The 144,179-nt window shown below is 45.3% G+C and overlaps 1 protein-coding gene, 1 long non-coding RNA gene and 1 other non-coding gene across 3 annotated transcripts; 1 reads left to right on the forward strand and 2 right to left on the reverse strand.

Annotated features, from left to right (window-relative positions):
- Nucleotides 1–15,211: 15,211 nt before the first annotated feature.
- On the reverse strand, nt 15,212–93,601 carry MTMR9 (myotubularin related protein 9). The gene is made up of 10 exons (XM_008248953.4): nt 93,070–93,601; nt 71,400–71,508; nt 65,011–65,136; nt 48,074–48,247; nt 44,774–44,991; nt 31,328–31,489; nt 29,592–29,733; nt 27,373–27,593; nt 21,103–21,254; nt 15,212–19,291 (listed from the first exon to the last, which is right to left on the reverse strand). Exons 1-10 carry the CDS (start codon nt 93,249–93,251, stop codon nt 19,128–19,130), a joined length of 1,650 nt encoding a protein of 549 aa, XP_008247175.1. The 5' UTR covers nt 93,252–93,601; the 3' UTR covers nt 15,212–19,127.
- On the forward strand, nt 19,294–19,836 carry LOC138848449 (uncharacterized). The gene is made up of 3 exons (XR_011386239.1): nt 19,294–19,432; nt 19,522–19,599; nt 19,715–19,836. It is a non-coding gene; the product is annotated as an uncharacterized lncRNA (long non-coding RNA).
- Nucleotides 93,602–98,734: 5,133 nt separating the features above from the next.
- LOC127490473 (U1 spliceosomal RNA) lies at nt 98,735–98,899 on the reverse strand. The gene has a single exon (XR_007918420.2). It is a non-coding gene; the product is annotated as a U1 spliceosomal RNA (small nuclear RNA).
- Nucleotides 98,900–144,179: the final 45,280 nt, after the last annotated feature.

Below are 144,179 nucleotides of genomic sequence, written 5' to 3' on the forward strand. Positions count from 1 at the left end.
GATTTATTTATTTGAAAGACAGTTACAGAGAGAAGTAGAGACAGACATCTTCCATCTGCTGGTTCACTCCCCAACTGGCAGCAACAGCCGGAGCTGTGCCGATCTGAAGCCAGGAGCTTCTGGGTCTCCCACACAGGTGCAGGGGCCCAAGGACTTGGGCCACCTTCCACTGCTATCCCAGGCCACAGCAGAGAGCTGGATTGGAAGAAGAGCAGTCAGGACTAGAACTGGTGCCCATATGGGATGCCGGCGCTTCAAGCCAGGGCTTTAACCCACTGCTCCACAGCGCCATCCCCAACCACATTTTCTATTTTTTAAAATATTTATTTATTTGAAAGAGCTAAAGGGGCCGGCACTGTGGGACATGGGCTAAGCCTCTGCTTGTGGCACTGGCATCCCACATGGGCACCGGTTCTAGGCCTGACCACTCTTCTTCCAATCCAGCTCTCTGCTATGGCCTAGAGAAAGCAGTAGAAGATGGCCCAAGTGCTTGGGCTCCTGTACCCACATGGGAGACCTGGAGGAAGCTCCTGGCTCTTGGCTTCAGATTGGCCGCTGTGGCCATTTGGGAAGTAAACCTGCAGATGGAAGACTTTCTCTTTGTCTCTCCTTCTCACTGTACCGCCACTTCTCAAATAAAATCTAAAAAAAAAAAAAAAAAAAAAAAAAAAAAAAGTCCATGAGAGTATTTCAGGCATGGAAAGCCAAGACACTCTGGAAAAAACAAAACAAAACAAAACAAAACAAAACAAAAACAAAACCTAAATGAAAGATCTCCGTGAGTGAGATCCCAGTGGAAAGAACGGGTCATCAAAGAAGGAGGTACCTTTCTCTGAAGGGAGGAGAGAACTTCCACTTTGACCATGGCCTTGTCTAAAAATTATCAGAGTCAGTGAACTCAAGGGGCTTCCATAGCCTTGGCAGCTCATGACAAGAGCCTAGGTTGATTACTGATGCCATAAACAAGAGTATCAATTTGTTAAGTCAACAAGAGGAGTCACTGTGCACTTACTCCTCATGTAGGATCTTGGTCCTTAGTGTGCTGTACATTGAGATTTAATGCTATAACTAGTACTCAAATAGTATTTTTCACTTTATGTTTCTGTGTGGGAGCAAACTGTTGAAATCTTTACTTAATGTATGCTAAACTGATCTTCTGTATATAAAAAACAAAAATGAATCTTGATGTGAATGGAAGGGGAGAGGGAGGGAGTGGGAAAGGGGAGGGTTGCGGGTGGGAGGGACGTTATGGGGGGGAAGCCATTGTAATTCATAAGCTGTACTTTGGAAATTTATATTCATTAAATAAAACTTTAAAAAAAAAAAGGTACAGAGAAGGGTGGAGAGGGAGAGAGACTCTTCCATCTGCTGGTTCACTCCCCAAATGGCCTGACCCAGGCCAGAGCCAGGAGCTTCATCTCAGGTCTTCCACATAAGGGCAGGTGCCGAAGGACTTAGGCCATCTTCTGATGCTTTCCCAGGTGCGTTGGCAGGGAGCTGGATTGGAAGTGGAGCAGCCAAGACACGAACCAGTGCCCTTATGGGATGTTGATACTGCAGGCTGTGGCTTTACGCACTCCACCACATTGCCAGCCCCACTGTATTTTCTTTTCTTTTTTTCTTTTTAAGATTTATTTATTTGAAAGGTAGAGCTACAGAGAGGCAGAGACAGGGAGAAAGAGAAGTCTTCCATCTGCTGGTCTGCTGGCTCACTCCCGAGATGGCCACAACAGCCAGAACTGGGCTGATCCGGAGCCAGGAGCCAGGAGCTTCTTCTGGGTCTCCCAAGCAGGTTCAGGGGCCCAAGGACTTGGGCCATCTTCTACTGTTTTCCCAGGCCATAGCAGAGAGCTGGATCAGAAGTGTAACAGCCGGGACTTGAACCAGCGCCTATATGGGATAGCTGGCACTGCAGGCAGAGGCTTTATTTGCTATGCCACAGTACCCCTCCACATTTCCTTTATCCAGTCATCAGTGATGAACATCTGAGTTGATTCTCTATCTTAGATGTTGTAAGTTAAGCTGCTATAAACAAGGAGATGCCGATAGCTATTTCATATGCTGATTTCATTTCCTTTGGGGAAATTCCCAGGAGTGGGATGCCTGGGTCATATGATAGATCTATTCTCAGAATTCTGAGGAATCTCAGTACTTCTTCCATAATGCTTGTACTAGGGTTTCTGATGAGAAATCAGCTGTCAGTCTAATCAGAGATCCTCTGAAAGTAATCTGGCATTTCTCTTGTGCACATTTTAGAATCTTAGTTTTCCTGTTGAATGCTTGACTGTACTGTGTCATGGTGAAGAATTTTTCTGGTCATATATTTGTGCTTCCTGTACTTGGATGTCCCTTTCTCCAGATTAGGGAAGTTTTCTGCTATTATTTCACTGAATAGCTCTTCTAATCCATTCTCTTTCCACACCTTCAGAAATTCCTAAGACCTGCGTGTTAGGTCATTTGATTACTATCATATCACATAAATCCCAAACACTGTTTTCAGTTTTTCTAGTTTTTTTTTGGGGGGGGGGGGAAGGAAATGTCTGAGATATATCCAAAGATTTGTCTTCTAGCTTGGATATTCTTTCTTTGGCCTCACCGAGTCTGTTAAGGCTTTCCATTGTATTTGTTAGATATATTCATCATTTCTAATATTTCAAATGATTCATCTTCAAGATTTTTGTTTCTTGGAAAAAATTTTAATCCATGTTGTGTATAGATTTCCTTTTTTTTTTTTGACAGTTCTTAGTCTTTTTGTTAATTTTAAATTTTATTTAAGGAATAGTTTCATATATAGATTTAAGAACATAGTGACAATTCCCACCCTTCCCTCCCTTCTGCCCATACTTCTACCCTTCTTCCTCGTCCCTCTCCTATTGCCATTCTTAATTTTTACAAAGATCTATTTTCAGTTTACCTTATAAGATTAACCCTACACTAAGAGTTCAAAAAATAGTATAAAGAAAAAACACTGATCTTCAGCATTAGAGACAAGGGCTCTAAACAATCATCAAATCTCAAAATGTTAATTTCATTCCAATGCATTACATCTTAGGTACTCTGTTAGTTACCACAGATCAGGGAAAACATGGTATCTGTCTCTTTGGGACTGGCTGATTTTACTAAGTATAATGGTTTCCAGTTGCATCCATTTTGTTGCAAAAGACAGGATTTCTTTACTTTTATGACTGAGTAGTATTCCATAGTGGGTGTGTGTGTGTATATATATATTATATATAAAATATATACTCTATATGTATACATTATATATATATATAAGTCATAATTTCTTTACCTACTGATCAGTTGATGGACATCAGGGCTGATTAATTTATGAAGTTGTTTCCAACTGTTTTTGAGTAATCATATGATCATTCTTTTGAATTCCTATCCAGGTATTTCATTAATCTCTATCTTCACATTCTAATATTGAAGCACTATGTTCTTTTGGGGGAGTCATAGCATCTTCCTTGTTCATATTTCTCTACTTCTACATTTATTTTTAGGCATTTGTGAAACCACTTGTGTGTTTTCTTCTCTCATGGCTTTTGTCTTTGAAATATGCCTCTGTGGCTTAGTGGAGTGTGTGCTCCTTCAGTGTGTACTGAGTGGGGTCAGGGAGCTCCAGGCAGTGTTCAGAGTGGTGCAAGAGTCCAGGCGACACCCAAGTTGGGTGTTGGATCTCTGTTGTGAGCAGGGGTGAGGGTATAAGCACATCAGCTGGTGTGATCAGTGCCTCACCTCCTCTCTGTGCCAAGGGGATCCATGCTTGGGATGAGCCCACAGTGGCTACATACCCCACCCACACATGTGCTTGAACCACACAAAGATCTGTACAGTCCTCAGTGTGAGCACAGAACCCTCTGCAATGATCCACCCCCGGTACTCAGAGAGCTCTGAGCCTCTGAAGCCAGACACAGTGATTGCCTAGAGCCTGAGTTACACCCCAAGCCCTACCATGTTGTCACAGAATTCCCAGTCAGGGCCAGCATTGTGGCATAGTGGGTAAAGCCACCACCTGCAAAGCTGGCAGGGGAAGATGGCCCAATTATTGGGCTCTTACACTCACATGGGAGACCCAAAGGAAGCTTCAGGCTCAGCCCTTCCCTTGCAGCTATTTGGGGAGTGATCCACTGGATGGTGTCTTCCTCCCTCTCTCTGTAACTCTGCCTTTCACATAAATAAAATAAATCTTTAAGAAAAATTCCCCTCCCTTCAGAGAAAGGTACCTCCTTCTTTGATGACCCGTTCTTTCCACTGGGATCTCACTCACGGAGATCTTTCATTTAGGGTTTTTTTTTTTTTTTCCCCAGAGTGTCTTGGCTTTCCATGCCTGAAATACTCTCATGGGCTTTTCAGCCAGATCCGCATGCTTTAAGGGCTGATTCTGAGGCCAGAGTGCTATTTAGGACATCTGCCATTCTATGGGTCTGCTGTGTATCTCACTTCCCATGTTGGATCATTCTCTCCCTTTTTTTATTCTATCAGCTAGTATTTGCAGACACTATTCTTGTTTATGTGATCCCTTTGGTTCTTAGTCCTATCATTATGATCAATTGTGAACAGAAATTGATCACTGGGACTAGTGAGATGGCATTGGTACATGCCACCTTGATGGGATTGAATTGGAATCCCCTGGTATGTTTCTCTGAAGGGAGGAGAGAACTTTGACCATGGCCTTGTCTAAATATTATCAGAGTCAGTGAACTCAGGGGGCTTCCATAGCCTTGGCAGCTCATGACAAGAGCCTAGGGTGATTACTGAGGCCATAAACAAGAGTGTCAACTTGTTAAGTCAACAACAGGAGTCACTGTGCACTTACTCCTCATGTAGGATCTTTGTCCTTAGTGTGCTGTACATTGAGATTTAATGCTATAACTAGTACTCAAACAGTATTTTTCACTTTATATTTCTGTGTGGGAGCAAACTGTTGAAATTTTTACTTAATGTATGCTAAACTGATCTTCTGTATATAAAGAGAATCAAAAATGAATCTTGATGTGAATGGAAGGGGAGAGGGAGTGGGAAAGGGGAGGGTTGCGGGTGGGAGGGACGTTATGGGGGGGAAGCCATTGTAATCCATAAGCTGTACTTTGGAAATTTATATTCATTAAATAAAAGTTTTTTTAAAAAAAGAAAAATTCCCACAGTCATAGCATGCAGAGCTCCCCAGTCACAAGGAGCAGGGGATCCACTCTCAGCCCCGTGAGCTTGCTCCACCCACAGGGAGAGCCAAGGCATTCCCAGAGCCTGCTGCCTGTCAGAGTTTCCACCTTGGCCGTGTGAGTGTGGTCACTCACGATCAAGTTAGGAGAGGGGAGTCCCTCACAGCTAAAGTGGGCTCCCCGCACCCCCAGTCCTCCAGCCAGACTCAGTAGGGATCATGGATGTATCCCTCAGAAAAACTCCCCTACGTGAACACACACGAGCTGCTGCTGCTGCCTGCACTCGCCTTATCAAGACGGTGCCTGCTCCCTGCTTGTTGCTGCGAGCCCTTGTCTGGGCGATGGGAAGCAGGCAGTGTGCTCTCTTTTCATGGGGTTAAGTGGGCACCCTGCCCCCTGCTGGCTCTCCAGGCTGAACTAAAAATCTGTTCTGCAAGGTTCTCCTCAAGGCAGTTATCAGCAGTGACAGGGACTGACACAGACAGGCTCCTTCCACTTCTCCCTGAGAGCTGGCATCTCTTTTTTCTTTTCTTTTTGTTTTAAAAAGCGTTTATTTAATAAATATGAATTTCATAGCCACAGCTTTTGTTTTTTTAAGAATTTTTATTTATTTGAAAGAGGAGTTACAGAGAGAAGTAGAGCCAGAGAGAGAGAGGTCTTCCATTCCGCTGGTTCACTCCCCAAATGACCGCAACAGCCAGAGCTGAGCTGATCCGAAGCCAGGAGCTTCTTCCAGGTCTCCTGTGAGGGTGCAGAGGCCCAAGGACTTGGGCCATCCTCTACTGCTTTCCCAGGCCATAGCAGAGAGCTGGATCAGAAGAGGAACAGCCAGGACTTGAACTGGCGCCCACATGGGATGCCAGTGCTGCAGGCTGGGGCTTTAACTCACTGCGCCACAGTTCTGGCCCCCAGCTTTTGGATTATTGTGGTTCTTCCCCCCACCTGCCCTCCCACCCCCACTCCTGTCCCGCCTCCTACTTCCTCTCCCATTCCATTCTTCATTAAGTTTCATTTTTAATTCTTTATATACAGAAGATCAACTCTATACTGAGTAAAGATTTCAACAGTTCGCACACGCATAGACACACAAAGTATAAAGTACTGTTTGAGTACTAGTTTTACCATTAATTCTTATAGTAGAACTCATTAAGGACAGAGATCCTACATGGGGAGCAAGTGCACAGTGACTCCTGTTGTTGATTTAACAAGTGACACTCTTATTTATGACATCAGTAATCACCCAAGGCTCTTGCCATGAGTTGCCAAGGCTATGGAAGCCTCTTGAGTTCACAAACTCCAACCTCGTTTAGACAGGGCTATAAGCAAAGTGGAAGTTCTCTCCTCCCTTTTGATGGTCCCATCTTTCCACTGGGGTCTCACTCATAGAGGTCTTTCATGTAGGTCATTTTTTGCCAATGTCTTGGCTTTTCATGCCTGAAATGCTCTCATGGGCTCTTTAGCTAGATCTGAAGTTGTATCTCTTCCCAACTGCCTGGCTCTTAGCTGCTAAGAGTGGCCCTCTGGAGTGGGGGAGGTGAAGAAGTAAATGCTCAGACTCGGCTGCCCAGGCTGAAGTACAGGTCAGTGGGTGGCAGTGGAATACCCTTGCAGTAGGCGCACAGCGACTTCTTCCTCCCCTGGTGCAGCAAGAGGGCTGCTCATAGCTGGCAGCACAGCTGGCTGCATGGTTTCTCCCTCTCTTCTCCTCATGTCCCACGGAATCTTGTCTTTTTCACTTCTTTGCTGAAAATTCCCAGCATTCAGACCCCTGGAAACATGGTCCTTCCTTTGTTCTCTTCATATCCCAGAGTAGCTGAAGTTGGTGTGGCTACAACCTATTCAGCCAACTCGGGAGTCCCCTGCTCCACTTCCATCTTCATTCTTGGTAATTCTTTTCTTGTCTTCCAGATAAGAAATTGTTTCCTCCACTTGGTCTATCTGCTGTTGAGGCTTCATTCATATTGTTTTATCTCATTAATTGAAGTTTTCAACTCTAAGACTTTTGTTTGGTTCTTTTTAATGATTTCAATCTCCTAAGTTAATTTCTCACTCATGTCGTGTAGTATTTTCCTCATTTCTTCAAGCTGTGTTATCTTGTATCACACCAAGTGTGATTATTTTGACTTCTATTTCTGGCATAGTTTTCTTCAGATCGGGATCTTTCTGGAAAACTGTTTTTAGAGGTGCCATGCTACCTTTCTTCATTCAAGAGATGGAGTGTCCCTACTTTGACATCTGTGCATCTGGTACAATAGTTCCTTTATGTAGTAGGCTTTAAGAGTTTATGTTTAGATGGAATGCAAGGGTATCGTTTGGCTTTTTACTTTGGCTTTGGTTTTAGGTGAGCCCATAAATACACCTCTGAGTGATTTCTTTTGATGTGATCAAGGTCAGCCATGTTAGCGTGTGGTGCAGTGGCCTGGTCTGCAGCAGCTTGTGGGGGTACAAGTGTATCTTTAAAGGCGAATGTGGGTCCGGCACCGTGGCTCAATAGGCTAATCCTCCGCCTTGCAGCGCCGCCAGCACACCAGGTTCTAGTCCTGGTCGGGGCGCCGGATTCTATCTCGGTTGCTCCTCTTCCAGTCCAGCTCTCTGCTGTGGCCAGGGAGTGCAGTGGAGGATGGCCCAAGTCCTTGGGCCGTGTACCCACATGGGAGACCAAGAGAAGCACCTGGCTCCTGGGTTCAGTGCAGCGCGGTGTGCCGGCTGCAGCAGCCATGGAGGGGTGAGCCAACGGAAAAGGAAGACCTTTGTCTCTATTTCTCTCACTGTCCTCTCACCTTTTTTTTTTTTTTTTTTTTTTTTTGACAGGCAATGAAGGCTTCCTAAGGTGTGCATCCTCAGTGCCCCAAGAGTTTGGTGTCAGTTACACTAGGAATTGAGATAGCCATGACCTAATTTTCGGTGCTGGGGAACACTGAGGGGGCTCTCCACCTGTCCCCCTGGCATGCCTGAGTGACGCTGGCACTTGTGCACCAACAGCTGTGGCTCTAGGAATGTGTGATGTGGATGGGAGCTTCTCAGGTCCTGCTGGGAGAGGGCAGCTGGGACTGGGGCTTATAGCACCAAAAGCCCCAATCCCAGGACTGGAGGATGTGAACTGAACCCTGCTCCAGTGCTGTTGAAAGACAAGGCAGACACAAGGTTTTGCAATGAAAGGTATGCATCTGGAGCGGTGGAATGCTAGCAGCAGGCAGGTACTTGCTCAGGTCCCACCAGGTAGATTCCGCTGGGTTTGAGGACATTAGCACTGATTGTTACAGTCCTGGCATTACAGGATACAGTGGAGTTGTTCCCACATCTCCCAGGGTAGCAACCAGGATTTGGGAATGGTGGTCGCCACCTGCACGAAGCCGAGTGAGTGAGTGCCTGTGAGTTACTCCAAGGACAGTAACGCCAGCATCAGGAGTCCCAGCTCCACAAGGCACAGAGGGAGCTCCCCGCAGTGTTCACATGCCATGCAAGGGTGCTGCTGGGGTTTGTGCCTGGGACTCCCAGCACCACGGGCGAGGAGGTGCAGAGGGAACTTCCACAGGTTGAGACCACTTTTTTTCTTTAACGGGTTGCTGCTGGTTCCAGCCCCAAGGAGCTGAGGGGGACCCTCTTGGATCAGAGTGAGTGCAGCTCTGGGGCTTCTGCCCAGAACTCCCGCAGCTTCAGAATGCAGGGAGTCTGCTTTGCACCCTGTAAACGGCCATCGCTCTGGGGCTGGTCACCCCGGTAGCACTGGGACTGCTTGCTGTCCGCCGAGATGGAACCAAGTTTAGTTGTGACTCTGCCACAGGCAATGGTGTCCCAAGTTGTATTAATTTTCTCATGTTAAAGCCAGCCTTACGGGGCCAGCACTGTAGCGTGGCAGGTAAAGCTGATGCCTGCTGTCCCAGCAGCCCCTGTTTCTATCCAGCTCTATGCTATGGCCTGGGGACGCGTAGGAGGATGGCCCAAGTCCTTGGAGCCCTGCACCCGCATAGGGGACCTCAGGGAAGCTCCTGACTCCTGGCTTTGGATCAGCCCAGCTCCAGCTGTTGCGGCTGTTTGGGGAGTGAACCAGTGGATGGAAGACTTCCCTCTGTCTCTGTCTCTCTGCCTCTCTGTAACTCTGCCTTTCAAATCAATCAATAAATCTTTTAAAAACCAGCCTTACATACTTGGGATAGCATTCCCTCCCCTATTATTCAACTTCCTGCCTTTGGATTGCAACTTTATGGGTCTTTTTTTTTAGGCGCCAGCCCCTAGATTAGAAATTTTAATTTGATTATATTTTAAGTAATTACTGATAAGGATGGGCTTCTATCATTTTTTTTTGGTATATTTTGAATGTCTTGTTCCTCATGTCTTCCATTGCTGTTGTCTTTTGCATTTAGTTGATTTGAAGAATTTTTTGAGAGAGAAACTACTACTATGCACTGGTTTACTCGCCAAATACTGGCAACAGCTTAGGGAGGGTCCAGGCTGAGGCCGGGAGCCAGGAACTGAGGCAGATCTGCCATATGGGAGACAGGACCCCAACTACTGGAACCACCACCCCTGCCTCTGAGGGTCTATGTTCACCGGACCCTAGACTCAGGAGCTAGAATTGGGAACTGGATGAGGGTATTCTGATATGAGACGCTGGCCTCCTAACTGATGTTTTAATTACTAGGCCAAGTGCTTGCCCCTTGAGTTTTTGTAGTGGTATCTTTCAATTCCCTTCTCATTTCCATTTCTGTTTTCTATATTTATAATTACTGTAAGTATTACATATAAAAATACAAAGTTACAATGAATCTGGGACAAGTTTGGCTCTTGGTTAAGATCCCTGTTAAGGCACCTGCCTCCCACCTTAGAGTCCTGACTTTGGTTCCTGGCACCAGCTTCCTACTAATGTAGAGACCCTGGGAGAATAGTGCTGATGACTCAACTGATTTTCTGTCACCCCCTTGGGAGACCTGGAATGAGCTCCCAATTCATAGCTTTAGCCCTGGTGGAAATTTGGGGAGTAAATTGTCAGATGGGAGCTTTTTCTGTTTCTCTGTCTCTATAACAATTTCAATAGCATGGAAAAACTGTATTCCTTTATGGCTGTTCCCCAGGCTTTTGAATAGATATCCCAGATTGTTACACATTGAGTACCCAATAACATAGACTTGTAATTATCTTCCATTCCTTTAATTCTTGTAGAAAATAAAGTGGAATTATAAACTAAAACTACAATATTCCTGGTTTCTACATTTGCCCTATATTTACCTGAACTGGAGATATTTAATTCTTCGTATGGGTTCAGTTATTGTCTATCATGCTTTCATCTGAAAGACGCCTTTAGCGTTGCTTGTAGGCCCTATCAGTAGTGACAAACTCACTTGGCTTTTATTTATCTAGGAATACCTTAATTTCTTGCTAGTTTTCGGAGGACAATTTTGCAAGATAAATTCTTGGTTGATTTTTTTCTTTCTGGCATGATTTAAAACATAACGTCTTCCTTCTGGCCTCAATGAATTATGAGAAATCAGCTAATAATGTCATTGAGGACCTCTTATATGTGATGAATTGTTTGTTCCATTCTAGATTCTATGTTTGTAACTTTAATTTTTTATTTGAAAGGCAGAGAGGCAGAGGCACAGAGAAAGGGAGAGAGGTCTTCTATTCACTGGTTCACTCCCCAAATGGCTGCAATGCCCAGAGCTGCACCAATCCAAAGCCAGGAGCTTCTTCTGGGTCTCCCACACGGGTTCAGGGGCCCAAGCACTTGAGCCATAAGCTACTGCTTTCCCAGGTGCATTAGCAGGGAGCTGGATTGGAAGTGGAGCAGCCAAGGCTCAAACCAACACCCATATGGGATGCCAGCACTGCAGGCAGCAGCTTTACCTGCTATGCCACAGCACTGGCCCCGGTAACTTCTAATAGTTTTAGTATAGTATGTCTCAGTGTGGGTCTCTGAGTTGACACTACTTGAAGTCGTGGAGCTTCAGGGATTTGTAGATTCAATCTTTCATCAAATTTGCTTTGCTTTGGGGCCGGCACTGTGGTGCAGCAGGTGAAGCTGCTGCCTGCAGCGCCAGCATCCCATATGGACACCAGTCTGGGACCCGGCTGCTCCATGTCTGATTCAGCTCTCTGCTAGGGCCTGTGAGCACTATGGAGGATGGTCCAGGTCCTTGGGGCCCTGAACCCATGTGGGAGACCCAGGGGAAGCTCCCGTCTCCTGGCTTCAGATCGGCACACCTCCGGTTGTTGATTTTCGCTCTTCCCTAGGGTTTGTTCGTACCACTATTGTTATCGAAGGTTGTAGTAGCTCACATTTACTTTCAAATAATTATTACCATTGAGGGCTGCAGTTGTCCATGCTACTCTTCCAGCTACTTTTTGCAAAGACTGTGTCATTCGGCGTGTGTGGTCAGTCAATCCTCTGAAGCTTCACTTTGGGTGTCCTTGAGTGTCAGGGGCTAAAAACAAAGCCATACACAGACACCTCTTCCAGTCTTTGCAGATCAGTCTGTACTGGGGTCTTCCTCTAACTTCTGTGCAAGACTGGATAAGTGTTGTAGATCACCCCTCAGCAAAAGTTCAGGGTTTTCTTCATACTTATCTGAGCAGGCATCTCCCCTGGGCATTTACATGGCCTAAATTCTGTGTACACACATTGCTTTAATGCCTTAATTTCCCAGAGAATCTCCTGTGCTGTTCCCCCCAGGCCTGAGATGGTCTATAACATGTCATGTCATTTTTCCCAGGTGTCTGTAGGCTTTTTGGTTTCCTCCTAGCATTTTCTAATGTATTTTTTAAAGATTTATTGATTTGAAAGGCAGAGTTAGAGGCAGGGTGTGAGAGAGAGGTTTTCCATCCGCTGGTTCACTCCCCAGATGGCCACTATGGCTGGAGCTGCTTTTGGGGCCCCCAGGCCATGGGAAGAGCAGCTGGGACGCAAAACAGTGCCCATATGGGATGCCGGTGCTACAGGTGGAGGGTTAGCCTACTATGCCACAGCGCTGGCCCCCATCCTATACATTTTGAATGAGTTATTTTTCTCTTTAATGTTAAAATAGTGGGAAAATATTAAAATTAAGCACTATAATTCACATTTACAATACTTTAAGCTGTGAGATACACATAGCATACAATATGCCATCTTAACCATTGGTAAGTGTACAGGTCAGCAGTGTTCAGCATATTCACATTGCTGTATAAAACATCTCTGTAGCCCCTTCACCTTGCAAATGAACTCTACACCCATTGAACTCCCCTTCCACTCCATGCAGCTCCTCACAAGCACTTCTATGGATTTGACTCCTTTAGCAACCTTGTGTAAGTGGAGTCATTCACTACTTTTGTGACTGACTTATTTCACTTAGTGTCATATCCCTGTGTATGGTAGAATTTCCTTCCTTTTTGAGGCTGAATATTATGCCACTGGTTAAAAGGCACACCTTTCCTTATCCACTCACCTCTTATGGGGCATCCGACTTGCTTCCACCTGGAGCCTATTTACGAGCAGTGCTATAATGAACATGAGTGTGCCAGTATCCCATCTCTCGGCTCCCATACCATCTTCCACAGCGGTCGCACCATTTTACACTCCTACCAACTGTGCATAAAGTTTCAATTTCTCCACGTCCTTACCAACACTTACGGTTTTTCTGATAAGTCATCCTTGTAGGGGTGACATCATTTCTTACTGCGATTTTTGATTTGTATTTCTCTAGTGTTACCTTTCCTCTCTTGTTAGCTGTATGAACATCATCTTTGGAGAAATGCCTGTTTAAGTCCTTTGGTCCCTTGCTGAGTTGTAGAAGTCTGTTTTAGATATTAACTCTTGATTATGTTTTATAATTTTCATTCCATATGCTGTCTTTCATTGTCATTTGCTGTGATGCACGGAAACTTAATTTTGGATGCAGTCCTATTCGTCTGTTTCTGTGCTTCTGGTGTCATATCCAGAACATAATCAAACCCACTGTCACGAAGATTTCCCTGGTTTTAGAAGTTTTATGGTTTAATCTTTCATGTAAATCTTCAGTACATTCCAAGGTATCTTTTCTATGTGGCTCAAGGTAAGGGTCCAGCCTCACTGTTCTGCATGTGGCTTTCCAGGTCTCTCAAGGCCTTATTTTGTGAGGAGTCGGTCCTTTCCCCACTGTGTGGTCCTGGTATTCCTGCCAAAAATCCTTCGAGCAGATACTTAGTATCTCAGTGCACTCTTTCATTCCATTGGTCTGTCTGCTTAGATGAGTACTACAGTTTTTATTACTGTAGTTTTGTAATATGTTGAACTCTATTACATCATCCTTTATTTATTTGAAAAGCAGAGTTATAGAGGGGGAGAGAGGGAGAAAGAGAATCAATCATCCCTCTACTGTTTCACTCCCCAAATGGCTGTCATGACTCAGGCTGGCCCAGGCAGAAGTCAGGAGCCAGGAGCTTCTTCCAGGTCTCCCATGGGATGCAGAGGCCCAAGCATGCAGACCATCTTCCACTGCTTGCCCAGGCCATTAACAGGAAAGTGGACCAAAAGTAGAACAATGAGAACACAAACTGGCGCCCATATCGATGCCGGTCCCTCACCCTTTATTTTTAATCTAGGTCACTTTAATTCTCGTTACAGCACAGAGTTTGATTTTGCTTTATAAGCCAACTTGAAGATCTTTCAAATAAATAAATCTTGAAAGAAAGTAAGTCAATAGTCCAGTTCATATCCTTTGGGAGGCTAGAACATATTTGATGCTTAATAAACACCTTGTCGGCTGGCGCCGTGGCTCACTAGGCTAATCCTCCACCTGCGGTGCTGGTACGCCGGGTTCTAGTCCTGGTTGCTCCTCTTCCAGTCCAGCTCTCTGCTGTGGCCTGGGAGTGCAGTGGAGGATGGCCCAAGTCCTTGGGCCCTGCACCTGCATGGGAGACTGGGAGGAAGCTCCTGGCTTCGGATCAGCGCGGTGCGCTGGCCGCAGCGGCCATTGGGGGGGTGAACCAACAGAAAAAGGAAGACCTTTCTGTCTCTCACTGTCCACTCTGCCTGTCAAAAAAAAAAAAAAAAAAAAAGCTTTAATTTAAGAAACATCTTCAAAAAGCTTATGGAAAAATGGAATGTGTTTTCCACGAATTTTTTGAAGCCTTTTATATTTTTCATAGGTTTACCTGGTACTTCCTCTTAGACTCAGGTTGTACTTTTTTTTTGCCCCTGTACTATTTTTAAAAATTTTTTTAAAGATTTACTTACTCAAGGTAGAGTTAGAGGGAGAGACAAGATCTTCCATCCTCTGGGTCACTCCCCAAATGGCCACCAACGGCAGGAACTGACCCGATCCGAAGCCAGAAGCTTCTTCCAGGTCACTTGGGCCATCTTCTGCTTTCCCAGGCCATCAGCAGGGAGCTGGATCTCGAACCGGCGCCCATATCGGATGCTAGTGCTGCAGACGAATGCCTAACCCTACTATGCCACAGCACCTTTCCCCCCAGGAAAATGACGCTGTGTTCTCAGAGGAGCAGAACATAAGGCAAACAATGTCACATTCTATTCATTACTAGTGATGTTAACTTTTGCTTGGAAAATGTGACATTTATCAGGTTCCTCCACTACAGAGGCAACAATCTTTCCCTTGGTAACCAGTATGTAACTTGTGAAAAGACACTGTGGGCCTCAGACACCTTAACTGGCTGGTCCTAGCATTCACTGATGAATGGCCTAAATCAAATTCCATCATTCTTTCTACATTTAAGAATTGGTACTCCATAGAAAGGCTTTCCCTTTTCCCTAATTTACTTATATTAATACATTCTAAATCAACAGAATGTGCAATACATACTCCTAATTCTGGGGAGATATGAGATTTAGAAGCAAGGACCATGATGTCTACAGCTTCCTTGAAAGTATTTCGGCACCATAACAAAGGAAATACGTAAGTGTCTAAGCAATTGTGGGAAATGTTATTCACTCAAACAGGATATGGGAGATCACTGTACTATTCTACAAGGTTGGTCTCAATTTTTTCAAATATAAGGTAAAATAAAGCAAAGCAATTTTAATTAAAACTGTCCAAACCTTCACAAATCTGAGAAAAAAGTCAGCCCTAAAGATGTAACACTTGAATAAATTCAAATTTTATTACCATTGTCCATAGAAAGGTAACACCAGCAGAGGGCAGAGGCAGCCCACCACACACAAACAGTACACGGAAGGTAACGGCACCACGCTCGCTCAGACCGCTTCCCAACGTGGTAAACCAGCTGGACCAATCGGCCCACTCAAGGTGAATGACTCCAGTTTCAGGACATAAGTAAACCTACCATCTAGTGAACATTACAAATAATATTAAAATGTTCTACACACTTAGAAAAGTTCAGAATTTTTCCTTAAGACAGGTTCACACTGTAAAAGCCTGTACCTTACAGCACGCTGAGGTTTTAGCAAAGCATAACTGACACATCTGCCATACAGTGCAATTTTATTGTGTAAGTCAGGAATAGTGCACTTAAATCCAAGAGTCACATTCAAAGATAGCAAGAGTACAATTCAAATACCTGCCTATTGAAGAAATACATATTCCTTTATATAAACTAAGTTATGCAAGTACCATATGTTTAGTGTAGATGGGAATAGGGGTGTCGGGTAATTGTGTAGAGTAAATCACCTCTCCAAAGCTCTGTGCATTTTAGAAGTGAAGCGAATGTCTTGGCTCAACAGACACAGGCAGTGCTGCACACCTTTCAGTACAAACCCCAGAGGTACTCCTTAGACTCAGACAATGAGACAGGACGGCTCCAGGAGCCCTCGGGCCCTCGCCACGACAAGTCACGGTCTACAGCGACCCTCCGGACCTGTGCAGCAGTGTCCGTCACTCCAGGGATATGGTGCTGTTTCCTAGGGGATCTAGATAATAAGTTCAATTTTTTGAACAACTCAATCCTAGAACTTCAGAGGGTTGCTTCTGGGACTAACAATTTAAAGGAAGAAAATGCTGTGGACAGTGAATTATAAAGGCTAGGAGAAGACAGAAGTAGTCATCAAGAAAATGAGAATTGGGCAAACTGATACAAGAACTTTAGCATTTCATATAATCTAAGCATACATATAAATGGTAGAAATCAGTCTTTTAATGTTTAAATATGGTAACATAAAAATTACCTGGCAATAACTTAGGTTCATTGCTTCTCACTCTTTAACATGGCCAGATGGTTTATCCCCTCCGGCTGGTGTCCTGTGGCTAGCTAGGGCATAAGCCTGTACCAGATGGATTGAATGACTTCATTCCTGGAAAAGTTCAAAGCTTCCAGAACAGGGAAGCTGCCCCTGTTTACCCAGGAAATACTTTTCTGATCAACCGTGCTCACAACAGCCTTGCGTAGTTTCCATTACATCTGGAAGTGGGCAAATACCAAACCTGTGCCCCAGGTTAAGGGCTGCTAGTAAGTGAACTCCGTGACCTCCTAACGAGAGTTACAGGAGACTCCAAACCAGCGGTCAAATCCTTTGCATGATGTTGACATTTTCTTAAAGATAAACTGAATCAGGCATCAAAGTTTAAAGAAAAGCTTTAAAATCCTTCATATCTTTTAAATGAATGTTTCTCACTGTCTTAGAAATAGTGTATCCATAGGTTATTTAAAACTTAACGAATTTTTACTATTTCTGCTTTTCTTATTTAATAAAGATTTGACCAAATTAAGTCAACTATGTTCTGACTTTCAATAAATTATATGGATCTTTGTACTGTTGATAAAGCACAAGTGATCCTTTTTTAAAATTTTAAATACTGTTTGTGGGGCTTAAAATGCAAAACATCCCCCCATGTAAACCAGCCTTTGCTACAAATGATACCGAAAATGACTAACAACATGAATTGGATTTCTCAGTTACAAGTACTACTAGCTCCTGTAGAGCAATGTGCTAGTGTTAAACGTCAATGAAAAGAACGGTGGCGGAATTATCAACTCTCCAAGCTCACTTGTTAAACAAGTATCTTCATGAGTGTGTCCATTTTATTCTAATCTAAAGGAGGACTAACAGTATTAAAACCGTGAATGCACTTGTTTTTGACAACGTGCAAATTTGGGAAAACTTGGCATTATTAAGTAACCCTTCTGAAAGCACAGTTACAAGTTGTAAAAATAAACTTCGGTAAATGGATCTGAAGTTTGGACAGCCCCTAATTATAAAATATTAAAATGCACACTTTTCAAAACCATTGAGGGTTTCCACCTCAATAAGAAACAAAGCCAATGGACTATGACGCTGGTTCTGTGCTGTGGCTCACACGCCACATGCTCATCAGGAAGACAGGTAGAGTTTGACAGCATCTAATTTCTCCACAACCGAGCCTCAGAAAAACTCCTCAGTTTCTACACCTGGAAGCCCAGTGGCCGATCAATATAAACAGTGGGAGTCACTTTGAAAGAAATTGCTGAACAGAACCCAGATGCTTTTTCTTAGGGCTCAAGAGTCGAGAAGAAAAATTCTCCCTCTTCACATTTGGTCAGGAGACAAAAGCCGAAACCACAGGCCAGCGGTGTGGACACAGCGAGCATTCTGAGGGACCATCGGGACCATCAGGAAGTGAGGCTGCTTCACATAGCAGTCACAGCAGGGTGCACAGCTAGGCTCCTTCCCTGGGCCTTCTTAGTGAGGGCTTTAATGCCCCACGACCCATAACCACAGCCAAGGAAGAAGGAAAGAGTGAAACAGCTCGGAGAAGAGGGCAGGCACCCGTGGCTGGGCACCTCGCTACGATTCGGAAGGAGCCTGGGAAACTGAGGGGGCAGTATTCGCCCTCTCTAAGGGTTCCACCAATGTGGCCCTAAGTTCTGCTAGAGCCGAATTCTTTTAATTGTATATCCCGTTCAATAGATAGCTCTAAAACAGGGTTCAATGTGATATATTGTACATGGAAATGGTTGTATACAGATGGTGTGGAAATATTAAGTGCTGAAAAGGGTATCACCACAAGACAAACACGCACGGAAGAAACCTTTAAAGTTGCAGCGGTAAACAACCGGAGCATGACTGGAGCCACCACCATTTCTATAAAACAAACTGTTGGAACACAGAGCTGCACCGTATTTATAAACGCCTCCTCCACTGAAACGCTATTTGCTTAACACACAATGGATAAATCAGCAGAGTTAAGATTAATGTTGGCTTGAGCTATTTGAAGTTTTAACCTTAGTAAACTAAAGTAAAACACACATACACACGTAAATCAGTGCAGTAAGAACTTCAAATAAGGGCAGTGCATCTCTGGTTTAAGGAAACCATAGCTATAGATCAGTTATGACAGACAAACCCTATGCTAAGTGATAGTTTCATTCTACATCCAGCATCTGATATACATTCTTATCTATCATCAAAAACCTTGAAAAACCATTTCAACAGTAACAGTCCTCTGAGTTACAAATACATTAATTCTATATTGCACATGTCTTAGTGTCTACTGTCTAAATAAATTTAACTCTTCTTAATGTAAGTATCAGAGGCTGATACCTATTGCCCTTGTAGAAATAATTTACCTTAGGTATTCAGAGCTTCCTTTGACAAACCAGATTGAGTCTAAAACTATTCTAATGAGAAAGGCTATTTTATGTAGCAAAGATATTGGAAACGGCATATCAAACACACAACTCTGGGTTTAGCAGCCATTTCAATTCTGAAAAACACGTCTATACTCGGGAGTGCTTGAAACCTGACTCCTTCCTTTAAAGCCCAGACAGTCCCTACAGCGATGAGCTGTATCCACGGCTGGGCTGGAGCACTGTGCGGAAAGTGGACACAGAAAAGCTTCAGGTGAAAGGGTGTAGAACACGAATGGCCGTAGGTTGGTCACCTATTTCACGCAAGATAAAATGACTAGCACCTCCTTCCTGCTCCCAAAGTGAAGGGGCCTAACAGGCCACATCAAATTCAGTTCCGTTCATACCGTGTTGAGAAACCCATGACGGTAGAGGGGTCCCATGGTGCAGGAGTAAACTGAAGGGCGAGAGGAGAGAGGAGCAGGACGCCTCTCAGGGACTCTCCTGCGGCCCGCCCTCTGTTTCCAGTTCTGCCAGCTGCCTCCGAAGGATATTGACTTTTGCTTGTAATTCCTTGTTATATTCAATGATGTTAACCATTTCTTCATAGGCTTCATCCAAATACCTAGAGGATCTGTTCCACCGCAGGAAAATACCTGTTGCATCCAGAAGGGAAAGCAGAAGGAAGAAAGACAATCAATGGATTAACATTCTAGCTGTGGATGTAATCTATAATTCCATGTGTCATATTCACAACTCATCTGTTTTATTACACACTGATATACAGAAGTCTACAGGTATTAGTCTCCAAGAAGATACTATTATTCAGAAAATCCCACAAAATTATCAAATTTACAGTACAGACCATTTGTTTTTATGATTACAGAATTTCACTGAGACATGTACAATCTTCTATGTGTGAAGCCATTTCACTAGAAAAGTGACAGAATAAAAACAGAACCACGTAAGTTATTTAAAACCTAAGCTTGTGTTCATGTGCTCTCTCCTCCTGTTATTGATCTTTTAATTCTGTAGGTAATTACGTCCTTCCCCTAATAAAGATTATCCTTTTATTCTAGAACAGATACAATCATCCCTGCATCCCATCAGGGGACTGGTTCCAGGAATCCATGCAGACACCCAAGCTGGAGGATGCTCAAGTCCTTCACGTAAAGTCTAAGTATTTGCAGCTAACCTACACACATATCCTTCCATATCAGATTACTCACATCTGCCACAGTAGAAATGCTACAGAAATAGTTGTTACACAAGTAGTGTGCTTGCAAAGGCTGCACGTGTTCCAATATTCTTTTTCCAGTATTTTTGCCCTGCACATGGTTGGATTTGAGGACATGGAACCTTACAGATGCAGAGGACTGCCTGACAAGGGTGCTTCCAGAGTTCACGTGCAGCAGGCATTTGGCCTGGCAGTTAAGATGCCCATACATCAGCGCGCCTCGGCTGGACACCTGGCTCTGGCCCCTACCTCCAGCTTTCTCCTGAGAAGTAGCAGTGCAGCCTAAAGAACTGGGATCCTGCTTCCACGTGGGAGACCTGGACTGGGTTCCGAGCTCCAGCCAGACCCAGCCCTGGAAGTTGCAGCCATTGCAGACGTAGACCAGCAGATAAGGGCTCCCTGTCTTGTCTCTCTCTTAAAATAATTAAGTTTAAAGTACATGAAATTTGTATGCTTTAAATAAAATTTTAAAAATTAGAAAAAAGTTTAAAAATGGAATTCAAAGGCTATTCTGGCACAAAATGGAAAAGTTTTATTTACACAGAAAGTACATATTATGAAAAGATGAGGCACAGATTAAAAAAAATCTAATTTTTTGAAAGAGAGCAAGCTCCCATCTGTGGGTTCACTCCCTAAATGCCTGCAGCAGCCAGGGCACTATCAGTCTAAAGCCAAGATCTGGAAACTCAATCACGGACTTTGGTGGGTGTCCCACTAACCAAACCAAAGGCCCCAAGGCCATCTCTTAATTCCACTTTCCCATGACTTCTCTGATTTAGATTTTTTTAAATAAGCTTTGCCTTTTCAGGGTAGTGAGGTATCTGCACTACTGCTTGATGGTGTTCTGTGTCTACTTAGACTCTTACGGGGATGACTAGTCCTGTACCCTCTGATGGCATTTCACACAGGCCCTCTCTAAAGTGACCACTGCATTAAGAAACAAACCTCCCTGAGGTGCTTAGTCACACAGTTGATTTATGAACTACTTACCAACTCTTGTGTGCAGAAACTAATATGCTTTCTTATCTAGGGAAAATAGCCACCATAAACAGCAAAGGCTATTAAGTAATCACTTAGTTTCTCAGATGGGGTTTGAAAAAAAGAATACTGGGCAAACAGTCCCGCACAGGTCTGAGGGCCATGTCCAGCTCGCCATGCCCGAGAATCGGCAGCAGCAGCAAGACCACCCGCAGCTGCAAGCGCCAAGCTTGCCAAGGATGACTGGTTTACCTTCCCACAACTGAAGACTCTGCGGAGCCACCGAAGGCCAGATGACAAGGGCATTGGCTTCAAAAAGAGGATTGGTGAATTTACTCAGCTCGCTCGGTCGGTTGACCCAGGACCACAGTGACATTGTTTTCTGCTGTAGCTTCAACTTACATCTGATTAAGAAAGAAAACTGCCGTTAGAGCACTTGATGTATAATAAACACTGTTAGACCCTCCCTCTTGACAGGACAGTTTCTCTCTGTATAAGACGGAACACAGACTTTGAGTAGAAAAACACTTACGATGCCAGCTGGACACATATGTTATCTTAACTCAACAACCAGAAAACAAAGACTTCTAAAGCTTCCAAGAAGCTGGCGTGGAGAATAAAATCAGAATCTGGTCATGTCGGGTTTGGTACTAAATCAATCCAGTGAACACTAGTATATACACAGAGGTCATCTGTCGGATCCAGGACTGTTTTTCAATTTAGTCTAAGTATGCAAAAAAAAAAACTTGTTTCTAGGAAGTCTAGGATAAAGACGCAAGTTGCATACATCATTAAAGTTGAAGGTTAAGGGGCAGGCATGGGATACCTCCTGGAACACCTGAATCCCATATCAAAGTGCCTGGGTTCCAATTCTGGCTCTGCTTCCAATTTCAACTTCCTGTTAATGCACACCCTGGGAGGCATTAGCTGATGGCTCAAGTACTGGGGGTCAGCCGCGTGGGAGACCGGGAATAAGGTCTGGGATCCTAGCTTTGGCCTAAGCCCTAGCTGTTGTAAACATCTAGAGAGTGAACCAGTGTGTCAAAGATCTCTTTCTCTCTGCCTTTCAAACTTTTAAAAAACGTTGAACTGGAGCTTGAGTCTGATCTCAAAACTTAAAAAATGTTTAGAGGCAGTTTTCTTGAAAAAATTAATTACATATACATATGATACAGGATTGCCAAAGATTACAAGTAAGTATGAATCTTGATACAAACACAGATTAAAGCCACAGCCATATTCATACAATGAATAGTTTTTGTAATAATCCTGAAAACTTTACCACTCTTTATCATGGAATAACCGGAGAAGGAGGCAGATTATTAAAACTTTTTTCCTAAAATTTGCCAAAAACTTTACATTAATTAATATATTCAACTTTAACAGGATTCTGTTTGAGCTGAAGTTTTATTATAAAGTCTATCTTGTCTTCATACCATGTGTTCTCCCTTACCTATGGTAATTAATAAAGCAGCTAAAAGGGACACTTTGAATAGCCCTTGTCTTGACTGTTGAACAGTTTTTTTTTTTTCATACTATTTGTTGAACTCTTAGAGTTAATCATATGTATAAAGTTAACTGAAAATTTAAAGAAGTCTAGTCTCTGGAAACATGATCATTTTAAGTTACCTACAAGGTGACTGTGTGCATTTTTTTTTAATGCTAGCAGTAAAAATAATTCACATTAACCTCAGAACCTTTGTGCTATTAGACTTAAATGTTAGAATGGCATAGTCACTCATTTCTTAAATGTGGAATTAGAATGATAAACACTGCTTTATTGAAAGGCATCCTGGGGTTGGCATCCCATATGGGTGCTGGTTCAAGTCCCGGCTGCCCCTCTTCCAATCCGGCTCTCTGCTGTGGCCTGGGAAAGCAGTGGAAGATGGCCCAAGTCCTTGGGCCCCTGCACCCTCATGGGAGACCTGGATGAAGCTCCAGGCTTCTGGCTTCGGATCAGTGCAGCTTGGGCCGTTGTGGCCAACTGGAGAGTGAACCAGCGGATAGAGGACCTCTCTGCCTTTCCTTGTCTCTCTGTGTAACTGACTTTCAAGTAAATAAATCTTAAAAAAACTTATGACTTTCTGGTGTGTCATTTTTCAATATACTTGGGTACTCAGAATCAAAGGAATTGTAAATAGGTTTCACCTCACAGCCCGACTCCCGAGTGGTGGAGGATATCAGTTATCTCTCCTTTTCCTTGCATCAGATGCCACAGAGCCTGAAGTGTTCACTCACTTGCCTTCATGTTAAGTAGAATCAAGGTGACAGCCAGAGGACTTGTGTGACTCTGTCAAAAGTGCCTCTAGTGCTCTTTCCCAGGCTGCTGGCAAAGCTGGTTATGGATTAACAGGAATGGATAAAGGAACTCATGATTTAAAATACCTATTAGTGACAAGTATCATGCTAGTTTTCACATGTTTAATGTTGGATTCTCCTAGCAATCCAGCAGGGTAGACGTTCATTTTTGCCTTTAATATCAGCAAAAATATACTCAGGGAAGTCACATGGCTAGTAAGAGGCATAATGGAAATTCAGACACAGATTTTCTAATTTCAAGTCCCAGAAAGAAAGGAGGAAGAAAGGGGGTAGAAACGCAAAGAAGCTAGGAATCCATAACAGGAGCAAAAGTGGAAAATCCGGGAACAATTCTACAACACGCTCCGAAACAACCCATGGGTTCAAAGAAATTATCAAGTACTCATAGGTGAATGAAAAGAACATCAAAAATTTAAGCTGCACTCATACAAGTAGAAGCAAATATCTAGATTAGAAAAAGAACAAAGATTTCAAATTAACAACCCAACTTCATATTTTAAGGAACTACAAAAACAACAAAACCAACACCAGCAGAAGGAAGGAGAAGGGATTAGAGCAGATAGTCCAAATGGAATAGAAAATACAATCAATGAAACTAAAAGTTCTTTGGAAAAAACCAACAAAATTTATAACCCTTTTTATTGAACAAGGGTGCCAGCTTTCACCACTGCTTTTCAACTCTGTACTAGGAGCTTTGTACAGACAAGAAATGAGAAAGCATACAAATTGAAAATGAAGTTAAACTAGCTATATTTGTGGATATCATATATATGTAAAATCCTCAAATACCCACACAAAACAGCTATTCAATCTAATACACAAATTTGGCAAAACTACAGGGTAGAAGATAGATACAAAAAAAAGTTGTGTCTACATACCAGCAATGAACACTCTGAAAATGAAATAATTCTGTTTACAACAGCATTAAAAAGAACAAATTCCAAGGAATCAATTTAAACAAGGAGGTAAAAGTCTTGTTTGCTGAAACTATAAACACCTCCCATATTCAGATTGTAACACTTCATACTGGGGGCCAACACTGTGACATAGTAGGTTAAGTTAAGTTCAAGACTTGGGTGCTCCACTTCTGATCCAGCTTCCTGCTATGGCCTGGGAAAGTAGAAGATGGCCCAAATGCTTGGACCCCTGCACCCACGTGGGAGACCCAGAGGAAGCTCCTGGCTTCAGATCAGCCCAGCTCTGGCCATTGTGGCCATTTAGGGAGTCAACCAGCAGATAGAAGGCCTGTCGCTGTCTCCCTCTCTGTAACTCTGCCTCTCAACCAAATAAATAAAGACTTAGTACTGTTAAGTGACAATACTACCCAAAGATACTTATAAATTGAAGATATTCTCTATCAAAATTCTCTTATCAATAAAAACCCAGTATCAAACTGTGCAAAGTATTTGAATAGATATTTCTCCAAATAAGATACTTAAATGACCAAGAAACACATGAAAAGATGATCAATATCACTAGAATTAAGGAAATGCAGATCATGAGAAACCACCTTCCACCCAGCGGGATGACTGCATCAAAAGGGCAGACAATAATGATGTGGACAATAATTGTGTGATGATGTGGAAAAGCTGGAGCCCATACACATTGTTTGGGGGCAAATAAAATGGTTCTGCAGCTTTGTTTCACAGATCCTCAAAACATACAAGTGTTACCATACAACACAGCAATTCCACTTTCAAGTTTAAACCTAAGACAAAGGAACTAGTTAGTGTCCATCCAAAAACTTCTATGTGAAAGTTTACTGTGGTATTATTCATGGCAGTCAAAAGAAAACAAACCAATTGTCCATCATAAATGGATATGACTATATAAGGCTGTATTACTCACTAATATAAAGGAAGGGAGTACATACATATTCCACAACATGGAAGAACCTTGGAAACATCATGTTTAGTGGGAAAAAAAAAAAGCAGTCACAAAAGGCCACATATTGTCTAAGTCCATTGGTAAGAAATACCAAAATCAGCAAATCTGTAGAGAAAGATGCGTGATATTCAGGGAATAAGGAGTGGGGAGAGGGAGACTGGAGAGTGACAGTGCCAAAAAGATATGCAGTTTGTCTTAGGGTGATGACTATCTCAAAGCTTTTTTTTTTAAATGCTGCACTTTCCCTCTATTAATTCAAGATATCTTTTTAAAAAACTTATTTGAAACGCAGAGCAACAGAGGGAAAGAGAGTGATCTTCTAACCACCGGTTCACTCCCACAAATGCCGACAACAGCTGGGGCTGGAGCAGGCCAAAACCAGGAACCTAGATCTTCATCTCGGTCTTTCACATGGGTGGTAGGAACTTAAGTACTTGAGCCATCATCCGCTGTCTCCCAGGACACATGAGCAGGAAGCTGGATCGGAAATGGATGTGCATCTCAAACCCACGCACTCTGACACAGGATACGGGCATACAAACAGAAGTTAGCCCACCCCACCACAATACTTGTCCCTCAAACTCATTGTTTGCCAAGAAGTTTCAGTGCTTTGTAAAGATTTGTTGTGTTTTTTTTTTTTTAATAGAACCAGTACTATTCCAAATCTCCCACGTTCTTAAGGTTCAAGTAATTTTAGACTCTGTGTTGATAAAAATCCCTAAAACCTGTTATCCTTTGGTCTATAATATATATACTTAAAAGGAAAATGGTATGGTCATTGCTTTCAATCAGGTCATCTCTTCCAGCTAAACTCTGTGCTGACTAGCAACATTGTAGATCTTAGAGATCAACAGAACCCTAATGTCACCTGTTCTTAAAAAATAAAGTACCTTACGTTCAGCTGGATTAACTGTGGTGTTACAAGACAGTTTCTGGGGGGAAGGAAAGCTAAATGCTTACAGTACCTCTACTGTGAGTTGACTCAAATCCCACTTTTTTTGAGTAGGCCTGCTCCTTTGGCATAAGTAGTGAACACAAGTCTAAATATAGTCATTACAGGAAACAATACCAAAATATCCAAACTAAAATCTCTCCCACCTGCAGATTTTCAAAAGGTTCAGTTTCATAATGCCAATTTAAGACATTTCAACTTGAATATGCCCAAGAACAAGTTAGTCCTGTCCCAACTCCACACTGTTATCAAGGAAAACATTTAGAGCAAATGAGGAAAGAGTACAAATTGTAAATATACCCAGGGGCCGGCACTGTGGTGCAGTGGGTTAACGCCCTGGCCTGAAGCACCGGCATCCCATATGGACGCCGGTTCAGCTGCTCCACTTCCAATCCAGCTTTCTGCTATGGCCTGCGAAAGTAGTAGAAGATGGCCCAAGTCTTTGGGCCCCTGCACCCACTTGGGAGACCCAGAAGAAGCTCCTGGCTTTGGATCGGCACAGCTCTGGCTGTTGTGGCCAACTGGGGAGTGAACCATCGGATGGAAGACCTCTCTCTCTCTGCCTCTCCTCTTTGTGAAACTCTTTCAAATAAATAAATCTTTTAAAAAAATTGTAGATGTACCCACTAAATTATCTTTTTTTGTCAAACTGACAAACAACTGCAGATGGGGTAGCTATAGCCAAAGAACAGTAAGGAAACTATGATAATAGGATCTTCTATAGCATTCAGATAGTTCTAACTTTTTCTGCAACTGAAGACAAAAATCTATAAGAAACTCTAATACTGAAAAATTTGTCAACTGGGCTACAAGTAAAAAATACGTATTGTGCCATCTGCCTGATTTTTAAGCAAGTAAAGAGGTGGCAATTCCATTCATTTGTGATAAGGACTTGTTTAAATTTACTACTCAACTCCATGATGCTGTCACCCAGAGGAAACCTGATGATTATACTCAAACGACAGGTTTCTAGACCGGCATTTTTAAAGATCTTTCTGATGTGTATCTCTTAAATAAACCTTTAAACTTGATGGCATCTGAGATGTGAAGCGAGGACAGTTCCTAGGTCTAACCGTCAGTCAGGGCTACGAGCAGGATCAGGAAGAACTGTACTCCAAGCCATACTTTTGGTGAACAACTGGCTGTGTGACCCTGAATACGTCACTTCTCTGGATCATGCTTTGCTAATCAATAAAGTTGGATAGATGGAAGGTGTTTCCAGACGTAAGATCCCACGTAAAATGATTGCCCAATTATTCAAACATTTTTAAATCAGTGTGTGGACTAATTTTAATCTAACAGAATAAATTCTATGATATGTTCTCAACTAGCAAATGATTGGCTAATAATAAGCATATACCCACCTTTCACTTTCATTGTTGCCCAGAAATGTTCCAAACTGTGAGGCATAGGCATGCTCAAAAAGCATGATTAGGAAATTCTCATTGAATTCAAAAGAGCAAGGAAACTGACGAAGTATCTGCCAAACACAGTCCAGGAAGAGAAGAAACACAGGCGCCTCCCACTTCTGCTTAATATTACAATAGGCTGACTGTGCACAGCGCTGTTGGAATGGGTGGCCAGCCTAAGAGACAAGATGGAAATGTGACAGTCACATCCGAATGAGATCACACTAGAGCACATTCTATTAAGCATCCTCTCACACAGTTACAATGATGTTCATGCTGGTTGGAACATCTTAAAACTGGAGAAGCTCCTGCTGAATGATTTCTTGGTTTAAAATGAAAATTTCAGCACCTAAGGGAAAAAGACAATTTCCAAATCCTCCACAAGACTGCAGAGTTAAGACACATTGTAGGAACCACAATTGTCCTTGGAATATCCAATGAAAGAATAATGAACCTATGACATATCTACCAAGTAAACCTTTCTAGGTCTGTCAATTTTGGAGCAAAGTCAAAGAACATAAGCTCCCAGGTACAAAACAAAGCAATGATCACCTATCTATCTAAAACAGTATAGATTGTGCTGCCAGGTACCTAAGCTTCGTGGAGGCAGATATGGGACTCTGATACTCAAAGGTCAGCTTTGATATTAAATTTTTCATTACGTATGGGAAAGGTTATCTTCTTGAAGAGATTATTATGCTGTACTTTCCTATTAGAGATAGAGCTGTCCTTAGTTACTCTCTTCTGACTGCAAGTTTGCCATGCAGTGCCTAGAGTGAATTTAAGTATCATTTGGCAGTTGACCCAGAACCCAAGCAATGACCTCATCACTTACCAACTTCTACCAGGTATTTTACAGACCCCCTTTTGCCTTTGGGTCAACATACTACTGTAACTGACAAGGATTGTGCCATGAAAATTTTCCTGTGTCCAGTGGAATCTGAAAACCCATTACAATGATTAGTATAAATAAAATCAAATTCATCGTGTATCATGCACCATGAAGAATGCAGCTGAGAAGCCTTCCAGCAAATATAGAAGGTGAATTTACAACAGTCTGATGTGGTCAGTTGTCAGGCACAGTAGACAAGGTATAATAACAGCATTCACGCAGAATATTTGCATTGTAACTAGAAGAGACAGAAGTTCTTTTTCACCAGAGATACAGCCATTTTCAACATGTAAGTTACAAAGTGAAAATATATTCATAAATTAATCTCTGATATACAGAATTTCAATCCATATTATAAGACCTTTATTTTAGTAGTCATCCAGTATTTTATGAAGTATTGTGTTGTGTCCTAAGGATAACGGATGAATAGGTTCCATGACCTCAAGTCCCTTTGGGAAGGTCTAGGGTAGGAAACAGGACATGAAGAAAATAGATCATTTTCAAGTATGAATGAGGTTAAGGTCTCAAAAACTTCATGAAAACAGGCACATGTAGCTGGACCTTAAAGGCTCACCTGATGGAAAGGAGGGAAAGATGCAGCAAGATGGAAAAAAGGCAGAGATAGATTCCTTGTAATCACAGTCTCCACGCTCCTTCCCTGCTTGTGTCTCTTATCTCCATGAAGACTAAGCCTGGGAGACCAGACTATGTCTCACACTGTACTTCCCTTATATGTACCAAGTATAGATTGAGTGTCCCTAATCCAGATGCTTCGGACCAGAAGTGTTCTAAATTGTGGGAAGTTTGCATGTACACAATGAAATGTCTTGGGGATAGGAACCCAAGTCTAAACATGAAATTCATGTATGCCTCATATATACCCTATTCACATAGCCTAAAGGTAATGATATACAACATTTTTAGTGTGCCTGCATTTTGACTGTGACCTGTCACCTGAGGTCAAGTTTCGTGCTCAGAAAGTTTCAGATCTTGGAGCAGTTCAGATTTCCAGGTTAGGGATGTTCTACTACACAGCTAACAAAGGTCTGTTAAGTGAATGAAGTACCAGGTGAGCAATGTAAAAAAGGGAGATGCAGACATCTAGAGACAGTAAAGATGATGAATATTCATTGAATGGAAGAGAGATGAATTGGCTTGCAGAAAATTGAACAATTAAAAATTTGAGTCCATCAAAATTTCATACATGATGTCATCTACCACAAACTAGGTCTACAACATCAACTTTAAGCAGTTCCTCTGCATTTCCAACAGCTTTATTCACCTGTAGCCACTCTCTTTCTATCAGGGCCTCAAAACCTCGGATGGTCCTGCTTCTTGGTTCCAAGATGATCTGGGCCAGGGAGGTCACCTGAAGCGTGGAATCGGTGCCTTCTGTTCCATGAATCAGTATGGATGCTCCTTCCCTGACAGGAAAGTCCAAAGGAAAAAATGGGATTCTCTGACATGGTCACGGAACGCTGTTGATAACATGCTATTTTAGTCTTAATGCAGTCTGCTCTGTCCAGTAGGGTTTAGAGTCTAAATGAAGTATATTATAGATGAAAGGTTCTCTTGGGAAAAAAAAAAAAAAAAGACTATAATGAGTCCTAAATTTCACATGGCAAGAACTCCATGAAGTTATGACAAATTTCACAAAATAACTTAGCTGAATTTTCTCTCCTTTTTCAAAACACTCCTTATCACAGAAGGCACTTACATTTCCAGCTTTAGTTTATTAAAGCCCTTTCTCAAACTTATAAACATACACTTAAAATTATGTTTCTGACTTTGATTCTACCTTTCCACCATCAGCTGACAGCCCGCATGCTTCAGCTGTACCGATTGGGAAACAAGTCCTACACCACACTTTCAGAAACAAGAAAAAGCAAAAACAAAACTGTCCATCTAGAAGGCCAGTGGGAGTGAACCAGCAGATGAAAGATCTCTCTCTCTCTCTCTGCCTCTCCTTCTCTCTGTGTAACTCTGACTTCCAAGTAAATAAATCCTTAAAAGGGGAGGGGCACTCTAAGCTTCTGCAATAACTTATACTAATCTTTCTGCCTCAAGTCTTGAAGATTAGCAACCTTTAACTTTATGAATATCATAAACTAAAATCGCTTCATATAACTCACATCACTAACATTATGTCATCTCAACTTGAGATCCAGATATAACAGCAAACAGCAAGTAATTTGCAGTAAGACAGCTGAGAGATGGAAAGGATCATTTTACTGTGTTAACAAAAACAACATATTTCCTTTCAATGATATTTCAGAAGTAAGAAGGTCAATGGAGGCCGGCGCTGTGGCGCAATGGGTTAACACCCTGGCCTGAAGCGCAGCATCTCATATGGGTGCCGGTTCGAGACCCGGCTGCTCCACTTCCGATCCAGCTCTCTGCTATGGCCTGGGAAAGCAGTAGAAGATGGCCCGAGTCCTTGGGCTCCTGCACCCGCATGGGAGACCTGGAAGAAGCTCCTGGCTCCTGGCTTCAGATCGGCACAGTTCTGGCCATTGCTGCCAATTGGGGAGTGAACCATCGGATAGAAGACCCCTCTCTCTGCCTCTCCTCTCTCTGTGTAACTCTGACTTTCAAATAAGTAAATAAATCTTAAAAAAAAAAAAAAAAAAAAAAGCAGTAAAGAGGTGAGGCAGGTCCTCTGAGAAAATAAGAAAACTTCCTTTTATTACTTTTCAGTTTAAGAAAAAGAAAACTGGTAAACTCAGAACTTAAAGATTTTATAGAAAAGTAAGGCTTGTTATTACTTAAAAATTTTGTGTCATAGAAGACATGTGTATGTGCATAGTTCATATTTAATAAACATTAATTATCGAGTAAATGCCAGACTCTACACATATCCTCTATCAATAACTGAATTATGTAGTAATTCATAAAATGATCTGAACACAAGATACAGAACTGGCACAAACTTTACCAATCTATAAACATACGCCTGGGTAAACACAAAGTCTGCTTGCCAGTGTATGTCTCTTTCCGGAACAGGGATAGGTAATTTACCTGTCGATACACTGGGCTGCAAGGCAGGCAGTTGTCAGAATTTCCTTGATGTGAGTCAGCCAGTTGGAGGCCTCCAGCTTACTGAGCCATCGGTCCATGTTATGTGTTTGGTCATTACAAGCTTCCACAAGTTTGATTAAGCTCTCCTGAAGAATGTGATATCTTTTAAAAGAAAGAAAGAGAAAGTCACAAATGAAAACTAGAGAACAATTAAACAAAAAAACCCTCAGTCTCCAATTCATCCAAGAGGAAAATCAGTTCAAAATACCATAAAAATATTTACCCTGCTGTATAGTAACTTGAGGATTAGAAATTCAAAAACTAATATTTAAACACTGTTGCAAAGATGTTTAAAATACCTGTCCTGGTTAACAAACTGCTCCTCATTTGAAGAGAGGAAACCCAGTTCACACAGCCAGATTATCTGACTGGGGAGAAATCCTGCCTGCACTTTGGGACAGGTTATGAGACACAGCCCTGCTTACATCTGCAACCTATTCCCGCTGCTCTAACGTGACACCTTGGTATCATGAGCAGTGATACCCAAGATCAGCTCGGATCCCACTGGTTTTAGTTTTGACTCCTACTCATGGGCCCAGAAGCAATCACAAACCACTCATTTGAAGTGTAAATCAGAGACTATATAGACAGAAGAAATAGTGCGAAAATCAGTGGGCTTGGGAAGAAATTAGATCCCAATGGCTTTGATTTAGGAAACATCATTAGAAGTAGCCAATCCATTCAGTCAGCTTAGCAACCACATGCCTACACTTAGAGGAGCAGATCCTCCGGCAACAAGATCACGGCCAACTTACAAAAGAATGCTGACTAAACCTCATCCGTGGGCATCCAAGAGAAGCCCTGGTTTTGTTTTTGTCTATTTCATAACATGAGAGCAAGCCAGCGAGCTGGTTTTTTGAAAAAGCTGAAGTTGAAAAACCTTTAGCTAGACTAACTTAAAGAGAGAAGACTCGGGGCCGGTGCTATGGTGCAGCAGGTTAACGCCCTGGCCTGAAGTGCCAGCATCTCATATGGGCGCTGGTTCGACACCCAGCTGGTCCACTTCCGATCCATCTCTCTGCTATGGCCTGGGAAAGCAGTAGAGGATGGCCCAAAGTCCTTGGGCCCCTGCACCCGCATGGGAGGCCTAGAAGAAGCTCCTGACTCCTGGCTTCAGATCAGCGCAACTCTGGTCATTGCAGCCAATTGCGGAGTGAACCATCAGATGGAAGACCTCTCTCTCTGCCTTCCCTCTCTCTGTAACTCTGACTTTCAAATAAAAAAAAAAAGACTCAAAATCAGAAATAAAGGAAGAGACATCACAACTGATTCTAAAGAAATATTAAAGATCCTAAGAGCCTTCTATAAACAATTATATACAAACACGTTGGATAACCTAGGGGAAAAAATGGATAGATTCCTAGAAGCATACAACCTGTCCCAAATCTATATCTGTTTGAGAAAATCTCAGCAGACCAATAGCAAGTAAAGAGATTGGTACAAAATTTTCTAATTCCTGACCCAAAGAAAAGCATAGGTCCTGATGGCATCACGACTGAATTCTACCAGCATTTAACTAAAAATTAAAACCAGTCCTTCTCAAGCCCTTCCAAAAAACTGAATACTTCCAAATTCATTTTATTAGGATAGCATTACCCTGATATTAAAGCCAGAGTAGGGGGCTGGCGCTGTGGCACAGTGGGTTAGAGCCCCGGCCTGCAGTGCCAGCATCCCTTATGGACGCCGGTTCAAGTCCTGGCCGCTCCACTTCCGATCCAGCTCTCTGCTATGGCCTGGGAAAGCAGAAGATGGCCCAAGTCCTTAGGTCCCTGCACCCACATGGGAGACCCAGAATACACTCCTGGCTCCTGGCTTTGGATCAGCTCAGCTCTGGCCATGTGGTAATTTGGGGAGTGAACCAGTGGATGCAAGACCTCTTTCTCTGGCTCTACCTCTTTCTGTAACTCTGCCTATCAAGTAAATAAAATAAATCTTAAAAAAAAAAAAAAAAAAGACATGGGAGCAACTTAAAGAAATCCTACTGACTATGAAACAAACAAACAAAAGCCAGAGTAGGACTACAAGAAACGTCAATTAGAGGCCAGTATCCATGAGGAACACAGATGCAAAAGTCCAACAAAATAACCAACAAACCAAATTCAATGGCACATTAAAAAGGTAACTCACCACATTCAAGTGAGATTTATCCCTTGGAGGTAAGAATGGTTCAACACACACACACACACACACACACACACACCAATAAACGTGAACCATATTCACAGAAGAACACAAAAATATGATCATCTCAATAGATGTAGAAAAACAACATCCTTTCATGAAAAATACTCAAAAGACTGGGTATGGAAGCAATGTACCTTCACACAATAAAGACCATAAATGACACACACAGAGCTGACATCATACTCCTGATCATAAGATCATGAACAAGACAAAGCAGCACACTCCCACCACTTCTGGTACTGGAAGCCTCAGGCAGAGTAGCTGGGCAAGAGAAAGGAAGAAGTAAATTGTTTGAAAACCAGATGATCTTAAAGAAGTATAGAGAAAACACAAAAGACTCAACCAAAAACTCTTAGAATGAACAGTTGTTCATTGACATACAAATGGAGTGCTTCCACACTAACAAAGAACTATCTGAAGTAGAAATCAAGAAAATCCCATTTACACAGCAATAAAAAGAACACACTTCTTAGGAAACTTTAGGGGATAAAAGATTTACATATGAAAATTTTACAATACTGATGAAAGAAATCAAGGCAGAATAAATGGAAATATATTCCTTGTTCATGGATGAAGAATATTAAAATACCCATACTACCTTACTGATCTACAGATTTAATACAATCCCTATCAAAATTCCAATGATTTAATAGAAAAAAATTCTAAAATTTGAACAGGCTCACAAAAAGCATCAAAAACCAAAGCAGTCTTGTTTGAGCAAAAAGAACAATGCTGGAGGTATCACATTACCTGATTTTAAAATAAACTACAAAGCTATAGTGATCAAAGTAGCATAGTACTGGCTTAGTTAGATAGGTATTGACCAATGGAATTAAATAGACAGCACAGGATAATTCCATGCATTTTTGGCCAACTGATCTTCAAATAAGGCTTCAAAAACACATATTAGGGGCCCGCGCCGTGGCTCAATAGGCTAATCCTCCTGCCACACCGGCACCCCGGGTTTTAGTCCGGGTCAGGGAGCCGGATTCTGTCCCGGTTGCTCCTCTTCCAGTCCAGGTCTCTGCTGTGGCCCAGGAGTGTAGTGGAGGATGGCCCAAGTACTTGGGCCCTGCACCCGCGTGGGAGACCAGGAGAAGCACCTGGCTCCTGGCTTCGGATCAGCGTGCTGCGCCGGCCGCAGCGGCCACTGGAGGGTGAACCTACGGAAAAAGGAAGACCTGTCTCTCTCACTGTCCTCTCTGCCTGTCAAGAAAAAAAAAAAAAAAAAAAAAAAAAAAAGAACACACACTGGGGAAAGAATATCTCTGTAGTAAACAGTGGTGGGAAAACATTCAGTAGAAAAAACTGGCCCCTTTTCTTTACACAATATCAACTCAAAACGGATTGAAGATTCATATGTGCAACCTGCAACTGTAAAATTATTGGAAGAAAACAAAGGAAAAAAGCTTTCTGGCATTGGTCTCAGCAAGGATTTTTTTTATATAACCAAAAAAGCACACACAACAGAAGTGAGGTAGACAAATTAGACTGCATCAAACTAAAAAACTTCTGCATAGCAAAGAAATCAACAGAGTAAAGAGAAAGCCTACCAAATGAGAAAATATTTACAATATTTATATCCGTTAAGAAAGGACCTAATATCCAAAATATATAAGGAACTCAAACATGATAGCAAGAAACAAATCTGATTAAAGAATGGGTAAAAGACCTATATAGATATTTCCCCAAGGCACATAAATGGCCAACAGATATATCAAAAGAGCTTAGAATGTTGTACATCAACATTACTAATTATCAGGGAAATGCAAATTAAAATCTCACACTTACTAGAATGGCTATTATCAGAGAGACAATAGAAAACAAGTTGTGGAGGATGTGAAGAAAAGGAATTCTTATACATTGTTGGTGGTAATGTCAATTATACAGCTATTATGGAAAACAGTATAGTTTCCTAAAAAATTAAAAATAGAACTATTCCATAATTCATCAATCCCATTTCTGGGTATATGATCAAAGGAAATGAAATCAAGAGCTTGAAGAGATATCTGCTCTCCCATGTTCACTGCAACATTATTCAGAACAGCTAAGACTTAAAGTCAACTCAAGTGTCCATTAACAGATGAATGCCCCATCAACCCTCACCAACCTTCCCCAAACTCCCCCCATCTACTCCCACCCCATTCTACCCCAACCCCAAATCCTAGCACAGCTGGTCAAGCTGCCGCCTGCAACATCAGTATCCTATATGATCTGCTGGTTTGAGTCTCAGATGCTCCACTTCCGATCCAGCTCCCTAATATGCTCTGGCTCTCCCTCTCTGTCTCTGCCTTTCAAATAAATAAATAAATCTTAAAAAAAAAAAGTTCCTGGTTCCTTAGGAGAGCCACTTAAGACTTAGTCACACAAGCACAGAGGGAACAGAGCAAAAACTGCAAGTCATTGCATCTTGGGCATGTAAAGAAAGAAAAACCTAACCTGTAGAACCAGAACACAAGAGGAACTTACATGCAGAAGCAAGGGGCCCATGGACCAAGGAAATATAGAGCTGGAGCCCATCTTGCCAAACTTCACCATAAATGGTAGGTTCCAAGCCTCTGTAAGCACAACTTGCCTCACCAACACTTTTTGTGTATCAGCTTTTCCCACTTAACTTATAAGACTTATAGACCCCAGACTGCGGAGTAAGATTTGAGCTGTATCTCTGGTCTTTCTCTTCTCAAAAGATGAGTATCAGATTGGTCTCTGTGTGCACTGGCAGTGAACCAACCTCATTCAGTAACAGGAAGATTAAAGGATACAAAGTTTCAGTCCGATGGGAGTAAATTCCGGAAACCTATTATACAGTGTGGTGACTACAGTTAATGATGAATTGTGTACCTGAAAATTGCTTGGCGTCCTCCAAGATGGCAGAATAGGGAGGGAGCACACTGATAGTTTAATAAAAGTGGAGATACTGTAGTTTCAGGGAAGGGTTAGGGAAAAAACAGCAGAGGAAACTCTTTCGGAACTAGTGGGACACAGTGGACCAACGTGGAGGGCACTAACGTCCACAGCTTGGGACCCCAGCTGCCGAGTCTACGCTCCAGCACTGGAAAGGAAGGTGAGGCAAAACCTCAGTAGCCTGAGACACTGGCGGGGAAGCGGCAGGAAGAGCCTAGAGGGAACGAGGCTTGAAGCCCCATGGGGGGAAAGTTCACCAGGCTAGAGGAGAGAAAAAATAAAATAAAATAGAAGGACCGGTACAGACACGATTCTCTCTCTCCACTCACCTTACAAAGGCGAGCAAGACAAAGAGCAGGCGCCATTTTGGACATACATAAAAGCTGTGCCACCTTTGGGCTGCACCCACCCTCAGCGAAGCAGAAAAACCTGACTCTGGTGGGGAGAAATAACAGGAGGTTAGGACCTAGTAAATGTGTGGAGCTAATGAACAGGGACCGTGGCGGGGGGAAAAAAACAAACTGAGGGTGTGTGAGAGAACTCACAGAGTGCCTGAGACGTGAGTACTCTCAGGAGATGCCACAATCTCGATAACCTTGGTAACCCGGTGGGAGATTTCAGGGGAATTTGAGCTTACACCGAGGACTGAACAGATCCTTTTTGTGGTCCTTGGGACAGAGCAGACGAATATTAAACCCACAGGGGCCAGAGCTCAGACACTGACTGCCTTCAATTCTGCTCAGCTGTGTGGAATTACTTCGCTTCTGATTAAAAAAAAAAAAAAATAGAGACAGAGAGACAGAGAAGATTTACCAGGCCTAACCTGGGTGTGTCACATTTGGCACACCCTTAACCCTGAAGAACTGAACAGAGCTCTCTGGCCACACCCACCACAAGCCTCTAAGGATCCATCAAAAGCAGACAGTCCACTTAATTTAGAGTCATAGTATAACAAGAAAAACCACCACAGCAAGGAAAAAAAAAAAGAAACCAAAGAATATCTCCACAATGCCAAGTAACAAATGCAGAAATCAAGGAAACAAGAACAAGGAAACATTGTAATGCACCCAAATGAACAAGACACCCCAATTCAAGATTATGAAGATGATGAGATAGAAGAAATGCAAGATACCGATTTCAAAAAAATTATGATAAATACATTTAGCAGTTTTCAAAAAAATTCTTGAACTACAGAAATCCTTACTGGACAGGATAGAAAATCTCTTCTGTGAAAATGAAATCTTAAGGAGGAATCAAAATGAAATGCAGAAACTAATAGAACATGAAATTATGATAGTGAAGAGAAATCAAAATGAAATGAAAAATTCAATAGATCAAATGACAAATGCATTAGAGAGCCTTAAAAACAGAATCAGTGAAGCAGAAGAGAGAATATCAGACTCAGAAGACAGAGCACAGGCCAGCGCCGTGGTTCACTAGGCTAATCCTCCGCCTTGCGGCGCCAGTACACAGGGTTCTAGTCCCGGTAGGGGCGCCGGATTCTGTCCCGGTTGCCCCTCTTCCAGGCCAGCTCTCTGCTGTGGCCAGGGAATGCAGTGGAGGATGGCCCAAGTGCTTGGGCCCTGCACCCCATGGGAGACCAGGATAGGTACCTGGCTCCTGCCATTGGATCAGTGCAGTGCGCCGGCCGCGGTAGCCATTGGAGGGTGAACCAACGGCAAAAAGGACCTTTCTCTCTGTCTCTCTCTCTCACTGTCCACTCTGCCTGTCAAAAAAAAAAAAAAAAAAGAAAAAAAGAAAAGACAGAGCACAAGAGCACAGGAAAGTGTAGAGTCAAACCAAAGAAAAGAAGAGGAAATTAGGAATCTAAAAAACATTGTTGGGAATCTACAGGATACTATTAAAAAAACCAACATTCGGGTTCTAGGAGTTCCTGAAGGCATGGAGAGGGAGAAAGGATTAGAAGGCCTTTTTAGTGAGATACTAGCAGAGAACTTTCCAGATTTGGAGGACAGAGACATCCAAGTACAGAAAGCTCATAGAACCCCTAATAAACATGACCAAAAGAGATCCTCACCAAGACACATTGTAATCAAACTCACCACAGTGAAACATAAAGAAAAGATTCTAAAATCTGCAAAAGAGAAACATCAGATTACTCTCAGAGGATCTCCAATTAGACTCACAGCTGACTTCTCACCAGAAACCTTATAGGCTAGGAGGGAATGGCGAGATATAGCCCAGGTACTAAGAGAAGAAAACTGCCAGCCCAGAATATTATATCCTGCAAAGCTCTCATTTGTGAATGAAGGTGAAATAAAGACCTTTCATAGCAAACAGAAATTGAAAGAATTTGTCACTACTCGTCCAGCCCTGCAAAAGATGCTTCAAGATGTGTTACACACAGAAGCATGGCCATCAATATGAAAGAAGGTAAAGGAAGAAAACCTCCCAGTAAAAGATCACAGGAAGTTCAAAGCATATATTAGAAAATATCTTTGGGAAAATGGCAGGGCAAAGCTACTACTTATCAATAATCACATTGAATGATAATGGCCTCAACTCTCCAGTTAAAAGACACAGACTGGCTGAATGGATTAAGGAACAAAACCCATCTACAAGAAATACATCTTTCCAACAAAGATGCATGCAGACTGAAAGTGAAAGGTTGGAAGAAGATATTCCATGCCAACAGAAACCAAAAAAGAGCTGGTGTAGCCATCTTAATATCAGACAAAATAAACTTTAACACAAAAACTGTTAAGAGAGACAAAGAGGGGCACTACATAATGATTAAGGGATCAATTCAACATGAAGATGTAACTATTATAAATGTATATGCACCTAATTACAGGGCACCAGTTTATTTAAAAGATATGTTAAGGGACTTAAAGGGAGACTTAGACTCCAATACAATAGTAACAGGGACTTCAATACTCCACTCACAGAATAGATCAACGGGACACAAGATCAACTAGGAAACAGCAGATTTAATCAACACTATAGCCCAAATCGATCTAACAGATATCTACAGAACTTTCAATCCTACATTTAAAGAATTTACATTCTTCTCAGCAGTGCATGGAACCTACTCTAGGACTGACCACATACTAGGCCATAAAGCAAGTCTCAGCAAATTCAGGAGAATTGGAATCATATGATGCAGCTTCTCAGGCCACAGTGGAATGAAGTTGGAAATTAGCAACTCAGGAAACCCTAGAGCATATGCAAACACATGGAGATTGAACAACATGCTCCTGAATGAACACTGGGTCATAGAAGAAATCAAAAAACTTTCTGGAAGTAAATGAGGATAACACCACAACATATCAAAACTTATGGGATACAGCAAAAGCAGTGTTAAGAGGAAAGTTTATAGCAATAGGTGCCTATATCAAGAAATTGGAAAGACACCAAATAAATGAGCTTTCCATTTATCTCAAGGATCTAGAAAAACTGCAGCAAACCAGACCCAAATCTTGTAGGAGAAGAGAAATAATTAAAATCAGAGAAGAAATCAATAGGATTGAATCCAAAAAAAAAAAATTACAAAAAATCAGCCAAATGAAGAGTTGCTTTTTTGAAAAAATAAAACTGACACACCATTGGCCCAACTAACTAAAAAAAGAAAAGACCCAAATCAATAAAATCAGAGATGAAAAAGAAAACGTAACAGACACCACAGAAATAAAAAGAATCATCAGAAATTACTACAAGGACTTGTATGCCAGCAAACAGGGAAACCTATCAGAAATGGATAGATTCCTGGACACATGAACCTACCTAAGTTGAACAATGAAGACATAGAAAACCTAAACAGACCTATAACTGAGACAGAAATTGAAACAGTAATAAAGGCCCTCCCAACAAAGAAAAGCCCAGGACCAGATGGATTCACTGCTGAATTCTACCAGACATTTAAAGAAGAACTAACTCGAATTCTTCTCAAACTTCAGAACAATCAAAAAAGAGGGAATCCTCCCAAATTCTTCCTATGAAGCCAGCATCACCTTAGTCCCTAAGCTTGAAAAAGACGCAGCATTGAAAGAAAGTTACAGACCAATATCCCTGATGAATATAGGCACAAAAATCCTCAATAAAATTCTGGCCAATAGATTGCAACAACACATCAGAAAGATTATCCACCCAGACCAAGTGGGATTTATCCCTGGTATGCAGGGATGGTTCAATGTTCACAAATCAATCAATGTGATACACCACATTAACAGACTGTGGAAGAAAAACCACATGATTATCTCAATAGATGCAGAGAAAGCATTTGATAAAATACAACACCCATTCATGATGAAAACTCTAAGCAAACTGGGTATGGAAGGAACATTCCTCAATATAATCAAAGCAATTTATGAAAAACCCACGGCCAGCATCCTACTGAATGGGGAGAAGTTGGAAGCATTTCCACTGAGATCTGGTACCAGACAGGGATGCCCACTCTCACCACTGCTATTCAATGTAGGTCTGGAAGTTTGAGCCAGAGCCATTAGGCAAGAAAAAGAAATTAAAGGGATACAAATTGGGAAGGAAGAAGTCAAACTATCCCTCTTTGCAGATGATATGATTCTTTATTTAGGGGATCCAAAGAACTCTACTAAGAGACTACTGGGACTCATAGAAGAGTTTGGAAAAGTAGCAGGATAAAAAAATCAATGCACAAAAATCAACAGCCTTTGTATACACAGGCAATGCCATGGCTGAGAAAGAACTTTTTTTTTTTTTTTGACTGGCAGAGTGTACAGTGAGAGAGAGAGAGAGAGAGAGAGAGAGAGAGAAAGGTCTTCCTTTTACCGTTGGTTCACCCTCCAATGGCTGCCACAGCCGGCACGCTGCATCCAGCGCGCTGCGGCCGGCGCACCACGCCGATCCGATGGCAGGAGCCAGGTACTTATCCTGGTCTCCCATGGGGTGCAGGGCCCAAGCACTTGGGCCATCCTCCTCTGCATTCCCTGGCCACAGCAGAGAGCTGGCCTGGAAGAGGAGCAACCGGGACAGAATCCAGCACCTCGACCGGGACTAGAACCCTGTGTGCTGGTGCTGCAAGGCAGAGGATTAGCCTAGTGAGCCGCGGCGCCGGCCGAGAAAGAACTTCTAAGATTGATCACATTCACAATAGCCACAAAAACAATCAAATACCTTGGAATAAACTTAACCAAGAACGTTAAAGATCTCTACAATGGGAATTACAAAATCTTAAAGAAATAGAAGATACCAAAAAATGGAAAAATCTTCCATGCTCATGGATTGGAAGAATCAATATCATCAAAATGTCCATTCTCCCAAAAGCAATTTATAGATGCAATGCGATACCAATCAAAATACCAAAGACACTGTTCTCAGATCTGAAAAAAATGATGCTGAAATTCATATGGAGGCACAGGAGACCTCAAATAGCTAAAGCAATCTTGTACAACAAAAACAAAGCCGGAAGCATCACAATACCAGATTTCAGGGCATACTACAGGGCAGTTATAATCAAAACAGCATGGTACTGGTACAGAAACAGATGGATAGACCAATGGAATCGAACAGGAACACCAGAAATCAATCCAAACATCTACAGCCAACTTATATTTGATCAAGGATCCAAAACCAATTCCTGGAGCAAGGACAGTCTATTCAATAAATGGTGCTGGGAAAACTGGATTTCCACAGGCAGAAGTATGAAGCAAGACCCCTACCTTACACCTTACACAAAAATCCACTCAACATGGATTAAAAATCTAAATCTATGACCTGACACCATCAAATTATTAGAGAACATTGGAGAAATCCTGCAAGATATTGGCATAGGCAAAGACTTCTTGGAAAAGACCCCAGAGGCACAGGCAGTCAAAGCCAAAATTAACATTTGGGATTGCATCAAATTCAGAAGTTTCTGTACTGCAAAAGAAACAGCCAGGAAAGTGAAGAGGAAACTGACAGAATGGGAAAAAATATTTGCAAAATATGCAACAGATAAAGGATTAATAACCAGAATCTACAAAGAGATCAAGAAACTCCACAACAACAAAACAAACAACCCACTTAAGAGATGGACCAAGGACCTCAGTAGACATTTTTCAAAAGAGGAAATCCAAATGGCCAACAGACACATGAAAAAAAAAAATGTTCAGGATCACTAGCAATCAGGGAAATACAAATCAAAACCACAATGAGGTTTCACCTCACCTGGGTCAGAATGGCTCACATACAGAAATCTACCAACAACAAATGCTGGCGAGGATGTGGGGAAAAAAGCTCACTAACCCACTGTTGGTGCGAATGCAAACTGGTAAAGCCACTATGGAAGTCAGTCTGGAGAATCCTCAGAAACCTGAATATAACCCTACCATACAACCTAGCCATCCCCCTCCTTGGAATTTACCCAAAGGAAATTAAATTGGCAATTAAAAGAGCTGCCTGTACCTCAGTGTTTATTGCAGCTCAATTCACAATAGCTAAGACCTGGAATCAACCTAAATGCCCAACAACAGTAGACCAGATAAAGAAATTATGGGACATATACTCTATAGAATACTATACAGCAGTAAAAAACAATGAAATCTGGTCATTCGCAACAAAATGGAGGAATCTGGAACACATGCTGAGTGAAATAAGTCAGTCCCAAAGGGACAATTATGTGTTCTCACTGATCTGTGACAACTAACCAACCACAAAAAAGGAAATCTGTTGAAGTGAAATGGACACTATGAGAAACGGTGACTTGATCGGCCCTTGTCCTGAATGTTGACGAACTTAATACTTTATCCCTTTTAGTATTTTTTGTTCTACTTAATACTATTGGTTGAACTCTGTAATTAACACACAATTATTCTTAGGTGTTTAAATTTAACTGAAAAGTGATCCCTGTTTTATATATATATAAATATAAGAGTGGGAATAAGAGAGGGAGGAGATGTCCTATTTGGACATGCTCAAGCTGACTTGCCCTAAGTGGTAGAGTTAGAAATGTGCCAGGGGATTCCAATTCAATCCCATCAAGGTGGCATGTACCAATCCCATCTCATTAGTCAAAGTGATCAATTTTAGTTCACAATTGATCATAATGATAGGATTGTCAAAAAGATCACATAAACAAGACTAGTGTCTGCTAATACTGTCTGATAGAATTAAGGAGAAGAGAACGATCCAACATGGGAAGCGGGATACACAGCAGACTCATAGAATGGCAGATGTCCTAAACAGCACTCTGGCCTCAGAATCAGCCCTTAAGGCATTCAGATCTGGCTGAAGAGCCTATGAAAGCATTTTAGGCATGGAAAGCTAAGACACTCTGACAAAAAAAAAAAAAAAAAAAAAAACCTACATGAAAGATCTCCACGAGTGAGATCCCAGTGGAAAGAACAGGCCATCAAAGAAAGTAGGTACCTTTCTCTGAAGGGAGAAGAGAACTCCCACTTTGACTATGACCTTGCCTAAATAAGATCAATGTCCACGAACTCAAAAGGCTTCCATAGCCTTGGAAACTCATGACTAGAGCCTGGGGAGATTTCTGACGCCATAAACAAGAGTGTCAATTTGTTAAGTCAACAACAGGAGTCACTGTGAACTTACTTCTCATGTAGGATCTCTGTCCTTAATGTGTTGCACAATGTGAACTAATGCTGTAACTAGTACTCAAACAGTACTTTACACTTTGTGTTTCTGTGTGGGTGCAAACTGTTGAAATCTTTACTTAATATATACTAAATTGATCTTCTGTATATAAAGATAATTGAAAATGAATCTTGATGTGAATGGAGTGGGAGATGGGAGGGTTGTGGGTGAGAGGGAAGTTATGGGGGGGGGAGCCACTGTAATCCATAAGCTTTGCTTGGGAAATTTGTATTTATTAAATAAAAGTTAAAAAAGAGAGAAAGTCACAGTAAAAAAAAAAAAAAGAAAATTGCTTTTTTTTTTTAAATTTATCTGACAGGTAGAGTCACAGAAAGTAAGAAGGAGAGAGGGAGGGAGGGAGGAAGGGAGGGAAAGGTCTTCCATCCACTGGTTCACTAAGAGTAAATCTTAAATGTTTTCACCACATACAGGAAAGTATATAAGGCAATGCATGTTAATTAACTGATCTGAGATATGTACCTATATCAAAACAGTATATTTTACCCTGTAAATATACACAATTTGTGTCCATTAAACATTAATACAGTTGAGCCCCCCCCCCCCAAAAAAAAAAAAACCCACACACAATGAGAAGATTTTCAAACAGACTGCTCCTAAATTAACATGCACATTTCATTTAAGCACTTGTGTTTCCTGAACAGCTAAGGTCTCACCCACTCTAATTATCTTCAAATAAGGACCCCTCGGTCTCCAGTTTTTTACCTCTCAATGGACTTGTGAATCCGCCTCCACTGGGGATAATGAGCTTCTTGTTCAAAGCCGCCTCCCTTGGCCCTAGCTTGCTGAGCCACGTTCAGAGAGCGTGTGTCAATGATGTAGCCACGCTTCCCTGCCCTGAGGGTAGCATTTATTAGCTTCTCATCTTCCTTGCACCTTCTCCCATTTGTGCCACTGAGTGGCTGACCACTGCGCATAATCACCTAGAAGCACAATACAGCTGAAAATTCAGTAATAGTTGCCTTTAAAGGTTCTGAAAACACAAGGGAATGAGCGAGGTTATGAGTATCTCAAAAACGACTGTGCAGCACTTTGGAGATTTGACACAAAAGCAAAGAAATATTTCCATGTGTGAGTGACTTTAAAACAAAGACAACTCTTACACTTTTAGACCATCTGTCTTCCTACTCTCAAAGTACTTTCACACAATAAATTCTATCACCTTTTTTTGGTCAAATATTGTAATCTACTTAGTCCATGAGTCGAATACCCAGTAGACCTGGCCCTGTGATGAAGACAATAATGGCCAATGAGCCAATAAAGCCTGACCTTGTGGAAGAGTAAAATATCCCATCCCAAATACATTTCCTTGGTGTATTCCAAGTTGCTTGTTCACAGCAACTGCTGACTTCCACGAGCACAGGAATGGCTCTGAGAAGCTGGCCTTTCATGAAACAAAATGTGTATCTACCCACATTAGGAAGGAGCAGATGCAGCACAGGCTTTTCTGACAGCCACCTCTTTCTGCCTAGGAGGGATCTTGACATAGAAAAGAGATCGGAGTCTGGCCCACAGGGATGATCACAGGTGGCCACTGCTGGGGAAATTTCATCTGCATTACCAGACAACCCTTGTAAGCTGTGCAGGTCCTCCCCCAGCCTTTCAGAGCCTGCAGCACCCTCCCTCAAGGACAGAGCCCTGTCTCTGCTATTACCTAATAAAGGTTCAGCCATCTGGCTACGTAGTCCCATGCCCTAGGCACATAATCACATTTGGATGTTCTTTATCCTTCTATTTTCAGTTTATTTGCCAGACTAAATTATCAGCTCTTTAGAGGGGATAGTAAATTTATGACTCCCTATAACTTCAACTTTATATACAAGGTTGACAGGCTTTAGGAAGAATTATTTAAAAGTACCAGTGGCAAAATAAGAAAGTGTATGCACTGTTTTTCTTGTTAGAGAAATTGTTTTAAGTATCTCAAAAGCTGCTTATCTTTGGCTTATTCTCCAGTAGCCCTCTGCCATCCTTTTAGTACTCCAAGACTTACCACCCACTTGTCTCCAAATACTTCGAACTTTGCTAAAGAAATAAGTCCTGGGACCGGCGCTGTGGCATAATAAGCTAAGCCTCAGCCTGCAGCGCTGGCATCCTATATGGGCACTGGTTCTAGTCCCAGCTGCTCCTCTTCCAATCCAGCTCCCTGCTATGGCCTGGGAAAGCAGTAGAAGATGACCCAAGTGCCTGGGCCCCTGCACCCATGTGGGAAGCCCGGAAGAAGCTCCTGGCTCCTGGCTTTGGACAGGCTCAGCTCTAGCTATTGGCGCCATCTGGACAGTGAACCAGCGGATGGAAGACTTCTCTCTGTAACTCTACCTCTCAAATAAATAAAATCTTAAAAAAGAAAGAAACAAACAAGTACCTATAATACTAATCTGATTCCTGGTTAATAATATAGAATTATTCAGCAGATCATCACTATATGCTGATGCATTAACTACCAGGAAGTTTAATGTGACCAAGAAAGGTCATCTAGAGGATGGCAGTGGTGAACTCTCAGGCAGGCTTACCACTTAAATGGGCTTAGTGTTAGCTGTTAAAATGCTTTATAAGGAATCTTCTGAAGAACACTGCTACTAAGCATGCAGGATAGATGGCCTGATGCCTAAGCAGCATCTTAAAAAAAATCTTTTTATCCTAAATATCCATGTCTGACATATTAGGAGGAAAAAGAAAACAGAAGATAGTTATAACTTACTTATTATTATTTACTTATTATTAAAAATGAACAGTTTATTGCCTGAGAGAAAATGAGAAAGGAGAGATTAAGAAACTATTTTGCAAACATGTACACACAAGGCCTGTGCCTGTTCAATTCACAACTCACATCTAACTTATGACTAAATGACATAAAATCTCCCTTTTGAAAATACAAACATCTTAATTCACCTTAGCCAGGGAAATCCGGCAAGAATAATTAAAGTATCTCATCATTAATCTGGGCAGAGAAAGTTCCCTTAAGAATAAAGCTGCAAGGGGCCGGAGCTGTGGTGTAGCAGGTGAGGGTGCTGTCTGTAGTGCCAGCATCCATGTGGGCGCCAGTTCAAGACCCAGCAATCCATTTCCAGTCCAGCTCTCAGCTGTGGCCTGGGAGGACAGCGGAGGAAGACCCAGGTCCTTGGGCCCCTGCACCCACATGGGAGACCTAGAAGAAGCTCCTGGCTTCGGATTGGCCCAGCTCTGGCCATTGCGGCCATCTGGGGAGTGAGTCAGCAGATGGAAGATCTCTCTTCTAACTCTGCCTTTCTGTGGCTCTGCCTTCCGAACAAATAAATCTCTTTTGAAAAAAAAAGATAAAGCTACAGGATTAAATAAGACACTGGTTTCCTTTGTGTCCTGTTTCCTGAAGCTAAGTTTATCTGGGCTTTACCCCCCAACCACTTTTTTTAAAATTTTTAATAGTTTAGTTTTTAACAAATTCAATGTAATTTATAGATAAAATAAACCTTTTAAAAAAAGGAACTGTATTTATTTGAAAGACAGTTACAGAGAGAGGTAGAGACAGAGACAGAGGTGTCCCATCCACCAGTTCACTCTCCAAATGGCCATGACAGCTGGAGCTGAGCCGATCCAAAGCCAGGAGCTCCATCCAGGCCTTCCACATGGGTGTGGGGGCCCAAGGATTTGGCCCACCCTCCACTGATTTCCCAGGTGCATCAGCAGAGAGCTGTATCAGAAGTGGAGCAGCCAGTGCCCAAATTGGATGCTGGCACTGCAGGCTGGGGCTTTAACCCACTGTGCCATAGCGCTGGCCCCTGTAGATACAACTCTAAGAACATTATGATATTTCCTTCCTCTCTTTCTCCCTCACCTTAGCTGGGATTTTTCAGAGAAAGGATTCAGTCATATCTTCATCACAGAAAACACACTACTCCTGATTCCTTAAAGTTTACATGAAGGAAGCCCTAGTAGGAGAGACACAGCTAAACAGTACAATGAACAGGTATACAGAAAAGGGGAACAAGATCCCCACCCTATAGTCAAGCAACAGTTCTGTACACTTACCATTCCATTTTTTTTATGATAGTAGCTTAGTACTGGGAAGCGCCCTCCATGTCGAAATGTAGCTACCTTCCGAAGAGCTTCGTCATCAATGGATTTGGGCACTACGACAATTGGTGGGTAGGAGGGACAGACAGCAAACTCCTTATTGACATAGCTTAGCCTCCATTCACTGGTCTGAAAAACAAACATTTCAAGGTTAAGCAATGATTTCAATATCACAAAATACGAAAATTTTTAAAGGATCTTAGAAATTAACTTTCACTGATGAAAAAGCCATTTCTCAAGAATTTAACAAAAGGAATCCTTCAAATATGAAAGAACTTTAAAAATCTCATAGAAAAATTAAGAGAAAAATATTAACTATTTCTCAACATAAGCTCCATCCAGCTTAATACATATTTTAAAATCTTTTCATTTTATTTATTTGAAAGGCAGAGAGATGAAGAGAGAGATCTCCTTTCCTCTTGTTCACTCCCCAAATTTCCACAATTTCTGGGGTTAGACCAGGCCAAATCCAGGAGCTGTTGTTTGATGAGAGGAATGAGAGGGAGCATCGTTTTATGGAAGGTTGTGTAACGAAGCTTTCCCAGGCATTTTTTTCTGCTAAAGCTTTGGTTAACTTTCCTAAAAACACTCTCCTAATAATCAGATGTTATCATTCCTTGGCCCTCCCAAAAGGTAGCAAGCAAAATATCATGAGCATCCCAATAAAGCTGTTGCCATGACCGTGGCTCTAGATTGGTCCACTGTAACTCGGACTGGACCCCTCCCACCCCTTGGTGGTTGCTGCTTTGTCTTCAGAATCATACTGGTGAAGCCACGTTTCATCTGATCCAAGAAATTCTTCAGGACTTCAATCCCACTTGTCTATAATTTCCATTAAAAGCTCTGCTCTTGTTTGCAGCTGATCTGTGCACAACAATTTGGCATCAGCTGTGCAGAAAGTTTGCTCTGTTTTCATGTTTCCAGTCAGAATCATGTAATCTGAACCAGTTGAGCTGACCATTTTCCAATGTTACTCATTGCTTCTCTTCAATTAGGGCAAGAACAAGATTAATTTTTTTCCTTGAAAATTGTTGTAGATGGTGATGTAGCAAGGACAAAGCCCTAGATCTATTGTAGTCCCTTGCCTAGGTGACTAAGGGCAGATCCTAATCCTCTGCATTCTTCCTCAACCAGCTCGACCCTGCCTCGACCATTAGCCTGCACCCACCAAGTCTGAAAAGTCCACACCCACAAAAAAAAGTTCACGCAAACCAGCTCAGCCTCACCTAACACCCACATACTCATGACCCTCAACTGCCTTAACGACATAAGCCTCCGTCTGTAAGAGAACAGGGCTTCGGCCGCGTACTCGCCGGTAGTGACCCCTTCTCAAGTTTGCCTCTGAGTAAGCCTGTTCTGGCTATCTCCTCTTTGCCTTGCTCTTCTACCCTTACATTTGGTGCCCTGTGTGAGGAGCAGTGCAAGAGATCAGCCCCTTCATCTATTGGGGTCCCTCGGAAGCTCACGTGACTGGTAGGCAGTGGTGGGAGAACCTGCCTCTCACAAGAGCCTGCTACTCTCCTTCCACCTGGTGGGGGTTGTATACTGGCCTGCCCCACAATAACAGAGAGCAAACCGGGGGTGAGGACCACGAGATGACCATTGACGTCCGGCCCTGGTGAACCCCTTCATCTCCAGGAGAGACAGCCATGCTGTTCCCACACAGTTGAACTCCGACCCAACTCCCTCCATTTTCCCAACTCTGCCCTTTTCCTCCCCAACTGATCCCATTAAATCTGCTTGACCTTCCCAACTCTCTGCTTCCACACCAGCTCCAGCTGCAAATCCCTCTCCACCACATGCAACTTCCGGACTCGATTCTCAAATCAGCGGACTGGTAAGAAGTCAGCCATCTCATCTCTCACCACCCGTTCCCTTTTTCATAATTCTGCCTCTTCCTCTCCAACCGACCCAATTAAATCCACCCCCACCTTTTCGTTCTTCTGTTCTCACACGAATGCCAGTTGCAAACCTTTTGCCAGATCTCTCCACCACAGGCCACACGGGACCCAATTCCCAGCCCGCGGACTAGTAAGAGGTTAGCCTTTGCCTTCCCAAGGGCCCTGGGGCAGACTTTGGCTTCAGCTGCTCCTCTCCCCCTCTCCTTAGTTCTGGGAACAAGGGACAAATCTTCAGAAGGTTAAGGGGAACAATCCCATGTCCTGGTCTAGGGACACGTGTCCTGAACACTGGGACTCCTTCTCTTCTCTGGAAGATTTGGGTTGTGGGAGCTCCTTCCTGGGAAACACCCCAGGGCGAGCCAAGTATTCTGCCTGATCCATGGGTTCTGAAGTTTCTCACATTTCTCCAGACTCCCCACTGGCCTGCCTCCTAAAAAAAAACCTGTTGGCCTTGGGCCTGAGAGTGGAGATAAGGCCAAAATGATTGCTTTTCTCCTTACCACATACTATGTTCTGGAACAATATAGACTGGACAATGATTCTCAGTGGCCAGAATTCAGCACTTTCGATCTCCAAGTTCTCCACAATCTGGAGAGCTCTACAGAGGGGGATGGCAAACGGCCAGAGGTCCCTTATGTCCAGGCTCTCCTCCTCCTGAGGTCGCCCCACTCCCTGTAGCTCTTGTCCCTGCTGCAAGTTATCCTCGTGGAGGAAAAAGGCCTGAACTGCCCCCACCCCCACCCCACCCCACCCCCTGCCCTCCTTTCCCACCCTCTTCCTCCTCTGCCTCAGGGACAGAGCTGCCCCCCAACTCCGCCTTCCCGGTGCTCCTCCTCCCACCCCTCAGCGGCAGCCACAACTGCCCCTCCACTCCTTTCTCCCTCCTCGCACTGTCCTTGTGATCTTGACCCCTGCCCTCGGTCTCCCCACTCTGTTCCTCTTACACCCTTCTTTATCCTGTTCCTCCCATGAAGACAAGCCCTCCCTCACTCCCTCCACCTCACATCCTCTTTGATCCTGACCTCAGCCCTGGGTCCTCCTGAGCATTTGTCCGGCTCCTCTCCACCACACCACCCAATTCCCCACCCCATCCCCCCCTCCTCCCGCCACTCCCTCCTGCACTGTACAACCTAGGCTGGTTCTCCTGAGGGAGGTGGCTGTCCTAGAAGGTCCAGTCAGGATACAGGGTCCTTTCTCTTTATCAGACCTTAATCAAACTGAGGAGCATTTAGGCTCATTGTCAGAGAACCCCTCCAAACACAAGGGATGCTTCCCTGATCCAGTCCTACAGCTTGGTAGGGTCTTTATCTCATTCTACCCTCTACTTTAACTCCAGATGAATGGGAGCATATTTGGCATGGTGCCAAATAGCACACAGATGAGCTGTACTGACAGGCCTCAGATAGACACTCACAGGCCACTCGGGCCGACCCTAGAGCCACCCCTATCTCGGATTGGGCCTACCAACCCAAGGATCCAGGACTACAGGCCCAAGATCACATGATCTCCTGCACATGGGCAGCAAATGGATAAGAACAGCCATAAGCAGGTTAACTACAGAAAGATTCCCGAGATCAGCCGGGGCCTGATGAAAACGTTGCTCTCGCTACGGCCCACTTTACAGAGGCAATGGTATGAACATGGATCCCAATTCCCAGAAGTCTGCTGTTCTTACACCTCCAATTCATCCCTGTTGGCTCCAGATATCCAGCACGACTCCAAATGCCAGAAGATGGTCCACAAACGCCCCAGAAGGACCTCATGAATGTGGCTTTTTGCATCTTTGACAATAGGGATTTAGGAGAAAAACACACCAAATTAAAGCGTCAGATGCTTGCCTCTCTAGTCCACCAAACCCAACAAGCCCACCTGTAAGCCAAATCTCAGCCCTCAATAACACAATACCGGGTACTGGGTCAAGGCCTGCCCCAACTCTAAGGCCTGGCCCAAAACTGCAGACCACAGGGACACTGGGAGACAGACTGCCCCCAGTGGGATGCCCTCTCCATCCGGGACAGCCCTCTTTTTGGCCAGTTCTAACACAGGACATCTCACCTCTGTTAAACTTAACAGAACAAGGAAGCCCGAGTTCAGTGGTGCTGTCACTGATGAGCCCAAGGACCAAGGGTGACAGGAACAGTGTCTGCAAGTGGATCTCTTTCTTGATGGACACTGGGGCTAGCTTATCTATTTTAAATGAATATTGTGGCCCACTCCTTCCTTCCTCTGCCCCTGCTGTCAGCATGAAGGGCCTCACTGCAACACCATACAAAACTCCTGCTTTATACTGATCCTTTGGAGATATTAGCCTCTGCATTCCTTCCTTGTTCTCCCCAATTGCCTCGACCACCACCACTCCTTTTGGGCGAGACCTCCTCCACCAGTTGGGAGCATTTGTCTCCATTCCCTCTGGCAACAAAACCCTTATGCTTTTTCTCCATGTCAAGGGCCTCCCTCTCCCCACTTTCCCATCCCAGGCCCCCTCTCTCCCTTTGGTCAACCCTACAGCATGAGATACGTCCCACCCTGTAATTGCCACCCACCATACTCCCGTTTGCATCTCCCTAAAGGATCCCACAAAAGCTACTGCTGTTCAGAAGGCCAGAGGCCTAAAGCCCATTACAGACCACGTCCTTCAGGCTCACATACTCATCCTAGCTCCCTCGCCCCATAGCACACCTAGACTTCCTGCCAAAAACCAGATAGCTCTTCTCACCTAGGACAGGACCTCCACTGCATTAATGCCTCTGTCCACCCCACATACCCAGTCGTGCCTAACCCCATCTCTTCTCCCAAATAGCCCCTACAACTTCTTTTTCTCTGTTCTGGATCTAAAGGATGCCTTCTTCACAATTCTTCTCGACCCATCTCCCAGCCACTCTTTGCTTTTCCCTGATCTCACCCCGATTCCTGCCTCACCTGGCAACTTACTGCACTGTTTACCCCAAGGTTCCAAGAGTCTCTAGTGCTTTCGACAGGCCCCCAGGGAGACCTAGCTTCTATCTATTTTCACCCAACACCCTTCTTCAATATGCTCATGATCTTACCCAGTAGCCCCTCCCAAGAAACCTGTCTTCAATATACCGCAAGTCTTATATATTTTTTAGCTGAAAAAGGCTACAGGCTATCCAAAAAAAAAAAAAAAAAAAAGACAGGCTCAGTTAATCTCTACTCCCAATACCTTTCTGGGACTTCTCGTGACACCAGACACTCATGCAACTCCTGCCTGAAAATAGGCACCGTACTTCCACCCTTTCCCATATACTAAACATGACCGCTTTTCTTTCTTGGGACCCATGGGGTATTGTCACATCTAGATTCTAAACTTCTCATATTGCCAAACGTCTCTATGAAGCTAAGGGATCTAGACGAGCCCTTACAAGAGAACTCCCCACAAGAAACCCCATTCCAAACTCTAAAACAGGCTCTCCTAGAAGCACCTGCCCCCAGCCTTCCTAACCCACATAAACCATTCCTTCTCTTGTTTATGGCTCTAAGAGAAAACCACTTGGTCTCCTGGCCCAGAGAGCAGGAGACTCTAACACCCCTGTGGCCTACGTCTCCAAGAAATTGGGCAGGGTTTCTCCGAGCTGGCCCCAGTGTCTAAAGACCCTGGCCACGGCAGTGCTCCTCATCCCTGAGGCCCAGACACTCACCTGTCATCAGCCACTACCAATCTGGTTCTCCCACAGCTACAAGACCTCCAGTCACAGGTTCTTCAGTCTGTATCTCCATCTTGCACTCAGAGTCTCCATTCCACTCTTCCCTAGCCCACTGTCACCTCCCACTGCTGCCCCTCTCTTAACCGGGCTCTCTTCTCCCTACCACCCTATCTCATCTCCTCAAACCCCACTCCTGCCCTGATTTCCTTGACTTCTCCCCGACTACACTCCACCACCTCATGGACAATCACCTTCCCCTAGCCCCCGATTGGCTCATTGATGGCAGTGCCTCCAATCCCACCCACCCGCCCCCACCCTTTTTTTGGCTGGTTATGTGATAATAAAGATACACTATAATGATACCTTCTCTTTTTCCCACCAAGGGCTCATAGAGGCTTGACCCCTACCTCAGGGCACAAACTCCCAACAGGCCAAACTGTTGGCCTTGACTCAAGCTCTGACTTTAGGAAAAGGAAAGACCATTAACATCCACACTTCCCGATGTGCTTATATCATCATTCTAACACCAGATATGGCAAGAGACAGGGTTCCCGACAGCTAAAGGAATATCTGTAATAAATGGCAAGCTCTTCTTGATACCGCCTAGCCGCCAACAAAAGCTGCTATTATTCATTGCAGGGGCCTCCAAAAGGATAAACAGTACTGTCAGAGGCAAATAACCAAGCCAACCTGACAGCTAAAGCAGCTGCCCACGGCCAAACAGTCCCATCATTCCTCTTCAATCTGGCTCCTGTCTACTCAGATTTAGAGATCTCTCAGTTTCAACAAGGGGCCTCCATGGAGGACTCACGGTGGTTCTGGATAATAACTAATACTCCCCTCTTCTCTCCAAGTTACCTTTTTAAGAAACTTTCACTCTCTACATCACTCAAACCCAAACTCTCAATTTTCTAAAATCACACATACACCTGACTCCCACCATAAGGAAATTCTGTGTGACATATTCCAGACTTGTAAAGTCTGTCAGACTGTTAACCCCGATTCTAATATCAGACCAGCCCTGTTCCCTACTCGCAGGCCCATGGATCGCTCCTGGGAGAGGACTGGCATAATGATTTCACCCACATGGCACCAGCTAACTGGATATATTACCTTCTGGTTATGGAGGCCGACTTCTTAGGTTACTCAACCTACTCAGGGGCTTTCCCCACTGAAATAAAAGAGCCTCTACCATTTCTATTACACTATTAGAAGACATAGTTCCCAGATTTGGACACACCGCTTCTACTCGGATAACAGACCAGAATTTACCTTCCAAATTATTCAAAAACTATTAATCTCTCTCCATGTCTCATGGCATTTCCACATTCTCTATTGATCCCCCACTTCCCCTTTCAGGAATAGTGGAACAGAAGAATGGAATTTTAAAACAAGCTCTGACAAAACTCTCTGCTCAGGTTCACCTAGACTGGGTAAAACTCCTTCCTTTGGAACTATTAAGAATTAGATCTTGGGGGCCGGCGCCGTGGCTCACTTGGCTAATCCTCCGCCTGCGGCACCAGCACCCCAGGTTCTAGTCCCGGTTGGGGCACCAGATTCTGTCCCAGTTGCTCCTCTTCCAGTCCAGCTCTCTGCTGTGGCCCGGGAGTGCAGTGGAGGATGACCCAAGTGCTTGGGCCCTGCACCCCATGGGAGACCAGGAGGAAGCACTTGGCTCCTGGATTCAGATTGGCACAGTGCACCGGCCACAGCACACCAGCCATAGTGCACCAGCCATAGTGGCCATTTGGGGGGGTGAACCAACAGAAAGGAAGACCTTTCTCTCTGTCTCTCTCTCTCTCACTGTCTAACTCTGCCTGTCAAAAAAATAAATAAATAAATAAATCTCAGGGCCGGCGCTGTGGCATAGCAGGTGGGGCTGCTGCCTGCAGGGCCAGCATCCCATATGGGTGCCAGGTCAAGTCCCAGCTGCTCCACTTCCGATCCAGCTCTCTGCTATGGCCTGGGAAAGCAGTGGAAGGTGGCCCAGGTCCTTGGGCCCCTGCATCTGCGTGGGAGATCCAGAAGGGACTCCTGGCTCCAGATCGGCACAGCTCTGGCCATTGCAGCCAACTGGGGAGTGAACCAGTGGATAGAGGACCCCTCTCCTCCTCTCCTTCTCTGTGTAACTCTGACTTTCAAATAAATAAATCTTAAAAAAAAAAAATAGATCTCTTCCCCCAGAAACCATAACGTTCAGCCCGTTTGAAATTCTCTGTGGAAGACCTCTTCTCACACCAAATTTCCCTTCACTCCCTAATTCTGAAGCCATTGCTCCTCCTCTCACTTTCCCCCTTCTCAGTGACATGTGCTCTTATTTACAGGCCCATGCAGACGTGCAGCTCCCCAAACCATACCCTCCACCTTCTGACTACATCCCCACCTTTCAACCCAGCGACTGCATCTAAAACAAATTGAGACTGCTTTAAATCCAAAATGGGAACAGACCCTACCTAGTGATACTGACTACCCCTACTGCTGCTAAGCTCAGAGGACAGCCTCCCTGGGTACATTTTACTTCATTCAGATTAGTTATACCTCTATTATACAAATCAACCCCAACAGCACCCACCACTCTCAGGTGGACGCAGCTCTCTGCAATACTGGACGAGCTGCCTCCTCATGCCCCTGACCATTCCTGAATTCGACAGATTTCTTCAAGTAACTCTACAGGAGAGACAGTGGTATGCAACTTCATCAGTCTACCCTCTCCATCTTCTCTCAGATGGTTGGCTCCACAGTGATCTGCGACTTTACTCCTCCTCAGACACCCTTTCTCAGTTTGCTTACAGTCTTACTATAATGCACTGTCACCCCCGCTGCTATCTGTGCTCGCAGCCTTCTCTACTCCTTGCCGTATGTTTGGTGGCGGTCACCCCAACCGGCTGGACCTGCGGTGAAAAATTCCTCTTGGAACTTGTTTACCTCTTCTTGGTACAATGCCTTACTACTGTCTGCTGCTTCTAACCTGGCCCCTTTTCCTTCATGGTGAACACTGCATGTTTTTCATTAATGTTACCCAAAGCAGTAACCCAGCGCCTCTCGGGTTCTGCCATGTGGGGATGCATTGAGCCAATGACACCTGGCCTCTGGAGACATCTCCATGTGTCCCCATCCTGGTGTGGGTATTGAACACCCAGACCCTGAGAGTGTGGGAGTTCTTACAGGAATGAGTGACTGCTATCAACCTGAGCCACCCATGCTATTCTAGCCGGCGCCATGGCTCACTAGGCTAATCCTCCGCCTTGTGGCGCCAGCACACCGGGTTCTAGTCCTGGTCAGGGCGCCGGATTCTGTCCCGGTTGCCCCTCTTCCAGGCCAGCTCTTTGCTATGGCCCAGGAGTGCAGTGGAGGATGGCCCAAGTGCTTGGGCCCTGCACCCCATGGGAGACCAGGATAGGTACCTGGCTCCTGGCTTCGGCTCAGCACGGTGCGCAGGTCGCAGCATGCCGGCCGCAGCGGCCATTGGAGGGTGAACCAACGGCAAAGGAAGACCTTTCTTTCTGTCTCTCTGTCTCACTGTCCACTCTGCCTGTCCGAAAAAAAAAAAAAAAAAAAAAAAAGACTGCTATTCTATAATCAACCTGATCCAGAGTATAGACACCCACCTTATATCAACACCCACATCAGCAGGAAATAGAGGGAAACTGGTGCCTGTCTCCCTATCTATATCAAGAGTCAGGACTGACACGGCAAGGACTAAAGCCTTAAATATATTTTAGTCCCTTGCCTCTTGGCCGAGAGCAGATCCCAACCAGCTCAACCACCCACAAGAAGCATCAGTGTTTTGTCCCCACAAAGCATCAGCGATTTTGCCATTCTACCCAGGCTTCCATAAATTTAATGTTTGTTCTTGCTTCCGTTTAAGTGGAATTCATGTTGCTCCGATAGCGGCTCTTTTCAAACTGATATTTTGTCTTGGTGCCTCCAGCTAGACCCTGTTGATCCATGTTATAACAAGGTAGTACAAGTTATTTTGGTGCAAAAAAAAAATAAACTCAAAATGCAGTTTTTTCATAATATGCGTTTTTCATGAACTTTGTGAAGGTCCCTCAAACCTATAGAAAACAGAAGTTCCATCTTTTAGGGCCAACTTTCTGCATTCCTAGATATCACTAGTTCCTAGAATGTTCTTCCCCAAATTGAGTAAAACCTGTTGCTCTGTAACTTCCTCTATTTTTGTAAACCATGATTTCAGATAACACAGTACAAATTCCCTATTACACATGGCATCCTATAAAATGAGACAGTTGTTTCCTTTAGCATTTCTCTATCTTAAATATATTAAGTACATCCATGATCATCATGGCCAACCTCATCATATTCATCCCTTACTGGTTAATGATTTAAAGTACCATACCAGTAAGACTGTAATACACCAGATAATGCTTAACCAAAACAGTTTAGAATAGAGCTGCTATCTACATCAAATCCTTTGTTCCTTCCTGCATTTTAAAAAGGAAGAGGGGCCAGCTTAGTGGCATAGCAAGTTAAGCTGCCACTTGCAACACCAGCATCCCATATCAGAACAGCAGTTTGAGCCTTAGCTGCTCTGCTTCTGATCCAGCTCCTTGCTAATGCACTTGGGAAAGCAGCGGAAGATGGCCCAAGCACTGGGGTCCCGCCACCCATGTGGGAGATGCAGATGGAGTTCCAGGTTCCTGGCTTTCGCCTGGACCAGCCCCAGCCATTGCAGCCATTTGAGGAGTAAACAGATGAAAGATCTCATTCTCTCGCTCTCTGTGTCTCTTGCTCTTACTCTCCCTCCATCACTCTGCCTCTCAAATCTTTTAAAAAATAAAAACAAATAAGTGTACAGAGATTGGTAAAATGTTTCTTAAAACACTAGCAACTCACTACTAAAGGAAGGTTACACTGAAGGGTTAATGAAATAATCTAACTTTGTACACTGAGGACTAAATGTATGCAACATAAAACTATCAAATGACAACTTATTCCAAATATCAGAACTGAAAACTGCTTAAAAATTGTAAAAAGATTTTTAGTTTAAAAAAAATTCAAAGGCAAATCTCAATGTTTCTGTGAATCTGAGATGGCCTAGATACCAACCATAGGTTATAGTATTAGTAGGAAAAAGCTTTAAAAGTATGTCAGATAGACTACAAAACAAGAGTATTGCTTTTAAAAAAAATGCTTTTATAAGATTAAACATCAAACAAAATTGTTTTCATTTTTCAAACTTATCTTTAAAAGATAGTTCCTGGGGCCAGCGCTATGGCGTAGTAGGTAAAGCCACTGCCTGCACTGCCAGCATCCCACATGGGCCTGGTTCGAGTCCTGGCTGTTCCACTTCCGATCTGGCTCTCTGCCATGGCCTGGGAAGTAGTGGAAGGTAGCCCAGGTCCTTGGGCCCCTGCACCTGCATGGGAGACCCGAAAGAAGCTCCTGGCTTCGGATCAGCTCAACTCCAGCTGTTGCGGCCAATTCAGGAGTGAACCAGCAGATGGAAGACCTCACTCACACTATCTCTCTCTCTCTCTGCCTCTCTGTAACTCTGCCTTTCAGGTAAATAAATTTTTAAAGAGAAAAAAAGATAGTTCCTAAAAGGGTCGTTAATTAAAAGTTTTCTAGTTCCTACTCAGCCATCCCAGATCCCTTTCCCTAAAGGCAACTATTTAACATTGTTAATTATGTCCAAGAGTTTACCTCCAAATTTTGAAATAACATAATTGTATTTCTTGAACACTCATTATTATGTATTATTACTTGATTTACTGCTCTGGAGAACTGCACGCCTCCACTGACCCGCAATGCCATACCTTAAGTTTCCAGAAGAGGGCGCTAATGCTCCCCTATTAAAGGTACACATGCTATCTAGCAGGCTAAGTCCCTTCCTCCTCCCTTCTCGTTTTTTTGTTGTTGTTGTTGTTTTTTTTTAAGATTTATTTTATTTATTTGAAAGACAGAGTTACAGAGAGAGGTAGAGACAGAGAGAGAGGTCTTCCATCCAACTGTTCTCTCCCCAGATGGCCACAACGGCTGGAGCTGTGCAGGAGCCAGGAGCCTCTTCCGGGTCTCCCATGCGGGTGCAGGGGCCCAAGGACTTGGGCCATCTTCTACTGCTTTCCCAGGCCATAGCAGAGAGCTGGATGGGAAGAGGGGCAGCCAGGACTAGAACCGGCGCCCATATGGGATGCCAGGGCTTCAGGCCAGGACTTTAACCAGCTGTGCCACAGCACCGGACCCCCTTCTTGTTCTTAAAGAGTTTGTCCTTTGTTGTTCCATGTAACTGTCACCAAATTTCATAAATAAACCAAATGGGGTTTTAATAAGACTATATTCACTTTATGGATCATTTAGAGAGAATGAATCACACCTTTGTGATATCCAATCCTCCTATCCATTAGCACACTGCTTATTTAGGCTTTAACTTTTTCCATAAAGTTTGATAATTTTCTCAACAAAGGCCTTGTATATCTTAGATTCCTGAAACCTTTTAATTTTTGTTGAATTTTAATTCTATCTCTTCAAAGTTTCATTTTGTGTAGAGAAATGCCTTATCTCAAGATTTTTTCATTTTCCTTGCTTCATTTCAACCTGATACATTACATTTTCCTTCTTGTCTTACTGAGGTGACTAGGAGTCATGACATGACATCCTCACCCTGTGCTTAAATTTAAGGAAACTGACATATGACTTGCCTTTTCATATCTCTCATATTAAATAAATTCTTCAAATACAACATGGCTAAGAGCTTTTACCATGAACAAATGTGTATCAATTGTTTTCTCTCCTAATTGAATACCTTACAGGTAATTTATCATTTCTTTCAGGATAATTGTGTGATAATCTCTTTGCTTTACTGTTCAGCAGCTGAACAACACATGGCTAAGATTTGTTTCATTATCCTGTATGGTGTATGTTGGGACTCCTTAACCTGAGAGTTTGATGACTTTTACTGATTCTAGATAATTCTCAACAGTTATTTGAATATTGCCTTTCTTCCATTTTTTCTATTATCTTCTTGAACTCCCATGTGATAAATATTAAATCTGCCTTTATTACCCGTATATAGCTCCAATTTGCTTTTCAATCTTTGTTTCTATGTTCTGAATTCTGAGTAATTACCTCATTTCTATGCTCCAGATCACTAATTCTCTTCAGCTATCTCTAAACAGCTACTTAAGTTTTATTTTTTTTATTTTTATTTTTTTTTTGACAGGCAGAGTGGACAGTGAGAGAGAGAGACAGAGAGAGAAAGGTCTTCCTTTGCCATTGGATCACCCTCCAATGGCCGCCGCTGCAGCCGGCGCACCACGCTGATCCGATGGCAGGAGCCAGGATCCAGGTGCTTTTCCTGGTCTCCCATGGGGTGCAGGGCCCAAGCACCTGGGCCATCCTCCACTGCACTCCCTGGCCATAGCAGAGAGCTGGCCTGGAAGAGGGGCAACCGGGACAGAATCCGGCGCCCCAACCGGGACTAGAACCCGGTGTGCCGGCGCCGCAAGGTGGAGGATTAGCCTATTGAGCCACGGCGCCGGCTCGCTACTTAAGTTTTATATTATTCTTTCTTCTTTATAATCAATTTTTGAGACAACCTTTATGAAAAACTGGATCCATTTTCATGCGTAAATGCACTAGTCTTGAAAGTTATATACATCTGTTAAACACTAAGGAAACACTAGTCCACTTTCTATTACTTTTGGTGTCACATAAGACATTTTCCCTAATGCAAGGTCATCAAGATTTTCTCCTGTGCTTTTCCCAAGTACTTTCATAATTGTAGCACTTATATTTAGGTAATACATTTTGAGCTACCTTTTGTTGATGTTAGACAAGGGCACAGGTTCATTTTTTTTTTCATGAATATCCAGTTTTTCCAATGCCATTGGTTGCAAAAAGTATCCTTTTTCTTGGTATCACTGTCAAAAATCAGTTGATTATAGGAGGAAGATTCATTTCTGGACTTTTTTTTTTTTTTTTTTTTTTTTTGACAGGCAGAGTGGACAGTGAGAGAGAGAGACAGAGAGAAAGGTCTTCCTTTGCCGTTGGTTCACCCTCCAATGGCCGCCGCCGCCGGTGCGCTGCGGCCGGCGCACCGCGCTGATCCGATGGCAGGAGCCAGGAGCCAGGTGCTTTTCCTGGTCTCCCATGGGGTGCAGGGCCCAAGTACTTGGGCCATCCTCCACTGCACTCCCTGGCCACAGCAGAGGGCTGGCCTGGAAGAGGGGCAACCGGGACAGAATCCAGCGCCCCGACCGGGACTAGAACCTGGTGTGCCGGCGCCGCTAGGCGGAGGATTAGCCTAGTGAGCCGCGGCGCCGGCCAATAACTAGGTCTTAACATTTTGTCTTCTTTACATGTCCCTTCAGGACAGAACAGAAAAAATGAACTGATTGACACTATACTTAGGGAGTTTTTCACTGGTCAAGAAAATCTTGCTAAAGGATACTGATTAACTGGTTTATCTACCTGGCAGAAGGTTTCTAAAGTGATACACAGAAGACCCTGTTGTCCATTTCCCCTATCCTGCATAAATACATGTGTCCCTGTTTGTTCATTCAGTAAGTACTCCTATTTCTCACTTGCCTATCACATCCTAGGAACACGGTAAGAAACAACAACAGCACGGTCACAGCTCCTGCCCGCGTAAAGCTTATCTTCCAGCAGCTCATGAGCATTCTGGTCCAGGAGAGAGAATAAACATGAACAGGAAGCCTGCTGGATGGCTGACTCCTCCTAGCGGACACCTCTCCCTCCTCCTTCTCCTTCACCCACCCCTTAAGTTCTCGGCCCACTTCTCATTGTCAGACGTTCCCCCCAGGCAATCTAAGCTTCTCATTAGGTTTCCACAACATGCAGGGTGATTACTCTCAGTTTTCCATTTTTAACCAGATCTCTCAAAAAAGCCCTAAGCTGTATCTTGGAAATACTCAACAATATGTGTCACATAGGCCCTTGGAATTCACTTTTTCCAAAATGAACTCAACTCTGTCACATACATTTCTCTGTCTTTTCTCTCCCAATGATAACATCACAGATGGCCCTGTTTTACCTCCTATACCCAGTGAACTGCTATCAACTCTATTGTATTCTACTTCTTGAATCTTTCTGTAATATAACTTCATTGTTATGGATCCAACTATCATTTTTATATTATTACAGTAGCCTCTTAAGCAGTTTCTCAGCACCAGAATTGACTCTCTATAACATAAATAGTGTCAAATTCCCTGTGCCTTATGGACACTTTTATTAGCTCTTATTTTACTGTACTTATCAAACAAGTAGAGAAAAAGTGCAATGCTTTGTACATCTTAAATTTCCAGAATCTAGCAAGAATAATACTTCAAATAATTAATGATGTTCTTATTAAATCTGTGGAAATAAGTGACATATAGACCTTCAAGTATAAAAATTGCTTAAATAGTCAAAACCAAAAAGGAAATACCTACTAGGAAAAAAATGTTTAAATCAAAAGAAAATAACACAAACATAGGGAGATATCTTAACACATGTGAAAAGAGACAGCAATTTCAGTTTATTTCATTCATAATTCTCAAAAAAGCTAATTCAGCTTTAGGCTCCTTAAAGTATTAGTAATAGTTCCAAGCTAAACTCACTTTTAAGAGAATCAGTGGTAAACTGAAGGCCCTGCTGAGAAGAGCAACCAGGTCAGTGTGGGGCCCTGAAGTCAGTCTTACAGGACAGAAAGATTAATAGGGATATAAAAGTTCTGAATTTGAAGAGCAGTTCATGGTAAATGCCCAAGGTAATCTGTATGATGCAAACCAACATCAGAAACACAGGAAGACAGAGTATACCTCAGTGTGAGGAGGAACAATTAAAGCTGTCCCCAAACAGGATGATTACCATGTGACTATTCAAATTCCCCTACACTGGACAGCTCAAGCAAAAATTGGCTGGACACCAACATCACGAATGTACTTCATACAGCGGATTTCTACACAGCATAAGGAACTGAACTGAATGTTGACTTCATAGAATAAAGTCAGACCGGTTTACTTTGGCACCCAGAACTCCAAGACAAACATGAGCAAGTAATTTGTACAAATATGTCAGGGTACCAGACACCTCCCTTTCTAATCACATGCTGACTGCCATCTTGCCAAGTAGGAAATAACTAAAGATTCTTCTATGGCACAGTTAGGTGGCAATCAACTGATACAAGACAAAGCATTAGGCACTGAGAATGCTTGCTGTGCAGTTCTTAAAGCAATACACACTGAACATAAGCAAACAAGTAGTAAACTATGCGCTACATAAAAACAGCCCCTTCCGTCCTCACTTGGCTGCTGTAGGTACCTACGCTGTTTAAATTCCATTGGCATCCTGGTTCCTACTTCTTGATACTCTCAGTACCCATAATAGAGTGATGATGAAAGAAGTAAAATGGCCAAGACCAAGAAAGAAAACTTGGTTCTGGTAGCCTGGTCTTGGCAACTCAAATTCTAAACATAAAAAAATAATCCACAGAATCAAATGGGCTAGATGGCTCTCTAGTGCTGCCTTTAGTACACAATGCAGTCAACATTCTGTTTAAGGATCACTCATAACACAATACCTACATACAAAGTTGTTTGTAGGAGTGGGTGTTGTGGCACAGTGGATTAAGCACCCCCTTGGATGACTGCATCCCATATCAGAGTGCCTGGTTCAAGTCCTATCTATACCACTTCCAGTCCAACTTCCTGCTAATATACATCCTGGGAAGCAGCAGATGACAGATCAGGTACTTGTGTACCTGCCACCCACACGGGAGAACCAGATGAAGTTCTCAGCTTTGGCCTAGCCCAGCTCTGGATATTGCAGGAATTTGGGGAATGAATTAGCAGATGGAAGATCTCTCTCTCTCTCTGCTTCCCAAATATTTTAAAAATTGTTTCTAAAGAGATACTCTTAAAATACCTAACACTTAATTCATAATACATCAGGATTACCTTTACACAAATCTAAGTTTTGCCAATGTCACTTTAAAATTTTTTTTAGTATGTGGAGTACAGTAGATCCATTGCAAGAAAAGTTACATGAATACAGCACTGAGAACAAATTATACAAACCTCTGGATGAGAAGCTGCAGCACCAATAACTAATACATATGAGGTATCTTCTAATAGTTCATGAAAAGTGTGTATTATCAAAAACACTGTGATTTAAAAATCTTCTGCATCAAAATAAAATCATCTCTTACTTGCTTTTTTTAAGAAACTTTCTGAGGTACCCCATTACTTACTATGGACATACATAAGTCAACCTCACTTTATTGCTCTACAAAAGGAAGGGATCATTTTCTTAAGTAACGAGGTGGAGGATATTTCTCGTTAGACATAGTTCTCGAAAGTTCACTCACAGCTGAGGAGTAGAGCTCGAACTCTTGCTCGGGAAGGAAGGAATGCCAGCCGTCCTCTACAACTTCAAACATGGGCCGGTAGAAGAAAGGGTACATCAGGGTGATGGAGTCCAGGGTAGACAACGCCTACGGAGCAAAAAGAAAACAAGCAGGAATCTACCACAACCTGAAACACTCCAACTGAAAAAGTGGTATTAAATCAACTGTAACCTAATAACGATGGGCACCCAACACCGCCTAAAAGTAGAATCTAACTGAAGCTCGTGCCTCTGTGCCTCAATTTCCTCAACTGTAAAACAAGGGACATAACAGCACTGCATCAGGGTTGTTGGCAGCATTGACAGATAATATATATAAACAGGTTTAGAACAGTGCCTGGATCATAATACAATTCAGCTCATTTTAGCTGTTACACAACCCACACAGGTAGAAATTCCATCCATGTCCATTCATTTCCTTCCTTCCTAGAGTGTTGCTTCTCTTGGCCAGATAACATCACATCTTCACGCCACACGGACCCCTTCCCAGAGTGGAGCAGTAACTATGCTCTCAAAATAAGCCTGTATTTATCCGAAGCACTTGAATTCTGGATCACAGACAACCAGGAAACCCTGACTCGAGAACAAACACATGGAAGAACCTCCATCACCTGGCAGATCCAACTTCCTGACAGAGCAGTTATGGAAAAAAAAGCACTTCTATGACTGGGGCAAAAAGGCACCAAGTTGATTAGCATAATTCAACTGAAGTAATTACAGACACTCACCTGGAGTGGGGAGCAGGCCCAACAACACGCGACTGGGAGGTGACAGTCTAAGTATAGCAAATTCTATGTCATTATAGAATCTGGCTCACCAAAGAATGGACACACACACACGTCACATTTATACAGACATAAATTTTCTTTCCACTTCTATCTTGTCTTTGATTCCCAGTCACCCCCTAAAAAACAGAACGGCCAGTGTCCACATCTGACTTAGACAGAGGAGCCAGCAGTAAGTACAACCACCATTTCAAATGCAGGGCAGGAGCCAATCCAAAAGGAAATAAGCTCTCAGATTTTGACCTGCCCTGACTGTATTTTATGTCACTAGAGCTGGATCTCTTCCTCTAAACACATCAATGCTGAAAAAAACAGAAAGCATTTCAATTCCAAAGGCAGTTTGAAACTACACAGAGGCCAGCGCCGCGGCTCAATAGGCTAATCCTCCGCCTGCGGCGCTGGCACACCGGGTTCTAGTCCCAGTCGGGGCACTGGATTCTGTCCCGGCTGCCCCTCTGCTGTGGCCCGGGAGGGCAGTGGAGGATGGCCCAGGTCCCTGGGCCCTGCACCCACATGGGAGACCAGGAGGAAGCACCTGGCTTCTGGCTTCGGATCAGTGCAGCACGCCAGCCGCGGCAGCCACTGGGGGGTGAACCAATGGAAAAGGGAAGACCTTTCTCTCTGTCTCTCTCTCTCACTGTCTAACTCTGCCTGAAAAAAAAAGAAAAAAAAAACTACACAGAAAAAGAGCTTCATCAGATTTCTTACAATTGGCAAAACTGAGCCCTTGCCAAATATTCTACCAATGGGGTTCCACTTGTGATGGCAGAATGTATGGGTATATGGGCCCAATTACAAAGAACAGCTCAGTTATGATATATGAAGAATACACTGATTGCTCCTAAAATAAGTCAAAATGTATGAGGGAAGAGAAAGGGCGGGGGAGTGGATACCAGGAAAAGGCTGGCTACATGTATTCAGGATGCTGTAAAAGACATTCAACACAGCCTCCATTTTCTGAGGTCAAATTAGGTTTTATATATATATATATATATATATATACACACACACACATATATATATACACACATACACATATATATGTGTGTGTGTATATATATATTGATTGGTGCCAGGTGCCAACGAAGCTAAGTGACTGCAGCCACCAAGGGTATCCTATGCTCTGTGCTCTGCCCTCTTTCTTCACCACTGAGCTTCAACACAGGCAACACCTCCAATCCCACCCCAGTCAGCCATCCTAAAATCACTGGTCAGAAGGGATAAGAAAAATGTAAATGGGTCAGTGAAAATATAACATCACAACTTAAAAACAAACAAATGCCCAAAGTGGGCCAGTAGCATCCCTCTGTCCAAACAAGATGTTGTGTACTGCAATTTAATAGAAGCTACAATGCTTTCTCATACTATGCAATTCAGCCTATTCAACATTACACATCACTTCCAAATGACAGTTGTGTAAGATGAACAGTTTAGTTCATCTCATTTCCCTAAGTAAAATTTAGCAAAGGCAGAAGTGAAAATTTCACATGGCATTTACTCAGTACCACAACAGTTCTTCTATTTCTCTATTCCTGTTTAAAAAAAAAAAAAATTCATACAAATGAGCCAGCACTGGTAAAAGCCGCCACCTGCAGCGCCAGTTGAGTCCCTGCTGCTCCATTTCCGACCTAACTCTTGCTATGGCCTGGGAAAGCAGTACAAGATGGTCCAAGTTCTTGGGCCCCTGCACCTGCGTGGGAGACCCAGAAGAAGCTCCTGGCTTCAGATCAGCCCAGTTCTGGCCATTGCGGTCATTTAGTGGTGATCCAGCAGAAGGAAGACTTCTCTCTCATGCTCTCTCTGCCTCTCTGCTTTTCAAATAAATAAACCCTTATTAAAAAATTAAAAAGCCACACAATCCAATTACCAATTCTTAAGACTTTTTGCCTCCTTTAAAGAGCTAAAGCAATGATGTGTTTTTTGATACAAAGCCAAGATTAGTCAGTAAGGCAAAGACAGAAAAAAATACCAATGTGTATGATTATGTAAAAGATACTGTAAACAGGGGCTGGTACTGTGGCGTAGCGGGTAAAGCCGCCACCTGCAGTGCCAGCATCCCACATGGGAGCTGGTTTATGCCCTGGCTGCTCCATTTCCGATCCAGCTCTCTGCTATGGTCTGGGAAAGCAGTGGATGATGGCCCAAGTCCTTGGGCCCCTGCACCTGTGTGGGAGACTAGGCAGAAGCTCGTGGTTCCTGGTTTCAGATCAGCGCAGCTGTGGCCATTGCGGACAATTGGGGAGTGAACATGCGGATGGAAGACCTCTCTCTCTCTCTGCCTCTCCTTCTCTAACTCTGACTTTCAAGTAAATAAATAAATCTTTAAAAAAAAAAAGACATTGTAAACAAAGTTAACATATAATTTAGTGATGATTTAAAATGAGGCAATTTAAAATTTAAGTATATAATAAAACAGTTGGTTAGAATAAGAAAAGGAGCGCTCAGTTCCTGAACTTTTTTTTTTTTTTTTGGACAGGCAAAGTTAGAAAGAGAGAGAGAGAAAGGTCTTCCTTTTTCCATGGGTTCACCCCCCAAGTGACCGCTACGCTGGTCTCCCATGCGGGTGCAGGGCCCAGGGACCTTGGCCATCCTCCACTGCACTCCTGGGCCACTGCAGAGAGCTGGCCTGAAGAGGAGCAACCGGGACAGAATCCGGTGCCCCTACCAGGACCAGAACCTGGGGTGCCGGCACCGCGGGCAGAGGATTAGCCTAGTGAGCCGTGGCACCGGCCGCAGTTCCTGAACTTTTAAATCATCCATGCAAAATTTACATTATTTGTAATCTAGGCCAATATCCAATATTGCTTATATAAATACAAAGCAAACATACCCTTGTGTGAAGCAAACTGACATAAGGAAATTCAGATTTACCAAAAACAAAAGGCTACAACCATTTGTGACAATTACCTCCTTCAGAAAATAAATCACTTTCGAAAACTCTTGCCATATATGTATACACACACCCACAATGGAATATTCAGCCTTAGGAAGGAAATTGTCACAACTTATAGAAGAACCCTGAGGATATTACACCAGGTGAAATGAGCCAGTCTTAAAAAGATAAATACTACCTGCTTCCACTCACATGAGGGATCTACAGTGGTCAAATTCAGAGAAAGAGAAAGTGGAATGGTGGCGATCAGGAGTTGAGGGACAGGGAAATGAGGAGTTACTGCTTAGTGGGTACAGAATTTCATTTCTGGAGTCAGCACTGTGGTGCAACAGGTTAAGCCACTGCTTATGACATCGGCATCCCCTATGAGCACCAGTTCTAGTCCCTGTTGCTCTGCTTCTAATCCAGTTCCCTGTTAATCCACCAAGGCAGGCAGAAGATGACAGCTCAAATCTTGGGCCCGATACCCATATGGAAGACCACGATGGAGTTTTCTAGCCCCTGACTTTGGCCTGACCCAGCCCTGGCTATTGTGGCCATTTAGGAAGCGAACCAGTGGATGGAAGATCTCTTCCTCTCTCCCCCGACCCCGTCACTCTGCCTTTCAAATAAATAAATCTTTTAAAAATTTTTTTTGTTTCTGCAAGATGAAAATGTTCTGCAAAGCTGTTGCACAATAATGTAAAGGTATTTATGCTTAGAAATGGTTAAGATGGGGCCAGGCATTTGATCTAGTGGTCAAAAGGCCTGCATCCCACATCAGATGCCAGAGTTCGAGTCCCAGCTCCAGCCCCTGCCCCAGCTTCTTGCAAATGCAGACCCTGGGAGGCAGTGGTGATGGTTTAAGTAACTGGGTTTCTGCCACCCAGTGAGACACCTGGACTGAGGTTTCAGCTCCCAGTTTTGGTCAGCCATTGTAGGTATTTGGGGAATTAACCAGCAAATGGGAGCTTTCTCTCTGCCTCTCAAAGAAACAATATTAACATTCTAAATTTCTGTCTCTTTTTTAACCAAAATTTAAAAAGAAAAATCCTACCATAAAGCCATACTAAAATTACAGAAGGCCCTCAAATGGTATGTGCCAAGTATTATCATACATCAAGGAATAAAAAAGTTTTACAATAGACTTAAAAAGTAGATATTATCTTCATTTTTATAAAAAGTATCAGGGGCCAGCGCTGTGGCGTAATAGGCCAAGCCTTGACCTGCAGCACCAGCATTCCATATGGGCGCCAGTTCAAGTCCTGGCTGCTCCTCTTCGTTCCAGCTCTCTGCTACGGCAGTAGAAAACGGCCTAAGTGCTTGGGCTTTGGCACTCATGTAGAAGACCCAGAGGAAGCTCCTGGATCCTGGCTTCAGGTGGGCCCAGCTCCAGCCATTGCAGTCGTCTGGAGAGGGAACCAGTGGATGCAAGATCACTCTGTCTCTCCCTCTGTCTGTAACTCTGCCTCTCAATAAACAAATCTTTAAAAAAAAAAAAAAAAGTAGCAAATTTGTCAGACCATGTGACACATGGTCACAATCCATCAAGTAGTAAAGTCAAGAGTCAAACTGTGCTGAATCACACTGTATTATATTATAGGTACTTCCATTCAAGTTTCTAGAGTGCATCTTTGACATGATACTCCAGTACACTCAAGAAAAAGTGATTCTGCTTTGAGGCACTAATCTAGAAAAGAAGTAAACACTATACCTGATTAATCTCAATCGTGGTTGTTAACAGCTCTGAGGAAGCCCTTAAGGGCAGGTGGGAAAGGTCAAGTCTACAGGGGCCTCTAGGTACCCCTAAACATCTGCCCACGGTAACATGAACAAAGGCAATTCTAACTGTATGTTTTATTCTTTTAAGATTCCATATAGGATTTTATTTAAGCAAATTCATTGGGCAGAAAACAAAGTCCACAAACTCTCTGTGGTACAGAGAAAGTATCGCGATTTGTGTAGTGAACATAAAATACAAGGAAAATGTTAAAATTTCTCCTGAGGGAAGGACATTAGGGCGTAGTAGTTAAAACACTGACTGAAATGTCCACATCCCATGTCAGAGTACTTGTGTTCAAGTGTCAGGATTGCTTCTGATCCAGCTTCCTGCTAATGTGTACCCTGGGGGTCAGCAGGATACTTAAGTATTTGGGTCCCTGCCACCCACGTGGGAGACCCAGATGAAGTTCCAAGTAACTGTCTTTGGCCTGGCCCAGCCCCAGCTGTTCTGAGCATTTGGGATATGAACCAGCAGATGCAAGACCTTTCTCTCTCCATCTGCCCCTCAAATAAAATTTAAGTAAGTAAGTTAATCAAATGAAATTTCTCTGAAGAACTACTTTACTCAATTCTCTAATGGTTCTCCAAATAAGTACTCAGACACACTGAAGTGAAACAATCTATTATTTGATCAATATGAACTCATGAAAATTCTGAAAAGCCATTGGAATGCAATTCTGTGGAATTCGGAGTAACTCATGGAATTGGGTTATTCATGCAAAATGAATTAAGAAAAAAACTGCTATAAGTCAATAAACTCTCATTACACCAATAACAGTGAAACACAATGAGATTTTTCTTGTCTGCAGTATCTGAATCAGAACAAGATCAAATGTCTTAAGAAGAAACATAAGCACTGCACTGAAACACAATATGATTTTTTTCATTAAATTTTGCTTCCAAAATTCTTACCTCAATGGAACTGGCTATATTCAAACATTCTTCCATTCCAGGAATATCCAACTGAATAATTCGAAAATCTTTGCATTTTATGATGACAGTACCCAGAGATCCCACAAATCTGTAAAAAAAAAAAATTGTAAATCATGCTTAGGAACACATACATTCCCAACTTTTAAATATAGTTTCTTTGAAAAGAGAATATGGTTGTAATCACCATCTAAATTCAACTTTCTTCTCCCTAAATAGTTTAGTCAAGCCTGCATCACTAAAATGTGAGCCATAAAATATTTAAAATGCATTTTTTAAAAGTTTCAAATACATAAAATAATTCACATCAGGCTAATTCATCTAACAGACGTTCAGAATAACTTCCATACCTAATTATAAAATTTGCATTAACTAGCCAGCACCGCAGCTCACTAGGCTAATCCTCCACCTTGCAGCGCCGGCACACCGGGTTCTAGTCCCGGTCAGGGCACCGGATTCTGTCCCGGTTGCCCCTCTTCCAGGCCAGCTCTCTGCTGTGGCCCGGGAGTGCAGTGGAGGATGGCCCAAGTGCTTGGGCCCTGCACCCCATGGGAGACCAGGATAAGTACCTGGCTCCTGCCTTCGGATCAGCGTGATGCGCCGGCCGTGGCGGCCATTGGAGGGTGAACCAACGGCAAAAGGAAGACCTTTCTCTGTCTCTCTCTCTCACTGTCCACTCTGCCTATCAAAAAAGAAAAAAAAAATTCGCATTAACTTTCATACAAATTTAATTTTGTCTCAGCTGGCACATTTGTGTTGTTTTGTTTATACTTGCTGATAGTTCTGAGTTTTATTTTACCTTGTCACTGATTTCCCCAACAATTTTCCACTAGAACTTCTGTGCATTCTACAATTGGCCAAAAGCTAGCAATTTTATTTACATTCTACCCAATTGAGAAACACAACTCATATGGCCACTCTTCCCAGCTAGGTCCCACCTCACTGTCAGCCCTCTGGTGTCACATCACCAGGCTGTTAATCTTGGTAGGCACACGTGATCAACACGGAAAATCCCGCATGATGTCCAAAACACATGAACACGATGGAATGCCTCTTCTTAAAATTATATTCAAGAATCATATGCTTGGCATTTCTGTTTTCAGTGGAAAAGGGATAACAGGGACTTGATTTACCCTTCCACATTAAAACAAAAGTACAGGAAAATATAAGGAATGATTTTTCAAACCCCTGGACATCACACAATGAAGAAGAGAGATCCCTAAGAGACGGAAGACAAGATAAGACCCATGGCTGCTCCAATCCATTGCTCTTGAAAATTTCATATTTCCAAGCTACCCTAGAAAGAGAGGGACCTCGAGCAGAGGTGATCGTCCGAGGGGGGACTAGTGGGGCTACAGCTCACATGTTAGAGAAGAGACAGAATTCCGGAGGTCATTGAGGGTAAACCTAAGTACTGACTTGGCACATGAATGAGAAAGCCAGCTAAGGCTGGTGCTGTGTTCGTGCGCTGGAAACTTACTCCCCAGTGTGCTGGTGAGGAGACGGAGGGCCTTGCAGGGGTGATTAGGTGATGGACTAATGCCATCACTGAGGGAGTGGGCTCCTTCTCTTTTTGGCAGGTGCATTCTCTTCTGCCTTTTTCTTTCTACAGTGGGATGATGCAGCGCATAGGCCCTCACCAAATGCCACCACCTTGATAGTGGACTTCCCAGCCTCTGGAACTATGGGAAATAAAGTTATCTTTACAAATTACCCAGTCTGTGGTATTTTGTTACTGTGACACAAACAGACTAAGACAGCTGAGGGTGAGAGGAAACGCCTCACCAACTAGACTAGAAAAACCTCAGGGACCGGTTCTGTGGCACAGCAGGTAAAGCCGCCACTTGCAGTGCAGGCATCCCATACAGGTGCCGGTTCTAGTCCCAGCTGCTCCTCTTCTGATCCAGCTCTCTGCTACAGCCTGGGAAAGCAGTAGAAAATGGCCCAAGCCCTTCGGCCCTTGCCCAAGCCCAATCACCTGCATGGGAGATTCAGAAGAAGCTCCTGGTTCCCTATCACAGCTCCGGCCATTGTGGCCAACTGGGGAGTGAACCAGTGAATGGAAGACCTCTCCCTCTCCCTCTCCCTCTTCGCCTCTCCTTCTCTCTATGTAACTCTGCCTTTCAAATAAATAAATCTTTAAAAAAAGAAAAGAAAAGAAAAACCTCGTAACTCACAGGGCATCAGGTAGACTATTCAGAACGGCTTGTCTCAGTGCTGAGAAATAAATGCCTTGAGACTGAGCATTGCTTAAGACTCATCTTACAAAAACTAAAACCAGGACCCCAAAAGATCAAATGGTTGCCAAGTAATCTAATTGAATCCCAGAAAGAAGCTAAAAAATATTTGTACAAGGAAAAAAAATTGAGGAAAGTAAAAAATATTAAAAAGAAAATAGAAAAAGATTTAAAAAGGAAACAAAAGGAAAAAATTTAAGACAAAGAATATTTGTGCAAATACAAAAATAATATCCAGCACTAATCAAGACAAACTTGCAATATTTGGCATATAATCAAAGATGATCAAGTGAGAATAAACAGGAAAATACCCACGAGAAACACAATCAAGCAAAATCAAATCCAACCCTTAAGTGTCACAGATACTACAATTAATAGACAAGAATATTAAAGCAGTTATAACTGGATTTCATACGTTCAAAAAACTAGAGAAATACATAAAAAACAGAACTTCTAGAGATTAAAACTATCATATGTAAATTAAAAAATATATTGAATGGGATTAACAGCGGATTAGACAGACAAGAAGGTTAGAGAACGGAAAAGCGGACAGGCGGGCAGGCAGCCAGCCTGTGCCTCAGACACCCAGGTCCACCACCAGCGCCTGGGTTCAACTTCTGCCTCCACCTCCTGACTTCAGCTTCTCGCCAATGCAGATCCTGGGAGGCAGCAATAATAGCTCAAGTCACTGAGTTCCTGCCACCCACGAAGGAGACCTGGATTGCAGTTCTAGGTCTTGGATCCATTGTGGCCCAATCCAGCCAATGTGGGCACTTGCGAAGTGAACCAGCAGATGAGCTCTGTCTGCCTCTACCTATTTCTCTGCTTCCTGAGTAAATAATAAAATGAGAAAAAAAATAATTTAAATAAAATGAAAGGTACATCAGTGAGCTGTGGGACCACAAGCATGCCAATATACATGAAATTACAGTCCGTGCAAAGAGGGAGAAAGGCAGTCACAAATTGATTTAAAGATATAATGACCAAAAAAGCTTTAATTTAATGAAAATTATAAACCTTCAGATTCAAGAAGTTCAACAAATCCCTAAGATAATATTACTAATAAATAATTTTAAACACTACAAGTATGCTGCACATGATAGTCAAATTACTCAAAACCAGTAGTAAAGAGAACATCTTGGGGCTGGTGCTGTGGCATAGTGGGTAAAGCCACCGCCTGCAGTGCCAGCCTCCCATATGGGTGCCGGTTCAAATCCTGGCTGCTCCATTTCCGATCCAGGTCTCTGCTATGGCCTGGGAAAGCCCAAGTACTTGGATCCCTGCATCTGTGTGGGAGACCTGGAGGAAGCTCCTGGCTCCTGGCTTCTGATTGGCCCAGCCCCAGCCGTTGAGGCTATCTGGGGAGTAATCCAGCTGCCTCTGTTCCTCTGTAACCTTGCCTTTCAAATAAATAAATCTTTAAAAAAATACAGATTTTGCCGGCACCACAGCTCACTAGGCTAATCCTCCACCTACAGCGCCAGCACTCCAGGTTCTAGTCCCGGTTGGGGCGCCGGTTCTGTCCCAGTTGCCCTTCTTCCAGTCCAGCTCTCTGCTGTGGCCTGGGAAGGCAATGGAGGATGGCCCAAGTGCTTGGGCCCTGCACCCCATGGGAGACCAGGAGGAAGCACCTGGCTCCTGGCTTCAGGTCGGCACAGCGCGCCAGCCATGGAGGCCATTTGGGAGGTGAACCAACGGAAGGAAGACCATTCTCTCTGTCTCTCTGTCTAACTGCCTGTCAAAAAAAAAATACAGATTTTATAAATATATAAAACCTTGAGAAAACCCAATGCCAGCAAATGTGCACCATAACAAATGTTAAAAAAAAATTCTTGAAGTAGAAGGAAAATGTTACCAAGTGAAAAATGCAAATTCATAAAATGGAACAAAACACCAGAACTATATATAAAAAATTTAAATATACAAGATTTTTTCTTATTATTTAAGTCTATTTAAAAGACAATTTAAAAATAATGGTGCATTGTAGGGTTTATCACATACATGACAACAATGCCATGTTGTTTTGGGGGACAAATGGACATATTGTTTAATGTAAGGTTCTTATACTACATACAAGTTGTATAATATCTTGGAGGTAGCCTGTGATAAGTTAAAGATTATACAATTAAAGATTATACAACTAAGTGGAACTCAGGCAGATAATTTTATAAAGAAAAAGATTTATTTTGGCTCATGGTTCAGAGGTACAAGGTACAAGGTACAAGGATGGCACCTGGTGATAACCTCGGTAGCTGAGTTCCAAGACTACCCAGGGTATCACATGGCAGAAGACATGGAGTTTCTATGTGCCTGTTTCTCTCCTTCTCCTTATACAAACACCAGTATTCACTTGTGGGTACTCTGCTCTAATGACCTAATCATTTCCCAAAAGATTGAACTCTAAACACCATGGTCAGATTAAACTACTCTTAATATTTCACAATGAGGATAAGTTTCAACACATATAGCCTTGGAGGGCACTCAAACCATATTCAAACCACAGGAACAATAAACTATAAGATAATCATAAAAATAAAGCAACAAAAAGTTAGTGAATAAGCCAATCAATAAGAGTCATTTTAAAAAATACAATCCAGGGGCTGGCACTGTGGTGTAGTAGGTTAAGCATCCATCTGTGATGCTGGCATCCCATATGGGCGCCAGTTCAAGTCCTGGCTGCTCCACTTCCAATCCAGCTCCCTGCTGATGGTGCGGGAAATCAGAAGACAGCCCAAATCCTTGGGGCTCCATACCCACATGGGAGACCCAGAAGAAGCTCCCAGCTCCTGGCTTCAGATTGGCTCAGCTCTGACCATTGCAGCCATTTGGGAAGTGAACTAGGGTATGGAAGACCTCTCTTTCTCTGTAACTCTGCTTCTCAAGTAAATAAATCTTAAAAAAAATATGTAATTCAAAAGTAGGCTGTAGAACAGGGGGGAAAAAACAGATGGAGCAAAAAGAAAACATGTAATATCATGTCATACAGCAAGATGACTTAAACCTAAGCATTTGATAGTTGGTTAACATGGGTTAAACTCCCATATTAAAGGCAGAGATTGTTAGATCAGATGAAAAAAAAAGACCCACCTATATGCTACTATAATAAACATACTTAATATAAATAACACATGGGTTACACATAAAATGAAAAATATATACCATACCAACCACAGTTAGTACTAGGTATACTTTCAGACAAGGTAGATTTCAGAGCGAAGAATATTGTTAGGAGTAAACAAAGTCCTCTTATAGTGATAAAAAGGGCCAATTCATCAAGAGGATACAACAATTCTAAATGTTCACACATTTAATATTGCTTCAAAATGAATTCCACAATCAGAATCAGAGACTTCAATGCCTTTCTTCAACAACTGATACAAGAGCTGACACCATGGCACAGCAGGTTAATCCGTCGTCTACAGGGCTGGCATCCCACATGAGTGCCTGTTCAAGTCCTAGCTGCTCCACTTCCGATCCAGCTCCCTGATAATGTGCCTGGGAGGGCAATGGAAGATGGCCCAAGTCCTTGGGCCCCTGCACCCATGTGGGAGACCTGGAGGAAGCTCCTGGCTTTGGCCTGGTCCAGCCCTGGCTGTTGAAACCACTTGGGGAGGGAACCAGCAGATGGAAGATCTCTCTTTCTCGCCCCTCGCAACTCTGAATTTCAAATAAATAAATCTTTAAAAAATAGAATATTGAAGGAAATATTGAAGACCAGAAGATTAATGACAACTTGTTCTAACTACTATAAAACATCTCTTAATAGAATCAGTCTTTTCTTAAGCGCACATGGAATTTATAGCAAGAGAGGATGTCTTTGGGGCCATAAAATCAGTCTAAATAAAACTTAAAAAGTCTGACCATAAAAAAATTAATCAGTTATCAATAGTGACCTCTAGAAAATACTCAAATAATTAGAAACCAAATAATACACTTATAAATAACCTACCAGCCAAAGAAGAAACCAAAAGAGAAATCAGAAAGCATTTAGAACTGAATGAAAGCAAAAAATGTTAAAGTGTAGCATGCTACTAAAGGAGGGGAAATAATATGGAGAGTTCATGGTGACCGCAGTCCACTTTATGAATAAGAAAATAGCAAGTTAAACCCAAAGCAGAATAAGGGAAATAATTAAACATCAGACCAAAATTCAATAAAATAGAGAAAAACAGAAGCAAAAATGACTGTTTGAAAGATCGATAGGGGCCAGTGCTGTGGCACAGTAGGCTAAGCCTCCACCTGCAGTGTCCGCATCCCATCTGAGAGCTGGTTCATGTTCCGGCTGCTCCATTTCTGATTCAGCTCTCTGCTAATGGCCTGGGAAAACAGCAGACGATGGCCCAAGTGCTTGGGCCCCTGCATCCACATGGACAACAGAGAGAAAGCTCCTGGCTTCGGATCAGCCTAGTTCCAGCTGTTGTAGCCATTTGGGGAGTGAACCAGCAGATGGAAGATCTCTGTCTCTCTCCCTATCAAGTAAATAAATCTTACAAATAATAAATGTCATAAAACTCTAAGAAGGAAGAAAGAAGTCATAATTTAACAATATTAGGATTAAGAGAGGTGATAAACACTAGATTCTAGACATTAGAAGGATAATGAGAATATTAGGAATAACGTTATATAAATTAATTCAACAAGGTAAATGAAATGGATAATTCACCAAAAGATGCAAACTACTAAGGAACATTCATGAAGAAATAACTTGACTAATTCTATATTGATTAAAAATTTTTTGCTAAAATCTTTCCCACAGAGAAAACACCAGCTCCAGATGGCTTCACTGAGGAATTCAATAAAATTTTTTAAGATTTATTTATTTATTTTAATGTCAGAGTTACACAGAGAAAGGAGGGGCAGAGAAAGAAACAGAGGTCTTCCATCCGCTGGTTCACTCCCCAATTGGTGGCAACAACCAGAGCTGTGCCGATCCGAAGCCAGGAGCCAGGAGCTTCTTCCAGGTCTCCCACGCGGGTACAGGGGCCCAAGGACTTGAGTCATCTTCTATTGCTTTCCCAGGCCATAGCAGAGAGCTGGATCAGAAGAGGAGCAGCGGGACTTGAACCGGCACCCATATGGGATGTCGATGCTTCAGGCCAGGGCGTTAACCCACTGCGTCACAGAGCCAGCCCAGAGAGAATTATTTCTAATTCATTCCATGAAACCAGCATTACCCTCATATAAAAACCAGATAACTATACAGGAAAACAAAAGACCAATATCTCTCATGAACATAGGTGCAATATTTATAAACAGAATATCAGCAGTTCAAATAGGGTATATAAAAAGATAAAGCATCACAACTAATTGAAGTTTTTTTTGTTTTTTTTTTTTGTTTTTTTTTTTGACAGGCAGAGTGGACAGTGAGAGAGAGAGAGACAGAGAGAAAGGTCTTCCTTTTGCCGTTGGTTCACCCTCCAATGGCCGCCGCGGCCGGCGCGCTGCGGCCGGCGCACCGCGCTGATCCGATGGCAGGAGCCAGGAGCCAGGTGCTTTTCCTGGTCTCCCATGGGGTGCAGGGCCCAAGCACCTGGGCCATCCTCCACTGCACTCCCTGGCCACAGCAGAGGGCTGGCCTGGAGGAGGGGCAACCGGGACAGAATCCGGCGCCCCGACCGGGACTAGAACCCGGTGTGCCGGCGCCGCTAGGCGGAGGATTAGCCTATTGAGCCGCGGCGCCGGCCACAACTAATTGAAGTTTATCCCAGAAATGCAACATTGGTTTAAGACTTGAAGTCAAGTAACCCACCATACTGAAAAACCAAAAAAGAAAAACCATTTATTATTCAAAAGATACTGAAAAAGCATTTGACAAAACCAGCATCCGTTCCTCACTATAAAGCCAAAAACCTCTCAGCAAAGTAGGAACAGAAGGGAACTTCCTCCATCTGATGTTGAGAACATTTATGGGACTGGCATGGTGCACTACAGGTTAAGCTGCTGCTCCACTTCCAATCCAGCTCCCTGCTAATGTGCCTAGGAAAGCAGCAGCAGATGGCCCAAGTACTTGGGCGCCTGCCAACCACGTGGAAGCCCTGGATGAAGCTCCTGGCTTCCACAGTCTAGCCCCAGCCACTGACGCTATTTAGGGAATAACCAACAGATAGAAGATTCATATTCTCTCTCTCGCTCTCGCTCTCACTCTCTAGCTCTGCCTCTCAAATAAGTAAATAAATCTTGTTAAAAATTTACCAAAAAGAACCCCTCTTAAGCTAAAAGTGCATTTAATGGTGAAACACTGAATTCTTTTCTTTTTAAGATCAGAATGTTTGCTCTGACCACTACCATTCAGGGCTGAATTGAAGGTAACAACCAGTGCATAAGTCAAGAAGAAATAACAGGCATCCAGATTGAAAAGGAAGTAAACCTATTTGCACGTGACATGATTGCAATTTAGAAAACCTAATGAAAACTGCTAAAATGCTACTGGAATTGTTAAGTGAGTTTTAGTAAGGTTGAAAACAAAGTTAATATACAAAAATCAATAGTAGTTCTATGTACTACTGCAACAATGTTTTAAAGTGAAGCCAGGATTTTGCTTTTATCCAGGTCATAGTGAGGTCAACAAATCTGAAGATGACTACCACTGGAAACAGTTTGTTATTCACAAACTGGACAAGGCAGGTAGGCAAGCTGAACAAGTTTGGGTTTGAATAGCTTAATTTTGGCAGGCTCTAGAATCTATCGGTGGTCCCCTGTATTCTGGTGCCTGGCCCTGGGTAATTTCAGGTAGGAGATAGTGGCCCTGACTGTAGAAGCTGGATAAAAGGAGATGTGGGGGTATAGACTTGAGTTTGTTTGGTTTCCACAACAAAGGCAAGCCTGCATGCAAGGTAGTCACTATCTCTGGAAATTAAAGAACCTTGGCAAGAGCAGTCTCTTCCCAGGTCTTGTAAAGCCCTAAGATGTTAAAGCACCACAAAATAGAGAAAATAAAAAAAAACATGATTAATATAAACAAGCAACTAGAAGTTAAAATTTTAAAAACAGTATCATTAAAAATAGTATGAAAATATGAAATACGTATCAGGAAATATATAAAAGACCTATAAGCAAAAATGAGAAAATATTGAAGAAAATAAACATCTAAATAGATATATTTCATTCATGATTAAAAAACTCAATATTTTAAGGTATCAATTCTCCCCAAATTCATTTATTGATTCAATATAATTCCAGTCAAAAATCACATTAGGTTTTTCTGTAGAAATTAAAAAGCTGATTGTAAAATCCATGTGGAAGTATGAATTACTCCAAACAGTGGAAATAATTTTGAAAATGAGTAAGGGCCAGGGGCAGGCACTGTGGCATAGCAAGTAAAGCCACCACCTGCAGTGCCAGCATCCCATATGGAGCTGCTTCACTTCCAATCCAGCTCCCTGCTAACATGCCTGGGAAAACAACAGAAAATGGTCCAAGTCCTTGGGCCCCTGCACCCACATGGGAGACCCCCAAGAAGCTCCTGGCTTCAGACCAGCCCAGCTCCAGCCATTGTGGCCATTTAGGGAGTGAACCAGTGGATAGAAGACCTCTCTCTTTGTATCTCTCCTTCTAACTTTGCCTTATCAAATAAATTAATCGATCTTTTAAGAAAGGGAAAAAGAACAAAGATGGACAGCTAACACTACATAATTTCAAGACTTAATATAAGGCTATAGTAATTAAGAAAGCATAATAATGGCATAAATAGATCAGTAAAACAAAAAGTCCAGAAATAGGTCCTCATCACATATTGACAAATGTGCCAAGATAACTCACTGAAAAATGAGCAATCTTTTCAGCAAATGGTACTAAAACAAGAATGTGGGTGTTAGTTTTTAAAAAAGAAAAAGAATTTGAATCCATACCATGAACCAAATACAACTCAGAATGGAATCTTAAATATAAAATCTATAGCTATAAAAATGCTAGAAGAAAATGTGTGTGACCTCAGGTTAGGAACTTAGACACCAGAATCCCAATCTATAAAAGAAAAATAGATGGGGGTCTGAGCTGTGGTGTAGTGGGTTAAAGCTGCCACCTGCATTGCCGGCATCCCATATGGGTGCTGCTTCAAGTCCCAGCTGCTCCCCTTCCAATCCAGCTCCCTGCTAATGTGCCTGGGAAAGCAGTGGGATGGAAGACACCTCTCTCTCTGCCTCTAGAACTCTGTCTTTCAAATAAATCTTTAAATAAAGAAGACTGATGGAAGTAGATGTCTTCAAAATGTAAGATGCCTGCTCCTTGAAGATACTATTAAAGAGAATGAAAAGACAAGCCACAGACTGAGAGAACACATTGGCAAAACTTGTAGCTGATAAAGCACTTGTATCCAGGATATACATTCTCTCTTGCTCTGCCTTTCTCTCCTCTCCCTTTCTCTCACCCCTCCCCCTTACCCCACAACTCAATAAAAAAGCAAACAATCCAGTTAAAAATGAGTAAAGCATTGGGACATTTAGCCCTAAAATCCATTGGATGAATCAATAAGCTCATTTATAAAATGCCCCACATCATAAGGAAATCACAAATTTAAAACATGAGATATTCCTTCACACTACTAGAATGGATAAGAGTTAGAAGTCTGATCATAGCTTGCTCTGCCTTTCCCTCCTTAATTCAGACTTTCAAATAAATAAAACAGATCTTAAAAAAATAAAAAAATTAAAGTGTGATCATAGCAACTGCTGGCCAGGATACAAAAGAACCAGAGCTTTCAAGAACTGCTGATAGGAATGTAAAATTGTAGGAACAAGCCCCCGGGAAAACAGTCTGTGAGGATCTTCAAAAGTCTGTGCTCTTACATCCGATCCAGCCATCTCACTGGCAAGTAAACACCCAAGAGAAAAGAAACCAAATGTCACACAAAGACTTGTACAACCATGTTCATAGCTGCTTTTATTTTATAGCCCCACACTGGAAACAATCCAAACTTCCATCGAAAAGTGAACAAATTGTGGAATACAACTCAGCAATAACAAGGGATGAAATACTGATTCTCACAACATGGCTGAATCTCAATATTGTCACTTAAAAGAGCCCCAAAGGGGGGGACAAAAAAAAACACTGCATGCTTTATGATTGACTGAAATAAATTTCTAGAAAGTGTAAAACAGTCTGTGGCTAAGGAGAGAAGAGAAGGGGATTGTAAAAGAGCATTAGAACTTTAGGGGGTGCGGTGCAGTGGGTTAAAGCCCTGGCCTGAAGCCCTGGCATCCCATATGGGCTCCAGTTCTAGTCCTGGCTGCTCCTCTTCCGATCCAGCTCTCTTCTATGGCCTGGGAAAGCAGTAGAAGATGGCCCAAGTCCTTGGGGCCCTGCACCCACCTGAGAGACTTGAAAGAAGTTCCTGGCTCCTGGCTTTGGATCAATGCAGCTCTGGCCATTCTGGCCATCTGGGGAGTAAACCAGCAGATGGAAGACCTCTCTCTGTCTCTACCTCTAACTCTTTCAAATTAATAAAATAAATGTTTTTTAAAAAAATCAAGAGAATTTCTTTATAAAGAAAAGAACTTTGGGGTGATAAATTCATCATTTTTTTTTCAGGTTTGTGCTCGGACTGTATTCACACAGAGACGCATGGCAGCTTAACATTGGACAAAATGAGTTATAAAAATTGGCTTTAAATATGGAAAAACCAAGGTCCTGTCATCCCATGCTACCCTAACACTGGGACCAGGTAGGCCATCACAGTCTGGGAAGGGCCAGGGCTGGGGCCTGGGGCACAGGCATAGCCTCACCCTAGCCCAGCACACACACAAACACACACACACACACACACACACAAAGGCAGATTATTGCTGGGCACGTGTGTCTACAGTTACAAGGGGAGTTCGGGATGTCAGGGTCAGCCAGGCCACCCCACCTCCTCCTGCAGTCTAGGCTGGGGCACTTCTGCCAGAGGTGTTTGCAGCAGGACAGAGAGGCGTCCAAGGAGCTGGAAGGCAGTGGTAGACTGCGATGCGACAGCTTGGACAGTGGACTGATGGGTCCCACAGTCACCCAATCACTGGCCACACTTTGGCCCAGGCTGAAAGGGACAACAGGAACCCCAGACCCAGCTGTGACAAGCATGGAAAATGGACAGTGTTGGGCCCCAGAAGGTGGCAGTCTGAGCCCAGGCCAGCAGGGGGTAGGCACAAGTCTCACTTGGAGGTCAGTGGTGCCCAGTGCAGTGCTGGGGGCTTGGATTCAGGCCTGGCTCAGCCTTGGCCCATTCTCAGCTGGACCTGAGGAGCCCCGAGTTTGGCAGCAGCTCCTCTGCCAGCTCCTGACTCTCCTAGGCAGAGCAGTCTGCTCCATGGAGCCGAGACCAGGCCACAGTCCAGGCTGAGAATTAAGAACGCCCTTTCCTAAATACATTCATACAGAGACATAAATACAGACAGCCCCGAGCTCTGCGGGAGAGCCCCAGGGATGCACCTTTGACGGTGACCATTTCAAGAATATTTTATACATCAAAATCTGCATTTTAAATATGTATGTCAATTGTACTTCAATAAAGCTGATTTGAAAATCACATTCTCATTCTGCTTGAGCTGGAAAAGAAACACATAGACCAAACTATTTCAAGTTATAAAAACAAAACATGTAAAAGATGGAGATACAAGTTTATCCTCTTGTAAATTTCCCCATCTGTTTCCATCATACCAACTCCTTTTGTAAAGTGAATTCTGCTTTCTGTTAGTAGAGCTGAGCTATGGTTTGGTACCCAGGGTGGTGGGAGTGATGGGAGATAATGTGGACCTTTGGGAGGTGGGGCCTAGGAGAAGGGCCTTAGGTCAACCTGGGGAGAAGGGGGACATGTGCTCAGAAGAGATTAAGGTATTTCTGGAGAGCCCGTCCTTAGTTCTCTCCCCAATCCAGTCTTTGGCTTCCCATTTATAGATGTGATCCTATTCCCACACCTGCCCCTACCATCGCCATCCATGATGTGACACAGTCAAGAGGGCCCTCGGCGGGACTAAGCCAATGCCAGCACCACACTCCCTGAACCTCCAAAACTGTGAGCTAAATAAACCCGTTTTCTTTATAAAGTTAGCTTGTCTGAGGCATTTCACTGCAAAAGGGAAATGCTGACTGAAACATATTAGTCCATTTAGTGTTACAAAGTATGAGGGATTAGAGGAGTTAAAAATAATTGTTACTAGGGTCCAGTGCTGCTGCACAGCGGGTAAAGCAGCCACCTGCAGTGCTGGCAGCCCATATGGGCACCAGTTCAAGTCCCAGCCACTCCACTTCCAATCCAGCTCTCTGCTATGGCCTGGGAAAGCAATAAAAGATGACCCAAGTCCTTGGGCCCCTGTACCCATGTGGAAGACCCAGAAGCTCCTGGCTCCTGGCTTTCAATCGGCACAGTTCCAGCCATTGTGGCCATCTAGGGAGTGAACCAGCAGATGGAAGACCTCTCTCTGGCTCTGCCTCTCTGTAACTCTGCCTTTCAAATAAATAAATCTTTAAAAAAAATAATAGTTGTTACTATTATGTGCTGTGGCACAGAGTAAAGCCACTGCTTGAAATCCCACATCCCAAATGGACACCATCTCCTGTCTCAGCTGTTCCACTTCCAATCTAGCTCCCTGCTAATACACCTGTGAAAGCAGCAGAGGATGGCCCAAGTGTTTGGGCCCCTGCTGCCTAGGTGGAAGACCCAGATGAAGCTCCTGGCTTCGGCCTGGCCCAGTCCTGACTGTTGCAGCCATCCAGGGAGTGAACTAGCAGATGGGAGATTCTGACTTTTTGAAATAAATACTTAAAAAGTAATAATAATTATTACTTTATTAAACTACTCTCCATTTACTTAGCCAAAGTTTTCAGTAAGTAATTGTTACTTGTAGAATATTGGGCCAGGGGCTGGCGCTGTGGTGTAGCAGGTAAAGCCACCACCTGCAGTGCCGGCATCCCACATGGGCAACAGTTTGAGTTCCGGCTGCTCCACCTCTGAACCAGCTCTCTGCTATTGCCTGGGAAACCAGTGGGAAGATGGGCCAAGTCCTTGGGTCCCTGTACCTGCATGGGAGACCCAGAAGAAGCTCCTGGCTCCTGCCTTCAGATTGGTGCAGTTCCAGCCATTGCGGCCAATTGGGGAGTGAACCAGAGGATGGAAGACCTCTCTCTCTGTGTAACTCTGACTTTCAAATCAATCTTAAAAAAAAAAAAAAAAAAGAGGAAGAAGAAGAAGAATAGCCAAAATCTATTTTTAAGAGCCTAAAAATCTGGGGCTGGCACTGTAGTATAATAGGTTAAACCTCCATCTGCAGCACCAGCATCCCATATGAGCACCAGTTCATGTCCCTGCTGCTCCTCTTCCAATCCAGCTCCCTGCTGACGGCCTGGAGGATGGTGGAGGATGGCCCAAGTGCTTGGGCCCCTGCACCCACAAGAAAGAACCAGAAGCAGCCCCTGGCTTTGGATCAGCCTAGCTCCAGCCACTAAGGCCATTTAGGTAGTGAACCTGTGGATGAAAGATCTGTCTCTCCCACACTCTCCCTAACTCTGCCTCTCAAATAATCTTTAAAAACAAAACAAAAAAAAGCCCAAAAGCTGTACAAAATTCCCATGACACATCAATTACCAGATTCAGCTCTATTTAATACTTTCTCTTTATGGTCCCACTCATGCTGTATATATATTCCTATCATAGCATTTAAGACACTTTATTAGTTACTAGCCTATATATTCATTTCTTACAATAGTTTTAAGGACTCCATCAAGCTATACTTGAATTTCTATATCCTCTGTTCCTAGCACAGTGCCTGGCATGCCTGCAATCCTGAAGCTCCATTAAGGGATATGAAGGAAGACCTGAATAAATAAAGACAGTATTGTTATTCTCGCATGTCAACACATCAGTTTGACTCCAGTTCATCTATAATCCAAAACAGGTCATTTTTCAAAAACCTTTTAGAAACTGTATAAAGCCCGCAGTCCAATTAACAGTATTGCACCAGGGGCACCATCCTACTTCTGATATTACACTGCAGTTGTCAAAGACATCATCACCAAGAGGGAACCCAGTGAGGGATTAACAGATCTCTTTGTGCTATTTTTGCAACTTTCTGTGAATCTACAGTCATTTTAAAATAAAGTTTTTAAAAATCCTATGAATATGCAAATTTTAAAAAATTTCATGGAAGCATAAAGTTGCAAACCTTGTTGTCAACTTTTTAAATATAAGTGGAAAGAGGGGGAAGTTGCACTGATTTTAAGACGTAGCACAAAGCCACAGATGGAAAGAGTATAATGATAAAAGAACAGACCAAACTAGTGGATTAGGACAGTGAACTCAGAAGCAGAATTGCCAACAAGTATGTCAAGAGATACTTAAACTCACCGATAATTAATGAAATACAAATTAAAACAAGATACTATTTTACAGTCTTCAGATTGGTAAAAATTGAGAACAGCAAGTGTTGGAGGGAACCTGGGGAAGAGAGACCTCCTGCTGTACCAGTGGCAGGGGCACCAGTTTGAGGCGAGATACCTCCCTGCTTTGCGGCTCTGTCCCTGCCTGTCCTGTCTCAGAGAAACACTTGCTAGAGACTATAATGAACATGAACGAATAAGTTTATCAGAGTTGCTTGTGACAGCAGGGAGAGGGAAGCTGTCTCAGGCCTGAAAAAACATCAGGCACTTGGAATTCTATGCCTCAGTTGGAAGCAGTGAAATGGACGTGCACACAGCAATATGAAGAGACCTTGAGAAAGAATATGGAGTAAATCTCAAAACAGAACAAGATGTGTAGCATGATACCAGTCATGCTCCCTAATTATGCTCCCTAACACATGTGGGCACACATCCACACATAACAGTGAGATCTGGATTTTTGAATCAATCAAGAAACTGATGAGTCAGCAACTAAGTCAGATCAAATCAGTTTTCTGTATCTGAGGTCCATAAAAAGGAAAACTGTTCTAACTGTAAAACCATATACAACCCTGTGTGTTGAACAGATCAAAAGAAATTATGTAAGCAACGTATATGAAAATTTCTGTACAGTATTAAAATATAAGCTAACATGTGGTATGAATAGGGTACCTTCCTCACGTATGATAGAACTAGGGTTCAGAGAGGTTAAATAGCTTGCCCAAAGGCACCTTGCCCATGAGGCAGAATTCAAGGAATCATCCTTAATGACTTTTTCTTTCCCTATTTACAACTTACCAGCAAGGCATGGCATCCCAAATCCACCTACCTGTGACCACACTACTGCTTCCATTCTAATACATTAGGGGTCCAAAGGAGGTTGTTTAGTGCAGTGGTTAAGCTACCATTTAAGAGAGCCCAGTGCTGTGGTACAGTAGGTTCAAGCCCCGGCCTGCAGTGCCAGCAACCCGTATGGGCGCTGGTTCGGGTCCAGGTCCTGGCTGCTCCACTTCAAATTCAGCTCCCTGCTAATGTGCCTGGGAGGGCAGTGGAGGATGGCCCAAGTCCTTGGGCCCCCGCACCCACGTGGGAGACCCAGAAGAAGCTCCTTGCTTCAGATCAGCTCAGCTCTGGCTGTGTGGCCATGTGGGGAGTGGACCAGCAGATGGAAGACCTCTCTCTAACTTTCAAATGAATAAAATAAACCTTAAAAAAAAAAAAAAAAGATACCTCTTGACACATCTGCATCCCACATCAGAGTGCTGGGAATCAATCCCAGCTCTGCTTCCCAGTCTAGCTTCCTGCTGACACGTACTCCAGGAGGCAGCAAGTGATGCTCAAGCACGTGGGTCACTACCACCCATGTAGGGGACCTGGATTGAGTTCCAGGCTCCTGGCTTTGGCTTGGCCCAGGCCCACAGTTGTGGGGAGTTTGGGGAATGAATTGACAAATGGAATATCTGTCTTCTGTGCTTTTCAAACAAAGATAAAGTTCACAATTCAATGCTAAAAAAATTTTAAGAAAATGTCTTTTTAGAAAGTTTTTTAGCTCAGTTTTGGATGTTCAAGGGCACAGTGCTAGCACTGCTTTAATTTCCATGAGGGTTCTCTCCACTCTGTCACATCATGGCAACCAGAATGGCAGGAATACAAGATCACATCTCGTTACAGGAAGCCAGAGGGACACAGGGTGGGGTGAGGCCTAACAGTCTTCTAGAGAGACCTAAAGAGGGTCCTAGGAGACCTGATCCTTTTCAAGGCCATGCCCCGATTGACACAAGGACCTTCCCCCCAGCCCCACCCCTTGAAGCCTCCAGTTCACCTCCAGCACTGCCACCCCAGGGACCACGTCGCCACTATATGAACCTAGGAGGGCACAAGCAACATCCAGACCATACCAGTTGCCATCGTCCTTCCTCTGAACCACTCAACAGTCTCCTGACTGAGCCACTGCTCCCACTGTTTCCCCTCTACAACTCACTTTCCACCAGCAGCCAAGAAGCACCCATTAAAAAGTCCATCAGCAGGGACGGGCAATTGGCACCACAGTTAAACAACAACTGAAGTCCTGGCTCCTCCACTTCTGATCCAGCTTCCTGCCAACGTGCACCCTGGGAAGCAGCAGTGATGGCTCAAGTACCTGGGTCCCTGGCACCCATGTGAGACCAGATGGAGTTTCAGACTCCTGCTTTTGGCCTGGCCCAGCCCTGGCTGCTGTGGGCATTTGGGGAGTGAACAAGCAGATGAAAGCTTGCTCACACTCACTGCCTTTCAAATAAAATAAAATTAAGGTTTTAAATATCAGTTGCCACTTCCATGAATACCATGTAACAGCCTCCAAGGCTGTCCATGATCTGGCCCCTACTCATCCTTCCACCCACATTCCCATCAACCTAGCAGTCCCTACACTTTTCTCCCTGCGCTCCACCTCACCTGGCCTCCTTGCCCTTCCCTGTATATGCCAAATGTGTCCTCACTTGGGTCTTTGCATATGGCTGGAATAATCTTCCCCTGGGTGTTCACAAGTCTCCCTTCCTTTAGGTCTCTTAGTCAAAAGTCACTTACCCTCTCGGAAGCCTTTATAGACACTCTCTACCCTCTCATCTGCCTTAATTTTCCTTCTCACACTTATTACTTGACACTGTGACACAAATTTGTTGATTTACTCAGTTGTCCCTCTCCCACACTAGTATGTCAGAGTCTTGTCTGAATCCACAGAGGCCAGACAGTGCTCAGCACACAGCAGGCACATGGAGGGAAAAAAAAAATTTTAATTTATTTGAAAGGCAGAAAGCCAGAGGGAAGGAGATCTTCCATTGGCTAGTTCACTCCCCGAATGACCCAGGAACTCCATCAGGGTCTCCCATGTGAGTAGCCGGGACCCAAGTACTTGAGCCAAACCTGCTGCCTCCCACAGTGTCCTTAGCAGGGAGCGGATCAGAAAAGGAGGCAAGACTTAACCCCAGCACGCCAAAACCCCAGAACGCCAAAACGGAATGCACGCACCCCAAGCATCTACTTAATCTGCCACACCAGAACACTCACCCAAGGAAGTCAATATTTACTGAAAGTGACAACCCGGGATCTGACCCTAGCTCGTGCTCTTTCTCCTGCATCATGCTGCTGCCCAGGGGGAGATAAAGGTACACTTTGTCATGTCTCCACACATATTGAAAGGTGTACAACTTATGCCCCTATGAAGCCTAGCATCAAGCAAATGCTAAGTGAATATGAAGAAATTAATGAGTGAAAAGTAACCACAGAAGGAGGTCAATCTGAGGGGGGGGACAGTTGAAGCTGATGATCACGGAGACACAATAATTCATATTCCACGGCACCTATGACAGCCAGTACTCGGTTCTTTTATTCCCTACGTGCCTATATGCCCAGCCACAGTTAAGTGTTATGAAGGAGATAAAAAAAAAAACACTAAATGGGAATACTGACTGCAAAGAGCCAATACATATGTAACCATTAAAATGCATGTTTGAATATACTTGCAAAAAAGGTATAATTAAAGAGCCATAGGATTTCAAGGTGAGGGGAATTACTTACAGTAGTTAACAAATTAATAGACTCTGTTAAGGAGCTGGTTAAAATGCATATTGATAGATGCATAACAGTTAGATGATAACCTATTAACCCCTGAAAGATTAGAATTGTATTATAGGGCCGGCACTGTAGCACAGCAGGTTAAAGCCCCAGGCTGCGGCTCTAGAATCTCTGGTTCAAGTCCCAGCTGCTCTACTTCCAGTCCAGCTCCCTGCTGGTGCATCTGGGAAAGCAGTAGAGGATGGCCCAAGTTCTTGGGCCCTTCACCCACATGGGAGACCCAGAGGAGCCTTCTGGCTTCGGATCAGCTCCACTCCAATTGTTGCAGTCATTTAGAGGTGGATCAACAGATGGAGGACCTCTTTGTCTCTCCCTCTCTGTAACTCTTTGAAATAAATAAATCTTTGAAAAAAAGAGAACTGTATTGTACTTATCTTGGTATCTTTTTTTTTAAATAAAGATTTATTATTTATTTGAAAGTCAGTTACACATGTGGGGAGCAATCCGGACTAGACTAAGTTACTCGAATTAGGACTTATTCTATGCATCTGCTCTCCCACAATATGGCGCTGGGAGAGAAGTAAACAGCTTCCGCACAGCTGCCTCCAGTTCAACTAATAAACTGTAGGACTTGCTCCTGATTGGAGGAGAGCAGCGTACTCGGCGTGTGGGCAGCCGAGTTAGGATTGGTGGAGGAGGACTATAAAGGAGGAGAGAGACGGCATGCACCAGGAACATCTATGGGGAACATCTAGGGGAACCCGTGCAGCCCCCGAGAAAGCCGGCCGGCGGTGTGCCGCTCCCCTGCGGAAGTGGGGAATGTGGCCAGGGGGAACTGCCCTTCCACGGAGGTGGAAGGGATAGTAGCCAACCCGGGAAGAACCAGCAGCAAACCCGGGGAGGGCCGAGCAGACGAAAGAACAGCGCAGGGTCCTGTGTTGCTCCTCCACGAAGAGGGGGAGCGACATAATGGTGCCGTGACTCGGATATGAAGCCTAGGCAGGGTTTAGTGTCGTTCCTCCACGAAGAGGGGGAGCGACAACACAGAGAGAGGAGAGGCAGAGAGAGTGGTCTTCCATCCGATGGTTCACTCCCCAGTTGGCTGCAACAGCCAGAGCTGCACCAATCCAAAGCCAGGAGCTTCTTCTGGGTCTCCCACACAGGTGCAGGGGCCCAAGGACTTGGGCCATCTTCTACTGCTTTCCCAGGCCACAGAAGAGAGCTGGATCAGAAGTGGAGCAGCTGGGACTAGAACCGGTGCCCATAAGAGATGCCAGAGCTTCAGGCCAGGGCGTTAACCCGCTGCACCACAGCACCAGCTCCTATCTTGGTGTCTTTAATGCTTCACAGATTGTAACATAAAGTCATTGGATAAATGTTTAACAAATTTGGGAGGAGCAAGGTATTTCCGCAGAAGGAAAAGGTCAGTAAAAATACAGAGAATGCAGGACATAAAAGAGCAGCAATAAATAGCAAGGACTGACTAGCAAAAAGGGCTTAGGAGGAGAAACACAGAAAGAGTTCATGAAAAGGAATAGGAGGAAATAAGGGGAAAGATCAGGGCCAGCCTTGAATGCAAATGGAGACCACTGAGAACTCTCACACAGCTAAAGGTCGCTTGAGGAGTCTAGTAAGAACCTGTGCTTGAATGGATCAAGCAAGCAATCTGCCACTGCTTCCCCCAAACTGCTTGCAATTCTATTAGAAGTGGTTTTATTTTAAGGCCTATTTTACAGGAGTCTTAATATTCACATTCTCCTGTGAGGCAACAGAAAAAGTTATCATTCATTCACACTTTAGTGTAAACTGGATAACCCATTTGCCTTCTTGCTAGGGCACACAGAGCCACTAGGGAGAGGAATTTTGAGGCAGGTGGACATGTAATTTTGAATTTGAGACATTGCCTTGGAATTGCAGAGGAGGGAGGGAGGGAGTGGGAGAGAGGAGGTGCTAATTAGTTCATTATTTTCATTAAAAGCCAACCCTCTTTTCAAAAGCAGAACCGAAACATGAAACAGAAGACATCATAACCTCCTCGCGTGTGAGGCTAAATTGATGATCCACAAGGTAAGAAATACGATAAAATTACATTTTTGAGGGCAGGCAGAATCATCTCACAGCACACAAACCTTCAAAACTACAGTCTGTTCTTTGAGTTTTCCTCCAAAATAGTAAGGATTGTACCTAAATCATTACCAAATCACAACTGCATGAGCTGTGATTGATAACCAATAAGGATGCAGGAAAGATGCAGCAAGAAGAAACGTAAAGACACTGAAGATCTATTCACACGGTGTTATTCACCAACGCCGATCATCAGAATGACAATAAGCACCCGATAACCCCGAATCCTCCAACCACATTTAATGGAAACGCAAAACCGGAATCCAAGCCAGAGACAGCTCATTCTGCCAGCTGCTTGGGCGACGGGAGCGAGGAAAAGCCCCGATAGCTTTTGCTGGGCATCCACGGCACGACCCCCGGTTCTCTGCGGGATGAGGAGTGGGGTGGGCACTCACCGCTTGTCAATGGCGTCGATGTTTGAATGAAGGAGCCACAGCTCCTCCGTGTTGTCCTGCCGGGAGGACAGGATCAGGTGGTGGCCTGTCAGACACAGGGTCCCCTCCACGGCTGGATAGAAAGGCCGGTGCAGCACCACGTTGTCCACCCGCGGGGTCTTAATCAGCTCCGCAAACTCCATGCCCCCCAGCGGCAGGAACCAGGGGACTGCGGAGCCCCGGCAGCGTGAGGAGGTTACAGCCGCAGAGCTGCAAATGACCCAGCGCTGGGCTGGCCGGAGGGGCGGGGACCGGGGCGGGAAGCCGGGCCCCGCCCCAGGCTGGGGTGGGCACCGCCTCTGGCCGCGAAGAACGCGGCTTGGGGCTGTGGCTGGGCCAGGTCCGGGTGTGTCTCCCGCAGGTCCTTGTCAACCAGGACCAAGACGGGCCTCGCAGTCGCCTCCGCCGCCTGAGCACCCAGGGTAGAAGGGGGAGGCCGCTTTAGGGCCAGCTTCCAAGCCCGAACCGCTGGGGACTCCTGGCGGAAGTGGCTGCTCCCCTAGAACAACTCCGGGCGGAAGTGCCGGAACCGGAAACTCGCAAGCCCGGGAAGTCCTACTGGAAGTAGGTTCTTGCGTAGGTCCGGTTGTTACGCCTCGGGCAACACAACCGGAGCTGAAGATTTGTGTTCCTATCTGGAGAAAGCTTTTCTTTGCCTCCCCGCCCTCGCATGGCACCTCTCTGCCTCTCTAATTACTCCTCATCAAAAAAGGCCCAGGAAGAAGGGAGGACAAGAGGTCCTGCCTTCTCCCTGGGTGGTATTCTCTCCAAGGGCTCTTAGAGGGTGGATAAATTGTGGCGATTTTCATGCAGCCCTCTTGAAGAGATGTCAGGTATGGGATTGAATCTGTGATTGTGACCTAGGAGAAGCTGTCAGGTCTAAGGAAGAGATGCAGGGACCTTGAATAAGACATAACAAGGATTCGGACACCTGTGAGAGTGCCCTCAGTGAGCATAGACGCAATGCACCGAAGAGGAACTACAGTGACCTGCTGGAGGCCACCCAGTTAATCTGTAGCAGAGCCAGCATGTCTCTCTAGATCTACGAAATCCAAAAACATTGGTGCGCTGGTCAGCAGCACACACCTCCCTAAGTACAATCCACCTTAACTTTGTTCCCAGACACCTGAATTAGGTAGGAAATTTATTCAAACAATGTCTCCTTGCTGTCCCTCCCCCCCTTTAAACTGATCTTTCCTCTGAACTGTTGACTTCATTAGCCTTTGGAGTCTTCACTTAATGTAGTGCCCAAGAACAGCAAATTGACAAAGTGTCAGTATTCACAGCCTGTCACATCACTCAACACTTGCCCCTGCTTTTGTCTTTGGCCTTCCTAAAGTTCCCTTCTTAAAAAAAAAAAAAAAAAAAAAAAAAGGTTTTTATCCCTAAGGGTCCAGTTTACAGTTTATCTCATTTCTCTTCATAAGAAAAATAGGCGCTAAAAGTGAAGGGGAGCTGAGGGAAATGATTTGTAACACTATTTTCTTACACTGGAACTTTTGTCTTCCTTTATGTAGTTCATCCTAACGGTTATTTCTAGAGTGAAGAAATGGGGAAAAGTTTTACAGAAAAGATACCATTTGTAGAGAAGGCTTTGAAATGAATAAGGTTTATACTCTGAATGCAATGTGGTTTAGATGTCCAATTTAATAATATTTCCTAGAGGTGGAGAAAAGTCTCCAGTAATTATATGACCTTTTTATTTTAGTTTTCTTGAAAATAGCCAATGAAAAGACCATGATGTCAAAGTTCAAAATGTTTAAAGCCACAAACCTCTTGCTTATGAGAGGAAATTATCTTCACTGGATTGTTGTTATGAAACACTAGAAACTATTAAATGATTACATCTAATGTGAGTCAAAGTTCAAAGCATGGAGAGAGAGCTGTTGGAAACAAAAACCCAGTAGTACAGATCAAGTATGGAGGGTGAAAAACAGAATTTTACCTTACCATACAGACAGTAGATGGCAGTGGAGTTCAACAGTAGTGGGATCGGCTTCTGCTCTATTAAATAGTTCAGTGAAGTTATAGCCAAACATTATTGTTGAAACTAACTCAATATGAGTCTCTGAGGATTCTGATAATCCAAATGTGATGGCAGCATTTATAATGCATCAGTACTTTCCTTAAGATGCTACTGTTCTTACTATTCAGAGCTAACACAATGGCACTGACATGATCAATGAGATGCTAGTCTATTGAATAGATAGCTTGTATTAGGCACTGACTTGGTCATCAGCACTGGGGGGCGGGGTGGAAACTGCAGATTTGAAAGAACCCTTGTCCTCAAGCAGTAGTAGCTAGTTTGGGGAGGCTAACCCCAAAAAGTGAGCAAAAAGATGATGACCAAGTGCTAACTTCTGAAGTATGGATTTATTTTCTTGGCCTTTTATTTCCTTGCTAGGCCTTGAGTAACTATTAGAAACTCAGGAAACTTGAAAGAAATTTGAAGAAAGCAAGATATTAACTTCCAGAAGTAGCAGGAGCATGTGAGACAGAGAAGATGCTGCCTGTGTGTGCTTTGATGAACAGCTAGCCTCCAGGGGCTTTGCTGTTACATGTTGACTGTAGGCAGCTAACCAAACCCAGTAGCCTCATACCCCATCTTTCTTGTGTCCTCCCTCCCCTTCATTTCCCAGCCAAATAAGTCATGAAATTGTTTTTCTGTCTTTTAGTATCTTTGAATCGCTCTATACCAAGGTCACTGCTTTAGCTCAGATCACCACTATTTCTCACTTATTTAACAGGAATAGGTTTTGTTCAACTTTTTAAAAATTTGGGGCCAGTGCTGTGGCCTAGCAAGTAAAGATGCTTCCTATAGTGCCAGCACCCCATATGGGTGCCAATTCAAATCCCAGCTGCTCCACTTTTGATCCAGCTCTCTAATATGGCCTGTGAAAGCAGTAGAAGATGGCCCAAGCCCTTGGGCCCCTGCCCTGCATGGAAGACCAGGCAGAATCTCCTGGCTTCTAATCAGCCCAGCTCTGGCTGTTGTGGCAATTTGGGGAGTAAACCAACAGGTGGAAGATATTTTTCTCTCTCTGCCTTTGCCTCTCCAACTCTGCCTTTCAAATAAATAAACAAATCTTTTAAAAAAAAAAAACTTTTAAAATTTAAGATATAAGGAGAGCTCTTATCTGCTGGTTCACTCCTCAAATGCCCACAATGCTGGGGCTGGGCCAGAACCAAATCTAGGAACTAAATCCTGGTAAAGCTAATACCTACAATGCCAGCATCCCAAGTTCAACTCCTGGCTGCTTTACTTCCCGATCCCTGCTAGTGATGTGCCTGGACGCCATGGGGGATGGCCTGAGGGCTTGGGCCCCTGCACCTGCTTGGGAGACTCAAATGAAGATCCTGGCTCCTGGCCCAGCCCCAGATGCCACAGCAATTTGGGGAGTGAAGCAACGGATGGAAGATTCTAACTCTTTCAAATAAATATTTTAAAAATTCAGAAAGCAGTGTTTTAATTCTCTGTCACATCTGCCTGGTATATACCATCCTCACCTTCCTCCCAGTACTGCCTCCCCTCATCCACTGCTATCCTTCAGACTTCATCTCAGGTGTCATTGGCTCTTGGAAGTCTTCTGATTTTCCCCACAACGGTAGGCTCCACATTTTACAGGCTCAACAACATCATGAGATGATAATAACTCAAGCTTATTGTGGGTTTAACTTTGTATTCTAGACAGGAAGCTAAATGTTGTACAAGTATAGTCTCATGTACTCCTTCCATAATGGTCTGATACTGGTATTATGGACTAAACTGTAACCCCTCCAAATACATGATGAGTTAAAGTCCTCACCCTCACAGAACCACAGAATATGACTATAATTAGAGATAAGGTCTTTAAATGAGATAAGGTCATTTAAATGAGGTCCTAAGGGTGGGCTCTAATCCAATATGATGAGTCTTCTTAAAGAAGAAGTTAAGACCAAGATACACAGAGAAGTCCGTAATATAAAAGTGCAAGGAGCAAGTCAAGCTCATCCACAAGCCAAGGAGAGAAGTCTCAGAGGAGACCAACCCTGCCAACACCTGGGTCTTGGATTTCTGGCTTCCAGAATTGTGAGGAACTAAATTTCTGGGGTTGAAACCATTCAGTCTGTGAGACTTTGTTATGGCAACCCTAGCAAACTAATACAGTTCCTTCTTCATCTCCTCTTACCAAGGAAGAAACTGAGGTGCAGAGAACTTAGTGACTTTTCCCAGGCCAAACAGTGTATGCGTCAGGGTTCTCCAGAGAGACAGAACCAATGGGCTACATATATAGATATAGGGAAGGGGATTTCTTAGAGAATTAGATCATGTGATTACAGCAGCTGAGAAGTCCCAGAAAAGGTTGTCTGTGAGATGGAGACCTTGGGATACTGTCTCATGGCTCAGTCCAACTCCAACTTTCCTAGAGAAACCAATGGCATGACTAAGTTCCAGGCTGAGAGCCAGACTACCCAGGGAGGGGGCCACTGGTGTAAGTCCTGGAGTTCTGATGTCCAAGGCAGGAGACGAATGACCGTGTCCCAGCTCTGAGAGGGTGGGGAGGGTGACTGGTTCAGCTGCTGCATTGGTTCTTTGCATGCCCTCGATTGATCGGATGGTGCTCACCTGGGTCGATGGTAGATCTTCATCCAGTCCGCTCAGACTCACACGCCAGCCTCCTCTGGAGACACCCTCACAAACATCCAGCAAGACACTTTTCCAGGCTTCAAGGTATTCCTTCATCCGCACAAGCTGACACCTGGAAGTAACCAACATGGGCGGCAATAAGCCGTCCAGCTCCAGACCCAAGCAGAGAAGTAGATTCTGTGATCTTTACCACTGTGGTCTAACATACTCTGGTTTCTCTGATTCTACCACTGAATAAACTGCCTCAAAAGAGACCCGTCGCATGCCCATGACATCCCCTAGACAGCTAGCTCCTCGAATGCAGAATGCCCAGTACATATGTACAGTACCTGTACCTGATAGCCTCTCAATGTATTGGTTGACTAGATACCCAGCATTTACCTAATGTGATCCACACTCTCCTGGGCCAATCTGAATGACTTTAGCTACTATTGCAGATATTTATAGCAGCAGTATTGTCAGACAGTAGAGGAAAGGTTGTATTACATTATTCCCACTTGCAGATGAGAACATTAAAGCAGATAAGAGGGACAAGGATACCAATAATCTCTTTGCTTGGTCAATGTGGTAGAGTTTACAAAATGTTTTCAAACGTACTTCCACATATGACTCTGTCCATGATCTGGTAGTATAGATAAGACAGATATTGTTCCCAGTTCAGAGAAGGATTAACAGAGGCTCAAAGGGATAGGGAAATTCTTTCAATAACAAAACCAAGCAGAGAGGCAGAAACCCAAAGGCATTTTCCAGTCCAAGGTCCAAGCTACTGCTATCACAGTACTTTAAACTCTCACTACTTTTGTCTGCTAAGAATCTGAACTTTGGACAGAAGATGACAGCCTTTTGAAACTGAGCAAATGAGGACAAAGACTTCATTGCACACAGCAACAAAAGGAAGGTCTGGAGACAATAGAATGGATGGGTCTTTGTGTCCCCTAGCCACATTTCCAGTGCCTGGGTCCTGTGTCTTAGTCACTAATCCACTTCATTTTTTTTTTCCAGGGGAAAGCGCGAACGCAGTCCCCCTACTACCACAAACTATGCAGTTGAGTTTCCCGCGTTTGGGGGAATCACAGGGGTCAGCGCATCCAGAGTGCAATGGACAAGCCTTGCCCTGGGAAAACCACCTTCATGATCATGGTATCTCCCCTGCCAGGTAAGTATAATCCACTTCATTTTTTAGACAAAGCATGAGAATAGGAAGCAGGCACCTTAGAAGGAATTGACAAAGTGGAAGGAAGAGGGACTATAGTGTTTTGTATATAAGAAAGTCACTCTGGGGCTGGTGCTGTGGCATAGCAGGCTAAGCTTCTGCCTGTGGAGTCAGCATCCCATATGGGCACCGGTTCAAGTCCCAGCTGCTCCTCTTCTGATCCAGTTCTCTGCCATGGCCTGGGAAAGCAGTCAAGTATAGCCCAGATACTTGGGCCCTTTCACCTGAATGGGAGACCTGGAAGAAGCTCTTGGCTCCTGGCTTCAGATCTGCCCAGCTCTGGCCATTGCAGCCATTTGGGAAGTGAACCAGCTATGGAAGATCTTTCCATCTCTCCCTCTCTAACTCTGCCTCTCAAATAAAATCTTTTAAAAAAGGAAAGAAAATCACTGTGAAAATAATTGCTCAAAGAATCAGTTGGTGGATGGAACTAGAATTGTACAGGGAGAGCGTGATGAAGCATTGGTGGCTGCCCAGGCTCTCATCTCCTTGCAGTCTTGGGCCCTCTGTCCTTGGTTTCCTTGGGAGCTGGTTTGGTATTCCTGCCAGTATAGTGGCCTCGGGATATTTAGACTGCTCCACGGCAGGTGTGAGTGTCAAGAGCGAGTATTCCCAGTAGAAGCTGCATCGCCTTCCATGACACATGACACAGGCTCTGATGTCACATACTGTCACTCCCACCATGCAGGTAACAAAGCCCACCCAACTTCAAGATGACACAGAGCCCAGCTCTCAGTAGGATCAATGTTTAAAAATTTGTACTGGAGGAATTCTGCTGAGAGTGGGAAACAGGTACGACACATTGTCAGCTAGAGAGAAGGGTAGAGGGGATATATGGAAACAGAACACTTTTCTAGCAAAGTGCTTTTCGACGCATAGCCATAATAAAATGAACTCAGAATATGCAATTACACTGAATTAAACATAATTAAATGAAGAGACCTGTCTACAAGAAAGAGCTAATTAAGAAGTGGGAAAATTAATGAGGTGGTAATGTCAACAATGATAATGTAGTGACTACTGTGGGGGTTATTTGTCACTGAACTGAAGCCAGGGTCAGTGTCCAGTTGAGAAGCAGTAGCCTCTCACACCTCCCCAGCTACTGACGAAGTTGCCCATTCTTGGGCCTTCAGACTCCAGAACTGGGAGCTAAATAAGCCTCTTTTCTTTCTGAGTACCCAGCTTCAGGATTTCATTGTCGTGACACAAAGGGAATGAAGACACCCGGATGTGCTCCAACCCAGCGCACTCATCTCTAGTCTAAGCGTGAGGGGACCATCAGATCCATCCAGGGAGCAGCATCTTCCACAGGAAGCTACACCCTGCTAAGACTCCAAGGTGGAAAACAAAAGCAAAGGCCAGGAGGACCACGTGCAAAGCATGCAGCTTGATGAAATCCTCAATTGGGAAGAAAATGTCACGAAACACATTTGGGGGAAACGAACGTGGACTGGCACACTTATTGAGTTAGAGTGGACTTAATCTTAGGTGGGATGTTGATGATGCAGTTATGTCAGCCTATGTCCTTTTTCTCCAGATGTTTAAAGCTGAAATATTTAAAGAACTGTCAATGTCTGAAGCTTGCTTAAAATTGTTTCCTCCCAAAAATATACACATCAGTTTATTAGGTGTGTGTATACATAAATGCATTTATTAGTTACACACACATGCACAGAGAACAAACGTGTGACAAACTGTTGATAATTGGTTAATTTAGGTGGAGAGTTTTTTAATGTTTGTTGTATTATTCTTTCAACTTTTTTGCACTCAGAGTTTTTTGTTTGTTTGTTTGTTTTTGACAGGCAGAGTTAAACAGTGAGAGAGAGAGACAGAGAGAAAGGTCTTCCTTCTGTTGGTTCACCCCCAAAATGGACGCTAGGGCCACAGGCCGGCGTGCTGCGCCGATCCGAAGCCAGGAGCCAGGTGCTTCCTCCTGGTCTCCCATGCGGTGCAGGGCCCAGGGACCTGGGCCATCCTCCACTGCCGTCCCAGGCCACAGCAGAGAGCTGGGCTGGAAGAGCAGCAACCGGGACAAGAACCGGGGTGCAGGCCGGCGCCGCGGCTCACTAGGCTAATCCTCCGCCTAGCGGCGCCGGCACACCGGGTTCTAGTCCCGGTCGGGGCGCCGGATTCTGTCCCGGTTGCCCCTCTTCCAGGCCAGCTCTCTGCTGTGGCCAGGGAGTGCAGTGGAGGATGGCCCAAGTGCTTGGGCCCTGCACCCCATGGGAGACCAGGAGAAGCACCTGGCTCCTGGCTTCAGATCCTATATGGGTGCCAGTTCACTCCCCAGATGGCCGCAATGGCCAGAGCTGCACCGATACAAAGCCAGGAACTTCCTCCAGGTCTCCCATGCAGATGCAGGGGCCAAAGGACTTGGGCCACCTTCCACTCCTATCCCAGGCCACAGCAGAGAGCTGGATGGGAAGAGGAGCAGCCAGGACTAGAACCAGTGCCCATATGGGATGCCGGTGCTTCAGGCCAGGGCTTTAACCCGCTGCACCACAGGACCAGCCCCAAGAAAAGCTTTTTCTTAATATGTAGAAAATGCACATTATAAAAAAAACTCTACATGGATTTCAAAGAACTTGCACTTGAATAAATTAGACTAATTTTGCACTAAAATAAGAGGCAGTTCTCAAAAGAATACAATGACATGAAAAATGACAAACATAAAAGAAAGCTCAGTATCACTAGCCATTAGGGAAACACAGACCAAGCCACAGGAGATATTGCCCCCCCCCCCCCCCGTCAGAATGACTTATCAAAAACAGAGTAACACCTGCTGGTCAGCATGCGGAGAAAGGAGAACTCCTACCCTGTTGGTGGGGATGGAAGTTAGTGCTGTCACTGTGGAAGACGGTGTGGGGACTGCTTAGAAACTAGACGTGGAACTGCCATTTGATCCAGCAATCATCCCTCTACTGGGTCTGTATCCCCAAGACGTGCATTAGTTGTTATCAGGGAGACACGAACTCATTGCCTGAAGCAGCATCGCTCATAGTAGCCAAAATGTGGACTCAACCAAGGTGTCCGCCGTCAGATGGATAAAGAAAATGTGATATATACACCAACTGTGTGTGTGTGTGTGCATGTGGGCCCACGCACATGATATACCATTCAGCTACAAAAAGAATGAAATCCTGTCATGTGTAGCAAACTAAATGAAACTGAAGGACATTGTGGCGAGAGAGGTAAAACAAATGCCATATGTTCTCTTACAGGAACGAGCTAAATTAAAAACTAAAACTAACAACAAAAACTAATGTGAGGCAGGTGCCGCAGTTCAATAGGCTAATCCTCCACCTGTGGCACCAGCACACCGGGTTCTAGTCCCGGTCGGGCACCGGATTCTGTCCCAGTTGCCCCTCTTCCAGGCCAGCTCTCTGCTGTGGCCCGGGAGTGCAGTGGAGGATGGCCCAAGTGCTTGGGCCCTGCACCCATGGGAGACCAGGAGAAGCACCTGGCTCCTGCCTTCAGATCAGCGTAGTGCGCCAGCTGCAGCACACCAGCTGTGGCAGCCATTGGAGAGTGAACCAACGGCAAAAGGAAGACCTTTCTCTCTCTCTCACTGTCCATTCTGCCTGTCAAAAAAAAAAAAAAAAAAAAAACCACAATGTGAACGCAGGATGTTGATTACTATGATTACTAGAGGCTGGGAGAGATAAAAGGAGTTTAAATTTAAAAAAACAGGGGGGACTGAGTGTGGTTCATTATTTGTAACAAACACACTAACATGAGATGCCTTAGGGGATGTGGAGAGAGGGGTATATGGAAACTCCTTGTGTGACTACCTCATAGTGTTCCTTTTGTAAATTTAAAACTATTCTGAAAAAAATAACATTTAAAAAGATTCATGGAAGGTAGAATTAGAAGAACACTGGACTTGCTGCAGAACATTTGGGAACTGATGCTGCAGCTGTCCATCTTCCTTGGGTGCAGAGTGGATGTCAGGCCATCTCCCTGAAATTGGCAGATATGCAAACCCTGCACCGGCCAGATTCACTCCACGGCCTTCCAAGCTGAGCCTGCCGTGCAGCATTTTTGCAAAGCAGCTCCCTCCTTCCAAATCCACAAACCTCCAGTCACGGAAGCACAGTGGAGTCATTTCTCCTGTCCCTTACTGGGGACTTAGAGGACTGGCACCACAGAGCAGGGTGGGGAGTCAACAGGCAGAGAGCCTACCTTGTTCTGAGCCAGGGTGACAACACAAGACCTTCCCAGTACATATACCGTACACCCATCAAATCACGTTAATTAGCATTTCGTTTGTTTTGTGTGTGTGTGTGTATGTGTGTGTGTGTGTTTGGACAGGCAGAGTGGACAGTGAGAGAGAGAGACAGAGAGAAAGGTCTTCCTTTGCCATTGGTTCATCCTCCAATGGCCGCCACGGCTGGCGCGCTGTGGCCGGTGCACCGCGCTGACCCGATGGCAGGAGCCAGGTACTTCTCCTGGTCTCCCATGGGGTGCAGGGCCCAAGGACTTGGGCCATCCTCCACTGCACTCCCTGGCCACAGCAGAGAGCTGGCCTGGAAGAGGGGCAACCGGGACAGAATCCGGCGCCCCGACCGGGACTAGAACCCGGTGTGCCAGCGCTGCAAGGCGGAGGATTAACCTAGTGAGCCGCTGCGCCGCTGGCTATTTTTTTTTTTTTTTTGACAATTAATTAGCATTTCTATCTCATCATTCTTTTTTGTTTGGAGCCTTTGAGCTCCTCAGTTCTGCATCTTAAAGATCCTAAATCGCAACAGAGACAGAGGCCCTGCCCGCCTCGATTGCCTGTCAGAGAAATGGCTTCCGGGTCCTTCAGAGAGAACTGAAGGATGTGCACACCCCAGAGACCAAGGCAGGAGCACAGTTGTAAGCCCTTCGTGGTAAACACTCTAAGAAAGCAGAGGTTAGGAGTCTACAGCAGGTGTTGGCTAGAACAAACAGTGAATTTCCTGACAGCTTTAAGGGTTTTGTCAAGCAGGCACTTAAAGGGGAGGTACAGTCACCCCAGAGATCCAGCACTGAACTTGAGCTATTAGAAACCATGTTTCATGAATTGAAGTTTGTATATCTTAAATATTTCTGGGTAAAAAAAAAAAAATCCTGTTAGTGTTGGTTCAAGTCTGTGTGTGAGTGAGAGAGAGAGGGAGAGGGGAGAAATGGCACATTATAAGATTTTGATGGTGGGGGCATATGCTCTGCACAGTGGTTAGGACACTGCCTGGGACAACACACCCCGTATCTACAGGCCTGCATTTGAGTCCCAGCCTCCTGCTAAAGCACATCCCGGGAGGCAGCGGGCGATGGTTCAAGCCGTGGGGCCCTGCTAAGCACAAGGGTGATCAGAGATCCTGGCTTCAGCCTGGCCCAGCCTTGAGTGCTGCGGGCACTTGGGAAATGAACCAGCAGATGGAAGATCTCTCTTAGCATTTCAAGTAAATGAATGAATAAGTAAATATCTACTTAGGGATTTGGTGGGCCATCCGGCAAGGTGCAGAGGTGGCCTCCCCAGCTCGCTCCCAGACTGCTTTGGCTTCAGAACCTGGTCCTGAGTGTCTGCACCCTCTGGGGATTACCCTGTGTCCGTTTTCTATTGCTATACAAACCACCTGAAGCCAGGCGCTATCTAAGGAACAGAGGTTGACTTAACTGGCAGTTCTGGAGGAGCAGGAAGGAGGCCCCAGCACCTGCTCAGCTCTGGTGAGGGCGGCACCGTGAGCAGCATGACAACTGTGGCAGCGAGTGGGGCAGGAAGAGACCACGTGGTAAGATGGAAGATCAGACAGGGCCTCGGGGACCAGGCTCGCTCTTTCCCAACAACTCACTCTCCCGAGAATGAGCCCAGGGTTTGACAAGAACGACCTTAACACTTCCCAAGAGCAGCACCCGCAGCTCACCACCTACTTGACCCCAACTCTCAAAGATTCCGAACCTCACCACAGTGGGGACCCTGCCTTCAGCACAGGAACTCCTGGGGGACGAACCACACCCAAGCCAAAGCCCCTCAGCAGTGAGAGCAGATTAAAGATGACTATAGGCAACCATTCGTAGACAGGTGTGCAAAACACTTACATCAGTGTTTCCTGCAGAGATACGGAGAAGCACGTGGATTCTTGGGTCAGAATCTTGGAGGGATTAAGCTTGTTTCGTAAGCTCTCTGGGTGACTCTGAAGCTGCAGATGCCAGGATGCAGTGGGTGCTCAATACATAGCACCCAGCACCAGTATGGGCTGGAGAAGGTGCGAAATCAAGAGTTACTGAACGTTTGCTATGTGCCAGGCCCCTGACATACTGTGTATTTTTTAAAAAAGATTTATTTGAAAGTCAGAGTTACACAGAGAGAGAAGGTGAGGCAGAGAGAGAGAGACAGAGAGAGAGAGAGAGGTCTTCCATCCAATGGTTCACTCCAACTGGCTGCAACGGCCAGAGTTGTGCAGACCCAAAGCCGAGCCGGGAGCTTCTTCCGGGTCTCCCACACAGGTGCAGGGGCCCAAAGACCTGGGCCATCCTCCACCACTTTCCCAGGCCATAGCAGAGAGCTGGATCGGAAGTGGAGCAGCTGAGACTTGAACTGGCATCCATATGGGATGCCGGCGCCACAAGCAGCTGCTTTACACGCTACGCCACAGTGCCAACCCCTGTATATGTTTTTAACAGCTGTTATAACCAGTTACTACAAACTTGGCAATTATTCTGGGGGGGAGGGGGTCAGAAACCTGAAGCTACTGTCACTGGGCCAACACTGCGCAGTCTTCCCAGTGGCCCTGTGGGGAGAGCCTTTCCTTGCCTGCTGCGCCTTCCAGAGCTGCGGTCCATGGCTTTTGGTCCCTTCCTCCAGCTTGAAAGCATCTCACTGCCGCGGCCACGCCAGCTTCTTTCTGTAGTCTACTTCCCTTTGTCTCTTAAGGATACCTAGGATTGCATTTAGGGCTTACCAGATTATCCCAAGACCCTTAATTTCATCACACCGGCAAAGACTCCTTCACTGCAAAAGTTTATGTCCACAGGTTCCAGGGATTATGACCTGGATAACTGTAGGGCCACACTCAGCCTACCACATACACCTTACCTTATTTAATCCTCAAAACAATACTACGAAGTGGCTCATATTATTCCAGGACTAAAAGAGCTTGAAAGGACTTGTCCCAGCCCACACAGCTGGTACAGGATTTACACTGTGAACCTGAGGTCGCCAGATGTTAGGACCTGTGATCTCCCCACTGCGTGAGATTGCACTGCAAGGTCTCTCAAAGGAATCCCATCCGTCAAAGCCTGAGTCTTTCAAGTGCCGGAGTCGACCACTAAAATGTCCTCACATAAAGCTGTTCTCAGTTCCTCTCCCGAATCCAGACCAGAAAGCTTCCACTTCTGCATCTGAGTTATTTAGAAAACAATATATAGACAGGGAGAAGGCAGATCCTTGCCAAATGCTTTGGAGCTCTTTGAAAAGACAGGCTATTGTCAAATAGCCCTTGCCCCCCCCCCTTTTCTTTTTCTTTTTCCTTTTTTTTTTTTTTTAAGATTTATTTTATTTGAAAGAGTTACAGAGAGGCAGAGGCAGAGACATATAGAGAGAGTCTTCCATCTTCTGCTTCACTCCCCAGATAGTTGCGACGCTGGAGCTGAGCCAATTCAAAGCCAGGAGCTTCGTCCGGATCTGCCACACAGGTGCAGGGGCCCAAGCACTTGGGCGATCTTTCACTGATTTCTCAGGCCATCAGCAGGAAAGTGGATAGGAAGTGGAGCAGCCAGGTCTGAAACTGACACCCACATGGGATGCCAGCACTGCAAGCCGCAGCTTTGCCTGCTATGCCACAGCCCTGCCCCAGCCCATTCCTGAAATAAGAGTAACTTCTGGGGCCAGGGCTGGCTCAGTAACTTCTAAAGCCCGCAGTGCCATGGGCACTGGTTCAGATCCCAGCTGCTCTACTTCTGATCCAGCTCCCTGCTAATGTTCCTGGGAAAGCAGCAGAGGATGACCCAAAGCCTTGGGCCCCTGCACCCATGTAGGAGACCCATAAGAAGCTCCAGGCTACTGGCTACCCAGCTCCAACTGTTGTGACCATTTGGGGAGTGAACCAGCAGATGGAAAACCTTACTCTGCTTCTGCCTCTCTGTGACTCTGCCTTTCAATAAAAATGAATTTTAAAAAAGTAACTTCTTAAAGTTAGAGGCCCTATTGTGGTCTCACATTTTAAGTTAAAAAGAAAAATTACTTGATAAAAACACCTAGACTGGGGCCTACGCTGTGGCGCAGCAAGTTAACTCCCTGGCCTGAAGCGCTGGCATCCCATTATGGGCACCGGTTCGAGACCCAGCTGCTTCACTTCCAATCCAGCTCTCTGCTATGGCCTGGGAAATCAGTAGAAGATGACCCAAGTCCTTGGGCCCCTGCACCCACGTGGGAGACCTGGAAGAAGTTCCTGGCTTTGGATCAGCGCAGCTCTGGCCGTTGTGGCCAACTGGGGCGTAAACCAGTGGATGGAAGAACTCCCTTTCTGCCCCTCCTCTCTCTGTGTAACTCTGACTTTCAAATAAGTAAATAAATCTTAAACACACACACACACACACACACCTAGACTTGGACCTTGAAGGCAGACTGGAAAATCCTCCCCTTTCTTGTTAGATGACATCTCTGAAACAACTATTACTCTGGGAGATCAGCGCACAGATCAAAACATGGAAGGAATGAAGATCTATCTTAACAGTGACTACAGGGGCCGGCACTGTGGCATAGTAGGATAAGCCTCTGTCTGCAGCGCCAGCATCCCAAATGGGCACCAGTTCAGGTCCCAGCTGCTCCATTTCTGATCCAGTTCCCTCCTAAAAGACTGGGAAAAGGCCAGCGCTGTGGCTCACTAGGCTAATCCTCCGTCTTGCGGCGCCGGCACACCAGGTTCTAGTCCCGGTCGGGGCACCGGATTCTGTCCCGGTTGCCCCTCTTCCAGGCCAGCTCTCTGCTGTGGCCAGGGAGTGCAGTGGAGGATGGCCCAAGTGCTTGGGCCCTGCACCCCATGGGAGACCAGGATAAGTACCTGGCTCCTGCCATCGGATCAGCACAGTGTGCCGGCCGCAGCAGGCCGGCTGCAGCGGCCATTGGAGGGTGAACCAACAGCAAAAGGAAAACCTTTCTCTCTGTCTCTCTCACTCTCCACTCTGCCTGTCCAAAAAAAAAAAAAAAAAAAGACTGGGAAAAAAAAAGCAGAAGATGGACTTGGACCTTGCACTACATGGGAGACCTGGAAGAAGCTCCTGGCTTCAGATCAGTTGAGCTCTAACCATTGCAGCTATTTGGTTAGTGAACCAGCAGATCGAAGACCTCTCATTCTCTGTAACTCTGCCTCACAAAAATAAGTCTTTAATTAAAAAGCAGTGGTCAGGAGTATGCAGTCATCAGAATGTAAGTTAGACTCTGGGTACATCTGACAATGTTCTATAAACAAACAAGGTGGAGACAAACATAAGGAACTTCTTAGTAAAGTCAAAAGTTTCCAGGTTTTGCAGTAGAAAAGCAAAAATAGGCTATTAGGATTTCTATCATATAGATATACCTTAGCCCTGATATTATATTGTGATATTTCTATCATGATAAAATAGCATCCTCAAAAGCTAAGAGCAAATTTCCCATTCTGTTCTGAGGGTATTGAGGACTGCTAGAGCTGGAAGTTTTAGCCTTTAAATAGGAGACAGTACTACTCAGCATTCTCTTTCACTGGGCCACATGTTATTTTAAATCTCTCTAACCAAGTCACTTTTGGGATCTGGTCAAGGGAGTATTTACTTAACACACATTTGATACTTCAAACAACTAGGACAGTTCTTCAAAGTTGATTGTCATGGGACTTATCCTGGAGTTCTAAGTTTCTGTATTTAGATGGAATTGAATTTAAGGATCAATTATTCAACACTTATTCTCCTGTCTTAGATTAACTTTACTGGGCTCAATCACAGTTCAACAATCCTAAGACTTTCCCATCATCCTAATCCCAGTCCTGTTTGAGCTCCACCTGGAAAAGTCACACATAAGACATGAACACTAGAAGATACTTATAGACACAACGGGCAAAGCTTGTGCATGAAAAGAAAGGAAGTGCAGTGAATGAAATACCATAAAGAAAGATAGGAGTGGTGCTGTGGCATAGTGAGTTAAGCTGCCACCTGCAGTGCCGGTAACCCATATGGGTTCCCTGGCTGCTTCACTTCCAATCCAGCTCTCTGCTATGGCCTGGAAAAGCAGTAGAGGATGGCCCAAGTCCTTGGGCCCCTGCACCCATGTGGGAGACCCAGAAAAAGCTCCTGGATCCTGGCTTCGGATTGGTGTAGCTCCGGCCATTGCAGCTAATTGGGGAGTGAAACAGTGGATGGAAGACCTCTCTCTGCCTCTATTTCTGCGTACCTCTTTCAAATAAGTAAATCTTTAAAAAAAATGGCTTGTCAACTACAAATTAAATATTCAAGATGATAGACTATGTATTTTTTAAAAGATTTATTTATTTGAAAGTCAGAGTTACACAGAGAGGAGAGGCAGAGAGAGGGGGAGGGGTCCTCCATTCGATGGCTCACTCCCCAATTGGCCATAATGGCTGGAGCTACACCGATCTGAAGCCAGGAACCAGGAGCTTATTCCAGGTCTCCCACGTGGGTGCAGGGGCTCAAGAACTTGGGACATCTTCCACAGCTCTCCCAGGCCATTAGCAGAGAGCTGGATTGGAAGTAGAGCAGCTGGATCTCGAAGTGGTATCCACATGGGACGCCGGCACTTCAGGCCAGGGCGTTAACCTACTGTGCCACAGCTCCCACCCCTAGTCTATGTATTGAGACATGAAACAAGTCACAAAATACATTAAAAAAAAATACCTGTAATTGTCAAGGTCCAGTTCTTGAGCCATCACTGCTGCCTCCAGGGTCAGCATTAGCAGGAATCTGGGGTCAGGACACAGGGCTGCATATTGAACCCAGGTATTCTAATGTGACACATGGGCAACTTTATTTTATTTGAAAGAGTTACAGAAAGAGGTAGAGACAGAGACAGAGAGGTCTCCCATCCGCTGGTTCACTCCCTAAATGCAACAGCCAGAGCCAGGCAGATTGGAAGCCAGGAGCTTCTTCTGGATCTTCCATGTGAGTGCATGGGCCCAAGCACTTGGGCCATCCCCCATCACTTTCCCAGGTGCATTAGCAGGGAACTGGATCAGAAGTGGAGCAGCCAGGACTCTAACCAGTGCCCATATGGGATGCTGCAGGTGGGGGCTTTAACCCGTTGCACCACAGAGCTAGCCTCTCATATGGGCATCTTAACCACTAGGTCAAACACTCATCTCTCAACATTTTACAAACAATAAATTATTAAATACATAGCTGACCTGCCATAAAGGAGAAGGCTCAAAGGCCCCAAATAAAGGACAACATGAACTCAAGGGTATGGGCTAGGATATTGGAACAGACGCTAATGGAGGAACATCTGCTATCTCTGAGGCCCCCGCCTATTCCATTTGCATGCCTTGGTTGATGGGGAAAGGAGACAGAGTCAAGTGCCCACCCAGTCCAGGAAAGGGTAGTCGAGTGCCTACCCAGGTGGGACGTTGGACTGGAGAGCTTTCCCCACATGGCAGGGACCTGGAAGGCCATGCCTAATTAGGTAATCGAGGAAATAAAAAGAATCCTCCCTTTATAAAGGAGACAGTAAGGAGATCTGTCCACCTTGATTTTACCCTCAGTGAAGAGGAGAAAGATATAGTTAAGAATTTGTACTTTACTGACACAAGTTTAAGGCCAGAATTTATCTAAGAATTCTAGAAACACCAAACTGTAGTTGAACGACAACCTGGTTTGCTAATATATCAGGTACCTGCAAAAGCAAACGTCAGTCTGCTGTTGAGGAATGGACAAACTTAAGGAATTAGCACCTTTGGGGTTCTACAGTACATAGTCTTACTATAGCAAGTGTTAAGACATGAGAAGAAGCAAGTCCCATGAACAGGAGTTCAGGGGAAAAGAGAAACAGAAGACTGAAGATACTGGAATAGAAAGTAAAACCAACATGTTAAAATAGCTGAAGAAGTAAAAGTGGGTGTTAGAATATCTTGGGAATAAATAAGGAATCCTGCAAGTTTACAAGCACTAAGATCTGCTATGATCCATACTTAACCAGTAGTACTGGACAGAAAACCCCAGAACACCTGCTGAACTGACCACAAAGATACACTAAGATCTGGCCACAAGGTTGTAAGTAACGTTCAGACAACATAATTCATATAAACGTAACAACCTAAGTCTACCCTAAAAATCCTTACCCAGGATCCTCAGGGAATCTGTTAACTGTCCACTAGGCTAACCACAAGATGCCAAGGAGGCTTAACTCTGTTTCCCCTTTAACAAAGATCACCCATTACTCAGAGCTGGCCTCTCAATTCCCGACCAGGGCTTCGTGCCCGCCCACCCCCTCACCCAAGGCCACAGCTGAGAGTCTGTGCTGTCGCTCAACCGCGAACCGGCGAGCTCTCGCTTGGCGTGAAGATGGAACTGGACCGGGAGATTGCCGTATCTGAGCGCCAAGTAAGTGAGAATTCTGCAGGAGCACAGGAGCTCCCAGGTCTGGAGGCTGCGAGTCTGGGATTCAGCTCACAACAATTATACTGTGTGTACTTTGTAGGAATTTGAAATTTTCCACAGCAAATTTTTAAAGAGAGTTTGCCATTTCTCTAGAACACTACAAACAACAGCAAAATGTACACACCCATCAAGGGTTCGCAGATCATTCTTCAGGATAAACGTTAGGCTATGTTATAAAACAACTCCGCCGGCGCCGCGGCTCACTAAGCTAATCCTCCGCCTTGCGACGCCGGCACACTGGGTTCTAGTCCCGGTCGGGGCACCAGATTCTGTCCCGGTTGCCCCTCTTCCAGGCCAGCTCTCTGCTGTGGCCAGGGAGTGCAGTGGAGGATGGCCAAGTGCTTGGGCCCTGCACCCCATAGGAGACCAGGATAAGTACCTGGCTCCTGCCATCGGATCAGCACGGTGCACCGGCCGCAGCACGCCACCCTGGCCATTGGAGGGTGAACCAATGGCAAAGGAAGACCTTTCTCTCTGTCTCTCTCTCTCACTGTCCACTCTGCCTGTTAAAAAACTCCCTTCCTGTCCCAAATTATAAAGGATTGAAATAGTACTTGGGGCTGTACTTGGGGCTGGCTCTGTGGCTCACTTGGTTAATCCTCCACCTGCGGCGCCTGCATCTCATTCGGGCGCCGGGTTCTAGTCCCGGCTGCTCCTCTTCCAGTCCAGCTCTCTGCTGTGGCCCAGGGGGACAGTGGAGGATGGCCCAAGTGCTTGGGCCCCTGCACCTGCGTGGGAGACCAGGAAGAGGCACCTGGCTCCTGGCTTCGGATCGGCACAGCGTGCTGGCCGTAGTGGCCATTTGGGGGTGAACCAACAGAAGGAAGACCTTTCTCTCTGTCTATAACTCTACCTGTCAAATTAAAAAAAAAAATAGTACAATGTACGTCCCCCTATCTCAATGGAATTAAACTAGAAGTTGGAAAGTAATTTGGGAAACTCAAAGTATGTAGAAATTAAACATATTCCTGAATAGGCAATGGATCAAAGGAGAAATCAAAGTGGAAATTAGAAAATACTTTGAGATAAATGAGAACGAAAACGCAATAAACCAAATCTTGTGGAATTCAGCTAAAGAGGCACCCAGGAAACTCACAGCTCTGGATGCCTGGATTTGAGAAGAAAAAGGGCTGGGTGTTTGGCCCTGTTTAACACTGCAGTTAGGATGACCACATTGTACATCCGAGTGCCTGGGTTCAATTCCCAGCCCTTCCTGATGTGTACCCTGGGAGGCAACAGGGATGACCCATGGAGCTGAGTACCTGCCACTCACATGGGAGACCTGGGTTGAGCTCCCTCCCAGCTGCCAACTTCAGGACCCACCCCACAGTCACCGCAAGCTCTCTGCTATGGTCTGAGAAAGCAGTGGAGGATGGCCAAGTCCTTGGACCCCTGTACCCACGTGGGAAGACCCAGAGGAAGCTCCAGGCTCCTGGCTTTGGATGGGTATGGCTCCAGTTCTGGCCCACTGGGGAGTGAACCAGTGGATTGAAGACTTCTATCTCTGCCTCTCCTTCTCTAACTCTGACTTTTTTTTTTTTTTTTTTTTTGACAGGCAGAGGGGACAGTGAGAGAGAGAGACAGAGAGAAAGGTCTTCTTTTGCCGTTGGTTCACCCTCCAATGGCCGCTGCGGCCGGCGCGCTGTGGCTGGCGCACTGCACTGATCCGAAAACAGGAGCCAGCTGCTTCTCCTGGTCTCCCATGGGGTGCAGGGCCCAAGCGCTTGGGCCATCCTCCACTGCATTCCCTGGCCACAGCAGAGAGCTGGCCTGGAAGAGGGGCAAGCGGGACAGAATCCGGCGCCCCGACCGGGACTAGAACCCGGTTTGCTGGCGCCACAAGGCGGAGGATTAGCCTATTGAGCCACGGCGCTGGCTAACTCCGACTTTCAAATAGCATAAAAGTCTTTTATGCTTCAAGGGACACTTTTTTAAATAAAAAAAAAAAAGATTTGAAAAACAGAGTTACATAGAGGCAGAGGCAGAGATAGAAAGAGAGGTCTTCCATCTGCTGGTTCACTCTCCACGTGGCTGCAACAGCTGGAGCTGCACCGATCCAAAGCCAGGAGCTTCTTCCAGGTCTCCCACACAGGTACAGGGTTCCAGGGACTTGGGCCATCTTCTACTGCTTTCCCAGGCCATAGCAGAGAGCTGGATCAGAAGTGGAGCAGCCAGGACTAGAACCAACGCCCATGTGGAATGTCAGCACTGCAGGCGATGGCTTTATCCACTATGCCACAGTGCTGGCCCCTTCAAGGAACACTATTAAGAAAGTAAAAAGAATCTGTAGAATGGGAGAAAATATTTGCCAATCATTTTTTCTGATACAGGATGTGCACAAGAAATATATAATGAATGCTTACTCAAAGACAAAAAGACTAATAACTCAATTTTTTAAAAAATGAAGAACTGGATTATATTTATTCAGACAGAATTGGTTAATAAGCAAAGATATGCTTGATACCATTATTCATTGGGAAATGCAAATAACAACCAATGAGATACCTCTTTACCACTCCCAGGATGACTGAAATGAAAAAGTTAGATAATAGACATTGGTGAGGATATGAAGAAATTAGAACCCTCTTGCACATCTGGTGGGAATGTAAAATGGTAGAGTTGCTTTAGAAAACAGTGGTGGGGCTAGTGCTGTGGCATAGCAGGTTAAGCCACAGCCTATGGCGGCAGCATCCCATATGTGTGCTGGTTTGGGTCCCGGCTGCCCCACTTCTGATCCAGTTCCTTGCTAAGGTGCCTGGGAAAGCAGCAGAAGATGGCCCAAATCCTGGGCCTCTGCCACCCACATGGGAAACCCAAATGAAGCTTCTGACTTTGGCCTGGCCCAGCCCTGGCTGTTGCAGCCATTTCAGGGATGAACCAGCGATGGAAGGTCTGTCTCTCTCTCTCTGCCTCTGCCTTTCCTTCTCTGTAACTCTTTAAAATAATAAATATTTAAAAAAAAAAACAGTGGCAATTCCTCAAAAAGCCAAACAGATCATCAACCAGCAACTCCACTCTTAAGTATATACCCAAATAGAACAACAGCATGCTGTATTAGCCAGCATTGTTACTGCCACTATAATACCTGACCGAAGCTACCTAGAAGGAACACAGTTTATTTTGGCTCATAGGATTGGAGGTTTACCATCCAAGGCTTTGCAGCCCCATTAGGCTGGGACCTGATGAGGATGGTGGATGGAGAAGCGCACACCGGGAGGAACTCGGGGCAAGCTGGGAAGTAGGGAGACACACAAAGCAAGCTTGTTCCAAGTCTGTGTAATCTCTCCTTATAAACCCGCTATAATCCCGTCAGGGGACCCTGTCCTCGCAACCTAATCCGACCCAATCCCTTCCCCAAACCCCACCTTCAGATGCAATAATTGGATCAAGCCTCTATCCTCTTTAGGACCATTAACATAAGACTTCCGGCTATAATGTCTGCCTGAGTTTGGGAGTCAAATCCTGTTCAAACCATAGCACAGATGTCCACTCAAAAACTCATACACGAATGCTTTATTTAGCATTATGCATAGTACCTGAAAGATGGAAGCCCAAATACCCACCTACCAGCAAATGGATAAGCAAATTGTGATATATCCATGCAATGAAGTATTATTTGGCTTCGAAAAATAATGAAGTGCTGGTACATGCTCAAATGTGGGTCAAGTTTGAAAAACTTCCTATTGAAAGTGGCAGTCAGAACATATTGCATAACATATGATCCATTTGTATGAAATCTACAGAATAAGCGAATCTATGGAGAAAGACTGGCTACTGCTTCCAGCTAGCTGTAGAGGGGAAAGAGGAGGATAGCTAAAGGGAATGATGTTTTTGGAGTGATGAAAATATTCTAAATGTGATTGTGAGGATGGTGGTGCAACTTTTATAATGAAAATCTTGCATTATGTGCTTTAAGCAAATGAATTGCACAATATATGAATTATATGTCAACGAAGCTGTCAAAGAAAGAACAGAGGAGGAAGATGATCAGGGTGAAGCAGCAATAGCTACAGAAACATGGTCTAAACCAGCAGTGTCCAGGAGGTTTTGAACACCTGGAACATGTCTAGAGAGACTTAGGAACTGAACTGTTAACATATGTTGGCATATGTTTGCATTACTGTCACCAGCTAATGCCCCAGGCAGCTCAAAACTCTATTGGTTACCATTTCTATCTCAAGACCCCACAAGTGCCTGCTTGTCTCCAGATCTGTCTTCCAGGTTTGAGTCACATTCGAGGGGACGATGCAATCACTGGTCACCCTGGACTGGTTCAAGAGCAACACTGTGTCTGTGGGCCAGAAAGCATCCAAAAGTCACACTTTGCTTCACCATAATAGAGATCTCTGTCCTAGGAGAAGCTCAAGCCTTATTACAATAACACAGCCTACATTAGAACATGTTTCTGAACTGCACCTACGTGGCCTGCATGGACTTGTACCCACCCCCCACGTGATGAGAACTTCCCCCTCTCACATGTTCATTTTCCTGGAAGTAAACCAGACCTGTTTCTCCTGTCCAAGGAGGCATGACTTTGGAAATGATTCCGGAGCCCTCCTTATTTGCTGTGAATAAGTTACTTTGTGTGACAACCTCAGGTGCATTTCTTAAAACTTATGGGACAAGTTGGGGGTGGAGGGGAACTACATTGTAGCATAGAAGGTTAAACCTCTGTCTGTAGTGCCAGTATCCCACATGGTTCGAGTCCCCCCCCTGCTCCACTTCCAATCCAGCTCTCTGCTATGGCCTGGAAAAGCAGCAGAAGATGGCCCAAGTGCTTGGGTCCTTGCACCTGCGTGGGAGACCCGGAAGTAGTTCCTGGCTCTTGGCTCCGGATCAACCCAGCTCTGTCCGTTGAGGCCATTTGAAGAGTAAACCAGCAGATGGAATAGATCTCTCAGTCTCTTTCTCTCCCTCTCCAACTCTGCCTCTCTGTAAATCTTAAAAAAATAAATTAAAAAATAAAACTTACTAAGGAGCAGGCCCATAAGTATGGGTGGGTAACATTAGTGGTTGGTCTAGTTCTAGTGAAAAACATTTGTCAAAGGAATCCCTAATTTTATGTTTGTCGTGGGAAAGATCCTTCAAATTAAAATGGAAATAATGTTACTAGTTAACCCAACCTTACCACGGCCTTCGTAGGAATGACTCGCTATAAACCAAATGACACATGATCAGGAAGCTTTTGAATTTAAAGCTGTAAAGTGCTCAATGTGCAACGGTGACCTTAAATCTCTTTAGGGATTTTCGCTCCACCCACAGCCACCCCCTACCCCTTTTCCATGGAATCACCCCACCCACCCCTACAGCCCTGGCAGGAAGTCAGGCTCTGATCCAACAACCCCTTTCCCAGACGGGTTTGTCTTCAGTCCTACCTTTAGTGAGAGCGCAAGTTGTAACATACAAACTGCTGATCTGATCAGGAACAGACCCAAGAGCTATTTTTAAGCTAATTAAGAACACTTCTATTAAAACAGAAGCTTGTATTAATGTGTGAAACCTCTACCACCCGACCAATCCACGGGACACCAGCTGTGCGGACTAATTACATCCCTAGGACAGCCAGGGAAGCAATGCAAACGAGAGAGACTGACAGGCAAGCCTCTCTCCCGAGGGAATTCGCACACAGTTGGCAGCCTTTGAAATTCAGTGCCGCTCCTATTTTGATGCTTTCTAGATGTTACAAAGAACATTAATGAATAAGCTTTGAAAAAAATCTCAAAGACTCCCCAAAGTGCAAAAGAGTTTAAGAAATTATGCCAAAACCCATACTGCTTTAAGCGTGTGGACTTTTAGGAAACACTTTCCAGCCAAGAGAAACAAAATCTGAAATTTGCCTGGATGAATCGAGATGCAAATTATACAGTACGGTGGCCATCTGTATTGGTAGTTTAAATAAATCAGTGTTCTGGGGACTGGAGCATTCCCTAGCTCCCTTCTTGGAAAAGAAAAGTTTCAGATGAGAAGACCCCATAAAAGTCAACTTAGTTACTAACACATTCATCAAGGGGTCGGTGCTGTGGCACAGCAGGTTAACACCCTGGCCTGAAGCACCAGTTTGAGACCCGGCTGCTCCACTTCTGATCCAGCTCTCTGCTATGGCCTGGGAAAGCAGTAGAAGGTGGCCCAAGTCCTTGGGCCCCTGCACCCACGTAGGAGACCCGGAAGGAGACCCAGAAGAAGTTCCTGGCTCCTGGCTTTGGATCGGCGCAGCTCCGGCCATTGCAGCCAATCTGGGAGTGAACCATTGGATAGAAGACCTCTCTCTACCTCTCCTCAAAAACTATATTGGGGCCTGCGCTGTAGCACAGCAGGTAAAGCTGCCTCCCGCCGTGTCAGCACCCCATATGGGCACCAGTTCAAGTTGGTGCTGTGGCACAGCTCGTTAACGCCCTGGCCTGAAGTTCCAGCATCCCATATGGGCACCAGTTCGTGGGCCGGCTGCTCCACTTCCCATCTTGCTCTCTGCTATGGCCTGGGAAAGCAGTGGAAAATGGCCCAAGTGCTTGGGCCCGCACCACCCAAATGGGAGAGCACGATACAGTTCCTGGCTCCTGGCTTTAGCCTGGCCCAGCCCCAGCTTTTGCAGCCATTTGGGGAGTGAACCAGCAGATGGAAGATCTGTTTGTCTGCCTTTCAAACAAATACATCATTTTAAAAAATGGTTAAGATTATAAAAAAAAAACTCATGCTATATTAATATAAAATCGTGTCAAATCCCACGTATACATATCCCAAGTCTTTAAAGGAAGTGTGAAATGTATTCCTGTTGCTTCCACATTTGACTCCTGTGAGAGTGAATTGCACTGCTAGGAGCATGAGCAGACCCGTCACTGAGACAGCAGATTACTGGATCACATGGTAACTCCAATTCTGGAGACACTGCTGTACTGTTTTCCACAGTGGCTGTAGCATTTTACATTTTTGCCGGTTTGATTTCCCTACCTTCAACAATGCTTATTTTCTGAGAGCAGCCATCCTACTGAGCGTGAGATTATAGCTCATTGTGGTTTTATCATTTTCCTAACAATTTGTGGTGTTGATCATCTTTTCGTGTGCTTATTGGTCATTTATGTGTCTTTCTGGAGAAATCTGTTCAAGTCTTTTGCCTTTTTTTTAAGCTTTATTTTACTTGAAAGTGGGTCGAGTTAGAGGGGGAGAAGCAGGAGGAGGAGGGGAAAAAGAATCTTCCATCTGCTGGTCCACTCCCCAAATGGCCATGACCGCCTGGAGCTGAGCTGATCCAGAGCCAGGAGCTTCTTCCGGGTCTCCCATGCAGGTGCAGGGGCCCAAGGACTTGGGCCATCTTCTACTGCTTTCCCAGGCCATAGCAGAGAGTGGGACCAGAAGAGAAGCAGTGGGACTTGAACCGGCACCAATATGGGATCACAGTTCCGAAGGCAGAGCCTTAGCCCACTACACCATAGCACCAGTCCCTTGCCCATTGATTTAAATCAGGTTTTTCTTGTTGCTTTTGAGTTGTAGGAGCTTTGTTTTTTTTTTTTTTTTTTTTTTTTTTTTTTTTTTTTTTGATGTATCCTTAATATTAACTGCTTACCAGACGTGATTGCAGGTATACCATGAGTCGCCTTTTCACTGTTGATCATGTACTTGGATGCACAGGAGTTTTAAATTTTAAGGTTTGGGCCAGCACTGTGGCATAGCAGGTAAAGCCATTGCCTGCAGTGCCGGCATTCCATACGGGCGCCGGTTTGAATCCTTGCTGCTCCACTTCCAATCCAGCTCTCTGCTATAGCCTGAGAAGGCAGTGGAGGATGGCCCGAGTGCTTGGGCCCCTGCACCCAAGTGAGAGACCCGGAAGAAGCTCCCGGCTTCGGACTGGCTCAGCTCTGACTATTGCAGCCATGTAGGGAGTAAATGGAAGACCTTTCCTTCTTTCTGTAACTCTGCCTCTCAAAATAAACCTTTTAAAAAATTCAGAAAAAACACTCCCTGTGAGAAGTGAGAGAATTTTAAAAATAGCATATACTATGTAACTTATAAAAAACAGAAAATTAAACAAATTTTAAGGTAGTCCATTTTATTTGCCTGGGTTTTGATGTGATAGAGAAATCACTGCCAAACGATTTTCCCCAACATTTTCCTGAGGGAGTTTGAGTTTTAGGTCTTATATTTAGATCAATTTTGAGTTAAAAGGCAGGGGGAGGGGACCAGAAACATGGCAGCAATGCAGAGAAGAACAGACGTGTTGCCAGGATCTCTCAACGAGTGGTAACTGACCGCACTCCACTGACGGGTAGTTTGTCATCCTGGGTATAACCCGGACAGACGTCACGCGTGGGGTCACAGCCTAGATACATTCACCCCAAGGCTCTCCGGGTCGCCGGCTCCTGCAGCCTGCCCCTCTGGTCTGCACAGGTCAGCTTGCAGGTCGATGGAACAATTTACCAAACGCTCTGGGATGTTCCCCAGTAGGACCTCCTTAAGTGGAGGATCTGGGTAGGAGCCAGAGTGGGGAGTGCTGGGCCTTGGTGCCAGTCAGGAGAGGGGCTGCAGGGACAGTGACACCACCCCCAGGATTCCCCGGAAGCACAGCACTCAGTCTCACCGTCCCGGATTCCACTTTCCCTGAGGGAAGCCCTCGTTCCTCTCTGCAAGGGCAGTCGGCAGCCTGCTCCTCCCAGCCAGGGCGCCGGCAGTCAGGTCAGCCTGGATTTAACACAAACGTGGATCCAGCATGTCTGACCCTGGAGAGGAAAGCTTAACATACCTCCCTGTGCTGTACAACTAAAGTACACTTACAATCATCACTGAACAGTCGGGTGGGTGTACTCATTTTCTTGGTTCAAAACACATTGTAAAGGAAGAATACTAAATTTAAATGAAATGGAATGTAACAGCTAAATTTTCTCTGTGCTGATCAAGAAACTAATGTCACAGTCTTCACTGGTTTAGCTTTCAATTTTAAACACAAGTCAAAATTTAGAGTTTTTAAAATCAAAAAATGACGAAAGTGTGGGAACTCAGGTCAGTTTCTTCATCTCTGCGATCACTGTCAGTTACTTCTGATTCTACTCTAACGCAGGAGCCGCGGGTGGGTGCTGCTCAGGGAGCAAACCCCAAGCGTGAAGTGGTTCTGCTACAATAGGAACCTGCAGTGGAGGGGAAACGCGTGGAGCCGAGTCCACGAGTCCACGGGGCGGGGCAGGAAGTTCTCTGAACTTCCAGAGGACTTCAAATGCTCATGGAAAACGGAATTAAAGGTAAGTTTCTTTAGGTCCAAACAATTCCAAAACCCACACAAATGAGGGGGCCTTCAAAAACTTCATGGGAAATTCATCTTCAAAAAAAACTATGCATAGGGGCCGGTGCTGTGGCCTAGCAGATAAAGCCACCACCTACAGTGCTGGCCTCCCATATGGGCACCAGTTCATGTCCTGGCTGCTCCACTCCCTATCCAGCTCTCTGCTATGGCCTGGGAAAGCAGTAGAAGATGGCCCAAGTGCTTGTGCCCCTGCACCCACGTGGGAGACCTGGAGGAAGCTCCTAGCTCCTGGCATAGGCTTGGCCCAGCCCTGGTCGTTGTGGCCATTTGTGGAGTGAACCTGCAGATGAAAGACTTCTGTCTCTACCTCTGTAAGTCTACCTTTTGAATAAATAAATTTAAAAAAATGCAATCATAAATAGATTTAGAACCAAGTTTTTGTTGGAGCAATATTTTATCACTGACATTATTTAGAATGGCTGCGAGTCCGCTGTGCCATTGTGTTTAACTTCTCTGCAGACGGTACATTCCTGCTGCCTGCTCAAAGGACAGGCTGCCCCAAAGCTCTGCTCGGCATGCGCTGCTGGCCCACAGCGATGGCCATCCTGGCAAAGTTGTTGTCTGCACAGATGTAAGAGCTTTTGTTTAATTTAAACTAAGTCTTGCAGTTGCACTTTTGAAATTTCATCAGAGTTTCTCCAGGGTGAAAATGCAAACACATGGAAAATCTGTTCAGACAAGAATGCTTAGGGTTTTGAGAGCGTTTTACAAACAGGCAGAAGACACTGCACACGCGTTCCAAGTTTGAGGCTAGTGTTTGGCGCCCTCTGGTGGACAATTTGAAACTAGCCCGATCAGACACCACAAATTAATAATATCTTACATGCGTATTAAGAACCATACATTGAGCAAAGCCCTTTATGGGCATTATCCCGTCCTTACAGCTACCCATAAATAAGCACCTGATTACATTTTAACAATTAGACAACTAGCTCAACAGCCACACAGGGGGCAAAGTGGCAGAGCTGAGATGCCAGTCAATCTCACGCCAGAGCCCAGGCTCCTAACTCTCATCTGGGGGCCGGAGGCATGCACACTGCAAAGCGCACCTTCGGAGCGGAAGTGACTCACACCGTTGTGAAAGGAAGATCTGGCCGGCGCCGCAGCTCACTAGGCTAATCCTCTGCCTGCAGCGCCGGCACACTGGGTTCTAGTCCTGGTCGGGGCGCCGGATTCTGTCCCAGATTCTGCTCCTCTTCCAGTCCAGCTCTCTGCTGTGGCCCGGGGGTGCAGTGGAGGATGGCCCAAGTCCTTGGGTCCTGCACCCTCATGGGAGACCAGGAGAAGCACCTGGCTCCTGGCTTCGGATCAGCGGCCATTGGCCACTGGAGGGTGAACCAACGGTAAAGGAAAACCTTTCTCTGTCTACTCTGTCAAAAAAAAAAAAAAAAAAAAGGAAGATCTAAAGCAGCTGTGTTGCTTAAACTGTGTTTCAAAGCTTGATCTTATTGATTGAAAGGCAGAGTGTCTGGGAGGGGAGGGAGGAAAGAGACCAGGGGGAGGGAGAATTTCCCATTCCCTGGTTCACTCCCTAAATAGTTGCAGCAGCTGGGGCTGAGCCAGGCCAAAGCCAGGAGCCTGGAGCTCTGTCTCTCCTACAGGTGCAGGGCCCCAGCTGCTTCCCCAGTGCATTAGCAAGGAGCTGGCTTGGAAACAGCAGCTGGGACGCAAAAAGGCGCTCGGATATGTGACCACCAGCATCACCAGTGGCAGTTTAACCCACTGTGCTGCGACGCTGGTCTCTAAAATTTTTTAAATGGTGGTCAATGCTGTGGCATAGTAGGTTAAGCTGTGGCCTGCAGCACCGGCATCCCATGTGGGTGCCAATTTGAGTTCTGGCTGCTCCACTTCTAATCCAGCTCCCTACTTGGGAAAGCAGCAGAGGATGGCCAAAGTGCTCGGGTCCTTGAACCCAAGTGGAAGACAGGGAGGAAACTCCTGGCTTTGGCTTGGCCCAGCCCCAGCATTGCAGCCATTTGGGGAGTGAACCAGTAGATGGAAGCATTGTCGCTCTTCTCTCTAACTCTACCTTTCAAATACATACATCTTAAGAAATTTTTAAATAATTTTATCTGAAAGAGAAGACCGGAGTGAGAGGAGATGACGAGAGAAGGAAGAGACAAGAGACGAGAAAGAAGAGACTAAAAAAAGAGCTATCTGTTGGCTCACCCCCCAAATGCCTACAACAGTTGGGTCTGGCTGGGACTCCCAGGTGGGTGGCAGGAAACCAACTCTTGAGCCATCATCTGCTGCCTCCCAGAGTGTAGATTAGTAAAACAGTGGAAACCAAAGTGTAGCCAAGACTCTGATGCAGGCGCAGCAATATGGGGAGTAGGCAGCCCCCGTGGTGTCTGCACTGCTGTGCCAGACAATGCCCGCGTGCTGGTGCTCACCCTGCCCGTTGCCTCCTCCTCCTATCTCATGCCAGTCAATTGGTTGCCGGTGAACACCAGTCCCTCTGCTTCCTCAGCCTCCGTCCTTCTAGAACACAGCTCCTGATCATCCAACTGTGCCGAAATCCTCCTTCTTCATTACAAGTAGTGCCAAGGGGTAACCTGAGGTCTCCCTGGGCCAATCTCTGCCCGTTTTCTGCCTGGAGAAGTTGGGGCACAGTGAGGCCAGCAGATCAGGAGGTAGTCTGTTACAGTTGCCAGGAGGAGGGGGCTGGTCACGCCATGAGGACCACACAGGGTGGCACTGGGAAGGGGGGGCTGTGGGTGAGCACCCTCAGCGTGGTCAGGAAGGCGCAGGGGAGGCTGGGGAAGCAGGCCGGGGAAGGCTGCTGCGGATCAAGTCAGGGGCTCTTTCCTGGATGGCTGGCAGCTGGCCCTTGGGAGATTAGCACAGGTGGATAGTGATGGGGAATGGGTAAAGTAGCTGCGGTGTGCTCTCCCGCAGCTTGATTCACACTTCAGAAGCATGTTTGGCCGGGTGGGCGGGCGAGTTGTTCACTGTCTGGAGGAACTGGCTAACTCTGGGAGGAGCAGTCCCTTCAGGGATGGCAAGGGCCCAGAGGTCAAAGCATCAGAAAGCAGGAGAGATGGAGTGAGCTCGGTGGCACAGCAGTTAGGCCGTTATTTAGGACCTCCGCATCCCATGTTGGAGCGCCTGGGCTCGAGCTCTGCCTCTGCTTCCCATCCAGCTTCCAGCTAATGTGCACCCCGGGAGGAGCAGGTGGGAGTTCAAATGCTTGGGTACCTGGCGCCTGTGAGACCCAGCTGGAGTTCCTGTCTTCTGATTCCACTTGGTCCAACCCTGAGTGTTGCAGGCATATGGGGAGTGAGTCAGCAGATGGAAGGTCTCCCTCTGCCTTTCAGATAAATTTTAAGAATGCATATAGAAGAGACAGGGCTAATATATTGCCCAGGTGTTTATGGGGTGAGATGTGAATTGTTTTACTAGAACCTACTTTAATTTACTATTTATAGGAACTGTATCAGCTACTCTTGAAAGATTACGTCTGTGGGTAGTTACAGCTATGGTTTTCATTCTAGACAAACAAACAGGGTGCATTACAAATAGGGCAAGACCTGACGAGATTGGGGGCCACTGAAGCTTTCCCCGGGAAAACCGGGACCAAGAAAACCACGTGACTCTCCCAGAGCCACACAATAGGGGCAAGATCATGGAATCCAGGGCTGCTCCCAGGCCCAGTCTTGGGGGACCAAGCAGCCCTGTGTCCTTGGCCGAGTAAAAACCTCAAAGAAACCCCAAACAACCAGCATTAACACACTTTGTACGTATTCGGTTAATGCCTAGAGAACCCAGAGTGGCACTTCCCCACGTGAAAGCCAGCTCTAAGTAGGTAGCCGAGTACAGCAACAACAAGCCCGTGAAGTCCAGTTTGTGTTTTGGCTTTCGGCAAGACTGGAGCGGTAGAACGCCCTCATCCCATCCCACGTCCACCTGCCGCCCTTCCTTTCCTTCCTCTGCTTTGCTCTCTGCCTTCTACGCCCTCTGAAAACTTCTCAAGACTTCCTGACCGACGGTGAGCTCAGCATTTTCTCCCAAGCACGCCCCCGGGGCCCGTGGACACCCCCAGACGGGGCTTCTTCCACGGGCGCAGACCGCTGTGGACACTGGGAGAGAGCTGAGCTGGGGTTTCCACGCATCCCCTGGTGACACTGAGGCTGCCGGCACAGAGACCACATCTCAAACAGGGAGATTTGAGCTAAACCAAGCACCCTAGCAGGCATTCCCGCGGCTAGTACACACCACCACAACATGGGAAAGTCACCAAGAAAAGAGGTGTTGGGTCGGGCTCACAGTTAAGGTCCAAGGTCGAGGCATCCGGTCATGGCTTTCTTACTGGCAGAGTCCCAGGGTGTACAGAGCATCACGCAGTGAGAGACAGGGAGCACAGGAGCCCTCTCACCACGCAGGTTCGGACGGCAGACCTGCCCTCCAGATGGGCCCTTGACTCACTGAGGCACTCGCCGCGAGCCTGGGTTGATCTATTCATGCAGGCGGAGCCCCAGTCACTCTTAAAGGTGCCATCTGGTTCCACCTTTTAACATCTCATCATGAGGACTAAATTGCAACACCAGTTTCAGAGGAGATCAAACCACGGCACCAATGGCTCCCAAACCAGGTTTTTTGTTTTTTTTTTAATCACAGCTACGAGAGCAGCTTTTGAAAACGACAGCTTTTCAACAGCCCCATCACAATCTCGGAGAGCAGAGCCCAGGGCGTGGAGTTTCTAGAAGCCTTCCAGATAACTCATATCCGTAGCTTGGTTTGGAAGCATTCTCCCAAACAACATCAGACCAGGCCACCTACAAGACATTGGAATTTCACTTGAAATTTGCTTTCAGAAGTAAGCACGTGACAGCTGCTGCAAACCTAGAGTGATCACGACGTGTTTTCTTGCCTCGGCCAGATTCCAAGAACTGTACCTTCTCACACAATTACAGGACCAAAGCAGATGGGAACGCGATCTAAAGCAATCTTGCCATGTTAATATCTTATTTACATGTGCGTGTACCTCTCTTAAGATGATGGTTGTGGTTGCCAGAAACCCAAATTGAGACATTTTACTGCAACACGACTTCAAAACTGGGGCTCTGATGTATATTGTATGAGAAGTTCATCTTTGCATAATTCTGGGTGTCCTGCATTTCCTTGGGCCCTTCTCTGTCTCAGTCAATGGCTTGGAACCACCCTAAGCCAGGGCAGCAGTCTCTGCCCCACCTCCAGAGACCCAGGGCCAGGGAGGGGGCATAAAGACATGGACAGTAGAGGAGTATCTCCAAGCTAGAATGCCTTTCTAAGCTAAAAAAAAAGAAAGAAATAAAGAAACACGCTTTTTAAAAATGTCCAACCACGGGGCCGGCGCTGTGGTGTAGCAGCAACACTGCCTGCATCCCACATCCCATATGGACATCAGTTCATGTCCCAGCTGCTCTACTTCCTAACAAGCTCCCTGCTAATGGCCTGGGAAAGCAGCCAAGATGGCCCAAATGCTTGGGCCCCTGTACCCATGTAGAAGACCCAAAAGAAGCTCCTGGCTTCAGGCTTTGGCCTGGCCCAGCCCTGGTTGTTGCAGCCATCTGGGGAGTAAACCAGTGGATGGAAAAAAATCTCTCCCTCTATCTCTTCCTCTCTCTGTTACTCTGACTTTCAAGTAAATAAAAAAAAAAAAAAAAAAAAAAAACAGGCCGGCACCACCGCTCACTTGGCTAATCCTCCACCTTGCGGCGCCGGCACACTGGGTTCTAGTCCTGGTCGGGGCACCAGATTCTGTCCCCGTTGCCCCTCTTCCAGGCCAGCTCTCTGCTGTGGCCTGGGAGTGCAGTGGAGGATGGCCCAAGTGCTTGGGCCCTGCACCCCATGGGAGACCAGAAGCAGCTGGCTCCTGGCTTCGGATCAGCGCAGTGTGCTGGCCGCAGCGCGCTGGCCGCAGCGGCCATTAGAGGGTGAACCAACGGCAAAGGAAGACCTTTCTCTCTGTCTCTCTCTCTCACTGTCCACTCTGCCTGTTAAAAAAAAAAAAAAAACAAAAACAAAAAAAACTGACAACCAGTGGATGGAATAACTCTCCCTCTCCCTGTGTCTCTTCCTTTCTATCACTCCGTCTTTCAAATAAATATTTTTTAAAATGCCCTCAGATGGAGCCTGGCTGAGCCGAAAGCGGGCAGTCCTTCCCAGAGCTGGCAATTCCTGGGGAGGCAAGCCCCTTGATTGTGAGCTTGCCTTTCATTTACAAATCGTGCATAGCCCCTACTTGGGCTCACCGTCCTAAACAGGTTCACCCTGCCCTGCCTGTTCCTTCCAAAGAGATCACGATGAAGGCTTTGCCCACATTCTCTCCTCACTCCCATTGCCTCCTGACTGACCCAGGGTTTCTCCCTGTGGCCTGTGTGGTGTGGTGTGCACCCTCCCAGTGGAAACTATGAGTAAAACACTCTCCTTGGGGCCGCCGCCTGTAGTGCCGACATCTCATGTGGGCGCCAGCTCATGTCCCGGCTGCTCCTCTTCCAATCCAGCTCTCCGCTAAGGCCTGGGATAGCAGTGGAAGATGGCCCAAGTCCTTGAGCCCCTGCACCCACGTGGGAGACCCGGAGGAAGCTCCTGGCTCCTGGCTTCGGGTCAGCACAGCTCCAGCCATTGTGGCTAACTGGGGAGTGAGCCAGCAGATGGAAGACCTCTCTCTCGCTAACTCTGACTTTCAAATAAATAAATAAATATTTTAAAAAAACCACTCTCCTTAATGGTGAAACTTGCATTTTAAAACAGACATGAAACTGCAGGATACAAGACTCCTTTGTATTCAAGTGTAGGTCCCAAGGTCATTTCCATTATCCAGAACTATGTCATGCCGATAATAAATAGTGAAGTCTATCGAAACTGTTGAGGTGCCACAATCAGGCTTCAGAAAGGCAGAGCCACTGGGACACGTATCTTGCCAGATGTCACCAGGGTGTGTCTACAATGAACACTCTCGAATGCGAGCTGAATAAGAGCAAATGCAGATGCGCTTATGTAGGGTAACGATGGTTTCTCCCTCCGGAGCCGAATTCAGGCAAACTCACTGCCTGTGATGAGACCCGAGCTTGAGCTGCTTCTCCAGGAACGCCGCTCAGTGCCTCTGCGGGCAGCACCCGGCCTTGGCCACGTTGCCGGTGGGAACTGGCACGGGGATCACGAGCCCAAACCCTGAGAGCTGCCTACTACCATCGCTGTGAGTAGAGCTGTGCTTTGTCTGACCCAGCACCTGTGAGAGGAGGCCAGGCTAACGTGTGAGCTTGCAAGCGGGGTGGAATCGCAGCCCTGTCCCACGTCTTGACTCTCAGTAACCAGCACCAGTCTCCAGGGTTAGGAGAGGAAAGGGCTTGTTCCTCCCTCTCAGTGGGCAGTGAGAGTGGCCTCCGTGAGGGACTGCTGTGTGTACTTCTGGAGCAGGCTGAACAAAGCTTCTTGTATTAGGGAAGAGCTGTTGATGGATGAGTCCCAGGCGCCACCTTGAGCAAGATCAGGTGGAAGAAGGAACTCTGTTAGGGAATGCCCCCTAGTGGTCAGTTGGGGACGTCCTCGCATAGATTGAGTGACGTTGATTTTCCCCTCTTCTGGGGGTCGCGAGTTGGTTCCTGGTGAGGGCGCTCTTCCTGGCTTGCAAGCATCTGCCTTATTGCTTCATCCTCCCTTGGTCCTCCCCACGTGGTGGTGGAAAGAGCAGGCACCGGAGTCTCCCCCTCTTTCTGTAAGGACACAGCCCTGCTGGGTTAGGCTCTCACTCTGATGGCCTCATTTAACCTCTGTTGCCTCCCCGAAGGCCACATCTCCAAACACTGCTGCACTGGGGCTTAGAGCTTCACCATATGAATTTGTGGGGGTGTCTGCCGATTTCATCCATGGCAGTCCTTGCACTGTAGGCAGGTAATTCAATAAAACCCCCACTGAACTTAAAAGCAGGATCAAGTATCTTCAACCATTGCCCCAGAAGGTAGACCCCAGGAAGGACTTGGAGATCACTGGCCACCCCAGGCTTCCAGGTGAGTGCCCTGGGGATTTTCCCCTAGGCTTTTGTCTGGTCAGGTACAGCTCTCCCGCCTTGGTGTCTTCCTACGGAAAACCACTACTTGTTTCCTACCTTATGGGAGGAGCAGGCTAAGGAACCAGCCAGCACTTGAGGAACGCTCAAGGCCTTGGGAGCTCAGCCTGAGGGCAGCCGGAGTTGCTCCAAGCATTCCTTCTGCTGCTTCTGAACCGCTGTGGTGACCCTGACCATGCCACCCCACACCCCTGCAGCCCGCCTTGACCTTGCTCCTGTTTTTATTTTATTTTATTTATTTTTATTTATTTATTTTTTTTGACAGGCAGAGTGGACAGTGAGAGAGAGAGACAGAGAGAAAGGTCTTCCTTTTTGCCGTTGGTTCACCCTCCAATGGCCGCCGCGGCCGGCACACCGCGCTGATCTGAAGCCAGGAGCCAGGTGCTTTCCCTGGTCTCCCATGCGGGTGCAGGTCCTCCACAGCAGAGAGCTGGCCTGGAAGAGGGGCAACCGGGACAGAGTCCGGCGCCCTGACCTGGACTAGAACCCGGTGTGCCGGCGCCGCAAGGCGGAGGATTAGCCTAGTGAGCCGCAGCGCCGGCCGAGCACTATCTTTTCTAACCTTGGAGCTCGAGAAAATTTGTCCCGAGTGCGCTCAGTGACATCCTTTGTCCCTGTGTGTTCCTCCACCCGAGAGGCCAGATCTGATGGAGTCCTCGATACTTAGTCTTTCAGGTGAGGCCAAAGGACCAGGTAAGACGCTGATCTCGGGACCCCCAGCGTCGATAGTTGGAATAGTTCACACTCCTCACACCTGGTGTTTGCTTTGAAGGTGGGTGGCATTTATTCAGAGTTCTCTAAGCGTCTGCATCCCGGATCAGAGCACCTGGATTCGAGTCCTGCCTTTGTTTCTGATTCCAGCTTCTTGCTGGTGCAACAGCCTGGGAGGCAGCAGGCGATGCTTCAGTGCTTGGGTCCCTGCCACGCGTGTGGGAGACCTGGGTTGTGTTCCAGGCTTCCGGCTTCAGCCTGGCCCTGTGCCAACTCTTGTGGCATCTGGAGAGTAAACCAGCAGATGGAAGATCTCTTTCTGTCTCTGTCTGCCTTTCCAATGTAAATAAATAAATAAGTTTTCTAAGAAAAAAGAAATCAAGGTTCTCATCATACATCCATAGAGCAACCCCTGTTGTTACTCCCACTTTGAGAACAAGGAAGCAGGAGAACTTGCCAAAGATCCAGTCACACTGACTCCAGCATCTTCTCCGTCTACCCTGGCACCTGCATCTCTCTCTGCAAAGGTCCACGGGCTTTATCAGCACGACCGGGGCTGGGGGTTGGGAGAGAGAGAGATGAGGAGGCACCAGGCCTATGCAAGGGAGACTTCGGGGAAGGGGATCGGGGACACAGGACTAACACGAGGAAGCAAAAGCCTCGTGAGACTGGGAGGACCTTAGAAGCGGCACGGACGTCCTTGGTAAGCTGGGTCCGCTCTTGTTCAGAGGCGACAAAGCAGCTGATGGATGAGCCAGACCTGTCCAAATGCCAGTGAGCAGAGGTCCCTGATCAGCCACCACCAGGATGTCCCACAACCCACAGGGGAGAAGACACAGGCAAAGGCACAAAGGCCTGGGTGTGCTTCTGGGCTGTGTGCCCGCCCCAGCGGGGGCACGGGACCAGGGCACTTGCCAGGAGACAGGAAAACATCTCTGTGCAGCAAACAGGCATCTGTGCAGTGCTCGCAAGCACCTGTCAGCCATGGGACTTCAGACGCATTTCTTAGATGGGAGGTTTCTCCCACATTGCAAACCGCCGTGTGGCCGCCGCACAGATCCTGCGGGGGCTGCGGTCACTTGGCTGTGTCCCCGTGAGGGCTGCTCTCTGAGGCACACAGCAGGCCGAGGCCTTGGGGACCACAGGATTCCAGTGCTCACTCATTTCCCTCCCGTGTTCTAAAGAGAGTTCTCTTTAGCTAGAAATGGATTTTCGCCCAAGATAATGGATGGAGATTGTGGGCTGGCTACAGCTCCCTAGTGACATGAGCATGTGTAGCACGCTTCCTCCTGAATCCCACCCACCCCCTTCCTGCCTCGCCTGTGTCACTTTTTCATCTTTCTCTAGTTCTGAGGAGGAGAATGAAGAAAATTTCACTTTAACTGACACAGAAAAATCATATGTATTTATGGGTACCGTGTGATGTTCTGATAGGCATATATACTGTGTACAAATTAGGGTTAACATGGACCTTAAAGAGAATCATTTTATTTTTTTAAGATTTATGGTATTTATTTGAAAGGCAGAGTGACATAGACAGACAGACAGACATACACAGAGAGAGAGAGAGAGAGAGAGAGAATCTTCCATCCACTGATTCACTTCCCCCCATCACTGCAGCGATCACGGCTGGGCCAGGCTGAAGTCTGGAGCCAGGAACTCCACCAGGATCTCCCATTTGGGTGTCAGGGACCCAAGCACTTGGGCCATCTTCCTCTGCTCTCCCAGGTACTTTATCAGGGAGCGGGATTGGAAGTGGAGCAGCCGGTACTCACTGGAGCTTTGATATGGGATGCTGGCTTTGCAAGAGGCAGTTCAGCTCCCTGCACCACAATGCCAGCCTGAGGAGGAGAATCGTTAATGAAAATTACTGTTATAACTACCTATTACTCACCACTCTTCCCCCAATCTTTTTTGGAAGAAGCTGGAGACACGTCAGGCCCTGGTCCTTGTACCTGATTCTTTGCCAGTAGGTGTGTCCCATCCACACCTGTGCACTCCTCCCCCTTCCTCAGCATGCGCCTTGGTCAGCCCTTACCTACTGCCACCTGGACCATCATAGTGCCCCGACCTTCTCCAAGTCCTGCAGTCTTCAGTGTTGCCTCGTAATCCACCGTGCACACTGCCACCAGAGGTATGTCTCTAAAACTGCAAACTGGCCAACGCTACTCTCCTACTTAATCCTTCCATGACTCTAGATTATGTACCGGATACACCCCAAATCCTCTCCATAGCATTCTTCTCTCGCTCTTCTACACTTCCCCTCCAACACTCCATATGGTTTCAAACCATCCTATGGATATGCATGGCTCTTCCAGCTTCCTGCAATGTCTTTTCCCTCCTCATCCATCAAGCAAACTCCCACCCACTCTTTGGGACATGGATCAAGCTTTGCTTGTTCTTGGGAATATCAGATCCTCCCAAGCCAAACTGGCTTTTCCTACTGAGGCTTCTTCACCAACCTGGCATGGGTCCTGGAGTATCCTCATCGTCTGGTGTCTGTCCCACTTGACTGAGTGCCTGGCTACAAGGACTGACTCTCCTCTTCTGCGCAATACCAGCATGAGTCTACCATCGAAGCAGAGTCATAATATACGTTGAGTTAAAAAGATATATTGAGGGGCTGGTGCTGTGGCACAAGTTAAAGCCCCAGCCTGAAGCGCCGGCATCCCATATGGGCACTGGTTCTAGTCCCAGCTGCTCCTCTTCTGATCCAGCTCTCTGCTGTGGCCTGGGAAAGCAGTGGAAGATGGCCCAGATCCTTGGGCCCCTGTGCCCACATGGGAGACCCAGAAGAAGCTCCTGGCTCCTGACTTTGGATCGGCTCAGCTCTGGCCATTGCAGCCATTTGGGGAGTAAACCAGTGGATAGAAAACCTCTCTCTCTCTCTCTCTCTCTCTCTCTCTCTTTCAAATAAATAAAAATAAATCTTTACAAAAAAAAAGATATGTTGAAGGGGTTTGGCCAGCTGGTGGCAATGGTATGTCCTACTCTCTATGTTTCTATGAAGGAGCATTCCAATTTAGAAAATAGTTATGTACAATTCACTCTATGCTTTGGGCACCAGAGTTACCCAGATAAGCAAAATATTATTCCTTCGATTAATGAACATACAGTTGATCAGTGAAGACAAACAAGGAATACAGTTAATATAAAGTGATGGTAGTATACTGTGGGTAGGAGGAAAATACTATGCCAAAGGTTCTCTACCATAGCTGAACAATCAAATCCAGGAGTTTGGAAAGCTAACTGTATCTCAAACTGTATTAGTTGTCTACTACTGCTTAACAAACTCCGTTTCCAAAAACGATCAACTTTTATCTCATCACACCACTTTTTGCGGGTCTAGGACTTTAGAGCAGCTTACTAGATGGCCTGGGTACCGACACTGGGGTCTTTCATGTGACTGAAGCCTTGTCAGGCTGGAGGACCTCACTCAATGGCGGACAAGCTGGTGCTGGCTGTGGGCAAGCGGCCTCGGTTCCTCATCATGTGCACCTGTCCCTAAGGCTCCTTGGATGTCTTCACGACATGGTGGTTCTCCCCAGAAAGAGCGACAAGGCATAGGTGGAAATGCTGTCTCTGACCTAAATCCTGATGTTGTGTTGTATTACTTCCACAATAGTTCACCAGCTGCACAGGGAAACTCTAGGCACTAGTGTGAGATGACCACTCAAGATTGTGAATACTTGGAAATGAGACTCATAGGGAGTCATTTTGGAGGCTGGCTACCACCCAGCCCTACCCTAGGCAGGGCCAGTATACCTGAGTGGGGTCCAGAGTTCCTTGTTTGTTTTCTTTTCTTTTTATAATCTTATTAGCTTTTAAGCTTTTATTGAACTATAAAACACAAAAATCCTACGTTTCCAGCTGTATAGATTTTCACAAAGGGTACATACCCACAAAACCTCCACCTACATCAAGGAAGTAAACACCACCATCATTCCAGAAGTACTCAATGTGCTCGTATCCAGTCACTAAAACCCTCAAGAGTGTGTCCTCCTGACTTTGCCTGGACCTGTTTCTGGAATCTCTATTTGTTCCATGGGTCTACTTGTCTATCTTTGCATCAGTAATATCATGTTTACTCTTAACTATTACAAATTTCAGCAAGTCTTAGTTTAATCCTCCAGCTTTTTGGAAATTTTTCCCTCCTAAATGAGGAACGAGACGAAGTTACTCACTGCCATCACTTGCACTCAACACAGTCCTGGTGGACCTAGGCCACACAGTATGGGGGTGGGGGGGGTGAGTTTTGGAAAGAGAGAGAAAAAAACTGTTCATATTTGCAGACAACATACACAATAAGTAAAGTTATCAAGCATACCAGATTTAGGGGTCAAAAATCACTGTCTTTCTATGTGTTGGCAACAAACAGGAAATAAAAATTTCTAAATATGACCATTTACCATGGCCTCAGAAACTATCAACAATTAAGCTTCTATGCTGAAAACTGTAAAATGTATTGCAAAACTCAAAAATCATCCAAATAAATGGAAAGATATACCATGTTCTTGGATAGAAAGATTTCATATTCAACATAATTCCAATCCAAATCCTAGCAACATGTATCTGTGTGTGTTTGAGTTATTCAGAACATATACACAGGTGCTCCCCAAGTAGTGGATGGGAAATAAGTCCACATCCCTCCATGTAAAAGAAAAAAGAAGAAAGAAAAGAAAGCACTGGCATTGGATGAGCATTCCATAAACAGGAAGGAGTTGGCATAATATCATAGAAATTAGAATGTGCATAACATGTTCCAGGAACTTAAATAACTTGAGATGGTTAGGGCTTAGATTACATGAGGATGGGACAATGAGATTGTAGATTGACAACCAGAAGGACTTTGAATATCATGGATAAGTCAAATTAAACCATGAGATTTATCCCTAATTCCATAGGTTGCCCACACAGCTCTTTAAGTAAGAAAGCAATGTGCTATTCATATGTTAACTCATAGCCTTCATGATATGCTAAGAGAAGTTACTGTTATTACCATCCCCATTTCACAGATGCAGAATCTAAGGCAAAGCAAGGTTAAGGGACTTGCCTAGCCCAAATTCACTGCTCACAGAAGGAAGACTTACAGTTTCATCCAGGAAGTCTGGCTCTACGGTCTATGTCTACTCTCAGTGCCTATGGTATGCTGCCTCTCACTACTCAAGTTTCATTCAATATTTAATGCTAGCAACAGTGTGAGGGTTGGGTTGGGGGTTATGATGGGAGACTATGTGGACAGAGAGAGAGGTAATTAGGAAGCCATCAGCGCCAAGTTTCTGAAGTTTATCAATGGAGAAGAAAGGGTGGATTTGGCCAATGCCACAGAACCAAAATGGCACATTTTCTAACCAACTGAATTGGGTAAAATGAGAGGAGACAGGAAAGGGTAAGTCAATAAACAAAACCCAAATAAAGGCTGTTTTCTTACAGTCTTTTGTGATGCACTCACACTTGACCTCATAGGTATAGAAGCCCTCCTAGTGGCTTGGGTGTTTATAGTCCTGCTCCCTGAAAGCCCCTGAGTTGTTTCCAGACCAAGCCTTCAGCCTCACTTTCTGTTTCTCTGTTGCTTGGCCTTCCCTGCCTTATTTAGCCCTTATCTATCCTAGAGACTTCTGTTGATAGCTTTGACAGTGCCTTGCTCTATTGATGCACTAACTCTGCACTCATATTTTAATTTGTAAAGTGGAGCATTAATTCAACACTCTCAAATGTGAGTGGGGGTGGACAGTCACTTGCAGGCTGGTAGACAAGCAGGGTCCTGGACTGCCCTCCTAAAATATTCTGTTTAGTAGGTATACAGCAGGGCCAAGATTTCTCCCTTCTTGACACCTTTAAATGCTCAGCCCCTGTTCCAGATGGTCTTGGGGAAGGTAGTTCTCACACCATGCCGAGAAGCAGGGCTGGCGTGGGTGGGAACACTGCTCTAATCCTCCTCCTCCAGTGCTGCGAGCCCATTTCCAGCCTCCCAGGTAGCTGGCCCCGGCTAAGCACTTGACATCATGGTTCGTTTCCCAGTAATCCTGTGAAATAGAGGCTGTTGTATTCCCCGCTTCACAGAGGAGACTGCGGCTCAGAGCGATCCACTTGCTCCAGGTTTCACAACCGGTACTCAGCCATTCCTTGATTCACCCTTCACTTACGTATTTGCCATATGCTAGGCGCTATTCTGGGTGCCCGTGGGTGGCAGAGCAAGGATGTGAACTCAGAACTCCGAGCTCACGCTCTGAACCACAATGACGTAGTGTCCTCCTCAAACATGGTGAGGATGGCTTCCCAGAGGCGCAGGCTGTGTGTGACCGGCCAGAGGAGGAGGCTGCGCCGTGTTGGGCCAGTATTGAACCAGGGTCTCTGGGAAGTGCCGATGGGGCCTGTCGACCTGCAGAGGTGTCCTAGGACCAGCCAGCATCCTCTGCGGATGGAAGGCATGGAAGCGGGCCACGTGGACCAAGGATAGCAACAACAGCAGTGGTCGGAAGGACTCTCAGCAGGGCTGGAGGTGCTGAAACTGAAGGGCAGAGGGGAGGCAGTGTTAGAGAGAGAGAGAGAGAGAGAGAGAGAGGTCTTCCATCCAATAGTTCACTCCCCAGATGGTCGCAATGGCTGGAGCTGCACCAATCCAAAGCCAGCAACCAGGAGATTCCTCTGGGTCTCCCACTCGGGTGCAGGGGCCCAAGCACTTGGGCCATCTTCCACTGCCCTCCCAGGCTATAGCAGAGAGCTGGATGGGAAGTGGAGCAGCTGGGGCTTGAACTGGCGCCCTTGTCGGGTGCCGGCATTGTAGGCGACGGCTTTACCTGCTACACCACAGTACCAGCCCCTGACCTCCCTCTTGCTCATGCTTCTCTCCTCCTGCTCTTGCTACCTGTTCTGGGAGGTCTGGGTAGCTGTGCTCACAGCTGTGTCTCTCAGCCCCTGCAACTCCTCTGTGAGGGCCCCCTGCTTGGTCCCTCTCAGCCCTGTCTCAGCCCTGGGTCCCAGGACTAGTCATGGCAGGGAACAACACAACGTTGCTTGGCCAACGTCACCTGAGCCCATCTTTATTCAAGGAGCCATGCAGGGGGCTTTGAGAGCACACAGGAGGGGGACAGGGATGAAGTCTGCCCCAAGACACCAGGAATATGAGATACAGAGAGAGGGGATAGGAACATGGTATAAAGTGGGAGAACGTTATGAGAGAGACACACACACAGGAACTCAATTCATCTAAACATCTTCCTCCTCGTAGCCTTTGCTACATTCTGGCTACGGTTGCCTTAGTCCCCGCTGTTCTAAGGGGCTGGATTGCTCCATCACAGCGCACAGCAGCAGCATCTTTAGGGTGGTTGAACCCAGATCACTGAGCTCCTTCTCCAGCATTTCTGATGCAGTCGGTCTGGGGAGGGGCCAGGAAATGTGTTTCTATCAAGTTGCAGGTGCTGCCCCACTGGCCCAGGCACTGCTCCCCAAGAGCCCCTGTTCTAACTGACCCAGCCTAGCTTTCAACATCCCGGGCAGTCGAGCACAGCCGCTGGAACTGTGGCGTAGTGGGCAAGCCAGCATCCCATATGGGCCCCGGTTCGAGTCCCAGCTGCTCCTCTTCTGATCCAGCTCCTTGCTGATGGCCTGGGAAAGCAGCGGAGGATCACCCAAGTGCTTGGGCCCCTGCACCCACCGTGGGAGACTTGGAAGAAGCTTCTGGCTTCTGGCTTCAGATTGGCTCAGCTCTCACTATTGTGGCCATTTGGGGAGTGAACCAGCAGATGGAAGACCTCTCTCTCTCTCTCTCTCTCTCTCTCCCTCTCTCTCTCTCTGTCTCTCCTTCTCTCTGTGTGTAACTCTGACTTTCAAATAAATAAATAAATCTTTAAAGAAAAAAGTAGAAATTTGAGGCAAACACTGGGTACCATGGTTAGGCCCCTACTCGGGAGGCCTATATCTAATATCTATGGCTTGGGTTCAGTCCCTCAGCCCACCCCAGCCAAAGCAGACATCCAGATCTCGAAGACAGGGAGGAGCGTATTAAACGCAGAGCCCCAGGGCTGACGCTGTGGCACAGTGGGCTCAGCGGCTGCCTGTGCTGCTGGCATCCCATGTTGGAGTATGGGGCCAAGGCCTGGCCGCTCTACTCCTGACCCAGCTCCCTAATAGTGACCCTGGGAAAACAGCAGAAGCTTACTCAAGCACTTGGGCCCCTGCCACTTCTGTGGGTGACCAAGTTGAAGTTCCTGGCTTCAACATGGCACAGACCTGACTGTTGTAGCCATTTGGGGAGTAAAACAGTGGATAGAAGATCTTTATCTCTCCCTCTCTCTCTTTCTCTCTAGCTCTGCCTTTCAACTAAAGAGACAGATCTTCTAAATAAATACATAAATAAGCAATCTTGGAGTCTGAAGCAGAATTGCAGCTCATATGCTTGCCTGGGTGGTACCTTTCTGTCTCATGGTTCACCCCAGGCACTAATGGTGCATCCGTTCCTGTGTTCCTGACACCAGGTACTGGTAACTCACATGCTGCTGCCACCCCCACCCACAGAACCAGCCAGGAGCCTGTTTTGTCCTAGTCTCGGGAAGCCACGGGCTCAGATCTGAGTGCCTGTCTTTGTGTTCATTGCCCTTCCAGCCGTCTGTGGAGGGACCTGCCTGCGGCTCCTTCTCGGGGATGTGAGTGCAGATGTCCTAGAATGTGTCTGCAGGCTTCCAGATTTTCTCCCACTGGTGTTAAAAGTGAGCGTCTCGGCATAGTGAGCCCTCTCCCTCAGTGCAGGTGCAGGCGTGAGTCCCCTAGCCCTGTAAGAATGGTAAGTTCAAGGAAGGCAGGAGATGTGTAAAAAAGGCAATTTTTTTTCCCTTTGCATTGCCAGCAGCACAATAGCAATAGGCACTGTTTTAAACTCTCCGATAATTTGATCTTAATTATATAGTGTGCAGAGGCACTAATAAGTTTACAAATCTGCCAGCAACACTAAACACATATGTCTTAGAAAATGGTACCCTTTTCCTGCTTATTGTAGGACTGGGAGCCCCGGGTAATTGTGAACAATTAAGAGGGAGGGGCCAAGTGGTGACTCAAAGGACGGCTCCACAGAGGCTGATAGGAGCTGCGGATCTGCAGTATGTACGAGGGGCACCTGAGGGTTGGGAAAGTGTCCTGGAACCCAAAACTGTGGCTGTTGACCCAGCACAGCTGGATGAGATGCAGAAAAGTGGGTCGAGAAAGCCAGGAAGCCATGCAGCAGTTGAGACACAGCTGGGGACGACTGCAACCCATATCAGAATGCTCGGGTTCAAATCCTGGCTCCACTCCTGACTCCAGCTTCCTGCTAATGCACACCCTGGGAGACAGCAGATGGCAGCTCAGGTCCTTGGGCCCTTGCCACCCACGAGGGAGACCTGAATTGAATTCTTGTGCATTGGCTTTAGCCTAACCCAGGCCTGGCTGTTGCAGATATTTGGGGGAATGAACCAACAGATGGCAGATTTCTGTCTGGCTCTGTCTCTCTGGCTGTCTCTCTGCCTTCCAAATAATAATAATTTTAAAAATCTGGACTTAAAAAAAAAAAGAGAATGCCAAAAATTGCTCGTCCTTATCTTAAATGGGTACCACGTGACCCAGTGAAAGCTTTGAGGGCCTGAGAAGAAAACCGCTGGGTAGCAAGTCCTAGTTTCTGCTCCCAGTGATATCAGACTGCTTATTAATAATTTTCAATATTAGTAAGCCTATAGGCTCTTGCCACTTATTCAGAGAAGAATTCTGAATACTGGCTCAAATGGACCAGACAACATGGTAAGTTTTTAAGGATTTTACTCAGTGAGAGAAATGCGCAGGAGAGCAGGGGCATTATTTAGGGGAGAAAGGGAAGTCTAGAAGCTAAGTCGGGTCCATATCAAGCAGAGAGCAGGCCAGGAGCGAGCTATGTGGCGCAAGCGTGCAGGCAGGAAAGCAGGGAGCCTGCGGCCTGAAGCCCACGCACCTGTGGGGCAACAAGACCAACAAGGTGAACAAGGGAAGGGCCCACCGTGTTCCAGGCCTCTTAGTCCCTCCCAAAGGGGAGTGGTTCTGTAGTCTGATTGGCAGGTGGGCGTATAGGTGGGGTCAGGTAGGGGCGTGGTCTCCAGGTTACAAGTCTGGTTGATTTTAACCTATCTGCTGGCCTACATCACCAGTGCCTCAGGCCAGAGCAGAGTAGAACCAGCATGCTCGGGACATGACAGTTTGTGCAAGTTACTGTTGGTGTCCTGTGGCTTGTTCATTGTAGCACAGGGAAAATCCCAGCTGCCCGGGGTCACATTGACAAGAACATTCGAAGTCTCAGCAGGTGTCCTGGTACACAGTAGGCATGCTGATCACCTTCATTCATTTTCTTCCCTGCCTCCTTTCTTTGCAAGGCTTTTCCTAAGGTCACCTATGATTGGGTCATTTCCTGGCCCATAGGAGATACTTTTGAAAGGATTTATTTATTTCTACTTTGTTTGAAAGGCAGAGAGAGAAACCAAGAACTATCTTCTGTCTGCTGGTTCACTTCCCAAATGCCTGCAACAGCCAAGGCTGGGCCAGGCGGAAGCCAGAAGTCTGGAATTCCAACTGGGTCTCCCACATGAGTGGCAGGGGCTCGTGTACTTGAGCCCTCATTTGCTGCCTCCTGGGGTTGTGCATTATCAGGAAGCTGAATTCAAAGCAGAGTAGCCAGGACTTGAACTAGGCACTCTGATATGAGACGCAGGTATCTCAAGCAGTGACTTACTGCCTGCCCAGTTTGGAAGGTACTTGATCAATAACTGCTCAAGGAAGAAACAAGTAATAAATATCGCTTCCTTTTAAATCAAGGAACTCAAGCCCAGATAGGCTCAGTAACTCGGCATAGGCACACAGCACAGCCAAAGTCAATGTCACAGATGCAGACTGCAGAACAGTGCTGGGCTGATTCCCTGATCTTCGTCCTGAAGTTGCAATATTTTCAAAGTGGAAAAAAAGGAAACACCCCAAAGCCGACCGAGAGTGAACTCCTGACTACAGGCTTCTTTTGATTAAAGCAGAAACCTCACTTCTGTGATATGTGGGTTTCAGAAGATTAAATTCATGTTTGATTACAAACCCCAGAATAAAAGGAAAATAAATATGTTCAGGAAGACGAGGAATTCCCAGAGGCAGGAGGAGAACAAATCCTGAGTCAATACTCTCATGACTGCTGTCTCTTAGAGCCGAGGGGAAGATCAGTGGGGTGGCTCCCCGTCTCCTCAAAGGCCCACTCTGCCAGGCACACCCCCTGCTCTGCCAGGATCCAGCACATTGTGCTGGCCCTCCCCCCTCAAATATCAGACTGCCTGCCCTCAACACCCCCTGAGTTTATGGCCCTCTCCCCTTCTTAACCTTTGTGGGGGGAAATACTAATCAATCTCTAAAGCCCCATTGAAATGCAGAAATCCCTTCCAAGTCCTTCCCTAGCTCCCTGGTGGGAAATGATTGTTCCCTCTGCAATCCCTGAGTGCTTGATAGTTTTTGTGTTCCATTCATCAACATTGGCTTTATATCAAGATGACATTTATTTACGAATGTGCCAGACTTTCCCTCTGCATCTGTAAACAACCTCTCAGTCCCCTACCTCAGCACACCGACTTCAAGGAATGTGCATTGACAGAGACCTATTCAAAGGCCCCAAAATGAAGCCCAGCTGAACCAGGTGTGGCACAGTCACGAAGGATGGTTTTATGCAGCCCTTAAAAATATTAGGTGTGTATTTAAACAATACCAAGGAGGGCCGGCACTGTGGCGTTGCAAGCGCTGCCTGCAGTGCCGGCATCCAACATGGGTGCCGGATCGAGTCCTGGCTGCTCCACTTCCGATCCCACTCTGCTGTGGCCTAGGGAAGCAATAGAAGATGGCTCAAGTCCTTGGGGCCTTGCACCCGCATGGGAGACCTGGAAGAAGCTCCTGGCTCCTGGCTTCGGATCAGCACAGCTCCGGCCATTTCAGTCAATTGGGGAATGAACCAGCGGATGGAAGACCTCTATCTCTCTCTCTCTCTGCCTCTCCTTCTATCTCTGTGTAACTCTGACTTTCAAATAAATCAATCAATCTTTTAAAAAAATAAAAAATAAGCAATACCAAAGAATCGTGTAGCTATTATTTGTTGCATTTCCACTGCCCAGGCAAGGTCATGGCTGTTCACTGAACGTTCCATCTGCTGTCGCTAACTTGCCTATTCCTTCACGGTGAGTTACTCAGGACCAGGTTTCAGCCAATGGAATGCAGCTCGGCTGAGGCAATGAAAGGCTCAGTGTGACTTTCTAGGCTTTCTCCTTTAGCTTTGGTGCCTGAGACAGCCAGAGGGGCCAGAGAGTGTGGCTACGGGTGGCTACACATGGAACAGAGGCCAGGTGGTTATGTGTCCAAAGGGAGAAGAACTAAGCCACTGGGATGTCACTGAATGAAACGCAAAACAGGGATGTTAATAGTTCCTGGCTAGGCTTTTGTGACAATTAAATGATCTTATAGTGTATGAGGATACTTAGAATAAACTCATGGAAAATTGAATTAAAAGATAACTTTCTTTTGGTGCAAAAAAGTTCTGAAATGCATGCATCTTAAAAGTTTCCAATAAGCTCTTATGAAAAATTACACATGGCTTTTAAATTTTTTTTGCGAAAAGATAAACTTACTTTAAATTCCCTATTCCATAGCCTTTTCTAAATTACTTTCCTATAGGTGCAGTTCTTAACACGGTGCTTGGCATACAGTCAGTACTTCATAAATGCTAGTCCCATCTTCCCTTCTATTCCTCCACGTGGTGAATTTAAAACTGTCCATGACTAAGTCCAGCTACCCAGCAGAGGGGGACGCAGGACGTAAGTGTTGTGATGGGACGTAAGTGTTGTGATGGAGATTCAGAGAATGTCTACCACGTGTGCGCTTGTTCTGAGAGCCGCCTGGGCTGGCGTGCCAGGAAGCCCTGTCTGTGTACAGAGCTTGCTGGGCCTCTTTGACGTCATAAAAGCCAGCCCTGGGTGGGGCAAAATGTGAGGGAGACAATGTCCACCATGACAGCCAGAGCAGAGGTCTAGAGGCTGTGGGAGGGAATGAAATGTTGTAAAAGGGGGTGGAGGAGGTTTCAGAGCAAGAAAAATGTCGTGTTTAATCCCATGTGTCCTATGGGAGTTTTCCAAAGCCAGACAAAGGAAATCAGCGCTAATGCCTGGTCTCCCACGCAGCCAGTCTTGGACAGTCTTTCTGGTTTTTTTTTTTTTTTTTCAGCCCTGCACACACTTGGCTGCACAGATTTTAAGAAGGACAATGGTTGTTTTAATAGTGCTAATAGGGGGTGATGGGCGAATCATAATCTTATAACCAAAATGGTTCACTCATTTGTGTGCGCTATTGAAAGCGAAGGCTCTTTGAGAGGTGCAACCTACACACTGCACAACAGGACTGCCTTGTGCATTCACAAGGGGCTGCCCTGGAGCTGTGAGCTCCCTGGAAAGCAGTTTCTTTGCCAACCTCAAATATGTTATGCTTGGTTATACAGTTGAGGGAGCGATGGATTTTCATTCTTACAAGCCCCTGGTCCAGAGCTGGGGCCTTCATGCATCCTAGCTGCTGCTTTTTTTTTTTTTTTAAGATTTATTTATTTTATTTGAAAGGCAGAGACAGAGAGAGAGAGAGAGAGGTCTTCCATCCACTGGTTCACTCCCCAAATGGTCGCAACAGCCACAGCCAGGCCAATCCGAAGTCAGGGGCCAGGAGCTTTTTCTGGGTTCCCACGCAGGTGCAGGAGCCCAGGGACTTGGGCCATCTCCTACTGCTTTCCCAGGCCATAGCTGGATCAGCGAGTGGAGCAGAAGTGGAGCAGCTGGGACTCAAACCAGCGCCCAGATGGGATGCCGGCACTGCATGCAGCAGCTTTACCCACTTCACCACAGCACCGGCCCCCCAGCTGTTGATTTTTAAACTTATTTGAGGAAGAGGCCAGCGCCGCGGCTCACTAGGCTAATCCTCCGCCTAGCGGCGCCGGCACACCGGGTTCTAGTCCCGGTCGGGGCGCCGGACTCTGTCCCGGTTGCCCCTCTTCCAGGCCAGCCCTCTGCTGTGGCTAGGGAGTGCAGTGGAGGATGACCCAGGTGCTTGGGCCCTGCACCCCATGGGAGACCAGGAAAAGCACCTGACTCCTGGCTCCTGCCATCGGATCAGCGTGCGCCGGCCGCAGGGCGCCGGCCACGGCGGCCATTGGAGGGTGAACCAACGGCAAAAGGAAGACCTTTCTCTCTGTCTCTCTCTCTCTCTCACTGTCCACTCTGCCTGTAAAAAAAAAAAAAAAAAAAAAAAAAAACTTATTTGAGGAAGAATATTTAAAGAACTTTAAAATAATGTACATCTCATTGGAAAAGTGAAACTAGGTAAATACCATTAGGAGAGTAAGGTAATGAAGGCAGAGCATAAAAATTTTGTCCCATTATCTTTGCAAAATAGCTGAAAATGATTCTGAGGGAAGATTCATGGGTCTAGAGCTTTGTGTAGAAGTGTTGATGTTGAGTGGCTGAGAATAATCTAAAAATCCTGACCATCTGGACGGGGAAGCAGTGGAGACCTGGCACAGCACATTCCTTGC

Source organism: Oryctolagus cuniculus, chromosome 2 (genome assembly GCF_964237555.1).
Source record: "Oryctolagus cuniculus chromosome 2, mOryCun1.1, whole genome shotgun sequence".
In the NCBI taxonomy this organism is placed as follows: Eukaryota; Metazoa; Chordata; class Mammalia; order Lagomorpha; family Leporidae; genus Oryctolagus; species Oryctolagus cuniculus.

Excerpts from the sequence above, each read along its gene's own strand:
- MTMR9 (XM_008248953.4), bottom strand. The coding sequence starts at position 93,251 with ATGGAGTTTGCGGAGCTGATTAAGACCCCGCGGGTGGACAACGTGGTG. Across the intron at positions 31,490-44,773 it reads ATTCACAAGTCCATTGAGAG|ATATCACATTCTTCAGGAGA; the intron begins GTAAAAAACTGG and ends TTCTTTTAAAAG. Across the intron at positions 29,734-31,327 it reads GCAGCCCAGTGTATCGACAG|GGAAGGAGCATCCATACTGA; the intron begins GTAAATTACCTA and ends CTTTCCTGTCAG.